Source organism: Dreissena polymorpha, chromosome 5 (assembly GCF_020536995.1).
Source record: "Dreissena polymorpha isolate Duluth1 chromosome 5, UMN_Dpol_1.0, whole genome shotgun sequence".
In the NCBI taxonomy this organism is placed as follows: Eukaryota; Metazoa; Mollusca; class Bivalvia; order Myida; family Dreissenidae; genus Dreissena; species Dreissena polymorpha.
The window spans coordinates 62,939,433-63,070,003 of NC_068359.1; the positions used below are offsets into that span (position 1 = coordinate 62,939,433).

General features: G+C 37.1%; 3 protein-coding genes and 1 long non-coding RNA gene across 8 annotated transcripts; 2 read left to right on the top strand and 2 right to left on the bottom strand.

The window, feature by feature from the left end:
- Positions 1 to 7,677: 7,677 nt before the first annotated feature.
- Positions 7,678 to 27,568, bottom strand: LOC127882288 (proteasome subunit beta type-6-like). The gene is made up of 6 exons (XM_052430850.1): positions 27,402 to 27,568; positions 16,746 to 16,813; positions 16,233 to 16,364; positions 14,317 to 14,446; positions 12,653 to 12,797; positions 7,678 to 10,329 (listed from the first exon to the last, which is right to left on the bottom strand). The coding sequence occupies exons 1-6, from the start codon at positions 27,501 to 27,503 to the stop codon at positions 10,199 to 10,201; spliced, it is 708 nt and encodes a 235-aa protein (XP_052286810.1). The 5' UTR covers positions 27,504 to 27,568; the 3' UTR covers positions 7,678 to 10,198.
- Positions 27,569 to 30,878: 3,310 nt separating this feature from the next.
- On the bottom strand, positions 30,879 to 31,576 carry LOC127831277 (uncharacterized). The gene is made up of 2 exons (XM_052356254.1): positions 31,381 to 31,576; positions 30,879 to 31,180 (listed from the first exon to the last, which is right to left on the bottom strand). Exons 1-2 carry the CDS (start codon positions 31,574 to 31,576, stop codon positions 30,879 to 30,881), a joined length of 498 nt encoding a protein of 165 aa, XP_052212214.1.
- Positions 31,577 to 40,405: 8,829 nt separating this feature from the next.
- Positions 40,406 to 114,452, top strand: LOC127881423 (transient receptor potential cation channel subfamily M member-like 2). 5 transcript variants are annotated; one of them, XM_052429298.1, is made up of 39 exons: positions 40,406 to 40,501; positions 42,179 to 42,263; positions 42,781 to 43,371; positions 44,180 to 44,373; positions 45,033 to 45,215; positions 46,518 to 46,739; positions 51,322 to 51,520; positions 53,389 to 53,605; positions 54,140 to 54,293; positions 55,932 to 56,031; positions 57,933 to 58,054; positions 59,812 to 60,003; positions 60,558 to 60,713; positions 62,908 to 63,086; positions 64,341 to 64,593; positions 64,963 to 65,041; positions 67,906 to 68,015; positions 68,276 to 68,404; positions 69,587 to 69,730; positions 72,261 to 72,383; positions 73,505 to 73,615; positions 75,280 to 75,454; positions 79,949 to 79,999; positions 80,435 to 80,470; positions 81,863 to 81,977; positions 82,435 to 82,624; positions 83,028 to 83,170; positions 83,990 to 84,129; positions 84,223 to 84,353; positions 84,446 to 84,500; positions 84,599 to 84,691; positions 85,741 to 85,859; positions 86,917 to 87,011; positions 96,703 to 96,894; positions 99,883 to 100,093; positions 100,496 to 100,618; positions 100,978 to 101,135; positions 111,483 to 111,606; positions 113,807 to 114,452. In XM_052429298.1, exons 1-39 carry the CDS (start codon positions 40,484 to 40,486, stop codon positions 113,909 to 113,911), a joined length of 5,817 nt encoding a protein of 1,938 aa, XP_052285258.1. In that variant the 5' UTR covers positions 40,406 to 40,483; the 3' UTR covers positions 113,912 to 114,452. The 5 variants fall into 5 exon arrangements, with proteins under 5 accessions (XP_052285258.1, XP_052285259.1, XP_052285260.1 ...); XM_052429299.1 differs by lacking the exon at positions 84,599 to 84,691; XM_052429300.1 differs by lacking the exons at positions 84,446 to 84,500; positions 84,599 to 84,691 and adding an exon at positions 85,102 to 85,156.
- LOC127881424 (uncharacterized) lies at positions 70,294 to 72,137 on the top strand. The gene is made up of 3 exons (XR_008050042.1): positions 70,294 to 70,603; positions 70,756 to 71,031; positions 72,083 to 72,137. It is a non-coding gene; the product is annotated as an uncharacterized LOC127881424 (long non-coding RNA).
- Positions 114,453 to 130,571: the final 16,119 nt, after the last annotated feature.

Consider the following 130,571-nt stretch of genomic DNA (forward strand, 5'->3'; position numbering starts at 1 on the left):
TGTTCACAAGCGAACAACGAAAAACTACTTAATATAACAAAAGATATTCTGCGTAAATTCTGACTTTGAAATAAAGTTTGAAAAATTAAGTTTCTAAATAATTAAATTGAAAACAAAAGTTTAACAATTGTGTTTTTTCCACAATTTTGCATATTCACCGCATGAATTTATTTCTTGACTATCAAAATATGTTGCATGTTAATTTTGATGAATACGCAGTTTTCTTCTTCACCATCAACATATATATCGTATATTAATATTTGATTAACATGCAGTATTCTTTGGACACATTCAAATCACTCTTTCATAGCCGCGTAATGCAAAAATGGGTCCTATGTCATTCCTGCCAGCGTAGCTCAAACCAGCCTGCGCAATTGCTCAGTCTGCTCAGAGACGATGCTGTCCACTAGAAAATCACGCAAGGTTTTAGGGTCTCATTATGTATCTCCTGACTAAGCTGCAAAATGCGCAGGCTGGGTGGGCTATAGCTATGATGGGCGCATATGGCATAAGATCCATTTTAGCACGAGGCGGGTTTCTAAAAATCATATTGCATAGTGTAAAAGGCACATTTTAGCACAATGCTTTTCGATATAAAATTGAATTAAAAATAGCAAAATACCAAACTTGCAAATTAGGGTAGTCTCTTCAGGCGTACAGGAACGATTTTAAAACTTGCTGTCCGAGTACGGCAAACTGGTGGTTAGATGACCAATATCCCTGTTATCCTGACCATGTACTATTTCGGTAGTGTTTGTTTTCTCATCTTGAAAGCATAACTTTGTTTATCGATAGTCAATGATGTCTTTTCCTGACGATTTAAAGATCGATTACAGACCCTGAAATTCTGCGAGATGGTTTCGAAGGCGTAATTGTAACTGGGCCACAATTCGGGCCTGTGTGTCGTTTGAACATGCAGAGAGTTGTTTGGAATTCCTTTCACTGAACAGTGTGACATCCTTTACACTGTGCACAGATACAGTGATGTAGCCAAAGTTCAAAGGATTTCTCTCAAATTAGCTTTTGAAAAATCCAATGTATTCATTTGTGTCTGCTGGCATTATGTAAAGGTTATTTGAGGTATTATTGTACATTTTGCATTTGTTTATGGCACCGAAAAAAGTTTTGGAAATGGAATTTTCATCATGAAATTATATTCTTAGTGTGATAGGTATTTGATATTCCAAAAATGTTCATTTAATATGATGGTGAATGCAAGTTTTGTTTCATAGTAACTGGTTCTCATTATACCATTTTCATCATAATTTCTAAGCTTTCAGAACGTCTAAAAAAGGACATGCTGTTGTTATTTCGTCTAAGTTATCTCTATAACATAAATAGGATGATAAACAGCGCAACCTGTGCACTAAGACACACTCTTTATAAATTTGAATGGGTTGTGTTTATTTCAAACTTGCGATAAAAAAAGCCATAATATAATTTAGAACAAGAGGGCCATGATGGCCCTGTATCGCTCCACTGTTTTTTCTTTGCAAAAAAACGTGCAATGCACATGGGTTGAAATGTACTCAAGCATGTGACTTTCTCTTTCTATCCCTCCTCCCACTGGGGGTTTAAAGTTGGAAGGGTGAGCATTTTTATACATGGAAAAAGTTACTACCGTGTTAACTAAACAGACTTTAAAGCCCGGGAATTGTTGCACAGGTCCTTTGCTTATAACGTAGGTACATTTATCTCTCCAAAAGATATTGGCGTTCTTTCTATGTCACATATTTTTAGATGCTGAAGATAAAATCTACACATTTGATTTGAAACAGATTCACAAGACCCATAGGAATCAAAATGCCTTAACCCTTTACCTAACGACACATTTTGGACTTTCCCAATTTGAAAGAGGTTGCAGACGTCAATTAAATTAAAATGGAATATGAAGCAAATGATCAGGTAGGGTAGAAATCATTGTGATAAAAGGAGAAATTGCTCATCAACCCACACATCACAAAGACCAAAAGGCCTGAGAATATTATGATAATCTAAAGATTATTTCTTTATATTTATAAATGTATTTAATTAAGTAATACATTTGACTTCTAAGATCAATTCATAACTTATATTAAGAAAATTATAAAATGGTCAGAAATATATACGGATTGTTGAGCAATTTACAATCATATCCACAATTCATGAGTCACGATTCACAAATGGAACAATGAATCATTAGTTATTAAAAAGCAGCATATACGATAGTTAAGAACATTGCACTTCATTAATTTCAAAACCTTCTGTTGGATACAAAGTTTGAGCTTACCGTGCAGTATCATATATTGACTTTTCTTGAAATAATTATGTTCATGGAAGTTGTGTTTTTAAAATCAATAATATATTATTAAACTGGTTTAAACACTACAAAAAAGACATGAAATTAACATGTCATACAAAATATTTTCATCCGGATATATGGTCACTTTCGACATATTTAAATAAAACCCGACTTTTTTCAATTTGTAAGAAAAACATTCATAACACATGTTCTTACTTCAACGCCTTTGTAAGCAGTCACCATCTGACCTAAATTGGCACTAAATGACAGGGTTTTATCTCATGTTTTCAAGATGTTGATGTTGTTGTTGGTCACAGCCAAACGGCCGCAGTAATCTCCACTGGTAAACGTCACATGTTCAGTTTTGTGAGCCCCGGGGCCGGGTCAAATTTGAGCCCAGGGGAATAATTTGAACAAATTTGGTAGAGGACTATTAGACATCACTACATACCAAATTTAGTAGCCCTAGGCTCTATAATTAAGAACAAGAAGATTTTTAAAGTTTGCACACAATAAGCCTTATTTAAGCATATGTTCATTTTTGTGACCCCTGGGGCAAGGTCAAATTTGTTCCCAGGGGCATAATTTGAACAAACTAAGTAGAGAACTATTAAATGTCACTACCTACCGAATTTGGTAGAAATAGGCCCAATGGTTATGGACAAGATTTGTATAGTTTGCACAAAATGGGCCCAATATAAGCATATGTTCAATTTTGTGACCCCTGGGGAACGGTCAAATTTGATCCCAGGGGCTTAATTTGAACAAACTTGGGAGAGGACTATAAGATGTCATTACATACCAAATTTGGTAGCCCTATGCCATACGGTTATGGACAAGAAGATTTTTAAAGTTTGCACAAAATAGGCCTTATATAAGCAAATTTTCGATTTTTTGACCCCCCATGGCAGGGTCAAATTTGACCCCAAGGCATAATTTGAACAAACTTTGTAGAGGACTATTAGGTGTCACTACATACCAAATTTGGCAGCCCTAGGACCAATGGTTATGGACATAAAGATTTTTAAAGTTTTCACAAAAAAGGCCTTATATAAGCAAATTTGCAATTTTTTGACACCCCAAGGCAGGGTCAAATTTGACCCAAGGGGCATAATTTGAACAAACTTGGTAGAGGACTATAAGATGTCACTACATACCAAATTTGGTAGCCCTTTGCCCAATGGTTATGGACAGTTAGATTTTTTAAGTTTTCACAAAATAGGCCTTATATAAGCAAATGTTCAATTTTTTGACCCCCCGGGGCAGGGTCAAATTTGACCCCAGGGGCATTATTTGAACAAACTTGGTAGAGGACTATAAGATGTCACTACATACTAAATTTGGTAGCCCTACGCCCAATGGTAATGGACAAGAAGATTTTTTAAAGTTTGCACAAAATAGGCCTTATATAAGAAAATTTTCAATTTTTTGACCCCCGGGGCAGGGTCAAATTTAACCCCAGGGGCATAATTTGAACAAACTTGGTAGAGGACTATAAGATGTCACTACATAGCAAATTTGGTAGCCCTAGGCCCAATGGTTACGGACAAGAAGATTTTTAAAGTTTGCACAAAATAGGCCTTATATAAGCAAATTTTCAATTTTTTGACCCCCCGGGGCAGGGTCAAATTTGACCCCAGGGGCATAATTTGAACAAACTTGGTAGAGGACTATAAGATGTCACTACATACTAAATTTGGTAGCCCTACGCCCAATGGTTATGGACAAGAAGATTTTTAAAGTTTGCACAAAATAGGCCTTATATAAGCAAATTTTCAATTTTTTGACCCCCCGGGGCAGGGTCAAATTTAACCCCAGGGGCATAATTTGAACAAACTTGGTAGAGGACTATAAGATGTCACTACATAGCAAATTTGGTAGCCCTAGGCCCAATGGTTATGGACAAGAAGATTTTTAAAGTTTGCACAAAATAGGCCTTATACATGTATAAGCAAATTTTCAATTTTTTGACCCCCCGGGGCAGGGTCAAATTTGACCCCAGGGGCATAATTTGAACAAACTTGGTAGAGGACTATAAGATGTCACTACATACTAAATTTGGTAGCCCTACGCCCAATGGTTATGGACAAGAAGATTTTTAAAGTTTGCACAAAATAGGCCTTATATAAGCAAATTTTCAATTTTTTGACCCCCCGGGGCAGGGTCAAATTTGACTCCAGGGGCATAATTTGAACAAACTTGGTAGATGACTATAAAATGTCACTACATACTAAATTTGGTAGCCCTAGGCCCAATGGTCATGGACAAGAAGATTTTTAAAGTTTGCACAAAATAGGCCTTATATAAGCAAATTTTCAATTTTTTGACCCCCTGGGGCAGGGTCAAATTTGACCCCAGGGGCATAATTTGAACAAATTTGAAAGAGGTTCACCACATGAACATTCCTGAGAAATTTCATCAGAATTGGACCAGTAGTTTAGGAGAAGAAGATGTTTAAAGAAAAAGTTAACGCACGCACGCACGCACACACGATGGACACAGGACCATGACATAAGCCCCGCTGGCCTTTGGCCAGTGGAGCTAAAAATGAGTTGCGTCTAAGATTATGCAATAGTGATCAACTTCAGTGCATTCAGCGCTTTGATTGTATATAGTAATAAAGGGGCTCAGTTGCTTGCAAAACTCAATTAATATCGAGAAAACTCATGGACATTTATTTATAAATTGCACGACCTAAGATTCAACAGTAAAAACCAAATGGATGTCCAAATTTACTGTTGACAATGACCGTAAAAACCAAAATGATGTCCAAATTTACTGTTGACAATCTAGTGTGACTGAACAACACTTAAACAAGAGGGCCACGATGGCCCTGAATCGCTCACCTGACTCATTAAGATCAGATGAAAACTATGACCTCTATTGTCTACACAATGTTTTTCTATGATTTGACCTATTGACCTAGTTCCTGACTCTAGATGACCCAAATACAATCCCAATCCAGATTTCATCAAGATAAACATTCTGACCACAGTTCATAAATATTGGATGAAAACTGTGACCTCTATTGTCAACACAAGGTTTTTCTATTTATTTGACCTAGATTTTTACCCCAGATGACCCAAATACAATCCCACCCAGATTTCATCAAGAATTCTGACCAAATTTCATAAAGGTTGGATGAAAACTGTGATCTCTAATGTCTACACAAGGTTTTTCTATTATTTGACCTAGTGACCTAGTTTTTGACCCCAGATGACCCAAATAAAATCCCAACCCAGATTTCATCAAGATAAACATTCTGACCAAATTTCATAAAGATTGGATGAAAACTGTGACCTCTATTGTCTACAGAAGGTTGTTCTATTATTTGACCTAGTGACCTTGTTTTTGACCCCAGATGACCTAAATACAATCCCAAATCGGATTTCATCAAGATAAACATTCTGACCAAATTTCATCAAGATTGGATGCAAACTGTGACCTCTACTGTCTACACAAACAAATTGTTGACGGACGGACGCACGGACACACGCAGGCACGCACAATGGACGCCGGACATCACACGATCACATAAGCTCACTGTGTCACTTCATGACAGGTGACCTAAAAATATGTGTCGGAGATAAACATGAACAGTTGTGGTTAAAATCCCATAGAAACAAGGGCTGTTTGTAAAACATGCATGCCCCCCTATATGGGCTATAAGTTGTAGTAGCAGCCATTGTGTGAATACGTTTTTTGTCACTGTGAATGGTGGTGGTGGTGGTGGTGGTGGTGGTGGTGTAGTAGTAGTAGTAGTAGTAGTAGTAGTAGTAGTAGTAGTAGTAGTAGTAGTAGTAGTAGTAGTAGTTGTAGTAGTAGTAGTAGTAGTAGTAGTAGTAGTAGTAGAAGTAGTAGTAGTAGTAGTAGTAGAAGTAGTAGTAGAAGTAGTAGTAGTAGTAGTAGTAGTAGTGGTAGTAGTAGTAGTAGTAGTAGTAGTAGTGGTAAAAGTAGTAGTAGTAGTGGCAGTAGTAGTAGAAGTAGTAATAGTAGACGTGATGGTGGTGGTGGTGGTGGTAGTAGTACTAGTAGTAGTAGTACTAGTAGTCTAGTAGTAGTAGTAGTAGTAGTAGTAGTAGTAGTAGTAGTAGTAGTAGTAGTAGTAGTAGTAGTGGTAGTAGTAGTAGAAGTAGTAGTAGTAGTAGTAGTAGTAGAAGTAGTAGTAGTAGTAGTAGTAGTAGTAGTAGTAGTAGTAGTAGTAGTAGCAGTAGCAGTAGCAGTAGCAGCATTACAAGACCAATACTTAAGAATGATCAAATGGGAAAAGGTAACATAGCACCAGCAGTAAATATGGGGCTCATTTACAGGTCAGATTTGGAATCTCTGCTGTAAAATGAGATTCTGAATGAATTAAAGGGAGGCAAATCTGTAATAAAAAGAACATGCATTAACCGTAGTTGTTTCCCTTGTTTGAACAATGCTAAATCCTTACAAGCTTGGAAAGAATTGGATGAAAAATTTGGACTTTATTGCATAAACACCATTTTCTCAATTCAAGGGGAGGTAATTCTGTACTTCATAAACCAATAATGCTCATTTTTTGTAGGGTTTGTGTCCTCACTGATATAAAGACACTGTGCAAATTTGGAAAGGATTGGACAAAAAATGTGGAAGATTTTTGAAAGTTTTCACAAAATAGGCAAAAACGAATAAACATGCAAAGTTCAACGAGCTCCTGCGGCCATGTTTTTTGACGAATCAAATTTCTTTGAACAACTTTTTCAGGGGAGCCCTCAAAGGTCATCCCTGTGAAATTTTTTGAAAATCTGATGAGCGGTTTCTGACAAGAAGATTTTTTAAGGTTTTTACCATATATGGTCATGGCGGCCATCTTGGTTATGTGATCAAATTTTTTTTAACAATTCTTTTGTCCCATGACCTAGGGATGCTCCACATGAAATTTAGTTGAAATTGGCTCAATGGTTTAGTAGAAGAAGATGTTTACAAATTTGTATACGGACGGACGGACGGACGCCGGACGCTGAGTGATCACAATAGCTCACCTCGAGCTATCGCTCAGGTGAGCTAAAAACCTATCTCTTCACGCCATCTCTACATTGGAACAGATGTGGCACATTATTGTAAAATTCCATGCTGAATAATGAGGTTACATCAATATGTGCTGCTGATATAAAACATTTTTCACAGCAAGCGCATCGTTTCTTGTCTGTTGCCTCTGTTGTCAGGGATTACCGAGACAGCTCAATCGTTAGTCTGAACAGCGGTTATAGAGAGCAAGAAACTGCCGACGTATGGGCAGGGTCAGCACTAGCCTATCCATTGAAATGTCAACAACACTTGGGCACTGATGATGTCTATGTGAACTAACTGCTGACATATGGACAGGGTCAGTACAACACTAACAGATCAATTGTAATGTCAACAACACTTAATATGATGTCAATGTTATTTATTTTGTATTTGTCTGAAGTGCGATATTTGTAGCCAATGACAGCACTGGGCTTTTGTTATTGTCCAATCATAGTTTAGTTAACACATTTTTTAAAGAAAGATTTATGGTTCTTTTTTTGGTTTTTAGTAATTCTTTGTGAAAATCTCTATTTCTTTTCAAAATCACAACTGGTATAAACGTTTCCTATAACATACATTGCAAGGTTTTCAAAACAATATTGTATGAACACACCAAAACTATATCATAATAAGTCATTTATTAACCATATCCAGCACTTCTTTAAACAGCATAAGTGCAACAATGTAGCTTATTGTCTGTCAAAGTCAGATGAAAATAAGTATCAGTTGTACTTATCAAACACAAGCAATCATAGTTTAAACTATTTCCAAGTTAAATTGTTTTCTGCTTAAACGCTATTTAAATCTCAGTACTTAACAAACTTCAAAAATGTATCCTTTTTATTTTAAACAACAGGTCTGGAAAAATGCCTTTGGACACTAATAAATAAAACATTTGTAGGGATTAAGCCAGACTAAAAATGCCAAGAGTGGCCTGAAACTTGGTAGGGTAACCCACAGGTACAATGTACTTGAAAAACTAATTTGTCCTTATATATATAAATATACAAGAGGGCCTGAAAGGCCCAAAGTCGCTCACCTGAGATAACAAGATATTATTGGGACAAATCTTCTGACCAAGTTTCACGAAGATCGGAAAATAAATGTGGCCTCTAGAGTGTTAACAAGGTTTTACTATAGCAATATAAGGAAAAATGCCCCGCCCCCTGGCAGCCATGTTTTTCAACCAACCGGCATCATTTTTGAACTTGTCCAAGATATTATCGGGATGAATCTTCTGACCAAGTTTCATGAAGATCGGACAGTAAATGTGGCCTCTAAGAGTGTTAACAAGATTTTACTATAGCCATATAAGGAAAAATGCCCCGCCCCTTGGAAGCCATTTTTGTTCAAGCAAACATAATTATTTTCGAACTCATCCAAGATACCATTGAGACCTATCTTCTGACCAAATTTCATGAAGATTGGACTATAAATGTGGCCTCTAGAGTGTTAACAAGGTTTTACTATAGCCATATATAGCCATATAAGGAAAAATGCCCCGCCCCTGGTGGCCATGTTTTTAAAGCATCAAAACCATTTTCGAACTCATCCAAGATATCATTGGGACAAATCTTCTGACCAAGTTTCATGATGATCGGAAAATAAATGTGACCTCTAGAGTGTTAACAAGGTTTTACTATAGCCATAAAAGGAAAATAGCCCCGCCCCCGTGGTGGCAATGTTTTTCAACCAACCGGCATCATTTTTGAACTCGTCCAAGATATTATTGAGATGAATCTTCTGACTGAGTTTCATGATTATCGGACTATAAATGTGGCCTCTAGAGTATTAACAAGATATTACTATAGCCTTATATAGCCATATAAGGAAAAATGCCCCGCCCCTTGGCAACCATGTTTTCCAAGCAAAGGTTACCATTTTTGAACTCATCCAAGATATCAGTGGGACAAATCTTCTGAGCAAGTTTCATAAAGATCGGAAAATAAAAGTGGCCTCTAAAGTGTTAACATGATTTTACTATAGCCATATATGAAAAAAAATGCCCCGCCCCCTGGCGGCAATGTTTTTCAACCAACCGGCATCATTTTCAAACTCATCCAAGATATTATTAGGATGAATCTTTTGACCAAGTTTTATGAAGATCAGACAATAAATGTGGCCTCTAGAGTGTTAACAAGATTTTACTATAGCCATATATAGCCATATTAGGAAAAATGCCCCGCCCCTTGGCAGCCATGTTTTTCAAGCAAACCTAACCATTTTCGAACTCATCCAAGATATCATTGAAACCAATGATCTGACCAAATACAATGAAGATTGGACAATAAATGTGGCCTCTAGAGAGTTAACAAGGCAAATGTTGACACCGCACAACGCACAATGGACAACGGACAAAAAGCGATCACAAAAGCTCACCATGAGCACGTTGTGCTCAGGTGAGCTAATAATATATATATATAATAAAAGAAAAGGTATCCAACGATGATTTTACAGATGTATTGAATAACACTATGCAACAGCATGAAAAATCAAACAATGCACAACTATGACGTTGTGGTTGTCAGAAAGAAGCGTCAATCTATGATTAAACACCGTGCTAGTGCATAGTGTTATTCAATACACCTGTGAAAGCATCATTGGATATCTTCTATTTTATTTTGTATATAAGGACCCAAACAATTTTTTTCAAGTACCTGTGGGATGACCTTTTTTGTGAAAAGAAAAATCAGTTGGTAAACTTTGTAAAATGTTTGTGACTGAATTTTGCTGTTAACATCTCAAAGCACCACTCTTTCACCTTAAATTCCACTTAAGCTTAATTCCAATATTCATATTTCACATTTACAACATCTCCACATGACATCCAGTACATCATGGCGCATCCCCGCCACACACACACACATAATCCAGGCATGTCCACTATTTATCCTCGTAGAACTTTGGCAGGTCGTCCCCAGTGAGGGTGTGGCGCTCTACTCCATCCTTTGTAATACAGGCAAGACGTATCACGCCGCCAGAACTGCCATCTCGGTTAATGGCCAGAGATACAGCTGAAACATAACAACGAAGATCGGATTGTATAGAACTAGTACCATTTTAAAGATAAACCAGGCACAGATTAATCAGGGGGGGGGATAAGGGGCACATGCCCCACCCCCAGCCGCTAAAGCCTTCGTTTTTCGTGTTTTTTGTGGAACCAACATGATCAGATGTACCAACCATACTGTCCACTATGGGGGGGGGGAGGTAGTTGTTGTATGTTAATTTTGAAAGCACCTATATTAAGTATCAACACATTAATATTTGACCATTCATAGTATTCATAGTACACTGATTTCATGCCGCCAACCTGCCCGCGTATTTGTTTTGTGAAACAAATTGTGTGTCCCCCAAGTTATGTCCTCTCTGGATCCGGCCCTGTAAACAACTATCACTGAATGAAAATTGTATTCTTTTTATGTTATGATGCATGCCGGATGTTTCATACCACCAGAATCGCCATCCCGGTTGCTGGTCAGTGATAGAGCATTTAGTATACAGCTACTTGAAGAAAACTTTGATTTAGTGAAGGTTGTTCATTAAATAAACTATAATATTAAATGGGGTGCCAAAGAATTGGCTATTTGCCTGTGAACATTAAAGTATTTGTAGGCAACAATAGACAATTTACCGTAATTACTCTATGTTTTCGGACACACTAAGTTTTCGAACACCTCCTTTTTTTTAGCAAAAATTATTATTTTTCATGACTCTTAATTTTCGGAGACACGATTTTTCGTCCATTATTTATGTCTCTAAGTTTTCGGACAGAATATTTTACAGCGCTATTTTACTAAATTTCGGTCCTGTTTTCGATATCTAATGACACTTCGATCATGGGGTTTAACAACCAGATTAACATCATAAAACATGGAAGGTGCATGCCTGAGGGCAACGGACCATTACATTGCGTTATTGGGTAAATAACCTGGTAAACCGGTATTAAACAATGGTTTCGCCCGATAGCATAAGCGTTATGACACTTACCAGGGGCAGTACCAATTAACAGTTCAATTATCTACTGCAATGGTCTTACCCCTTCTAAGTAAAATAACTGTGACAAACACTAAACGTTTCAAAGTGTAATGCACCCTATTGCAAGTTTTACGAACAATGGAAGGTGTTAGAAAACAACTATCTGAAATGAACAAACAAAGAGTTCAAAATTTGCTTTTTTTGCGTTAATTACAGGTTCATACTAGCGAGTATCGGTACGTCTCATTCTCATCTTTGAACTCGTTGGTCAAAGTACAACCTTGTAGTAACTTTCTGTCAAATAAATGCAGCATTTAAAATTATTTAAAATGCAGTGCAAATATATATAACTGTAATTTATACTGTACGGCATGGTATTTTACAAGCGCATGCTATTACCGGTAGTCGTTGATACAATTGACGCTATTTTCGGCCACTTCAATTTTCGACTCTAAGTTTTCGGACACCTGCATTTTGTGAATATTTTTCGAACCTATGTTTTCGGACACAAAAAAAAATAATTATTTTTAAGTATCCGAAAACATAGAGTTATTACGGTAAATTTGATTTAATAACATTTAGTTTGCTAAATGGTTATATATGAACCAATACAACAGAAAAGCAATTTCGTGAGGAAGGATAAAATGTTATTATCAACCGAATGCAAAGATTTGCAACAGTAGCATAAAGAACTAACCTCTAACCCTAGATCATTGTAATGAATCTCAGAAAAAAACGCAAGCAGGGTTTAAATTACAAATTTTATTTTCAATGTATATGCAGCAACTTACATACACACAACATTATATTTGAATTCATCCTAATTAAATGACAAAAAAAAAGTTCCATAATTTTTTTTTGAGATATCACTGCCAACTTGTGCTGATCATGCTTAAAATAGGCTTTTTCTTAGCTTTCATATATGTCTGTGTATGCACTTATGACAACTGAGCTGGGTTTTGGAAAATGCAGAGTTAAGGCATATGTATAAAGTAGTGTCCAAGATTACCCTGAACAGTATGCACAGCTTAATCAATGAGGGCACTTGCCCCTTTATAGAAATTTTCATTTGAAGGAATTCTTTTCTAAACAAGAATCCAATCATTTGAAGGAAATCTTTTCTAAACATGAATCCAATCATTTGAAAGAATTCTTTTCTAAACAAGAATCCAATATAGGCGGAAAATTTAGTCCTATATTAGCCTGTGCAGATTGGGGAAGAATCATAATGCACATGCATAAAGCCTGGTTTCCCAAGACACTATCGTATATCATATTGACCTTTCACTTTGCAAATGGTGTACATGATATAACAAAAGAAGCTGATGCAACAATGTAACACTCTACCGAATTCCCTACCGTTAGCGATAAACTTGATGCAGTCATCCTTCTTCATGCCAGGCTTGTAGTTGGCGTCCACGTAGCCGTACAAATAGGTGCTGCCTGAGCCTCCAATAGCCACCGGCATCCTGTTCCACATGCCTCCCAGGGGGATGGTGTACACCTGCAATAAAATAGATATAGTGTACACCTGCGATAAAATAGATATGGTGTACACCTGCAATAAAATAGATATAGTGTACACCTGCGATAAAATGGATATGGTGTACACCTGCAATAAAATAGATACAGTGTACACCTGCAGTCAAATACAAAGTGTACACCTGCAATAAAATAGATATAGAGTACACCTGAAATAAAATATATTAATGTACACCTGCAATACAATAGATATAGTGCACACCTGCAACACAATAGATATAGTGTACACCTGCAATACAACAGATATAGTGTACACCTGCAATAAAATAGATAAAGTGTACACACGATATAAAATAGATATAGTTAACACATGATATAAAATAGATATAGTGTTACTGTACACCTGCAGTACACATGATGTAATATAGGTCTACAGTACACATAGTATAATGGATACATGCATTTCACATTATAGTGTACACCTGCAGTAAAATATACACGCATTCTGGTCCACATGCCACACAGGGGAATAGTGAACACCTGCAGTAAACATGGTAAACATATGCAGTTCATACATCGCACATGGGCAAATCTACGGACAAGTTTCAGCCCCATTTCCCTGTTCAAAAAGTATAGATATTCCTTCTATAATGTCCTTGAAATTTGCATTTTTATGTAAGCTTAATTAAAAACAGGAGATGTGTTTGTCAGAAACACAATGCCCCCTTCTGTGCCGCTTTGATTTATAATTTTTTATCATTTGGCAGGTACAGATAATTATCTCCCTTTGAAGCTTATTACTTCCCTTGGATTTGTTTTTTTGACCTTTGACCTTGAAGAATAACCTTTACCTTTCACCACTCAAAATGTGCAGCTCCATGAGATACACATGCACGCCGAATATCAAGTTGCTATCTGAAGCGACATAGAAGTTATGAACATTTTTTGAAGCCTACACGCCAAACCTAAATGCAAAGTGTGACAGAAAGACAGACAGACAGACTGACGGTCCGATCACTATATGCCCTCCTTCGGGGGCATAAAAATTAGGATAATAACTGACTAAGCTAGAGGCATTTTTCTGAATCAATATCAGCAATTATCTTCACATCAGGTTTTATCGTGATCTAATTAAGAATTGTGGCAAAGTATTTGATTTATTTGAAAAGAACAAATAGGGATTTAAAAAAGCCTTATAAGAAAGATTGCATTTCACATTATGCCATTATAATAGATTGAAATAAAGAAAAACTGTAGCAAAACATGCGTCATAATGCATATAAAATACCACATCATTGTCTAGCAATATGCCTTCTTTACGCACATATACTATAACTAATCAGAATGCATTGACCATTTAACCCAGAATATAAAAAGATATGAAACAGTGGCAAACTGTTTAATATTTATTTAAAACTATTTAATGGCAAACTTCAAAACATGCCAAAGTCTGTGAAAGGGTCCTTATATGTAAATTTTTTTTTTACTATACTTAAGTTTGTATAACAGAGCATGATGTATATGGGCCCTGGATTTCTCACCTGTCCACCATGGCGTTTGTCCCAGCCAGCAACCAGGATGCCTGCAGAGAGACTGTCCCTGTTGTTGTAGCAAAGATTCCTGAACACAGAGGCTGCAGTCTTCACCAGAGGTTCCTCTCCCATCTCCATCCTGAACACAGAGTGGAGATTCTCAAACATAGAGCACAGATTCTCAAACACAGAGTGATTGTCAATCACAGAGTGGAGATTGTCTAACACAGAGCACATATACTCAAACACAGAGCTGAGATTATCAAATACAGTGTGGAGATTATCAAACACAGAGCACATATTCCCAACACACAGAGTGAAGATTCTTTAACACAGAGCACAGATTCTCAAACACAGAGCACATATTCTTAAACAAAGAGCACAGATTCTCATACAAATCCCACAGATTCCAAACACAGAGCACAGATTCTCTAAAGAAACATATATACATAGAATGAGTTGCAGACTTATATTGACCAACATAGTTTTACAGGAACCAGTCAGCTTATAAATGAGTAACTAACTTTAAAGGTGAGAGAAATACTTTAAGGGAGAAAAAAATGTTGAAAAGGAACATTAAAATACCTGAAAAGTGAGTAACATTCCTATTATATGTAGTTAGAAACATCACACACATGAGAAACATACACATGAGAAACATACACATGAGAAACATACACATGAGAAACATACACATGAGAAACATACACATGAGAAACATACTTAAACAGGGAACTTACATGTATAGAGTGGGGATAATACTTCAGATATACAGGTAGTGACTTAGATATACAGTCAAAACTAAGCAGCGGTCAGTCAAGGGAAAAGGCCAAAGTGGCCATTGTCCACAAGTGACCACTGTTTTCGGATCACCGCTTTTTTGATGGTTGGTCAGTTGGTAGTATTGCTACATCATTTCCCCATTGAACCAGTCATTTGCACACAGTGTAAAACAAAAGCTCATTGCCGATAACTACAAGTAAGTATAACACATAAATAACTTATATTGAATAACACAGAATAATATCTTATAAATTGATTTTAAATTAATTTCATATTTTAAAACAAGACGTATGACTTTATCAACGATAGTATGATTGTTTATCCATGCATCTTGTTCATTCAGTTAAAAAAGGTTGTCACGTGTCATTGATGTCACATCGGAACACGTATAACAATCACTAGTTATTGAGTAAGAGACTTATACTAGGAATGACCTAGATATAGAATAAAATATATAAACTGGGAACGACTTAGATATAGAGTAAGATATATAAACTTTGAGTGATTTAGATATAGAGTAAGATATATAAACTGTGTGTGACATAGAATGTATAAAGTATGACATTTTGACAGAGAGCAACAAACATAGAGAAAGTGTGTAAATATTTTGACAGAGTTGGATCTATATATAGAATGAGCAAAAGATTTCTACATGGTATGACCTAGATACAGAGGGAGTAACATAGTTTACTGGGTACAACCTAGATATATATATTTGGGCCGTGCCCTGTGAAAAAGGGGTTTAATTCATGTGCGTAAAATGTAGTCCCAGATTAGCCTGTGCAGTAAGCACAGGCTTATCAGGGACAACACTTAGCAAAAATCTACTTAAGGTGGAAAAAAAAGTGTCATCCCTGATTAGTCTGTGACAACTGCATCGGCTAATCTGGGACAACACTTTAAGCATATGCATTAAACCACTTTTCACACAGCACGGCAAAAATAATATATATATTAATATGTGTATACAGAGACACAGCTAGGTTTGAGGCGCGTGAAATATTTAAACAGAGAGGATCTAAGTATAGAATGAGAAAAACATTTATACAAGGCTGAACTTAGTTATAGAGTGAGTAACAGATCAATACAAGAAATGACCTTGGTATGGGTTGAAGAACATACTGATACAGGGAGTGACCTACTTATAGAAGTTGAGGTGGTAGTTGACGATGTCGGCCACTGCCTGTGTATCTGCAGCAGAACCTGAGCGACAGCAGTAGATGTAGTCAGTCACCTTGGTGAGCTTGTCTGTCACACGGTTGGCAATGTAAGCCCTGGAATGACATTAGGTTCACAATTGTGCGTGTATACTGACATAAAAAATATGGACAAAAGTACTCCTTTTGCATTTTGCATGTAATTAAAACAAATGGGACCTTCAAATATATTTAAGCTTTATATTCATGTCCAATTTAAATTTAGATTCATTTTCAAAGCATAACACATTTTACAACAATATCCAACTTAACAGTAGATCTTATATCCAATGTTAGACGTACATGTATATCCCTGAGGTAAACACCAGCCCATGAATGCATAATTTATTTTCATATCGTAACAAAGGGAGGTGATCTACGTTTGTGGACGTGTTAATTGTGGAATGGCTTTTTAAGGTTTGTTAAACAGTAGATATTTCCATGAACGTAACAGCTTACCCCGAGGTTGTTCTGGAATCTGCACCAATGACAACACCACCATCAAACTCTATAGCTGCAATAGTTGTCTGAAAATACAACATAGTTTCATTATGCACTAAACAACACGAGAGACTGGTACAGAATGTGCATTATATCTTCAAGAGATAAATTTAAAAAAATGTCCAAACAAAGTTTAACATATTCAAACAAAGTTATATTCACAATATTCCAACAACCAAAATATGCAAATGATAAAAAGAGATATTATAATGATGGTCTCATTTAACACTTTGCATGCTGGGAAATTTGTCGTCTGCTAAAATGTCGTCTGCAGAATTTCTAAAATTAGCATTTTCTTCTATTTTTTTCAAAGAATACTATCAGAATAGCAAACAGTTTGGATCCTGATGAGACGCCACATTTTGTGGCGTCTCATCAGGATCCAAACTGTTTGCAAAGGCCTTTAAAATTCGGTTCCCGCACTGAAAGGGCTAAGAAAAGGGCTAGACATTTACGATTGCCCCATTGCTCCTGATCAATGACGAGAAGGTTATGTCGCGAGTTTTGTATCGTGTTATTCCTTTAAATTTGACCCAGCATATGTACAAATATTACAAGATATGTACATTTCCAGAAAGGAAATCTATTTCTGCAATTGATGAAGTAATGGGTGTTCAAAGCAATAACCCTGTTTTTGAGTCATTATGAATCGACTACCTTGTCATATATATTTTTATTATTTTTATTTTATAGCGACTTTTTTTCAGAAAAGTTTATTTTTCGTTATAATTTGATTATTTTTCATTTAAAATGATGTTTCTACTTATTAATATCATAGCCACACGTCATCCACCTGTGATTCAAACAGTGATAAATATCAGTGAAAATTACATGTAATAACATTTCAGGGCCCCCAAACAGGAATTATAAAGATTGAAGCTAATTTATAACTCAAGTTATGGTCTTGATCCAAACATAATGAAAGTGTCATAAATATTATGGGTGCTTATAAATCAATCATGTTTCTTCAGGTAAAAATGAGATAACCAAAATATAACTATGTAACCTTACCTATACTGATATCTTACCAAAACTATTTACTGTACAAACTATATATAGATACATACATATTTTTTTTAAAGGCTATTATAATAAAATTAATACGATTGTTTGCTAATGCCATTTAGTATGTTAAATAGATATATTCCAGGTTTTTTTACCTTATATAACAGATATATAATATTGGCGTCTTACCCCACCAAACTAGGCTGTTTTTTTCCCCTTTCAGAACCAAAAATTCCCCCTAAAAAAAAAAAAAAAAAATTTTTTTTTTTTTTTTAAATAGAAAGATGTGTCTCATGATTATAATATCTCAATTCTATTTCAATTTAATCTTGCCAAACGTAATAAATTATAAAAAAACCCAATGAATTTAGTGCAAACATGTACATGTATTGTAATAATGAGAGAGTAAGTTAACAAATCCCCCAAAAAGGGGAACGTCGCGAAAATTCCCACGCGCACAATTTTTCCCCAAAGTGGAAAATCCCGCGTAAAATTTCCCCCACAAAAGGGCTAAAGGCCCCTTCCCCCACAACCCAAAAAAAAACCTGTATTCCCAATAAAATATAATATGCTAATGGTTTTGTGCATGGATCATAATTATTATAATTAATTGTATAAACAATTAACAGCTTTTTATTACTGAGTAATGATAATTATCTGTATAAAATTTAAGGTCACAATGAAAATTATTGCTAAGCTTTCTTTTTTTCTTACTTTCGCAAATATCCAGCTATGGCGATTCTCAAATTGACATTAGTTACCAGCACTGTGAATTACTGCTTTTCTGTACAGATTTAGTCATTTTTGTAATTGTTATTTGGGTGTTGCAATGTGTCTTATAAGCGGATATAGCTCTATCTCAAGTTTATTATGGCAGACCCAGTGTGGTATCAGTTAAGATATTAGACCTCCCCTCATTAAATCAACTTTGTGTTATATACATTGATTGTTATCAGACAAGGCTTTTATAACATAGGTTGCAGTACCACGTAGCACCAAGGTCCCACCCTGCCCCCTTTAAATTACACATGCCATTGTTTTGATTTTGTCACGTTTAATAATATAACGGATGTTGTATTTGAAGTTTCAGTAAATCCAGAAAGCTTTCAAGTATCCGTTCTGTGTCAATAATTATGAACCATACAGCGTATATATAGTTTCATTCAAAGCAATCGTATTGTAGAATTACAACAAGATATGTGTTTGAAGCTTTGAAGCTATATATTTGACCTTTGACCTTGAAGGATGACCTTGACATATGAAGTTGCTATCTTCAATATTGCAAAAGTTATAATTGCAAAATGTTAAAGTTGGAGCAAACAAACACACCAACCAACCAACAGACAGGGCAAAAACAATATGTCACCCACTATAGTGGTGGGGGACATAATAAATATGTTATATAATTTAAACCATTATCAAAGTGTAAACAAATTTAAAATATATAGGGACAAATTTCATTTCAATACCTTTCAACACATATAGCTTAAAAAACAACAATAAATATCAGCGCTTCCGTTAGTGGATGTCCGGGCGTAAATTGCGCCCGAAAACGGCAGTCGTACGTCCATTATGCAAATGGTGGAAGTCCCTTGGACGTCCCATAATCCGCATGTACGCTATTTACTAATACACAACACGTACAAATGTCAACTGTAAATCGGGTTATTCAGACCGTTATCTCCGCCCAAGAGCTACTGTTTTCAATGAAATTCTCAGCGAGTGGCCAATATTGATTTTTCCAGCTGTCAATCAAAGTCTTCTTGGTAAGCGCACCAGCCGATCAGCGCTCAGGCAGCCGAATACACGCCGACCCCACTGTATACAATACTATAAGCAACCTCTGCATTACTTTATTTATTCAGCAATCAAATATTTAAGTCCACGTTTTCCCCGAAGAAGAATGACGTGACGTTGTACATGAAGTCTAATTTTCGCATGATTTTTATCTGTACACGAAATACACGAGAAATGTTTTTTTTTAGCCATAGTTTTCATAACTTTCCATGAAAAATAAAATCCTGAATTTTTTGGATAACACGTTTTTTTATATGCATTTGAAAATAAGCAGTATGCAAAATTAACCCATAGCCTGATCACCAATGCGATAAAATCTCGACTCTGGCAATAGCAAAAATCTGAAAACAGTTTGGAAATAAACCGACAAATAATCAATTCACGAAAATTTGTTCGCGTGCGCGATCAAATTAGAACGAATTCGGCATTTCGGAAATGTTCGTTCGGTACCGATTTTTCCCAGTATTTTATTTATTTTGTTAGCAGATGGTACGGACATGGACTGCAATTGACGAAATATCTTCGCTAGTTTCCAAAAATCTTAAGTCAAATGTCCGCCATCTTGAAATACATTATTTTAAGTGTCGATTAGCAAAGCAAAGTAGTGCAAAAGCATATTGTAAAGCAATACATGTATGTTAACCAAATTATATATTGATTATGTATTTAATGAGTAATTGGTTTTCATTTTCTGCAGTCAAACGATATGCACATATTATTTCATGTGCAAAACACGTACATTTTTTTTCGGACAGTTGTTTTCAGATAAAGTATTTTTCGTCGATCATAAAGTACATATTACATTTTAATTTCAGTCGTTGATTTGTCATAATTACTTAATATGAACAGTGCTCTATGCTCTCATATCGCATCACGTGATTAATTGGAATTGCCCCATCCCACAATTCAACTTGCGTAAAATGGCAGATGATAGCGGACGTCAATATTGTCCGTATTTTGGATTTGAAAATAGCAATCATAATAATACTGGATTATCCGGTAATGGATAGAGTTGGAACATGTACGTATATTAAAATTCTATAATAAAAGTGGGACTTCAAAATTTAAGTCTGGGACGTCCAAAATTTTAAAAGCTAACGGAAGCGCTGAAATATTATATTAGTAAATTATAAATAACGCCCATTGTGAAAGCCACAAGGGAAACATCAAGGTGGTCAAGCTTCAAAACACAGTATCAGTACATCTTTTTACCCTTAATTATCAGGATTTTAATGCCTAATTAAGATTTAAAACAAGAGCACCGCCTTGCGGGTGCATACCGCTTATCTATTTTCTTTTTAAAGGTGAAGGGACTCTCATTTTCAATCACAAAGGAGGGAGGGGTGGAGTGAAGAGGGGTGTATAGTGTGGGGGTGTGGACATTTATTACATTATTTTCCAAAAATGCGAAAAAAATAAAAAATAGGGGGGGATTCGGGGGAGGGGGGGGGGGGGGGGGCGGGCACGGGGGATGGTTTGGGTGGAGTCTATTTTGGTATGTCAGGTAAGAGTAGTTTTGTCAAAGTATCAATCAAATCTAATCATAAATAAAGAAGTTATGGCAATTTTAGCAAAATTTAATAATTTGACCTTGAGAGTCAAGGTCATTCAAAGGTCAAGGTAAAATTCAACCTGCCAGGTACAGTAACCTCATGATAGCATGAAAGTATTTGAAGTTTGAAAGCAATAGCCTTGATAGTTAAGAAGTAAAGTGAATCGAAACACAAAATTTAACCATATATTCAAAGTTACAAAGTCAAAAAAGGGCCATAATTCCGTAAAATAACAACCAGAGTTATGCAACTTGTCCTTTTACTGTACCCTTATGATAGTTTGCGAGTGTTCCAAGTATGAAAGCAATATCTATGATACTTTAGGGGTAAAGTGGACCAAAACACAAAACTTAACCAAATTTTCAATTTTCTAAGTATGAAGGGCCCATAATTCCGTCCAAATGCCAGTCAGAGTTACATTACTTTGCGTGCACAGTCCCCTTATGATAGTTAATAAGTGTTGCAAGTATGAAAGCAATAGCTTTGATACTGTAGGAATAAAGTGAACCTAAACACAAAACTTAACCAAATTTTCAATTTTCTAAGTATAAAAAGGGCCCATAATTCTGTCAAAATGCCAGTCAGAGTTACATTACTTTGCCTGCACAGTCCCCTTATGATAGTTAGTAAGTGTTGCAAGTAAGAAAGCAATAGCTTTGATACTTACGGAATAAAATGGACCTAAACACAAAACTTAACCAAAATTTTCAATTTTCTAAGTATAAAAAGGGCACATTATTCTGTAAAAATGCACGCAAGAGTTATATAACTTTGCCTTCCCAGTCCCATCATGATAGTAAGTAAGTGTACCATGTTTGAATGCAATAGCATTGATACTTTCTGAGAAAAGTGGACCTAAACGCAAAACTTAACCAAAATTTTCAATTTTCTAAGTATAAAAAGGGCACATAACTCTGTCAAAATGCACGCCAGAGTTATATAACTTTGCCTACCCAGTCCTCTCATGATAGTAAGTAAGTGTACCAAGTTTGAATGCAATAGCATTGATACTTTCTGAGAAAAGTGGACCTAAACGCAAAACTTAACCGGACGCCGACGCCAAGGTGATGACAATAGCTCATTTTTTTTTTTCAAATAAGGCCACGACTTTTATATTTCTTGGTTTACAAAACCGCCGACCCTAATTTTTGGAAAATGGGAAAAAAAATAAAATCGGAAAATCGTCTTTTTTTTAAATATTTTATTCCCGACCGCACTGCAAAACGAGAAAAAAAACGATCCTGTTTGAGTACGGTTGCGAATAAAATCAAGTAAGTACAATCAACGATTGGTTCACATATATTGCAGAGATCGGGATATTTTTCAATGTGACACATTATGTACCAGTCCTTTTATGGGCACTTCTCAAAATTTATTTCGGGTAAAAATTACAGACAATAAGAAAATCAGCGTCAGTCAAATGTCGACCCCATCAAAATTTATTTCCATGTCTGTGACGCAACTATATTGTTTAACATGTTAATTATATTAAACAAACCCGATAGTATTTGATAATTAGTATAAATAATCCAATAAAACACTGCCATTATTTACGATATATGTGTTTAGGAATTTTGTAAACACGTCCGCCATAGTTTATAGGAACTGTACAGAAAGTTTGGAAATCGGAACAAATCGGTATATCTCGGAAAATCATTGATAAATGTATTTGTCGTTTCAATGCTTAGGGCCGAGTAATTTCGGCAAATCGGAACTCAACTTGTGTAAAACACTAGCTCAATTAACCGTTAAACTCCGCCTCCGTTCTCTGCAAAAGATTTGAAGGCGGAGCTATGCACGTGCTTTTATTAAATTGGAGGATTGCAATTGAAAAACAAACACACGATTGGTTCGGCATGTTGATTGCTAGACAAAGGAAGCCAATTTTTTCGGCGCGAAATTTGTCGCTTAATTGCTTCCGACAGAAAGCGGCTTTCCTTTGATGACGTCAAACTGTCAATTCACACAGACTGCACATTTTCGGAAGACTTTAACTGACTCCTTGTTTACAATTCCAGTAAAAAAAAAACACTTGCTAACATTAAACTTTGGATTAAATTATCAAAATAAAGCAAAAGCGAAGTTGACAAATATGATTAAATTAATTCGCGTCAGTTCAAATAAGACGTTTTGCGTTGTAAATCAACGAGTTTTCATGACAACAACAACTTTGACAAACATTACCGCGACGACGCATGGATCGATCTACCTCGATTTTTTTTTCATGTACGATCTCATAAGTCGAGTAAGAGCAAACACATACCGGGTAATTTGTGTATGAGTAGTTTATCTTAATATATAAGATTTATGCAACGGGCATCGCATTGCGTAATGGTGCGCATCCAATTTTGGAAATGAAGCGCAGTTTTTCGTTTTAATGGGAGAAGAACGCATGTCATGTAATGGAGTGTTTAAAATTGCCTGATGTTACATAAGGTGCTGTTAGGACTCATTTCATTTGAAGATATAGATGTGTTTCATTGCATAATTTGATTTTTTGTCTCTGTGTTAAGGTTATAAAAGATATGATCTCTTTGTTCTGATGTTATTAGTATTAACTTTTTTTTCCGTTTTTTTTTTTTTTTTTTTTTTCGACCGCCCGATGGACCATTTTCAAAATAATTTTTGTAAACCAATAAAAAAAAAAGTCGTGGCCTAATAGATGAGCTAAAAATGTGTTTGTCAGAAACAATATGTCCCCTTCTGCGCCGCTTTGATTTTTTTTTTGACCTTTTACCTTGAAGGATGACCTTGATCTTTCCCCACTCAAAATGTGCGGCTCCATGAGATACACATGCATGCCAAATATCAAGTTGGTATCTTCAATATTGCCAAAGTATTCATAAAATGAGCGATTTGGCCACATATACTTGACCTTTGACCTTGAAGGATGACCTTGACCTTTCACCACTCAAAATGTGCGGCTCCATGAGATACACATGCATGCCAAATATCAAGTTGGTATCTTCAACATTGCCAAAGTATTCATAAAATGAGCCATTTTGGCCACATATATATGACCTCTGACCTTGAAGGATGACCTTGACCTTGACCATTCACCACTCAAAATGTGCAGCTCCATGAGATACACATGCATGCCATATATCAAGTTGCTATCTTCAATATTGCAAAAGTATTCATAAAATAAGCGATCTTGGCCACATATATTTGACCTTGAAGGATGACCATGACCTTTCACCACTCAAAATGTGCGGCTCCATGAGATACACATGCATGCCAAATATCAAATTGCTATCTTGAATATTGAAAAAGTTATTGGAAATGTTAAAGTTGGAGCAATCAGACCAACAGACAGGGCAAAAACAATATGTCCCCCACTATAGTGGGTGGGGGACATAAAAAACATATAAAACAAAACTATTGAATTTTTGCTGCCATTTCAACCAAAATTTTTGATGTAGGAACAAAATGAAATGACGTGCATAATGTCCATATTGCCATTTGTCCATGTTTCAAGTTTCAAGAAAAAATATGAAGAACTTTTGAAGTTATCGCTGGATCCAGAAAAGTGTGACAGTCAGACAAACAGAGCGCAAACCATAAGGCCTAAAAAAAAAAATCGTTTGTTTCCACTGACATGGCCAAAAAAATTAGGGTAGGTAGGTAGGCAAATAATTTTATTTTTAAAAATATTTTTTTTTTAGAAATTGTCGTACATGGTGCATTTTCTTCTCATGTTTTGTGTATAAACTGTATGTACAATAAATTTGATGATGTCTGTAATGCTATATGACTATATTTAAATGCTTTTATGAAATAAAAACTTGCTGTTCATTAATATTGAATGTGTTGCTTTCCTTAATTCCGAGTTTAATGTTGACTTCTGGCAACGGCTTAAATATACCATTTTATGACCAATAAAAGGCATAACTATAACAAGTCACAGAGAGCTTGACCCTCAGTGTCTATAGGGATTCAGTGTTGTTATACTTTCTGGTCCTTTGGGTTCATGCAGTGTATTCTATATTATTTATTATTTATAATATATTAAATACCTCAAAAGCAGTGCTACGGGAACGCCAGTGGTGTTGCATTAAACATTATCACCATGGAAAGACCCAATCAAACCGGATGTGCTTTTATATTTCTTGGATGCAGTTAATGTTCCCAAAGGACCACATTTTCAGATTATATTATGTACTGGTGGCGTGGGGTCTATCTACCCATGAATTTCAGGAACAGAACAGAACATTTATTACGACTTGTATTATATACATACAATTACACACACACAAATCAATAAACAAACACAAAATCAAATCACACCAAGCACAGAAAAGCAGAAATTTAATGCTTCTTGTATCAAACTATACTTATAAATTTAAACAAGAAATGTGTTTGTTAGAAACACCATGTCCCCTACTGCGCCGCTTTGAAGCTAAATCTTTGACCTTCAAGGATGACCTTGACCTTTCACCACTCAAAATGTGCAGGTCCATGAGATACACATGCATGCCAAGTATGAAGTTGCTATCTTCAATCTTGCAAAAGTAATTGCAAATGTTAAAGTTGGGGCAAACAAACAAACAAACAAATGAACCAACATACAGGGCAAAAACAATATGTCCCCCACTTTAGCACTATGACTGTGCTTGCCCTGAAAATGATAACATTTTTACTTATTAAATATAACTAGAATTTTGACATGGACAATTATGCTTGGACAGAGACAAATACACTATATATACAGTAGACAAAATGAAAAATGGCTGAACTGTTTGCAGTCAGAAGTCCTACCATAATGATCATCTTTACATTCAGCTGTGAAAGTTGAAGCAAAATTTGTCAAGCAGAGGAGTTGAACACACACAATTTTGTAATAATAAATTCAAAAGTGAAAAAAAAAAGACAAAGGACCATAATCCTGCCAGAAATAATTCTAGGCAATATTCATTTCTTGGAGATCCAATGTAAAAGTTTAGTAGAGATGCACCCTGTCGTTAAAGAGGACTTTAAAACATGAAATCTTTAAACTTTGTATTCCATTGTGGAAAAAAAATTGCTATCTTGAATTGCCAATTACAAAACCATCCAGCAAGCTATTAAAACAGTCAGTTGCAGACCATTTGAATTACTTAAAATTGTCAAAACTTTGGCAAAGACACAAACTGGTATTACTTTTTCCTTCAACAGTACAGTCAAGTTACCATTACCGGATCAGTAGCGTAATTAAGTTGTGCTGGTGAAAAACAATGAACGGTTTGAGACTTCTTTAACACCAGTTTGATTAAAAATTACCGTTGCTAACTGATTCAGCACATAGTCTTATTTTTACACGCAGACAAAATCTTAAACATCAATCAAAACTGAAATGGACTTTTGCATGCCGAAAGACTACTAAATGGCCTTTAAAATAATGGGTAAACTTCTTACTTTCCAACAGAGTTATAGCAAGTGGCCACAAAAAATGTTCAACCTCGATTTGGAAACGAGACAGAAGTCAACAAAGTCGTATATACATGTCAGCAAAACATACCGAAATGTTTGACAAAGAGACGCTCCAATTACGACTCAATCAATGCGTTTAAATAATAGGCCTTGAAGATGCTTTGTGCAAAATATCATCTAACAATTTCAACTATTTATCGCAAAACGCAGTCTTGAACATCAAAGTGATCCGCTATGCGCAATGATCCGGTAATGGCGCTGGGCGCCGCCATCTTGTTTATGTTGAAAGTTTAATGTACGGCCCCGATAACGTTGAACGCTTATTGAGCGCGCCGAAAATATACGCGGTCCGATTTTTTTCGAATTTTGGGCTAAAAAAAGATTAGGACCGGCGGCAAAAAATTAGGTAGGGTCGGGCCACCGGAAACAAACAACTTTTTTTGTTACGCCTAAGTCCCCTCCGGTGAAACCAATAGGGGACAAAAATGTGTTTTGTTTCCGGCATGTGCATTAAAAAATAATAAGACAATTTTATTACCAGCATGATGGTCATCTTGAGCATCAGCAAAAGATTCATCGCTGTCCAAATAAGATTCAGAAAAAAGCGGACTAACATTCATTAAATTCTGTCTCATACATGTATGTTTCAACAGACTTTGTCATATTCGTTCTCACTAATTACACCGTCATTACATGGTATTCGGAGGATACTCATACAAGCTTAAAGCAAATTCGAAAACTACGGAAAAGAACTAAAAAATGCGTTACAGCGACTTAAGCACGATTGAAAGTTCGTAGAAAGTTGATATAATTGAAAGCGAAATGATTTCTTGGGAAATATGGGTCATACCCCGGTAGTCAATTCTGAAGTTAACCAATCCGGCCTCTCCATATTAAAAGCAAAATCTGAAGAAATTGCCGGCGAATATTTGCTTGTCATGATAGACGCCATGTTGTTTCTGGTCGATTTGATTGAAGAGCTCTATTGGTCAAACCGGTGTCGCGTGATAATTGCAAGACCGTGAGAAAGTTAAGATTTGCAGGAAAACAACAATCTCCGCGCAGAGTTGTCGTTCCTTGCTCTCACATACAACTCTGCGAAATGCTCAGCTTGCCATTTTGCCTATAAAATAGATAAAACCGAACAAACGCATTCAATGTATATTTGATTTGATATTTAAGATCGCATGCATTAAATTAAGAAATATGACTTTTAAATGCACGATAAATCGTGCAAAAACTTGCGTGTTTTAATGGATTTACAGACGTTTCGCGCCCAAGTTTTTTCGCACCCTAGTTATTTCGGCCCCAAGACGTTTCCGCCCTGGTCGTTTCGCACCTGGTCGTTTCGCCCCCATACTAGCGGAACACTAGTGGTTGAGTAGTTTAATTGGTCACCATTATATAATTTTAATAAGAGGATATTTATCACGTCAATGATTAAACTTATAGTCTTAGTAACAAAAAACTAAAAGAAATAACTTTCTGACCTATTTATTAATTTGACATACATTAACGTAGAATAACAGTGTAAAACAACGTGATGAACACTTACGATATTTCAGTAGTTTAGTTACATAAAACGACAATGAAAGCATTCTTTATTTACTAGTATGTATTTTATGAAGTACATAAACACAACAGCGTATAAGCAACACAAAGAAAAGTCCGTAGAGTCTATTTGTTTATTTATTTGGCATAAAATAACGTAGAATAACAGTGGTGTAAAACATCGCGATGAACACATACGATAATTCAGTAGTTTAGTTACATAAAACGACAATGAAAGCATTCTTTATTTATATAGTTTATGAACAACATAAACATAACAGCGTATGACAACACGAAGAAATGTCCGTAGAGTCTATTTGTTTATTCATTTGGCATAAAATAACAAATAACAACGCGATGAACACATTCGATATTTCAGTAGTTGTCCGCAGGCACGCAGGTAGGTGAGATCGACAGCGTACATTACTCCATGTCTGGCGGTCCGTATAGTTTTCCGCAAGCACGCAGGTAGTGAGTGGTCGTCAGTTCACCCGCAGAGTATTTTTCAAATAAATCCTTGACTTTTTGGGAGAGGTGTCTGTACTGACGGCCTCTATTTGTGCCGTCATTGCTGCCGGATGCTATCAGGGTTGCGTGCCGCTGTGCATGCTGGCAATCACTGAGTAGCACAGGTACTAATCTGTAAAATGACAGACCGCGGTGACCAGCTCTCGAGTTCAGACGATGGTGATATCCTGAAATGTATATAATGAACTATTAAAAAGTTAAAAATTAATTACATAAAATATATCGATGGATTATATTATAACTTTTTAATAATAAGTAAATGTATATCGTTTTATTAGTAAATCAAGTACATAGAAGAACAAGTTGATTTATCATTTCATTATTAATAAATAAATAATAATCATAACCCTAAAAAAACGACATTTTATAAAATCATTTTTACTACGACGATCTTTATCTGATAGTTAAAATAACATTACGCAACAACATAGGATTAGCGGCAATGTTCTAACAGATAAGCTGTCCGCATTGAATGGCATGTTTATAACACCTGTTCAGACTGTTAATCAAATATCCATTTAGGGAGCACTTTAAAAGAAAACTGATTTGTTTATTTATTGACAATCGAAGGCGGATGTCAGTAATTGATTGTTGCCCAAGCACCACTTTGTGCGTAAGCTGTCAAGTTAATAAATGGAACTTATCGCAGTTAAGATGTTTAATTATGTCTTACGACTTTAACATTATAATATGTCATCACTTTCTTATTATTATTTCCATTTACAAAGTCATTTTTAATTGAATTTAATAAATAGTTTAATACTAATAGAATATCACGCATACAAGAAACCAAATGCTTTATTTCCATACATTGTATTGTATTAAATATGAAATTGCACTAGATGAATATTTTTTTTGAATATAGTAGAACAGAACACATAGTTTATTCGAGTATACATAGAACACAATAATAAATTACAGCAAAGCACATTTATAAACTGAATGAGTCGTAATTATTAACATTACAATATATAGAAGCACTGTTATTTTTTTTAATACGGATCTCCAAATGTTTTTGCATTTCGTTTTCTACAAATGGTAAGCGCTATAGCTACCATAACTAACACCTGTTTTATCACAATTACATAATGAGGGAATGAAATACATTTTTAATTTAAGACTCATGCTATTTAAATTTACGGTCAATTGCCTCAAATATATGTATCTATATGGGTGCTGGATGTTTCGGTAAATGACCAGTTCGGTAAATTGATTTATAGAGTAAAAGTCGTGGATGTTTCGGTAAATTGATTTTATATAGGAGGTATACCTACAACGAGGTGTTAATGACACCTATTATCGGCTTACAATAACATTGGGGGCATTTATTTGCAAACTGTGGATTACTTTTGAGTTGAGTAATTAATGCCATGCCTAAGGTAAAGAATTTAGTTAATTTTACGATTTAAATAACGCAATACTGTTGTTTGGTTTTTAAATTGGTGCTTTTATTTAATTAACAAAATTATAACATAATAGTAAAAATAAGAAATAATGATTTATGGCGGAATAAATGTAAGCTCTGCAATTACGTTTAATGCTATTTAAAAAAGTTTTTTATGATTAAAGAATAAAGGTTTCATGTTGAATTTTATATTTATTTATATGTTTTATTATTTCTTTCTGGTTGCGAAAAACACACAAAAAAACAATATATAAAATTTAAAACGTGTACGTAATTAATAAAAAGTAATATAATGATACGCGTTATGTTTTATAATTATGTTAAGTGCGCGTGTCATTGAACGTTGAGTTAAGCGAAGAGATACACATACTTGAAAACTGATAAAATTGACATATAACACAACGCCAGCCGAATGAATACACTGTGTAATAGCAAGCTGCCGTGATGATCATTATCTTATCAAATTAATACACTGGCACCTGACTACTGTACTGGAACAATGGGTTTTACGGCCAAAATAACTGATATCATTTTTTGCCCTAACAAATCGGTTCAATAAATAAATAATAACTGATCTACTTTGTAATCCGTTTTATTTACCATATAATATAAATAAGCAACAACTAAACCTTGGATACTATATATATATATTTGAATATTTCATGTCATTTAAAAAAAATGAGGGTGTAAGCACATATTAATTAGATACATTTTTGACGCACTACAATATTTTTACATTTTTATCACACATTTTTATCATTCAGATTTTCTAATACAAATTAGATACATGTACGACACTGTTCAATTTAATGTTACATTTCAACCATATCAGTCGTTCATCTTTCAAGCCTCGTCGTCGTCGAGCATGTGGTGGACCGCTGTGGATGGTTGATGGGCATTGATGTGGCTGATGATCCTCAGAAGTTCAGTTGTTGTCAGCTTCTCTTCTTCGTAGTCATCCCATGCTTGATGCAGTCTGCCGTGTATCGTAACATACTTCTTCCGCCTGATCTTCGTGAGAAGGTGCTGGCTCACCAGCCGTATATGAAGATCAACAGTCTCAGATTCCTCTCTGAGAAGGTTGGCCAACTTGTAAAGCCCGAGGTTGGCTGAACACGCTCGTGCGTTGATGCGTCTATGCCATCCTGTAATTATAATAAAAACATGTTTGTACTTAATAACAAGATTATGTCATTTTTTTATCAGTTTTTAATAACATTATTATGAAACAAATGCTTATTACCGTTATAGTATGATATGAAAGTATAAGATTAATATACGAAAAATATACAATGTGAATTGTTTCATACTTATAAATTAATAATGCTAATTGTATTATAGTTACCTTCCAAGTCGTTGTTCGTTCGCACCTCCTCTCTAAACACGCACCAATTGAGGGGTCGCCATACACTGCCGTGGATCCATGTACGGGAAATGTACTCGCATACCCGCAGTACGGGACCCCCGACTCCTTCAGCTACCTCCATCAGCCTGTTGAATGCCGGTTCAATCTGTTCAACTGGTAGATAAGGAAGGGACATAATTTTATAATAATATGATCAGTTTTAAATCACGACATTACAGGCGACAACACAATTCACAATTTTAATGTATCTATATTATCACTAAGAAATTACTAAGACTTACCGGTGTGTCTACGGTGACTCCATCTTCCACATGAATCACATGCAATAGCGTGCGCACGAGAAGTGACCTCAATATTGCAGTAAATACATGGATGTTCAGCCATGATTGTATGATACAGTAAAAGAAATCATCTGCCTATATACATACTTTAACATTTGAGCAACAACACTTACCATAATTACTCGATAACCCGCGAAAATTTTCTCTTCATCCTCTCATTGATTTCTTATTTGACAATGACCATGATAATTTTATAATTACCTAATTACATAATAATGTTATTTTTACCACAAATAAACATCCTTTGATGTCACCACCAGTATTTTTTGGTAAACATGATTAAAGAAGGAAAACGTTTGTTTATTTCACAGTTTGAAAGTTACTGGTCGTGTATGTAAAAACTCGGCCACCAGTGTTAAAGCATGTTCACGATCTAAACATAAATATCTAGATTATTTTAAGAATAATACCTTATGTGCAGAACTGTTTGTAGGAAAAAAAAGCGAGAAATTTATTTACATACGAAACAAACATATTTGATCTTATTATTTTAAACCACCGAAAATTAACCATTACATAAACATGAGGTAGTTTGCCAACATAATGAATATGTTGCCCAGCTCTTGCCACGTGGAGGCCACCTCTTGTAAGAGCCACATTATTATATTTTTTTAACTGCTTTAATTAAGGTATTTATCAACTAAATGTTTAAAAACATATATAAAATACAAAACGATCATGACCTTAATATATAATTTACCTCCATCGATTAGAAATTTAATAGGTTGCAAGCCTGGATAATTAATAATAACACTTTGCAAACATCGTACATTTAAACAGATAATTTAATTAGTACCAAACAACTCAATTAATGAACATCAAAATTAATCCACAGTTTGCAAATAAATGCCCCTAATGTTATTGTAAGCCGATAATAGGTGTCATTAACACCTCGTTGTAGGTATACCTCCTATATAAAATCAATTTACCGAAACATCCACGACTTTTACTCTATAAATCAATTTACCGAACTGGTCATTTACCGAAACATCCATAACCCATCTATATGACCCGCTTATAAAAGATACTCATATCAAATTGATAAGATTGTGATAATCTAGTCAATTAAAAAAATATCTTTGATTTTGTATGAGTAACTAACTATTATTCAACTGACTCACCTGTTTTGCACGTTCGATGCTGCCAACCCGAACATGAATCACATTGGACCGCGTGTTGCCGAGGACGTACTTCAATGCTGCATCTTATGCATGGAAAATCCATGTTGCACACTACTCCCGTTCACAACTATTAAACTATCACAGTTTCAAACACTATAATCTTACACTTTATAAGACAAAATCCTGTTTTTATAGGTCCGACACCAGATCTATGAACTGGTCTGACTTTTTGACTGCATTCATTTTACATTAATAGATATACTTATGGTGGCTAATTGCTTTTATCACCTACCCTTTGTCGGATTAATGCGTGATATACTTACATTATTGATTCAGGGTACTTTCTTTGATGATTATATAATGGTCACCAATTAAACTACTCAACACCTAGTGTTCCGCTAATATGGGGGCGAAACAACCAGGTGCGAAACGACCAGGGCGGAAACGTCTTGGGGGCGAAACATCCGAGGACCTTTTAGGTTACAATACACTAAATGATCGCTTCATGTAGGGCTGTTCTCTCTAAAAAAATATCATAGTTGACAGGAAGGCATGTTTGACACTTTTTACCATTATTCGTGTGTTATCTTGCGGAGATAATGGTAGGGCATGAATAGGTGTTCACAACTGAATCCCTGAAATATGATACACTTGAAGACTAAAGTAAACCATTGCAGTAGAAAAGGTTACATTTCACTAAGAAACGGCCGAAAAAAAAAGTTGCAAAAACAGTCGATTTTGATTTGTGTCAAGTTCTTTCTTGCTTTGTACATGACATATCTTTTTTATTGCATAAATCGATTCCACTTAGAATGGCCTTTAAGAAAAGGTATGGTTATGGGGGTCTCTATGTGCAAAATGTTGCATTTATTTTCGCTCAAAGTTGTCGCTTTTACATTGAATTATATAGGGAAACTATTTGGTGTATTATGACCTAAACGCAAAACCAGGCCTAGTCACAAAGGAGCTGTATTTACAGAAAATCATCATTTTTTTAGTGGGATATGACGCGTTTTGGCAAATTTCACGGAATAAATGCGTTTGTTTCGCGAATTTAAGGAGCATCGTGAGTTTTTAAGAAAAAAATACGTTTTCAGAGGAAAATAAGAAAAAAAACGTACAAAAACTCGTCTTGAGCATCTCAAATCGCAACAATTTGTGCTGAAAGAGCTCATGAACACGTTTTAATAGTTGTTTACTTCTTTTTCTACATAGCTTGTAACAATATTCCAGTATTTTGACCGATTGTAACTATTTAGGGTAATCGTTTTGCGCCTGAACGCCCGTTATAAATCAAAGCTCCGAACTCGAAAGTCACATGGCTTATCAGGCGTTATAATAAAATGCATTTTCAAGCATTTCTACGTGAAAGATCGGTCTGAAAATTGGCATGCACATAGAAAATAGGTTTATAAGTATCGAGAAGTGCTTATTTTTCGCGATGTTAACAGTCAACGTTGTCTTATAGGTTACAATACACTAAATGATCGCTTCATGTAGGGCTGTACTCTCTAAAAAAATATCATAGTAGACAGGAAGGCATGTTTGACACTTTTTACCATTATTCGGGTGTTATCTTGCGGAGATAATGGTAGGGCATGAATAGGTGTTCACAACTGAATCCCTGAAATATGATACACTTGAAGACTAAAGTAAACCATTGCAGTAGAAAAGGTTACATTTCACTAAGAAACGGCCGAAAAAAAAAGTTGCAAAAACAGTCGATTTTGATTTGTGTCAAGTTCTTTCTTGCTTTGTACATGACATATCTTTTTTATTGCATAAATCGATTCCGCTTAGAATGGCCTTTAAGAAAAGGTATGGTTATGGGGGTCTCTATGTGCAAAATGTTGCATTTATTTTCGCTCAAAGTTGTCGCTTTTACATTGAATTATATAGGGAAACTATTTGGTGTATTATGACCTTTAATGCAACTCTTTGGAACTATTTTCTTGCCCATTTACGCAGATGGAATCATTCCACGCACTTCACAAATGTAAACAATTGAACATAATTTTTATCGAGTGACGTTAGGAATTGCTTCGACGTGTGTATGCATGTTGGTTTCTTAACATAAAATTTATAATAATCAATTAAGACTGATATAAGATATCATGGTATGAGATGGGTTTCTTTAATGCAGTGAATGCAATGTAACCGTCGTGCAAGAGATTGTTTTAGTATACTGTAACCTCAATGATGAACGCTTGGAATAATCATGACATGAATTAAACACTTTCATAACAATAGCCCGTTCTGAGCCCAACACAGAGGTGAATGTAAAGTAACCGTCGTGCAACAGATTGGGAAAACAACAGGTTTTGCGCATGCGCAGTACGATGTAAACGTGCTCGTGAGAAATGCAGGTCCGATAATCTGGGCCAGAGTCCGCTAATCTGGACCGTATATCAGGGCCGTATTGTCCATGGTCCTTATCGTCCGTATACCGAATGCAAGACCGTATCGTTGTATTAGATCAACGATTTTACCCCACTTTAATGATTATTGCAAATGGCAAATGATTTAGATGCTGAAAGTCTACTCAAAAACCCCGAACAATATTGTCATGATACGCTGAAGTTTCTTTAGCTATAATCTGAGTCGTTTATTATTAAAGTGTTGTTTTACTTGGTGTTCCAAGACGTTCACATGCAGGCGTGCTGTTTATTTTGCAAATGTTCAGACAGAATTTGTTCAAAGAATGTGTCAACATTCACTACTAGGGATGCTTAAAAACATACAGTACACATTTTTTTTTAATCAATATGAGACAGACTCCTACTCCTATAAATTTGAGGTCGATATACATCGACGGGTAGCTTACGTCTAATTATTTGGACTAATAAGATCCAGCGTGGTCAGTTTCCAAAAAGTGCGAGCCAGAAAACGGGCGCCCCCAGAAAACTGGGCCTACCCAAAGAAAGTAGTTGCTGGCCTTTTTTCCATTGCGTATTTGTCAGTGAAAAAATTATAACTAATTTATAAATGTATGTAAGAAATTTAAAACAAATTATGCTGCAGTAAAGGACTAGGTATATGCAAATCTTTCATAAAAGATGAAAATGTATTGCACAATCATTCTAAAAAATTAAAACCTTATATTATGTTTTTGTTGCAGTTGTTTTGTGTTTTTTTTTAAATAAATGGTTATCCAAGGAATGGTAGAAAGTATGTCAACATTCTTCCATCAAGGATAAAACTTTCTTAATACTTATCATAATAATTATTATGATAAATGATTATTAGTATGGTTATGATATTATGCATAAGCCATAATCTGTTAATATCAGTATATTTGACATATTAATGTTATTCTCAGGCCCGTACCCAGGCACTGGGCCCAGGGCCCGGGCCCCCCCAGCTGGCTGTCGAGTTATGATTTTTTAATAATGGGCCTACTGCAAATTTTCTCACATGAAACGGCCCATAGTAGTATTTTCTCTTTGAAATCAAACCTCCTCTACAGTCATACGTTATGTTACATTTCATAATAAAGGTTTTTTAGTTTCAAAGGTTGCTTTTACTTCTTTATTAAGTGTAATACATTTCTGAAATCTAAAGCTTTAAACATGTGTGTGAATTTCACACCAAGGGGTCGTTGATAAAGCATGTCACGCTTTTTTTTACCATTTTTACCTTGGCATGTCACAAACTGTTACAAAATCATGGACCCCCCTCCCCTAAAGTACGTCACAAACTCACACTTTCGAACATGTTTTTAAAATTAATACTTAATTTAAATTTAATCTAAAACTCAATTCACTATTAAACCGTATTAAAATTTCACTTACCAGTAAAAAAACTATCACATTACAGGCTTTTATAACTGTAGGGTTGTTACGATGAGCAGTATGAATATTTATCCACGTGTTAACCACTAATAAAAACGAAATTATAATTTAGATTTTCTTTCAACCCTTTACTAACTAAAATGGAACAGTCCAATTATTTTGTCATTGAAATCTGTGTGGAGGTTGTGCCTATTGAATTAGCCGGCCCAGCCAAGTTGCCTATTAAACATTCGAACAACAGAATCAGGAGATATGCAATTCGTCTTATTTTGACATAAAACTAATTCAAATGTTTCACAAATTTTTGAAAATTATTTTTAAATTCTACTAAAGAAATAATAAATAAATTATACATTTTTTTAAAATAAATGTGTGACATCACACATGGCCTGACCCCCCTCCCCCATGTCACAAACTGTCACTTTCTTACTCACCCTCCCCCTACCTGGAGCGTGACATACTTTATGGACGGCCCATAAGGGTTAAAGCTTTAGACTTCAGAAAGGTGCTGATTTACTTGTTATATATCCATAAATTTATGACACAACAGATGTTTCTATATGCATTAAAATTCACCTTGAACAGTGCCTAATAAAAAAAAATCTATTTGGGAGGGGCAACCCCTCCCGCACACTCCCCGTTAGGGCCCCCCAGTCAACATTTCCTGGGTACGGCCCTGTATTCTAGTGTTATATGTTAAGGAGAGTGTATCAATCTCCATGCAGAGTTATTCCTTGCTCTCACATACACCTCGGCAACGGGCTCTGCAGCTATAAGAACAAGAACCTTGTTCAAACCGAACACACAATCATATTCAAAGCATATTTAATTTGAAATAGGATAGAAAAACATTTAACAATGAAACACCACCACCCATGATTGTAGGGAACCTTTGACCTCTTCATTTATGTCCAATCATTATCTGATCTACATGTAACAGGAAATTCCTTTCTTGAATTATTACCCCCACGCTTTTTGAAAAGCGTGGGGATATTGTGGTAATCTCTGGCGTCTGTCCGTCTGTCTGTCTGTCCTTCCTGGCCACTATCTTCTCATACACTATTAGCACTAGAACCTTGAAACTAACACACATGGTAGCTATGAGCATATAAGCGACCATGCACTATTTGGAATTTTGATCTGACAGTTATGGGGGTTGGGGTGTGGCCGGGTCAGAGATTTTTACTCATTTTTTAGGTAATTGTACTATAATTTCTTCATTTCTACACCGATTGTCTTTAAATTGATTCCTCTCTTATGCCAATACAGTTTATCTCAACAATGCATGGCCCCAGTACCAACTCTGGGGTGCCCCGCTCACATAGGCCACGCCCACCCAAAATTGCCTTTTACTATAATTTTTTCATTTCTACACCGATGCACTTCAAATTGATACTGAACCTCTTTTAAGACAATACAGTCAACCTCAACTATGCATGACCCCATTGCTCCAACCCTGGGGCAACCCGCCCACTAGGCCACGGCCATTCAAAATTGCTTTTTACTATAATTTCTTAATTTCGACTGTCGACGTGTTTGAAACTTTGATTAAAATCTTTCTTCTGCGAGCACACATATCATGTATGTTATCTGAATTTGCTCATTATAGATATATTGACGATCTATTTGTGTTAATTCATGCCAGAAAATAGTTAAAGGGGCCTTTTCACAGATTTTGGCATATTTTGAAGTTTGTCATTAAATGCTTTATATTGATAAATGTAAACATTGGATCTTAAAAGCTCTAGTAAAAAATAAACAATAAAATTAAAAAAAGGAAAAAAAGTAGCCGGTACCAGGGCTCGAACCAGTGACCCCCGGAGTCCTGGAGTAAGTCTGAAGTAAAAATGCATTAGCCCTCTCGGCTATTCCGCCGGGTATACATAGTTGAAGTATTTTATACCTTATATAAGCAATCTTCGTAGTTTCGTAAATTTAAACGACAACAACAGAACTCTCCAAATTATTCAATCGTTTCGCGTTTAATTTTTAGGTTTTCAAATCGTCAAAAGATACATATAATGGCTATATTGGACTATGGTAAATGTTCAGTAATACTGTTTCCTCACAAATATCATAACTAAAACGAAAATTTGCGAATCTGAAACAACTTTTTTCAATTTTGTCAATTTACCAAACCGTGAAAAGTTCCCTTTAAAATAAAAGTGCATAGATGTATGTCTCCTAGTGTACATATTGTAAAGCTTTGATAATGTGTGTAAATATTGAAATACATAAAAGTATATAGAACCTGTCCCACGCAGTTGTCTATCCGTATGGTCGTTCGTTAGTGGGAGACAGTGGACTGAGAGAGACGTTTAAGAGTGTTGAGTGCTTGAGGCTGTCTGTATAAAAGACATAAGGAACACTGATTTTTAATTGGTTTAGTTTATTTTACAAACAATTGTATGAAATGTTCTTTGATTTTGAGAAGTAATGTTACTTTAAATGGTCGAGAGCAATCAAATAATAGTAGATTAGTTATTGCGCTGTATACTAATTGACCTTCGTACCAAAGAGTCTTCGTGCCTGAGGACAATGTACCAATATTACGGAGACTTTGTTCCATAAATGTTGACTGTATGTTCATCTCATGTATATTGGCGATGATCTTTATAAATGAACACATGATAATTAAAATAGTTATTACTATTAGTCTTAAAGATATGTGCTCTTGTTTATTGGCGCCGTCCATATTATGTTACGCTATTTTTTACCATTTTTACCCCCCTCACTCCCCCTCGCCACATACTGTCACAAACCTCGGACCCCCCCCCCCCCCCCCAAATTTTTTTTAATTATTTCATACTTCCGCCAAACAAAATTATATTTTTAATTAACACTTCTTTTTTTCTTAAAATAGAAACAAATGTTTCCAATCAATAGCTTGAGTTTTAATGGATTGAGGTATTCTGCTGTAATTTTGTGTTTAGCTTTAGGTAGCATATGATTTTCAGACATTTCTTGTAAAGTAAAGTTTATTAAATTCAACTAGATTAATGGGTAAACAATTTAAAATCTAGTTTTTTGGTATGGTCACCTTTCTTGTTGAAATGTATAATTTTTCATTTTAAAGTTACGTATGAACTACTACAGACATTTAACATCTCAAATGTCTTTGTGGTCATTGTGTGTATCATGTGTCTGACAGAAAAGTATTTTATACAATCAAAAACAAGAGAACTCAAGGGCTCTTGTTTAACTTTAGTTGCACATCACTCAAAAATAATTACTTCTAGGGGGCTTAAACTTTACAAACATATAAACCAGCCTGTCAACTTGTACTCCATTTTTTTGTTAAGTTTTTCGTAGTGGGAGCACAAGTGTCTGCAACACTTTTTCTAGTTTATAATTTTTTCGTGAGCATTTCTTGAAAACTTAAAAAGGTATCAATTTGTATTTCAGATGTAGGTACATCTAATTTAGGATGTGCAGTACACAAGAACCATAACTTTTGCTTGCTCCACTATTTTAAGAGATATAGCCCTTTGTTAATTTTTGTACTTCAAATTTTTGCAGTGCCATCAGTGGGAGACATATTTCTTTTTATCATTTTGTTTACTTAACAAAAACTTATTAATATTTTTTCTCCGGATTGTGTTGGCTGCAGTCACAACATATTGCGGACCACTTGATTTGGAAGCATACAATTGAACCTGCCAGAAGTTAAATCAGTCTAATATTTTTGCTTCAGGCAATATACATTCCTAATATCCATGCATTTTCAAAGTACATAAATGTCTTTGTTGCAGTGTCTTCTTTATAATAAACATATATGGATATCTGCTTTTGGCACCTGGGACAAATTGCCAAACTTTAGCCAGCAGCAATGTCTGAGGAAAAGCAGGTGTGTATACATTTCTTGTTTTCCATTGAGTAAATGATATTTGTAATATTATTTGTATTTTCATGTATATGTATGTGCAGTATAAATGTACCGGTAGGTTTAAATAATACACTATTGTGATCGCCTTTTGTCCGTCGTGCGTCGTCAACATTTACCATGTTAACACTCTAAAGGTCACATTTATTGTCCAATCTTCATGAAACTTGGTTAGAACATGTGTCTCAATAATATCTTGGAAGAGTTCGAAAATGGTTCCGGTTGGTTGAAAAACATGGCTGCCAGGGGGCGTGGCAGTTTTCCTTATATGGCTTTAGTAAAATCTTGTTAACACTCTAGAAGTCACATTTTTAGTCCAATCTTCATGAAACTTTGTCAGAACATGTGTCCCAATAATATCTTGGACGAGTTCGAAAATGGTTCCGTTTGGTTGAAAAACATGGCTGCCAGGGGGCGTGGCAGTTTTCCTTATATGGCTTTAGTAAAACCTTGTTTACACTCTAGAAGTCACATTTTTAGTCCAATCTTCATGAAACTTTGTCAGAACATGTGTCCCAATAATATCTTGGACGAGTTTGAAAATGGTTCCGGTTGGTTGAAAAACATGGCCGCCAGGGGGCATGGCAGTTTTCCTTATAATGCTTTAGTAAAACCTTGTTAACACTCAAGAAGTCACATTTTTAGTCCAATCTTCATGAAACTTGGTCAAAACATGTGTCCCAATAATATCTTGGACGAGTTTGAAAATGGTTCCAGTTGAATGAAAAACATGGCCGCCATGGGGCGGGGCAGTTTTCCTTATATGGCTTTACTGTATGGTAAAACAGTACATGGCCGCCATGGGGCGGGGCAGTTTTCCTTATATGGCTTTACTGTATGGTAAAACCTTGTTAACACTCTAGAAGTCACATTTGTGGTCCAATGCTCATGAAACTTAGTCAGAATATTTGAACTAATAATATCTGGGCTAAGTTAAAAAATGGTTGAGATCCGTTAAAAAACATGGCCGCAAGGGGGCGTGGCATTTTTCCTTAAATGGCTATTTACTACAAAACATTTTTAACACTCTAGAAGTCACATTTATTATCCAATCTTTATGAAACTGGATCAGAACATTTGTTCTAACATTAGCTCGAGTGAGTTTGAAAATGGTTATGGTTCTTTGAAAAACATGGCCGCCAGGGGGGGGGGGGCAGTTGTCCTTATATGGCTTTAGTGAAAACTTGTTGACACTATATTAGCCACATTTATTGGCCAATCTTCATGAAACTTGGTCAGAACATTTGTCCCAATGAAATTTTGCCAGAGATTGAAGCTGGGTCATATGAGCTCAAAAACTAGGTCACAAGGTAAAATATAAAAAAAACATGTTAAAATTCACTTTTTTGGTCCAAAATAATCTTCATGAATCAGCTTGCATTTTTTTCAGAATAGTCTAGTTCCTTTGGCTTTCAGGTGAGCGCCTTAGGGCCTGATGGCCCTCTTGTCATGAAATAGTTTGTTAAACTTTGTTTTGTGATGTGTTATTAATCAATTTTACTATCTGGAAATCTTCGTTGTAGTCACTTTGAAAAAAAGTAACATCACAAATATATTTTATGTCATGAAAATGATATAGTAAGTATTGTCAAACAAGACTTAATTAGTGAGCCCATATAACAATATTGCAAGCCCTTACAGGAGGATATAGCCTTGATTGGGGCCAAATCTGAATCTGTGACGGAGGAGTCAGAGAGAGAAAGTGTACATATGGCCACTATACCAGGTATATAACAACATGTATATCAGTATGAGGTTTGTCATAGGTAATGTTTATTAAATAATTAAATATACAAACATGCATAAACATTGATTAGTTGTCCCTTGTTTCAAAATTGTTATGAAAGGAAAGACAATGACCTTATATGAACACTAGTGGGTTGTGTTACTATAGTTAATAGAGCTTTAGTTGATCCTTGTAAAAGTGAAGCAAAAGTAAAAATAATGAGCAAACTTAAAAGTTTGCCAGCATGGCTTACACAAATCAGGAAACAAAATAAATACAATAATGGAATTCATCTTATTTATTACTGTTAAATTTGCACCCTTTGACAGTTTGTGAATTTATAAAAATAGGTCTCTAAAATAAGTCTTGTTGTAAAGTTCAATTAAGTGTTTATTTGTCAGTCTGATTCAGGAGATTTGTCACCTTGTTATGCACAACACATTTTGCAAAATCAGTGGACAGAATTGTCCATCCCTTGGACGTGTTCTCAAGCACAACCTTGATATCTTTATTTCAGAGAAGGAGTCCCCTGAAAAAGATATAAGTCTAGCAGGTTCTGTTGGTCAAGAATATGCAACCTCTGTGGCAGGTGCCAAAGATTCCCCTTCACTCTCAATGACAGCACAGAGACGTAGGCGATTTGTTCGCCTTGATACCACAATAGATAGGAATTCACCTGAGAATTCACCCACCTCCTCAATGAGTCAGTCTGTATTCGGAGGACTTTTTAATGTTGACCCCAAAGATGATGGCTTTCACCAGATAGGACGCACTGTTATAAATCCCCTTGGGTTCCACTCTTCTCATACTCAGTTCACCCAGCCAATAAATAGCTCCAAATCGATAAAGACTGGAAGATTTTTTGTGAGCCCTGCACAAAGTATTCAAATGCCATTGTCCAAACGCACGCCAACAAATAGTGAGAGTAGTGCCGCCCCGTCGACAGCACTGCCAGAGGGGCGAGATGAACGGGAACCATCCATGCTGTTTGCCATGTCAGATATCTCACTGGTAAGGAACCAGGAGCAGGTGTCAGAAAGACAGGACGAGACCTTAATCAAGGAACTGGAGCAGCAGCCTCTCATTGACAACTTCATGGAAGTCATACGTAAGTAGGAAATACAAAAAAGTATGTGTCCTTAACCCTTTACCACTTAGATACGCTAATTGACGCTTTTTGGTCTCTTTTAAGTCTTAATTTCCAATCCTAAGATACTGAAAAGAAGCAAACAACATATAACCTGAACAGACTGCGAGTTGCCAGCAGTCTGTTCTAGTTTTATGATGGTTGCAAATAGCCATTTTTACTTTGCATCTGAAGGGATATGGTTAATTAAATTAAATTTATAAATCTATGGTAAAGCTTGCAAATATATGTTCATAAGTCACTGCCATCTGTCAAATACACCGTAGCAATCTCATGTTTTCTTAAATAATTAAACTTACATTTATATTGTGATTCTCTGAAAATTTTTAAACCAGCAGGCTGGCTTGTTTGTTAGAGGGCTGGACTACACATCTGAGTATTGCAGGTTTGATAACAAGCCAAACTTAACTTTTAGGAATATTGGTCATGAAATCCTTTCTTATCCATTCTTCTACAAAACTGATTTAAGTAGGGCAGTTATAAGTTAATGGCATACGTTTTGCACTTAGAACTCATAAACCAGTTAAACCAGGACAAAACCTAGTTTGTTAACTGACCGCTATGATATGACTAAAATATAGTAAAAACTGGCGTGCAATGAAACCCCCCAACACACAATAAATGTTAAAGTTTTGTAAATTCATGTTTAGCAGTCACTTTCATCTGTCAAACTTGCAAAACTTCAACATTAATTTGATGTTTGCGTCATTGTTCTACCATATACCATGTTCATTTCATTGTTTTATTGTTTGAGTCCAATATTTGATAGCGCTGAATCCAGCTGATGAGAATGAACAACAGGGCTTTAATTTGGATCAATTTATAAGGGAGGTAGATGAAAACCAGACAACCGTGCATTCTCACTTCTCTGTGAACACGCAGGATAGCGCAATCTATGAGCACGCACCCTTGCAGTGTGGCAATATACGCTTTGTCAAGGAGTCCAATGAGCTGCCTTATGAAGTGAGTACAGAGGCAAAACTTTACCCTTGCCCACTCAGAAGCAAAGTGGAAATGACTGCATGCAACCATCATAAAACCAGAACAGTATGTGAGTAACGCACAGGCCGTTCAGGTTTTATGCTGTTTGCTGCATATCAGTATTTTAGGGTAGGAATTGGAGCCTTTCAAACTTAAATCTGTTAAGAATAGTCTTAAATTTAAGTTGATTTTCCATAGTGGTAAAAATGCATAGCTGATTTGTGTAGAGTTTATATCTGAATATCTTATAAGTATAAGCTTGTCAGTTGCATACTTTTTCATTGTTCTTGTTGTAAAATGAGAGATATTGTTTGGTTGTCTTACATAAGCATGGTGTTGCAAGCAAAACAAAGGAGAGGATGAGTGTCAATAAACTGTAGTTCAGATTTTAATGTTAATACTTCTTTAGGATGGGGTTATAATGTAGTCACTTTGTTGGTTTTTCGGTTTGTGGCTCCACATGAAATTTAATTTTGGAGCAATCTTCTTCCATATTTCAGAAGAGATTAAATTGAAACTTGAAATATGTCACAATTATTTGAAGATGTGCTTGACACTTTTATTCATAGTGATCCAAACATTCTCAAATATTTTGCCCTTAAACGTGTTGAAAGAGCTATAGTTGCCCTGTGTATTTGCAGCCTAAGAAGCACTACATGTGTGTTGGTAGCGACACGAACATGCAGGACGTGACCGACTTCATGTCCAAGTACTGGGGCATGAGAAACCCGAAAATTGTTCTGTCTGTGATCTCAGCTGAGGAGCAGTACAAACCATGGAGGAGTCAGAGGCTCAATGATGACTTCCAGAAAGGCATCATCAAGGTACCACCACTTATTTCAAGTATATTGGGTACATCAGCATCATCAAGGTACCACCACTTATTTCAAGTATATTGGGTACATCAGCATCATTAAGGTATCACAGCTTCTTTCAAGTATATTGGGTACATCGGCATCATCAAGGTACCACCACTTATTTCAAGTATATTGGGTACATCAGCATCATCAAGGTACCACCACTTATTTCAAGTATATTGGGTACATCGGCGTCATCAAGGTAGCACAGCTTCTTTCAAGTATATTGAGTACACTTGCATCATCAAGGAAGCACCGCTTATTTCAAGTATATTGGGTACATTTAAATTAGCTGCAGTTTAATTGTGTAATACTGGGTCAAAAACTAGGTCACAAATTCAAATTAAACAAAAAGCTTGTGAAATATCTAGAGTCCACATTTATTGCCCAATCTCCATGTAACTAAGTCAGATCATTTGTCCCAATGATATTTCTGCCAAGTTCAGAACTAGGTCGTCTGGCGTCAAAAACTAGGTAACTCATTTAAATAAAACTAGTTTGTGAAAAGGCCACATTTATTGCCTAATTGTCATGAAATTTGGTCAGAACATTTTGTCCAAATAATATCTCAACCAAGTTCGAAACTGGGTCACGTGGGGTCGAAAACTAGTTCACCAATTAAAACAAAAATTAAAAGCTTGTGAATACTAGAGGCCACATTTACCGCTGATTAATCATGATAATTGCTGAGAACATTTGTCCCATTGATATATTTAAAGAGTTTGAACTGAGGTCATGTGGGGTAAAAAACTTTGTCAGTGGGTCAAATTATAAAATGCTTATAAAAACAAGAAGTCACTTGATAGGGTTCCTGTCCATAAAAAAAAACATGGCAGCCATGAGGTGCAGCAGTTTTCCTTATGTGAAACCATTTCAACACTCACTCACATTTTTTCCCAACAATCCTGAATCTTGCTCAGAATATCGATTTTTTAAAATATATTTTCTTGGCTTAGCTTAAAAATGATTGTGTTTTGTTAAGTCTGAGATGTTTTCATTTTTATGTATAAGTTTATTGTTTAATCTTGTTGACACTACCTGCTTAGTTCCTTGGTGTTTCATGTGCAAGACTTAGGTCCTTTCGCCGTGTTTTAATGAAACAAATGGTTTTCTGTTGAATATGTACTTCTGCTATATGGAAATTATCCTGTGATTTGATCAATGTCTAGATCTGTATTGTGGCCTTGATTAAAGATATTTTATATGATATTTGTTTTGCTAAAAGTGTTTGTTGCATGTACTTATTACACAAAATTTTGACATTTTCAGGCTGCAAACACAACTGACATTTGGATCATCACAACTGGCATTGATGCGGGGATACCCAAGGTGATAGGAGAGGCAATAAAGGAGTACAACATAAAGCTACAGAACTCTCGTCTAATATACAACCAGCTGTTGACTAGCTCGGAGTTGCGCCAGCGCAGACCAAAGGTCATAGGGATAGTGCCCAAGGATCTCGTGCAGTACGGAGTCTACCTGGATGGAACGGTAGGTGTTGGATGTTGTTATGTCTTATAGATATCCTTTTTGTGTGTAAAATTATTATGAAATGCCAAAGTCTTCTGTAGCACATATGATTACTATTCTTAGCTTTCTCTTGAGCAGTTCATTTATGGTTGAGCCAGGGCAGGACTTGATAATAGCCCCTGCAAGATGAATATTACTCGAGGACCATTTTGGACTTTACAGGGCTATTAAGCAGCCCTAATATTGCTCACAAATCGATTGACATGTTTATTACATACGTTTTTTGTATATGTATATCATTTTTATTTGTTGGAATGTTTTCAATCTCTTTTTGTTCCCTATCAATTTAATTAGCAAAGGGAAGCTATTCTTGTCTGTGTGCCAGTCTATGTTGATTTAATGTCATAACACATAATTTGTTCCAAGATTCTAGGATTAGAAAGTTAGTGACAGATCAACAGCATAGTTAAGTCATTATTCTGACTCAACTTTGAGTTTTTTTCTCAATTATTGTGATGACATTGACCAACCTGCTCAATTTAATGTTGACATACTTTTTAGCTCACCTGATTGCTCAGGTGAGCTTTTGTGACCGGTCTTTGTCCGTCGTCCGTCCATCGTCCGTCTGTCCACATTTGTTCGTAAACACTCTAGAGGCCACATTTAATGTCCGATCTTCATGAAACTTGGTCAGAAGATTTGTCCCAATGAAATCTCAGTCGAGTTCGAAACTTGGTCGTGCCGGTGTAGCGGTCCATTTTTTCCCCCGGCCAGTTTTTCCCCGGGGAAAAATTGGCCTCGGCCATTTTTTCCCCGGGGAAAGATTGGCCTAGGCCGTTTTTTCCCCCAGGGAAAAAATGGCCCAGGCCAATCTTTCCCCCCCTTGGCCAAATTTTCCCCCTACTTAAAGAATTAATTGCAACATGACTCTTGGCACTTTTTTCGCCCCTCGGCCAATCTTTCCCCTCTCCCTTCCTAAGAATTAATACATGTAGCAACATGATTCTTAATTTTTTTTCTTCCCTTCGCCAATTTCCCCCTCCCCCTACTTAAAGAATTAATAGCAACATGACTCTTGGCCATTTTTCTCCCCTCGGCCAATTCCCCCCTCGCCCCCCAAAGTAATTGTCAAAAGATAAAATTAAGTGTAAAAGTGGTCTTTGGAACAAAACCAAATGGTAGGGGTGAAAAACTGGCCAAGGGGGAAAAATGGCCTAAAAGTGAATGAACAAGAGGGTCCTGTATCGCTCACCTGAAACTCCTTCTAGATTGCAAACAAACATTTTGTATGATTTGACTTAGTTGTAACCTAGCTTTTGCCTGCACATGACCAACTTCCAAACTCAGGTAATGATTTGATAGAGATGGACATTGTGATCCATTTTCATGAAGATCAGGAAGAAAATATGACATCTAGAGAGTTAACGAAAGTTTTCTATAATTTGACCTAATTACCTAGTTTTTGACTACCTATCACCTACATTCAAACTCAACCTATATTTCATTGAGATGAAGGTTCTGACCAATTTTCATGAAGATTGGTATGAAAAGTGACCTCTGGAGTGTTAACTAACCGTTTCTGTGATTTGGTCTGGTGACCTAGTTTTGGAACACACATGACCCACTTTCCCTAACTTAACCTAGATTTCATTGAGATGAACATTCTTACCAATTTTCAGGGGGGGGGGGGGGGGGGGAATTTGCAGAAAGGTGAAGAAAAAATGTAAAATAGAAGTAAAATAAAAGATAAGGGGGTTGAGGCAGTTTAAGCAACTCTCAATCAAATTCTGTTGTTAAAACTACTTTTATATGTTAAGGGGGAAAAACTTGCCATGGGGGGAAAAACTGTCTGAAAAGTGAAGAATAAATGTAAAAGATAAGTAAGATAAAAGATAAAGGGGTGGAGGCAGTTTTAGCAACCCTCGATCAAATTCTGTTGTTAAAACTACTTGTACATGGTAGGGGGGAAAACTGGCCAGGGGAGAACAACTGGAAGAAAAGTGAAATATAAATGTAAAAGATAAGTAAAATAAAAGATAAGGGTGTGGAGGCAGTTTTAGCAACTCTCAATCAAACTCTGATATTAAAACTAGTTTTACATGTTAGGGGGGAAAAACTGGCCAGGGGGGAAAAACTGGACGAAAGGTGTAGACGGAAAGATATATTAAATGAAAAATCAGGGGGGGAAGAATTGGACTAGGGGGGGAAGAATTGGCCTAGGCCACTTTTTCCCCGGGGAAAAAATGGACAAGTCCCTTTTTTCCCCGGGGAAAAAGTGGCCAGGGGGGAAAAAATGGCCTGTTACACCGGGTCAAAAACTAGGTCACTAGGTAAAAAAAAGAAAAAACTTGTAAACACTGTAGAAGTCACATGTCGTGCCCAATCTTCATGTAACTTTGTCTAAATGTTTGTCTTAATGATATATGTTGTTTGAGTTCAAAAGTGGTTCCGGTCTGTTGAAAAACATGGCCGCCAGTGGGCGGGGCAGTTTTCCTTATTTGGCTATAGAGAAACCTTGTAAACACTCTGGAAGTCACAATTTTTGCCCAATCATCATGAAAGTTGGTCAAAACATTGGTTTTATTGATTTCTCAGATGCGTTTGAAAATGATCCAGATCGGTGAAAAAACATGGCCACCAGTGATTGGGGAATTTTTCTCTATATGTATATAGTGAAAACATGTGAACACTCTAGAAGTCACATTTTTGGCCCAATTTTCATGAAATTTTGTCAGAACTTTTGTTTCCTAGATATGTGAGTTAAGTTCGAAAATGGTTCTGGTCCGTTGAAAAACATGGTTGCCAGGGGGACGGGGCAGTTTTCCTTATATTTATATAGTTAAAAGGCTTGTAAACAATCATGAATTAAGGTCATGTAACATGCGAGACAACTCTTCTAAATATTGCATTTAAGTTCACAGTAGTTACTCCTCTTTGACTATTAATGTTTTCATAATAATACAGTGTAGTTGTGTGTATAATTTATGTGTTAATTGTTATTAGAGGTTGGAGTTTTTTTTTGTGACCAGTCTTTGTCCGTCGTCCGTCCACATTTGTTCGTAAACACTCTAGAGGCCACATTTATTGTGCGATCTTCATGAAACTTAGTCAGAAGATTTGTCCCAATGATATCTCGATCGAGTTCGAAACTGGTTCATGTTGGGTTAAAAACTAGGTCACTAGGTAAAAAAAAAAAGAAAAAGCTTGTAAATACTGTAGAAGTCACATTTAATGCCCAATCTTCATGTACATTTGTCTAAATGTCTGTCTTAATGATATATGTTGGTTGAGTTCAAAAGTGGTTCCGGTCTGTTGAAAAACATGGCCGCCAGTGGGCGGGGCAGTTTTCCTAATATGGCTATAGAGATACCTTGTAAACTCTCTAGAAGTCATAATTTTGGCCCAATCATCATAAAATGTAATCAAAACATTGGTTTTATTGATATGTCGGACAAGTTCGAAAATGGTCCAGATCGGTGAAAAAACATGGCCACTAGTGGGTGGGGCATTTTTCTCTATATGTATATTGTGAAAACATGTGAACACTCTAGAAGTCACATTTTTTGCCCAATTTTCATGAAATTTGGTCAGAACATTTGTTTCCTTGATACGAGAGTTATGTTGGAAAATGGTTCTGGTCAGTTGAATAACATGGCTGCCGGGGGGGGGGGGGGGGCAGTTTTCTTATATTCATATAGTAAAAAAAAGCTTGTGAACACTCTAGAAGTCACATTTTTTTCCCAATCATCATGAAACTTGGTGAAAAGATTGGTTTTATATATATCTCAGATGAGTTTGCAAATGGTCCCGATGGGTCAATAAACATGGCTGCCCGGGGGTGGGGCAGTTTTCCTTATGTGACTATAGAGAGAAACCTTGTGATCGAACACTATAGAAGTTACATATTTTGCCTAATCATCGTGAAACTTAGTCAATACATTGGTTTTATTAATTTCTTGGACCAGTTGGAAAATGGCTCAGATCGATGAAACACACTTTTTAGCTCACCTGCTTGCTCAGGTGAGGTTTTAGGATTGGTCTTTGTCCGCTGTCCGTCCATCAACATTTGGTTAGTAAACACTCTAGCATTCACATTTCTCAAGCATTCTTTATCAAAGTTGCTGAAAGATCTCAGTCAAGTTTGATGATGAGCAAAATCACATAATTAATGCTGTAATTATTGCCCTTAGATTGTCCAAATTTTCATTATATTATACAAAATCCTTGTAAGCAAAGTTTTATGTTTGGTAAGGGGGGTCAACTCAAAATATAGGTCACCATTTCAAATCTTACAAAAACAAAAACACTCCATATGCCAGAGTTTTGGTTCACTAATGATGGAACTTGACCAGGATGTTTGTCTGGTCAATATCTAGGTCAAGTTTGACATTAGGTAAAGATTGAATGAACCGATTCCTATCAGGTGAGCGAAATAGGGCCATCTTGGTCCTCTTGTTTTGAAGTATTGAGTGCTCAGGTGAGTGGAAACTCAAATCTCAACTTCTATGTTGATCTGAAAAATTGAGAATGTTCATGATGTTGGTCCCAGTTTGTTGTTGAGGCTTACATGACACAGATTGCAAGCTTCGTTGTGTCTGCACAGGAAGGTGTTCAGATTCGCAATATCGGTCAGAAGCCCAGCGCCAATATATATGAGCTAAATCCTGACCACACGTACTTCATCATCGCAGACGAGGAGAATCAGGATGCCAGACTCACTAGCCTGCGCTGTGCCATTGAGAATCAGTTCAGAAACAAGTCTGCGTGCAGGAGACACACCGTTCAGAGGCTCATGAGCTTAGGTTTGGGCATGTGTAATGATGCATGGATGCAAGCTTTGTCGTATGAGCCAAGTTCTGGGAAAACAGGGCTAAATGCATGTGTGTAGAGTGTCATCCCAGATTAGCTTGTGCAGTCATTTTAGGCTTATCAAGGACGACATGTTCCATTTTCATGGAATTTTTTGTTTGAAAAAAGTCTCTTCAAACTGAAATTCCAGGTAAAGAGAAAGTGTCGTCCTTGATTAGCCTGTGTTGACTGCACATGCTAAACTGGAACACTTTACGCACATTAACCCGTTCATGCCTAGCGTCCTGAAAAAAAGACATTGCAAACAGCGTAAACCCAGATGAGACGCAGCATGATGCGGCGTCTCATCTGGGTCTACGCTGTTTGCTTAAATGAATTTCTGTAAGAATTGTTCTAAATATAGAAATAAATATACTATACATCCCTAATTATCCCCACGCTTTTTGAAAAAAAGGTGGGGATATTGTGGTTATCTCCGCCGTCCGTCCGTCCGTCTGTCTGTCTGTCCGTCCGTCCTGGCCACTATCTCCTCCTACACTAAAAGCACTAGAACCTTGAAACTTACACACATGGTAGCTATGAGCATATGTGCGACCCTGCACTATTTGGAATTTTGATCTGACCCCTGGGTCAAAAGTAATAGCGGTTGGGGTGGGGCCGCGTCAGAAATTATCACTCATTTTTTTAGGTTATTTTACATTTACTTCTTTATTTCTACACCGATTAACTTCAAATTGATACTGGACCTCTCTTATGACAATACGGTCAATCTCAACCATGCATGGCCCCATTCCCAACCCTGGGGCGCCCCGCCCACATAGGCCACACCCACCAAAAATTTCCATTTACTATAATTTTTTCATTTCTACACGGATTCACTTCAAATTGATACTGAACTTTTGTTATGACATTAGGGTCAATCTCAACTATGCATGGCTCCAATCCCAACCCTGGGGCGCCCGCCCACATAGGCCACACCCACCAAAAAATTCCATTTACTATATTTTTTTCATTTCTACACGGATTCACTTCAAATTGATACTGAACTTCTCTTATGACATTAGGGTCAATCTCAACTATGCATGGCCCCATAACCAACCCTGGGGCCCCGCCCACATAGACCACACCCGCCCAAAATTGCCTTTACTATAATTTCTTCATTTCTACACCGATTCACTTCAAATTGATACTGAACTTCTCTTATGACAATACGGTCAATCTCAACTATGCATGGCACAATTACCAACCCTGGGGCGCCCTGCCCACATATGTCACACCCACCCAAAATTGCCTTTTACTATAACTTCTTCATTTCTACACCAATTCACTTCTAATTGATGATGAACTTCTCTTATGACAATACGGTCAATCTCAGCTATGCATGGCCCCATTACCAACCCTGGGGCACACCTAGGTCAAACATTCGGCGTGGGGATACGCGTCGGCCTCTGCCGCGCCATTTCTAGTTTTGGAAATAAATTGATCCAACTTAGAAGGGTGGGAGAGTCCACTAGGCATAAATGGGTTAATTCCCTTTTTTTTCCAGAGGAAGGCTCATATAAACTCTTTAAACAAAGATAGTCACTGTTTCTAAAATGTATGTGATAGTAATAAAATGTGTGTATGTAATATAATAATGATCTTTAATATACCTGTCGTTTTAAAACATGGTTATACTGTTTGTCTGTCTGAATGGATCTGAAACATTGGATAACTTTGTTTGGTCATAGATACCAAACAAGAGAATAGATGAAAAAAAAGAATGCATATTTTTTTGTTCCGGATGTTCCATAAAAAATATGGTTGTTATCACACATGGTTGTTATCACACAAGTGTGAGCACATTTGCCATGGTGTTCAGGTTCAGATTCCGAGCAGGCATGCTCCCAGGAGGAGACTGGGCTGCCAGAAAACCAGGAGAACTTCATTCCCGTGGTGGGTCTACTGGTGCAGGGGGCGCCTAGCAACGTGGATCATATCCTGTACTACCTGCAGAACAAGATGCCCATCGTTGTGCTTAAGGGCAGTGGTGGGATAGCCGACATCATTGGGTATGCATACGAGGAACTGCAGGAGAAGTGAGTATTCATGGAACTGAATCATGCTATAAAATAATTTGAGCCACAATCTCAACAAATGAGGGTTAATGCATGTGCTAAAGTGTTGGCCTAGATTAGCCTGGGCTGTCTGCACAGGATAGTCAGGGTCATCATTTTTCACTTTTATTTAATTTTTCATCTACAGGAAGTCTCTTTATGGCGAAAATCCATTTTAGGAGTAAAGTGTTTTCCCTGAAAAGCCTGTGTAGCCTCGACAGTCTAATCTAGGACGACACATTTAGCACATGCATTAAGACCCATTTTCCCAGGGTTGGCTCAACGTATCTTCAAAGGTTTAGAGAGTTTATTTTGATAATATAGTGACAATTGCAGTGAAAGGGATGGATGGTTATTTACAGAAGACTAGCTTTTTTTTACTGGACCTTAAACATGCTGACAAAAGTACATAATCAGAAGTTACCATCAGTTCTTGTTTGTAACCAATCAGTGTTTGTTACCAGTCCTTGTTTGTCTACAACTCCCTACAAATAACACGTCTGTGTTCATCATCAGGGCAGAGTCAGATCCTGACTATGAAGAAAACTTCCTGAAGCCAGAACTTATCAAGATGATCATCCGGGCGTTTGGATCCAACTTTTATAACAATGATCTTGCCAAGTTTACGCTCCGAGACAAAATTATCCAGTGTGTGAAATCAGCAAATGAGGTACAAATGGTTCTGTTGTCATTTGGCAGCCTGGTGTATCTTCATTCTTTTCTAAGATCTGTTGACATTGTCTTGTAGCATACAACATTTTTGGAGATTATCACACAAACAAAGTTAAGGGGAATACCTAGGAATTAGCTTTTATGTCCATGGTTTTTATACTGTCCTGAGAGTAACTCAAGTGCACTCTAGAATTTTGCAAATGTCCTTTTTTCAGGACACTAGGCATGAACGGGTTAATGTGCGTAAAGTGTTCCAGATTAGCATGTGCAGTCCACACAGGCTAATCAAGGACGACACTTTCTCTTTACCTGGAATTACAGTTTGAAGAGACTTTTTTCAAACAAAAAAATTCCATTAAAATGGAACATGTCGTCCTTGATAAGCCTAAAATGACTGCACAAGCTAATCTGGGATGACACTCTACACACATGCATTTAGCCCTGTTACATGTGTGTATCCTGCTCATAACTTTGTTGCTCACGATTTTAAAATAAATGGGCACCATCCATCATAAAGTTGCTTTGAACAACTATATCGCTGGCTTCAAGGTCAAGATTACAGTGGACAATGGAAGTTTATGAATATTCCTTATAAGTATATAGTAATATTTGTGTGTCTGGTCCATAGTTTTGATGTGCGTGATGGGATTTCAAAATAAATTTACACAAATAATAATATAATATCTAAGTGATGTGTCAAGGAAACGATTAGTTACTTGATTCAAGGTCAAGGCTACAGACGACCCTTGAAATTTGTTCATAGTTCTTCTATGGTAAAAATTTATTGTTGATGTTCATGTGCCTGTCGCTCATATTTCTTTTGTGAGCATCCAATATGGTAAATATTGGATAGTCATTTGGTACTTATTAGTTTAAACCTATTTATTTTAGCTCGATTGCATCGAAAGCCTATGGCTTATATAAACGCTCTCGAGTTCATTTCCTGGGCCTAGAACCAGTACTTGGTGTCTTTGGGGGAGATTTAAAGAATGCTCCCATGTTGGGGATCGAACCGGTGACCTCCCGGTCGCTAGGCGGACACCATATCCATTACACCACGGCGACCTTTGATAGTTATTGAATTTGAATTAATGATTTGTTACTCACTTGTATCAGGTAAATATCAGCAGAGTAATATGATATAAACCAAGTTTAACCCATTTATGCCTAGTGGACTCTCCTATCCTTCTTAATTGGATCAATTTATTTCCAAAATTAGGGGTGTCAAGTATATTTATGTCTATATTTAGAATATTTAATAAAGAAATTCATTTAAGCAAACAGTGCAGACCCAGATGAGACGCCGCATTATGCGGCGTCTCATCTGGGTCTATGCTGTTTGCAATGTCCTTTTTTCATGACGCTAGGCATAAATGGGTTAATAGTCTGCCACTACCTTAATTAACTTTGATGCTTTTGTCCAGCATTTGTCGTCTGCACCAAGTTCAAACATGTCTGGCCTACCTGTAACATTCCTAAATGTAATTATGGTGCCTGAAACTGAGCAGAGTGATTCATGGCCATGGTATCCCTCTTGTGTGTGAAAATGTAACCCCTGTGCAGAGTGCCAGTTGTTGGCCTGTGCAGAGTGCCAGTTGTTGGCAGTTTGACTACATGCTGTTGGTTTTTATTTCAGGGAGAAGGGGACAGCACATACATCACCGTGGTGAACATTAAAGGCTGGGGCTCCAGCATGAAGGATCTTGACAAGTACATACTCATGGCCCTCTTCAGATGTATGTGCACAGGCATTTCATGCATTATGCGCTAAAATCAATATTATATAATACATACATATAATTTTCCATTTGTGTAGAAAATAGCTTTCAGCCATTACATCAATATTTTAAGTAATGGTACCAAGTTATATGTCACATCATTACGATCATACTTAGATATAATAGCAATTCAGTTAGTAATTTTAGCGTTCAAGTGGATGTTTAATTCTCTAAAAATGTAATATTAAAATGTTTTGTTGTTTTAAAATGTATTTTTTTATGGCCATTTAAATGTGACATTTTATAGGAACACCTGCTGTAGGTGGCATGCAGGTATTCAGGAGAAAAATGATTGCTTAATATTTCACAAAAGTTAAATCAGATCATCATGAAACTTGGTGATAATCTTTGTTGGCATTATATGTAAGTCTAGTTTTATAAGCAGCCAGATTGCATGTCAGAATAATGGCCCTAAAAATGTAAACAATGGTGTCTACTGTCAATAAAAAGTAATCTTTAGATGTACATTTAGTAAGTTTGAAAAGAGACCAAGCTCGAGATTGAATTAGGGTCTCATATGGTCAAGATTTAGGTAACTTACTTAAAATACAAGAATGATTTCCTCTCAATAGAGATAGTGTGGATTGAGGTATTGGATTCAAATTTTGTGAGAAGTGAACTTACCTTGTGACCTTGCTTGGGATTGTATTTTGGGGCTGGTTGGGTCAAGGTCACTGTTACTAAAATAGAAAAATGGTTTCCTCTCAATAATTTTTATTGGAACAAGATTTTACGTAGAGATTGTGTGTGCAGGTAGTTTTCCTGTAGACCTAGCCTGTGATTGCAATTCTAACCAGTCGGGCTAAGGTCAAGGTCACTTTTACTAAAAATAGAAAAACGTTTCTGCTCAATAAGTTGAGTTTGATGGAGGTATTGTGCTTACACATGTAGGTAGGTTTTTATTAAATTAGATAAATATGTTTAACACTGAAGATCTGCTTTCATGGGCATTTTCATTTTTTTCTTGTTGTCTCCATTATTTTCTGTGCCATCATTTGTTTTACAACAAATGAATACATCCTTCACAGTTCAATGTTACCCAGACCTTTAAATGAATGTATTTTGTGACATATTGGCCCATTTGTTTGCAAATTAGTATCCTTTGGTTATTTACCACATATTTTGTCAAGTGTATGTAGCTTTCCAACGGAGGAAGTGACCAGATCTCATTAAGCTTATTTATATGAAATGAAGTACCGGTATTTCTTGCGAATTTCATTAAAAAATATATCATTTGTGTGAGATTTGCTTGTACTTTCAATTAGGCCCTTTAGTTTATTCTGCATTTCAGCGGATTCCCATCATTAAGATCACACCTTGAAATCCACACAAGCCTATTAGCATATATGCAATGAAGGCTGATGGGCTTATTAATGTTCTAGTGAAAAATGTTTTTTATGTCCCCCACCACTATAGTGGGTGACATATTGTTTTGCCCTGTCTGTTGGTTTGTGTGTTTGTTTGTTTTCCCCAACTTAACATTTTTTAAATAACTTTTGCAATATTGAAGATAGCAACTTGATATTTGGCATGCATGTGTATCTCATGGAGCTGCACATTTTGAGTGGTGAAAGGTCAAGGTCATCCTACAAGGTCAAAGGTCAAATATATAGCTTCAAAGCGGCGCAAAAGGGGACATAGTGTTTCTGACAAACACATTTCTTGTTATTACATGTATATAAGCTGGATTTTTGCGAAGAAGAGACCATTTTAAACAAAAAATATCATTACATACAACACAGGCTTATCAGGAACAACATTAAACCCACATACATTAAGCAAAGTTTTCCCTAAAAAAGACACATATACATTAAATTAACCTCTTTGGAAGATGCTATGAAATATGTATTTGTCTTCAGCTGAAAAGAAGGTAGGGGTGGCTTCCCTTGACCAGCTCCAGAACAATCTGCAGCTCATCATTGACTGGAACCGGCCTGACCTGGCCTTGGAGATCTTCCAGCAAGACTTCGTCAAAGTCAGGGTACTTACAGGCTTTACTAATGTTTGATTCAAGTCATTTTTCACTCAGGTTTAATTATGTCTTATCAAAGTCAAGGTACTTTCAGGCTTAACTAATGTCTATCAAGGTTAGGGTTTTAACAGGCTCAATAATCTTCTATTAGGGTTCTCAGAGGCTTAACTAATTTCTATCAAAGTCATGGTACTTTCAGGCTTAGCTAATGTCTTATCAAGGTTAGGGTTTTATCCAGCTAAATAATCTCCTATCAAGGTCAGGGTTCTCTGAGGCTTTACTAATTTCTATCAAAGTCAGAGTTCTACCAGGTTTAATTAATGTCTTATCAAGGTTCATGTTTTATCAGGCTTAACTAATGTGTTATCAAAGGCAGAGCACAAAGGCACAATGTAATGGAAACGAAGGCTTATTTGCGATAAATTAGTATAATATAATTTATTTCTAGTGAATAATACAAATTGATATCTTATAAATTGATTTAAATTAATACCTTTTCTTAAACTCAACGATAATATTGGGTTTTCCCATGCATCTAGTTCACTTCGTAAATCCCACTGTTTGTTTTATGCTCACTACAATATAACGGTTGTCACGTCATTGACTTCATATCCAAAATAGTATTAATAGCGCATCAGTTATAAAACAAAAATGCGTCAAAACAGTATTGTTCTCATTCTCATGTATTCAGTGTCAAACTTCAGACGCTTCAAACTCACATTTCCATCCGACTCATGCTCCTCGATTATTTCTTGCTAATGCTTAAGCAAACTATGCACTTGCGTATGTCCAACACAGAGCTCTCTTGCTATCACATGCAAACTTTTTCCAGATTCACACAGTTTCAAACACTTAAATCGCCTCTGTTTACAACTCATTGTTGATTTATTATTTGATTACATTTAAAATCACTGAGAATGCTAGAAAGCTTTTTTACAAAAGTAATCAGAAAATATTGTTTTCAAATCCATATTTAGCTATTTTATTACTACCTCAAGTTTGTAATTTAATTACGTTTTAGGTAATTAGAGTTTGTTAATTAAAAGACCGCTTATTAGTACATGGTAATTATTACCATGTACAAATTAGCGGTCTTTAATTACATGTACTAATTAGCGGTCTTTTAATGAACAAACTCTAATTACCTAAAACGTGTTGCATGCTCTGACACATTTTATTTTGAAAAATCAGCACAGAATTATCCTAGGAAAACAAACCCTTTCCACGCACTATTAAATGTTTTCTCACTGTGGGCCGCATTTAACACATTGAAGGCAGTTACCACAATCACATTGTTTAGCTGCAAAATAGACTCCCAATAGACGCTTTGACTTCAGTTGTAAGAAACAACAACAACGCAGTTTTAAATGTTTACTTTTTCACAAGGAAACGACTGACACTTGACCGCTATTCTCAAGTTAAAAATGGCTTTGGGAGTGAAATATAGTGGCTGTTGGCCGTTGTAGACTGGTGATTGTTATTCTCAGGTGTAATATATGAGGAATATTGTCAGGGGTTATCCAGTCTGATCGTTTTTGACAGGTGACCATTGTTTTCAGATGACCATTAAGTCAGGTTGGACTGTAAAGTTATGCAAGGTCTAGTGGTCTCATTAACAGACAGAGTGGCTCCTAATCAGACTGTGCCAACTCATAGGCTGGTCTGGAGCTACGCTGGCCACATATGGCATAAGACACATTTTCGCATGTCTCAGGCCGCAAGGCTATCCAAAATCCTGGTAAATAACAAGCCTGTTGTGTGTGTAGATTGACAAGAAGATGTTTGAGAAGGCATTGGTACAGAAGGACCGGGAGGAGTTTATAGACTTGTTCCTTACCCAGGGGGTGAGGGTTCACAAGTTCCTCAACCACAAGAAGTACAAGCTGCTCTTTGAGAAGGCCGAGGACAGGGAGTTCTTCCTCAATGTCTGCATCGGCGCAGTGCTGGGCATCAACATGGTATGTACATGGGAGCAGTAATAGCTTGTCCACATTTAGCAATAAACAGTCAAAGGTAGTTTATTAAATATATTTTTATATGTTTTAGATTTTCAACATGAAATTTTACTTTTTTATGCCCCCAAAGGAGGGCATATAGTGATCGGACCGTCCGTCTTTCCTTCACACTTTGCGTTTAGGTTTCGAAAAATGCTCATAACTTCTATGTCCCTTTACATAGCAACTTGATATTTGTCATCCATGTGTATCTCATGGAGCTGCACATTTTCAGTGGTGAAAGGTCAAGGTCATCCTTTAAGATCAAAGGTAAAAAAACATATATCAAAGCGGCGCAGTAGGGGGCATTGTGTGTCTGACAAAAACATCTCTTGTTTACCTTGAACATGCAGAACCAAGTTCCGTTGCAAAGATTTTTCCAAAATTTCTTTATAAACATACACATATAAGTGTTAAAGATGCACTCTTGTGGTATGATTGGTATATTTATAAAAATAACAGTACACAATTTATGTATTATACACCAATTCACTAGTAAGCTTTTTTTTATATTTCAGATGCCAGATCGGCCTATAGGGGACTTGTTTTTGAAAGACAATTTGAACCGGCTGATATACAAGCTGTCCTGGGTCCGTAACTTTGTTGACCCATATGAGTTGTCTATGAATGCAAAAGGGATGAGCAGCTCAGACGGTGCAGTCGCTGAAAGAAAGGTGCACATTCTATGCTATAATTTAAAGATTTTCGGATTAGTCTGACAAATAGAAGTTGTTACCCCCCACACACTTCAAAGAAGTCAGCATGCATGTCTGTGCAGGTGTCCCTTACCAGACTCAAAATTACCTTTTTTCAGCTGTAACATTGCATAGAATGAACTTGACACACATGTGACCCAACAAAAGACCCCATGTCATCTGGAACACTTGTCTCCTAAACCCAAAGGTCAAGGTCACACTTTAAAAATGTTGAAAATGACCATAAAATAGCTTGTCCAGAATGTTGCTTGCACGTTCATAATGTTTTTTTTATGCCCCCGGTAGGGTGGCATATAGCATTTGAACTGTCCGTCGGTCAGTCTGTCCATCCGTCCAAAACTTTAACATTGCCCATAACTTTTGCAATATTGAAGATAGCAACTTGATATTTGACATGCATGTGTATCTCTTGGAGCTGCACATTTTGAGTGGTGAAAGTTCAAGGTCAAGGTCATCCTTCAAGGTCAAAGATCAACTTTTGCAATATTGAAGACAGCAACTTGATATTTGGCATGCATGTGTATCTCATGGAGCTGCACATTTAGAGTGGGGAAAGGTCAAGGTCATCCTTCAAGGTCAAAGGTCAACTTTTGCAATATTGAAGATAGCAACTTGATATTTGGCCTGCATGTGTATCTCATGGAGCTGCACATTTTTAGTGGTGGAAGGTCAAGGTCATCCTTCAAGGTCAAATATATTACTTCAAAGCGGCGCAGTAGGGGGCATTGTGTTTCTGACGAACACATCTCTTGTTCAAAATAACTTAACCTGTAATGCATACCATGAGGCATATCTTGTGTAACTCCTACCTCAAAAGATTAAAGTCACACTTTTAGAGGTAGAAGATCTTTTTACAATAAAACAGCTTTTACTGACTGTAACTTTGTAGTTCATCATGCAATTTCAAAATAATTTGCCACAAATTACCACCATAGAAAGCCTCGGGATATTAACTGCTTGACCTTTCTATCCTCAGGCTATCAACTTCTTGACTATTTTGTCCTCAGGCCATCAACTGCTTGACCTCTCTGTCCTCAGGCCATCAACTGCTTGACCTCTCTGTCCTCTGGCCATCAACTGCTTGATCTCTCTGTCCTCATGTTATCATCTGTTTGACTTTTCTGTCCTAAGGCTATCAACTGCTTGACCTCTCTGTCCACAGACCATCAACTGTTTGACTTTTCTGTCCTAAGGCTATCAATTGTTTGGCCTTTATTTCCTCAGGCTATCAACTGTTTTACCTTTCTGTCCTCAGGCTATCAACTGCTTGACCTTTCTGTCCTCAGGCTATCAACTTCTTGACCATTTTGTCTTCAGGCTATCAACTTCTTGACCTTTCTGTCCTCAGGCTATCAACAACTTGACCATTTTGTCCTCAGGCCATCAACTGCTTGACCTCTCTGTCCTCAGGCCATCAACTGCTTGACCTCTATGTCCTCAGGCAATCAAGTGTTTGACCTCTCTGTCCTCATGTTATCATCTGTTTGACTTTTCTGTCCTAAGGTTATCAACTACTTGACCTCTATGTCCACAGACCATCAGCTGTTTGACTTTTCTGTCCTAAGGCTATCAATTGTTTGGCCTTTCTGTCCTCAGGCTATCAATTGTTTTACCTTTCTGTCCTCATGCTATCAACTCTTGACCTTTCTGTTCTCATGCCATCAACTGTTTGACCTTTCTGTCCTCAAGCAATCAAATGTTTGACCTCTCTATCCTCAGGCTATCAACTGCTTTACCTTACTGTCCCCAGGCCATCAACTGCTTGACTTTTCTGTCCTCAAGCTATCAACTGCTTGACCTTTCTGTCCTCAGGCTATCGACTGCCTGACCTTTCTGTCCTCAGGCCCTCAGCTACTGGACCTTTCTGTCCTCAGGCTATCAACTGCCTGACCATTCTGTCCTCAGGCTATCAACTACTTGACCTTTCTGTTCTCAGGCTATAAACTGCCTGACCGTTCTGTCCTCAGGCTATCAACTGCCTGACCGTTCTGTCCTCAGGCTATCAACTGCCTAACCTTTCGTCCTCAGGCCCTCAACTACTGGACCTTTCTGTCCTCAGGCTATCAACTGCCTGACCGTTCTGTCCTCAGGCTATCAACTTCTTGACCTTTCTGTCCTCAGGCTACCAACTGCCTGACCTTTCTCTCCTCAGGCTATCAACTGCCTGGTGCTGTGGGCAGTGCTGATGGGTCGGCACAAGTTGGCACAAACCCTGTGCAACCACTGTGATGAGCCCATAGGCGTGGCGCTCATCTGCAGCCGTATCTACAAGGAGCTCTCCAAGTACAACATGGAACAGTACCAGAAGACAGAGCTCGAGGATAAGGCCAAGTAAGCAGCAGTATAAGGAATCTCTTAATTAATGCTTGCGTGTTATGCCCATTTCAAAAATGGCAAGTTAGAACTTGGGTATACAGGAATATGGGAAGATCAGATTGTGTCGTGTAACTTTGCCCTGAGTGCTACAGCATTGATGCATTTTCAAAAAGCTGAGCAGATGTGATGGACATTGTAAGTTCACTTAAACAGAACAAGCTCTTTGTGATTTTTTGATCACCTTTTGTCCATAGTTAATTGTGTACAGTGAACACTCTAGAGACCACATGTGTTTCTAAATCTTCATTAAACTTTGTAGAAGCATTTGTCTTCCAAATAAGATTACTTGGTGTCAAAAACACGGTTAATAATCAGGGATGTGATTTCACTGCACATTTATGTGGATCCTAATGGCCCATGCAAGGTTCATTTCTGAGATTGAAGTAAATTCTCGAAAAAAGAGAGAGGGTAAGACCTATTCTGATCCCATATGCCATAAAAGGCTCCAAAACATACATTTGGTCTCCTTACCTTGGTTAGAGGTTGTCAATTGAACACTGTTAAAGTGATGACTATGTCGCAAAAGTGAATACAGTGAACAAAAATGAAAGACTGCCACCATTTTTCATAAGGATCAAGAATCTTAATAACAACATAACAGACTTCACTCAATTGTAAACTTAGTTCATGAAGTTTAAAAAGTGTTTTAAAATAAAATCTTGTTGTATAGTTAAACTAGGTGTTCATTTGTTTGTCTGTTTGAAGAGGTTTTTCAACTCATGACAATGTATGCATATCTCAATGTCCAAATTATGTCAACATTATTTCCTCCCTTCAGACTATTTGTCTACCAGACCTCTTTCTATAGGTCAAATAAAAGAAAAAGATTGTGATCACTCTAGAAGTCACTTTTTTTTTCAACTTGAAACATTTTTTGTATGAGTCTATGCACTAAGTAATTCTTAACCATTTAGATATATACTTTTCCAAAAAGAGTTAGTGCTAATTTAATGACTTATAATTATATAGCTAAATAAAGTGAACAGATTAAAAATTGTCAGAGAGAGAGGCATTTTCAACAAAGTATTTTGTATATACCCAGTCATTACCATCTGTTCACATATATTTTACTGCTATTTTAGTTGAATCTTTGTAAAAGTCTATGAACACAATACCGAATAGTGTAGTTTAAAGTGTTATATAATACTATTTACAAAACACCAAACTCTTCCATAATCAGAACTCAATCCAGTATCATTCATATACCAGGGAGTTTGGGGAGATGGCTCTGGGTGCACTGGCCATCTGTTGGCGTGACAACAGCTCCCAGGCATACCACATGCTGGGCAGGCGTCTACCAGACTTCAACAACAAGACGGTTATAGAGATAGCCCACGACGCAGGCTACATCCACTTCCTGGCACACCCCTGCTGTCAGAAGTGGCTCACCAAGAAGTTCCTGGGAAATCTGCAGATTAAGGAACTGGATTGGGGCTTTGGAAGACTGCCATACTGGTTCAAGGTACGCAAACCAGGGCTGAGATTCCGAAAACACCTCAGGCATGGAAAATATTTCTTGTTTTAGCTGTCTTAACTAATACACTTTTCACTGAATCTTCACCAAATTGTCCAGGCTTGTTTTTTCCTATAAAAACAAAGTCAAGTTCAATATTAAGCCAAAAAAATTATTCACATTGGGTCAATATTTTATAGTATGTGTATATAACTGGCCTTCACTCTGTTAAAACTGTTATTGCATCAGCGAGAGAAAGACATTTCATCTGTGACACACTTATATATTTATTTACAAATATGTTTCTACATGTAACTATAATGTTAAAATTATTACAGTGGTTAAAATAATTAAATAATTCCTCAAATTTCTTTGTAGATTCTCACAAGTGTCTTCTTGATATTCCCGATGTTCATATGGATAACTTTTATTCCACCAAGTCGGAAAAAAGTTCCTGGTAAGTAACCTTTTAAGTTGATGAGCTCATACTGCTCATGTGGAGCATCAAGAATACCCTTTTATCCCATTTTTATACCGACATTGACGGTATAACAACTTATGGAATAAACTAGCCTGTATCCCACCTTGTTGAATATACCCTCATGTGCACGGACTACTTTTTATTCTACCACTGAATGATTCTTCATAACAAATCCCTAGAGTCAAGAAAACCTTAGCTTTAAAATTGTGTGACCTTCAATCTTTAGATCTAGTCAAGGGACATAATTTTTCGCCTTCCGTAAAATGAATCAGCTGATTGATGGCGTCATAAAATGACATACTTATTGCGTCATTTTCCAACAGTATGTGATGTCATCTTAAAGTGTACACGAAACTAGTATATTGTCTGGAAATAAAACATTGAAGACTTGCATTTTTTTCGTGTAAGTTTATCATGGATGTAATTATGAAAAAGTGCATATTCTACTTACCTCGGATGGAGCCGGTGAGACGATTTAGATCTACATGTAGATATAGCTTATTTGTGTTATTGATGTTCAGAATGTGCGTGCCTATTTGAATGTTAAATTGTGTGTGTAGAACATATTGATGGGTGTGTATTTTGGTTCAGTAGTCTATTCGAATTGTCTTGCTTTTGGATTTAAGATAACGTTAGGGTATTTTCTTTGATGAATAAACTTTGTCTTTGTTATTTTATCAAAGAAAGTTTATTCAGTAAGAATAACTCGTTTGCAACAAGTGTTTCAAAGTTTAATAGAATTACTCGTTTCCAACAAGTGTTTCAAAGTTAAATAGAATTATGACGGAGTATCTTGTGTTGGGTCACAAACTACAGGATGTGAAGGCTAAATTAAGACGCCATCAAAATCTGTAGCGTCCATGAAAAAATAAGGCGATAATTGATTTTTAATAATTTATGTTTAGAATCACTCTGTGTGTAAATCTACATGTAAATGTATGTTGACATCAACATCATTTTGCCAGGAGCAATCGCCGCCATATTGGATTTTGATCATTTTCTTGAAAATAAAATTAATTATATTAAAGTAACATTTTCTTTTGGCGGTCGTAATGTGTTACAATTTGCATGCTGCGTAAAATTGAATCGAGGCATATGGTGATATTTTTTCTCGTTTTACAGTTTTTGTGTGAATTTTTTAAAGACTATTTTGCGTATCAGAACAAATACATTCTATATCACTATGCATTGTTACATTTGTTAGATTTTAAGCGCTTTTAAGAATGAATTAAAATTATTGTTAAGGTTATTAGATCTATTTATGTTAAATGTCACATTGAAAAACATCAAATGGGATAAATAGAATAGTAGAATTAGCGTTGAATACAGAGAAGTTTATGTTGCTCGGCTCGAACACCGAAAGCGCTCGCCAAGGCTTGCGCTCCTGGCGTTCTTAGCCTCACAACATAAACTTCTCTGTATTCAATGCTAACCTAGTATTCTCTATTAAGTCTGGCAGTGTGTGCATAGGTGTACGTGTGTGGTTATGCTTGTGTTAACTTTTGCCTCCCTAGCCTGAACTGTTGGGTAGATTTTAACAAAATTTCTCTTATTCTTTAAAACCGAAAAAGGTGATGGGTTTAATATTGTGTAACATTGTAGGGTAGACCTCTAAAAGTTATTTTTAATCATTTCTTTGCACTGTCCTAGATTTTACTTTTTTTCTTATAATTATATTGTGAAACATCTCTGAAACTGCAAGGTCCATAGGTTTGGTATTTTGCATGTGACTTTATAGTGGGCACTGCATGGGCAGGGTCGCTCCTAATTAGACTGCGCTGCTGGCCGTATATGGCATAAGACCCATTTATTTTATGACTGGGTTCGTCTATGCGGAGGTGTGTATTATTTGTTGTGTTACACCATAATGTGGTCATCTAGCAAGTTGACCCTTTTGGGAGTTAAAGGGACCGTCAACCAAATGACGAAAAAATAAAAGTTCTGAAATACCGTTTTTTTTTTACAATTATTAGTTTATATTGATTAAAATATCATGACTGGAATATTACATTACTTGAAAAAAGTTCATATTTTCAGTATATTTGGTAATAAAATTTTGCGATGTGAAATCGAAAGTACATCGCGAAAATAGGTGACATAATGATATACTCACTGTAAATAACGCAAGTAGATTGATCATTTTATAAATAAAATATATACAATTCACTACGCATGCACAATTTGCATTCCTGGGTTTACCACGTGACGATGATGATCAATCTACTTGCGTTATTTATAGTTAACTTGTAGTTACCTTGTACACATACCCAGTAAAATTTTATTACCGAATATATGAAAATATGAAAACTTAACTTTTTTTTTCAAATAATGTATTATACCAGTCGTGATATTTTAATCAATATAAACAAATAATTGTAAACAAATACGGTATTTTAGAACTTTTCTTTTTTCGTCATTCGTGGTTGACGGTCCCTTTAATTGTTTCCATCATTTGTATAAAGTAAAATCATATATAATAAAAAAATGTGAAACAATCATGGTGAGGGAATTGATACTTAGTATTCAGCATTATGTGGAAGACTTGTACCAAGTTTATCAAAATCATGGTGGGGTGAAATGTGGCTTTGACCCAATTTGTTTAAAACATTAGAAGAAACATTTATTATACAACCATCAAAAAGCATCTCATATCAGTGAAGTTTTTAGGTGAGAGCATCAGGGCTGTTTGACCCCCTTGTATTTTGTTCATACTGTAAAAGCTTCAAGGGGCTAATTGAATAAGTAATTTCTTTAAAGATTTGTATAACCTAATAAACTAACATTTTATCCATAATAACAATCAATCAATATTTTGAATATGGATATTGATTTGTTTGTAGGTCCTGAGGCAGATGAAACCAATAGTTTGCAGGAAGATGAAGAAGATGATGATGAAGATGAGGAAATAGTAATCCTTACAAAATCTACATTTGACAAACTAAATAAAAAGGTATGAAACATTTAGAAGCTTGAAGCTGTTGAAATTTTTTCAGAATATGTCAGCCCAATTTACAAATTAAAAATGAATCCTATCCAATCTACCTTTGAACTTGCATAATACCTTTTTTGTTTTGCGTCATGTCTATAACTGAAGCTTTAAAAAAGATTTTTTTTGATGGAACAATAATAATCATCTGTTAAAAGACAGGTTTATTGCCATGTTATTAAAATTGTCAACAAGAAGTCTTGAGATGAATGTGACTATTTCAGGATAAAGCTCCGTTTGGAAACAAGTTGCGCTCTGTCCTTTCACGGAGCAAAAAGAGCAGTCATCTCCCTTTTTATGTGAAGTATTACCTGCTGTGGACCGCACCCATCACCAAGTTCTGGACCACACAGGTACACAGGAATCAGGGCTTGATACTCTGCACTGGCTTGGCTTTTACCTTTAGACTGAGTCCCAAAACGATTGAAATGGAACTATTCTTTGTGATACCAACTGTTGGTTTTGAGACTGATCGATGAAAATCAACTTATATGTTAGCAACACAAACTTTTGTATGCCCCCGGATCGAATGATTGGGGTATATTGTTTTTGGCCTGTTTGTATGTCTGTCTGTCTGTCATTGTATGTGTGTGTCAGTGTGTCTGTCACTAAACTTTAAACTTGGTCATAACTTTTGCAATATTGAAGATAGAAACTTGATATTTGGCACGCATGTGTATCTCATGGAGCTGCACATTTTGAGTGGTGAAAGTTCAAGGTCAAGGTCATCCTTCAAGGTCAAAGGTCAAATGTATCTTTTCAAAGCGGTGCAATAGGGGGCATTGTGTTTCTGACAAACACATCTCTTGTTTAATGAAATTTTACTGTTTAACTCAAATATAATTCAAAAGACGGTTTCTAAGCGAGGAACCTGCATCATAAATGGACCGTGTTGTATGTTTGGTGCTCACATATTGCCATGTTTAGGTAGTTTTCCAATATATTCATTTAAACCATGCATTATAGTTACTGGATACAGACCACTTTCCTATATTCAACAAAGTCATATAATACCAACTTTCATTAAAAAGAAACTGGATGTCAAATAATGCCATACAATCAGGACGTTAGCTCTTTTTTTTTAATGAATTATTAATGTCTTCATTTTTGTTTAATATGAATTATTCAATGCAAGACTCATAGCTAAAAGTAAACTATTCTATGTAAGATACATACTTCAGAGTGAATATTTTATTTAAGACAAATAATTGAAACTGTACAATTATATGTAAAGCACAAAATTGAAACTGAACTATTCTTTGTGAGCCATCTGATTGAAAATGAACTGCTATATGCCAGACAAATATTTAAAATGATCTTTTTTGTCTATTTTTTATTTATTTAAATAAACATCTTGTGACTACAGCCTTTAGGTCCATAGAGACTTTCATTCCAATTGATTTTTTTTCAATAACCACAACTTGCTGTTTCCTTTGTTCAGTATTAATCGTACACAATAAAATTAAAATTGTTGCCACTCAAAATTGAAAATAAGTCATAATTCCCTTCCATATTATTTGAGTGTCATATTTCAGGTGTTTTACTTTGCATTCCTGGGCGTGTTCTCCCTGGCGACCATCTGGCCAACATGTGGCAACCAGTACCTGGACATGGTTGTCTGGCTTTGGGCAATGACTATAGAGCTGGAGCTGGTCTGGAGGGTCTACAGGAAGTACCATGTGAGTAGCCAACCTGCCTACACATGAGCTGCACTCAAAGACAACTGGGTTAAGTGAATGTGTGTAAAGTGTCAAGAAGACTCTTTAAACGAGGAAAGTGTTGTCCCTAATTAGGGGAAGACACTTTATGCATATCGATTAAACACACGTTTTACAGTGCTACTAAAATAATGTTACTGACGCAGTGGGCTCTTTATATGCATTGTTCATGACAATACATGTATATGTGACTACAATGAAGGCATTGTTAATGATGATACCTGTATACGTGACTACAATGAGGGCATTGTTAATGACGATACCTGTATACGTGACTACAGTTAGGGAAATGAAAAAAAAAAGAAAATAAGTTAGAAAATTTCTCTGATATGGATTACTTTGAACTTAATTCATATTGCTTGTGTACAGATGAATTAAACAGTCTCTTGTGAGACGCCGTTTTTCACAACCAAATGCCTGGTACACAGTCTATTACATAATAATAGTTTAATATATTCCTTTCCTTACAAAATTATTTTTATGTCCCCCACTATAGTAGTGGGGGACATATTGTTTTTGCCCTGTCTGTTGGTTGGTCTGTTGGTTGGTTGGTTGGTCTGTTTGCGCAACTTTAACATTTTGCAATAACTTTTGCTATATTGAATATAGCAACTTGATATTTGGCATGCATGTGTATCTTATGGAGCTGCACATTTTGAGTGGTGAAAGGTCAAGGTCATCCTTCAAGGTCAGAGGTCAAATATATGTGGCCAAAATCGCTTATTTTATGAATACTTTTGCAATATTGAAGATAGCAACTTGATATTTGGCATGCATGTGTATCTCATGGAGCTGCACATTTTGAGTGGTGAAAGGTCAAGGTCATCCTTCAAGGTCAGAGGTCAAATATATGTGGCCCAAATCGCTTATTTTATGAATACTTTTGCAATCTTGAAGATAGCAACTTGATATTGTGCATGCATGTGTATCTCATGGAGCTGCACATTTTGAGTGGTGAAAGGTCAAGATCAAGGTCACCCTTCAAGGTCAGAGGTCAAATATATGTGGCCCAAATCGCTTATTTTATGAATACTTTTGCAATATTGAAGATAGCAACTTGATATTTGGCAAGCATGTGTATCTCATGGAGCTGCACATTTTGAGTGGTGAAAGGTCAAGGTCGAGGTCATCCTTCAAGGTCAAATATATGGGTCAAAATTGCTCATGTAATGTCACTTCTGCAATATTGAAGCTAGCAATTTTATATTTGAAATGCATGTGTATCTCATGGAGCTGCACATTTTGAGTGGTGAAGGGTCAAGGTCAGAGGCGTATTTAGGTGGAGGGCTAGGGGGCTAAAGCCCCCCCCCCCCCAGCTGGCTGGCTAGATATGATTTAAAAAAAATGAGCCCCTTACAGTTCCAATCCACTTGTGTATTTCCTGGCATATGCCCCTAATTAGGCCATTAACAGCTGTCAATTTGTATGATTAGCCCCAGGCATGTGTACAGACGATCTAACCTTCGCCAGCTAAACTGCACGCTTCATTGACTGTAAGTGATAAACTGCGCTATTTGATTGGCTGAAGGAGATACATTCAACTTATGAAATTCATCGATACAATAAGCTATAGGTAAATGTTTACAAATGGCTGCCGCATGGGACTTGTGAAAAACAATATCCTCCAATTACCTTCATTCGAGCGGTTAAGGAAACAACTAAAATAATTTCTGAATGAATTCAAACATTGCCGCAATAAACGATGTACCTAAAAAGGTTTATTTCATTCCTGTTAAATCCATGTCAAAATTGTTTATTTAGAGCTCTTTAACCACACAAAGCCGGTAGTTCCATACACATCGGCAAATGACATACACTTCGCGCGTTGTTTACCTTGAGTCGAGAGGTAACATCCGAAAAGCGAGAGTACTGGATTGCAATAGACATGAGGTCAACAAAACTTCGAAACTTCGATTCACTGAACAAATTTAGAGAAACCGAAAGATTAAGTTTACTTTTTTTATAACTTATTTACTATTTTACCATTTAACAAGTTTCTGTTTTAACGGTCGATCTTCTTTTGAGCAACATTGACATGAAAAAGTGCTCAAGAACTGAAAAAAAACTACATCGTTCGCAATTTGTTCCAATACAATTTCGGCATATATATTACTATTAAAAGATTTGATAAAATTATCATCAAATCGGGACAGGGTATACCCACTGAACATGTGGATATCGGCATGTCTCATATTTTCGCGATGTGCGCGCACAAATTGTTCCATGCAGCAATTTCTGGGAATCCTGAAAAAGTAAACGAACTTTCTTTAAAATATATAAAAAACTTGAAATTATGTTATTACACGACCTTAGGTCATCCTTCAAGGTCAAACGTCATATAGGGGGACATTGTGTTTCACAAACGCATCTTGTTTCAATTATTTCTACAATTCCAAGCAAAAATTACACTTCTTTATATTAAGTGAAGTAAACAATGTCTATTCCCAAAATGACAATAATTACTTACCTTGGCGAGCATCTCCCATTGTAGCGGTACAAGACGTTGTCGCTGGTGGGTAACTATGTAGACATCCTGCTGATCATGGCATTCCTTATCATCCTCCTTCTAACCAGGATCATGCACGTCTGGGTCGGACTATCTGACTACATGCAGGTACGCACTGTTCCCACATCATGACATGTACTGATAGTATGATAACTTGCACCATCCAATACTGACAACTTAATGGTATTTATCGGATATTAATTAATTATTGTTTTTAATTATATTTTAATAAAACTTTTTTTTAAGTATTTATACTCCTGAACTCTGTACTGATGTTAGATCCACATACACTACAATAACTTGTACTTTTTTAAGTACTTTATGCCAGTATATGCTGGGAAATACTACATGTAGATACACTCTGAAATCCTGAGGGTAGGGCCTAGAAAAAGTGAACATACTTAACCCTTTCCCACTTAGAAGGAAAGTGAAAATGGTCGCAGTCTGTTCAGGTTTTATGCTGTTTGCTGATCATCAGTAAACTTGAATCTAGTAAGAAATTTCTTAAATTAAATATAACTTTCTAAGTGACTACAAATGCATGAAAATACGTATTTAAGTGGTAAAGGCTTAAGTTGATATTCTGTTTCAACTTTGAGTTTATGGCAATTTGTGAGATGAGTTCGACCATCATGCTCAATATAATGTTCACTGAAGTGTTTTTTTTTTAGTTTTGTGTTTGACTCAAACCTGAGTTTGAGGAAGAATGTGTGGTGATTATTATAGCTGAGGTTAAACATTTTTTGTTAGCTTACCTGCATTTGCAATTCTTAGCTGAGTGGAAACTCAATCTCATATTCTGAGTTAAGCTTAAAAAAGAGAACGTTCATGATACTGGGTTGGTCCTCATACTTAAGGATTAGGTTTCCAGAAATGGTACGCATTGGATATTGCAGTTACTCAGTACTGCAGCAAAACACTTCGAAGGCATATTTACTGATATTGAAGTATGTTTTCTTCCAAGTAATAATAAGAACAATTACTGTTAAAAAGTATTGTGGTCTTTTAAGTGTTCATAGAATTCTCCAGACTGATGAACGACATTTTCCAATTGTATTGATTTTTTTGTTCAAAGGAAGTATTATCCAAACGAAAACCCAGTTCAGTCGGAAAGTGTTGTTCCTGAATAGCCTGTGCAAACTGCACTGGCTAATATGAGATGACACTGAATGCACATGCATTAAGCCCAATGTTCACAGAGAGAGACTCATCTGTGTTTGTTTTGCCAGGCAAGGACGTTCATGTGCTATGGGCTGATCTACTTCTTCTATCGTCTGCTGGGTGTGTACCTGCCCATCAGTCCAACACTGGGCCCTATGCTTCTGAGAATGAGTCGAATGGTGAGACACTTATGAAGGCATGTGTGTAAATTGTTGTTCCAGATTAGCCTATGAAGACTGGACAGGCTAATCTGAGACGCTTCTTTATGCACATGCATTCATATGTACTTTGAGTTGCATTTCTTTTCATGTTTAAGAAGATTTTCAACAAAGTTGGAATTACAATTTAATAAGGTCAGATCTTTTTTATAAGAGAGACAAACACTCTTGTGTCCAAAACATAGAATAAATACATGTTTCTTGATATTGATTTGAATTCCTCCATATGGAGGCATATAGTTAAAGCATTGTCTGTCTATCTGTCTCTGTATACATAGGTCTATGACTCAGTGAAGCATTGTCTGTCTATCTGTCTCTGTATACATAGGTCTATGACTCAGTGAAGCATTGTCTGTCTATCTGTCTCTGTATACATAGGTCTATGACTCAGTGAAGCATTGTCTGTCTATCTGTCTCTGTATACATAGGTCTATGACTCAGTGAAGCATTGTCTGTCTATCTGTCTCTGTATACATAGGTCTATGACTCAGTGAAGCATTGTCTGTCTATCTGTCTCTGTATACATAGGTCTATGACTCAGTGATGCTTCTTGTGAAGTACATAACTCAGGTAGCTTTGAAACGATTCACATGGAACTTCATATAATAATAGAATACTTTGACAGCAGTAAGAGCTGCAAGAAACATAACTATTTCTTTGATACTTTTACAAATGTATTTATTTAGTTATTGTTCTTTGTTATTCCCCTGTACAAAGAAGTGGCTGTGAATTGCTTTTCCTTTGTCCATCTGTCGGTTGGTCTATCAATGTGTAGACCCTTTGTATCTTCTTAATATTTAGTGAGGCTTTTAACCAAGATGCAATGTAATTTAGAGGTCAAGGTCACAGGGTAAATTTGTTTTTGCAACATATGAAGTATGCTTTGATCTAAGATCATGAACATTTTTATAGAGGTTACATCTGTGATAGGAAAGCTTATTGATTGTGTGGTCATCTGGTCAAAGGTCAAGGTAATAGGGTCTTGTAAAAAGAATTTGCTGCAGGTCAAGGCGAATACATGTCTTACAAACATCTCATATTAAGTTTTATTGTGTAGAGCATTATTTAAGTATAAAACTGATTGTCATTGAAATTTATTTATCAAAAGAGGGAATTAAGTTGTCTGTTTTTCAATAAATACAAACAAATTGTCTGTCATTGATAACTTAGAATGTCAAGATCACACTTTGTGTCACATGACACTATCAGTGACATGACTTGTTGTTTACAAATAAATTAATTAACAAAAAATTCACTATGAATATATCAAGATAGATCATTCAGAATCAAAATTCTGTTACCGGTATACAGAAAGATAATATATTTTAATTTAGAAGAAATTGGAGAAAATATATATTTGTTAATCCACTGAAACCAACACAGTTATTTTTTTTTTACACTTTTCCAAGCTTTTATTTCAATAATGTTAAGCCCCTTGTTATCAGTTTATTTACTTGTATTAGTTAGCAATATGAATACTGAAAAAAGAATAACAGTGAAACAGTCACCATTAACCATAATGTAAACTGTTTTTTGCAGTTCAAAAAATTGCATTTCTCATTTAAATCACTGATTCTTCCATATAAGCGTCAGAAAATCATATTTAAAAAAATGTGTATTTACAGGTGAATCATGACTTTGTAGCGTTTGTACGTATGTTCCTGATCTTCTTGATCGTGGGAGGTGTGACGATCCAGGCTGTGCTGTACCCCCACTGGCCACTGGGAGTGGAGCTGGTGAAAAGGATCATCACAAGACCCATGTATGCCATGTTCATTACACAGGTCGATGATCTAGATGGTAAATATAAGTTCTGTCGCAAAATATTATGACCCATCTATGTCTTGTTGGTAACAAATGTCACTTATATGGAGTACAGTCCTCTGGCCAACAATAAAGACATATCTATGTCATGTTCTTTACACATGTTTTGTATCTTAATGGTGACCAATCTATATGATGTTCTTTACACAAATCACCAATATTGATACAGTCCTGTGGCCAATAATTATGACACAAGTATGCCATGTTCTTTACACAAATAAACAATATTGATGGAGCATACAGTCCTGTGGCCAATTATGACCCATCTCTGCCATGTTCCTTACACAAATCATCAATATTGATGGTTCATACAGTCTCTAGCCAATAATCATGACCCATCTATGCCATGTTCCTTACACAAATCACCAATATTGATTGTTCATACAGTCTCTAGCCAATAACCATGACCCATCTATGCCATATTCCTTACACAAATCACCAATATTGATGGTTCATAAAGTCTCTAGCCAATAGTCATGACACATCTAAGCCATGTTCCATACACAAATCACCAATATTGATGGTTCATACAGTCTCTAGCCAATAATAATGACCCATCTATGCCATGTTCCTTACACAAATCACCAATATTGATGGTACATACAGTCTCTAGCCAATAATCATGACACATCTATGCCATGTTCCATACACAATTCACCAATATTGATGGTACATACAGTCTCTAGCCAATAATCATGACACATCTATGCCATGTTCCATACACAAATCACCAATATTGATGGTTCATACAGTCTCTAGCCAATAATCATGACCCATCTATGCCATGTTCCATACACAATTCACCAATATTGATGGTACATACAGTCTCTAGCCAATAATCATGACCCATCTATGCCATGTTCCATACACAAATCATCAATATTGATGGTTCATACAGTCTCTAGCCAATAATCATGACACATCTATGCCATGTTCCATACACATATCACCAATATTGATGGTTCATACAGTCTCTAGCCAATAATCATGACACATCTATGCCATGTTCCTTACTAGGGCTGTAACGATACATTCGAATATTCGAATTACTCGAATACGGCTGTGGACGAATCGTATTCGTTATTCGCCAGCTCCCGAACCGAATATTTGACGAATACAAACAACGTGGTTTCGACTTTAAAAGTTAATCATCTTAAACCCCTATATTTAAATGTTCTTCTCCTTATTCCAGCGTTTTTCATCATGTTTACCCCACCCACTATGTTACACAGTGAGATTATCAACAAAAATGGCAGGGCGAGGTACAGGTTGAATATTTACAACATTGAATTTAAAAATCTTTGGATGGTTGTTTAATGTTTATTTAGGTAAATACGAGTGATTTGATGCTCAAACATACACAAAAAGGATTAGCAGATGGAATTTCTTTTTTATTTATCTTTACAATGATTGAGCAACTTATCAACAAACATGGAGCCTCAAGTTGCATAATTGTTCTACTCAATGATTTTATTGGTACTAGTCATGTTTTCAAAACTGTGTTCAAAGTTTAAGCAGTTCTTGTCAGTGTTTTGTTATTTCAAAGTGTTATATTTCATATTTTCAGTATGCAATGATACTCAATTAATCAAATTGACAAACACTCATTGTTTCATACTATATAATGTCGTGTCAAGTTGTCAGTATTACTTTTGTTCATTGAAATTCATATTTGCAAATTAAAATTCGTATTCGCCACCCTGTATTCGTGATATGTATCGTATTCGTCACCCAGTGTATTCGTTACAGCCCTATTCCTTACACAAATCACCAATATTGATGGTACATACAGTCTCTAGCCAATAATCATGACAAATCTATGCCATGTTTCATACACATATCACCAATATTGATGGTACATACAGTCTCTAGCCAATAATCATGACCCATCTATGCCATGTTCCATACACAAATCACCAATATTGATGGTTCATACAGTCTCTAGCCAATAATCATGACCCATCTATTCCATGTTCCTTACACAAATCACCAATATTGATAGTTCATACAGACTCTAGCCAATAATCATGACCCATCTATTCCATGTTCCTTACACAAATCACCAATATTGATAGTTCATACAGTCTCTAGCCAATAATCATGACACATCTATTCCATGTTCCTTACACAAATCACCAATATTGATAGTTCATACAGACTCTAGCCAATAATCATGACACATCTATTCGATGTTCCTTACACAAATCACCAATATTGATAGTTCATACAGTCTCTAGCCAATAATCATGACACATCTATTCGATGTTCCTTACACAAATCACCAATGTTGATGGAACATACAGTCTCTAGCCAATAATCATGACCGCTCTATGCCATGGTCCTTACACAAATCACCAATATTGATAGTTCATACAGACTCTAGCCAATAATCATGACACATCTATTCGATGTTCCTTACACAAATCACCAATGTTGATGGAACATACAGTCTCTAGCCAATAATCATGACCGCTCTATGCCATGGTCCTTACACAAATCACCAATATTGATGGTTCATACAGTCTCTAGCCAATAATCATGACACATCTATTCGATGTTCCTTACACAAATCACCAATATTGATGGTTCATACAGACTCTAGCCAATAATCATGACACATCTATTCGATGTTCCTTACACAAATCACCAATGTTGATGGAACATACAGTCTCTAGCCAATAATCATGACCGCTCTATGCCATGGTCCTTACACAAATCACCAATATTGATAGAACATACAGACTCTAGCCAATAATCATGACACATCTATTCGATGTTCCTTACACAAATCACCAATATTGATGGTTCATACAGTCTCTAGCCAATAATCATGACCGCTCTATGCCATGTTCCTTACACAAATCACCAATATTGATGGTTCATACAGTCTCTAGCCAATAATCATGACCCATGTATGTCATGGTCCTTACACAAATCATCAATATTGATGGTTCATACAGTCTCTAGCCAATAATCATGACCCATGTATGCCATGGTCCTTACACAAATCATCAATATTGATGGTTCATACAGTCTCTAGCCAATAATCATGACCCATCTATGCCATGTTCCATACACAAATCACCAATATTGATGGTTCATACAGTCTCTAGCCAATAATCATGACCCATCTATGCCACGGTCCTTACACAAATCATCAATATTTATTGAACATACATTCTCTAGCCAATAATCATGTCACATCTATGCCTGGTCACTGATCTGGATGGTATATACAGCTGTCAGCCCTAAAATAATCTGCAAATGAAAATATGCACTCAATAAAGGTTTTATGTGCTCTAAGCAATGTTAGCCATTACCGTAATTACTCTTTAGTGTTCGGACACACCCGTTTTTTGCCAAAAGAATTGTTTTAATGACTAATTTATTTGGACAAAGGAGTTTTCATTAATGACTCTTAATTTTCTGACAGTTTATTTGACAATGCTATTTACCAGAATTCTACTCGTTTGCGCTTATCTAGTGACTGTGTGTTTTCAGGTCATAAAACCTGGCAGGCAAATGCCTAAAGGCTATAGACTATTTCATTGAGCAATAATGAGTAAATAAACATGTACACCAGTGGAAGACAGTGGTTTCACCCAAAAGCTTTAAGTGAAACATACATGTATATTTAAGTAATTTATACTATATGGCATGGTATTTTACCAGTACGTGCTAATACCCTATTGGTTGTCGATGCAATATTTTAAGAGTTTTGAACAAGTGCATTTTTTGGACACCTGTAGTTTTATAATATTGCTTGTATATACACTTGTTTGCAGTTTCATTTGATCGTTCGTCAAAAAGTTGTAACTCTGTTGCTCTGGTATCTTCAATACCATTGAGTAATTAAATTGTTATTAAATTGAATGCGTTTTAATTCCCTTTTATTATTGTTTAATTTGAGTTACAATGCTTTGACGTTAAATTTTATTTACACTTAAATGTAATATGAATATTGCTTGGCCAAGTGTGAGGTTGAGCGCTCTATAACCGGTTTAAACCTCCAATGCTTTGCATTGACCGTTCCAAGGCGGTGACCCCAGCTTTATTCATATTTTGTGTTTATGTTGGTTTGTATTGTGCTGTTTTGTAAATAAAGGACCAACTAATTGTTTATAATGAGAATTCAATACTGCTCCAGCAGCTGGATTTTCACTTCTTTATATTGTATCTGAATTTTTTAACACACATTTTAAAAAGTATTTTTAAGTGTCCGAAACTTAGAGTAATTATTGTATATCTATGTAAACGAATTGTATAATTGTGCTGTATCGAATTCATTTCAAGTGATGTTGTTTCATCAGGGTTTTTTTATGGTGCAATCATAATGTGTTAAGATTCATAGTGTTCAAGATTTAAGATTCTGATAAAATTGATAATTGGTAGTTAGAAAAATGTATTTACATGTATAGACTTCAAGCAATTGTCTGTCAGATTGCATCTGTTATTTTTATATTTCTGTAGGTGCTGAGTGCTCTAAAGGGTACTCCAACTCTACTGACATGTGCTACACAGGTGAGTTATCTCAAGTAATTGGATCATTTGTCTGCCCAGGATATGGGTATTATTATATTGTTCATATTCGCAACTTGAATGCAGAACAAATATTGGAATAATCATAATAAGGAAATATCAATGAAGAATAGTATTAACAATATGCATCTTATGTCCGACTCCATATTCAATTTTACAAAGTGTTGATAATAACTATGCATTGTTTAAATAGACTTTCAGAAATTCATGTTTTATTGAGCCACATCTCAGATAAGTCTGTTCAGTCCGCACACGAAAATCCAGTCTATCTGTAAAGTGTCGACCCTGATTATCCTGTCCAGATTGCACATTCTTATCTATTACAGCCATCAACACACATGCATTAAGCCCAGTTTTTCCAGAGAAAGTCAACTACATGTAGCTTTGTCTGATTTGCTGTATTTTGCTGTTCTGTAGGAGCTGGCATGTATTCTGCAGATGCCAACACAAATTGTAAGTATTTTCAGGAAGAAGGATGTTTTTATATTTGGATCGTGCTCTGTGAAAAAGAGTCTAATGCATATGCGTAAAGTGTCACCCCAGATTAGCATGTGCAGTCCGCACAGGCTAATTAGGGACAACACTTTCCGCTTTTATGATATTTTCCATATAAAGAAAGTCTCTCCGTAGCAAAAATCAAGTTAAGGCGGAAAGTGTCGTCCCTGATTAGCCTTTGCAAACTGGACAGGCTAATCTGTGACGAAACTTTACTCATGTGCATCAAACCCTCTCTTCACAGAGCACAGCTCTTTTATTTGTGTAATTCCCAATAATCCACACTATTTTGGTCCTGTAATGTTGGTAAGTAGGAGCACATATGCTTCCTGGGATGGCTGGTTGACCCATATGATGTAAACATAATGGAATTATTATGCCACTAACTGCCCACTTGAATCAGGTAGGGGGGAAAATGCTGTAAAAATAAATTCATGATCGATTCCTACAAACAGATTTGTGGCAGATATGGTAATTTAATCCATGATGGTCTGATTTCTAGTTTTAGTGCTCAACCAAATGAGCTAATGGGCCTAAAATGCACACTGGCAAATCAATGACCTTTTATACTGTGTTCTGCAGTTTTCAATTCATTACTTTTATATGTGCGTTCTTCAGTTTTTATTTCATTAATTTTATACGTGCGTTCTTCAGTTTTTATTTCATTACTTTTATACATGGGTTCTGTAGTATTCAATTCATTACTTTTATACGTGTGTTCTGCAGTTTTCAATTCATTATCATTGACACTGTATGACATCTTTTATTTTGTATTTAACTTTTAAATTTGATAATTTTAATATTTTATATTATTTTTTTAATATGATAATATACAATGCACTCAATATACACCAGTATCAAACACTGCACCATTATCACATCACATAATTCCAGCACTATGACATTTTATTTTATGCTTTCCGGTGGTTTATAGAGAAATATCAGTGAATTAAAACTGATAATATACTGTTTCAATGAAAATTAACAGTGAAAGTTATCAATAATTTTCACTGTTTTACTGTGAAATGACATTGTGTTTTAATGTAATGATGTCATTTTTTTAGTGTAATTCTCCAGTTAAAATACAAAAATAATAATTTGTAAGCATTTAGTAAAAAGAAAAATGTGTTGGATTTGTTTGAATATCAATTTTAATTCTCTTGTGATCATAGCAAAACAAACATTATCTTTGATAATTTGTGAATTAAAATAAATATTCCACCAAATCCAACAAATATCCTCTATATATTGTCACTGACCCAAGTGTGTTTGCTGTCTATATATTGTCACTGACCCAAGTGTGTTTACTGTCTATATATTGTCACTGACCCAAGTGTGTTTACTGTCTAGTGGTTCAGGACCTGGAGAAGTGCCCCAGGACCAGTCTCTCTGGTTACGTGATCACCCTGCAGTACCTGATGATCTGCAAACTGGTCCTTGTCACACTGCTCTTTGCCATGTTCTCGTAAGTCTAGTCTACTGCAGAGCATCGTAGGGAAAAAGATATATGGTGTATTGATTATGCACTTCATGAGGTTGGACAAATGTCGTACAGCTCATGAAAATGTGGGCACGTTTTCTATATTTTTTGAGACACAATTTAATAAAAACTAATTCTTTTCAAGTAAAAATGTTACTTTTTTGTGCATGTTACAAATCAGACAAAGAATTAAGCTCTTGTATGATCATACGCAAGCCAACTTTTTAGCTTCGATTAAATGAAGTGTTTCTTGTTTTACAGTTGATGTCTACTTAGGATTTATTGATAGATTGTAATTAATTGTTGTATTATATTTTAATTCCTTTTCAAAAAATGATAATAATAATGGAAATAATGTTGTATTTTATGTATTTTAATGTCTTTATTTTGAATGTTTATATTGCAAGCAGAGTTCAGAAGAGTTTCAACTGTGACTTTTCAGACTGACAATAGCCAAGGTGGACATAGTGGCCAGTGACATCTGGAAGTTCCAGCGGTACGCTCTCATTGCAGACTTCATAGAACGCTTTAGTCTGCCTCCACCTTTCACTTTCCTCAGCATGCTGGTCCTGATTGCCAAGAAACTTGTCAAATACTGCAGGAAAAAATGTCGCCACTGTTGCGTGAGAAAGGTAGAACATGGCCTTTGTAGAGTTGTTTTGATTTTCTTGATTTAGAACATTTTTCTCTCATCAAAACTGATATATGAGCTTTCTTCTGAGAAAACTGGGATAAATGCATGTGCGTTCTGTGTCTTCCCAGATTAGCCTGTGCGGACAGGTTAATCTGGGACGACACTTTCGCTTTTATTGTACTTTCCATTTAAAGAAAGTCTCTTCATAGCAAAAATCCAGTTTAGGCGGAAAGTGTTGTCCCTGATTAGCCTGTGCAGTCTCCCTGATTAGCCTGTGCAGTCCCCCTGATTAGCCTGTGCAGTCTCCCTGATTAGCCTGTGCTGACTGCTCAGGCTAATCTGGGACACTTTACACATGCATTAAGCCCAGTTTTCACAAAATAAGGCTCATATATTTTTAGCCCAAGTTGTTGTCAATGAAAAGTCGCAGTGGTGACATGCAAGTAGATGATAAGTTGTTCTGGAAGAAGGTTGCCAGGGAGTATAAGGCTACAGAGGAAGCAAAACTGGAAAAAGATTCCATCAGGACAAAACAGGGAGATATGTGAGTACAGGGACTAGAAAACATTCCTCTTTACAAAACAGCCAGTGTGGTCACATTTCATTCGCACCTTGTAACTTGGAAGAAAAGTAAATTATCATTAGACAATGCTGCATGTAAACATGTCTCCCAGCCTTAAGTTCAATGTCACACTTAGGGTCAAAGGTTGAATTGGCCATAAGACAGCTTGGACATTTAGTCATAGCTATTACTTTGCCATTTTTGAAGTGATTTTAAAATAATGTTGCACAAATGAAAACCATGATAAGCCAATGTATGATTTATAAAAACCAGTCTCCCTACCTCAAAAACCAGTCTCCCTACCTCAAAAACCAGTCTCCCTACCTCAAAGGTCAAGGTCCAACTTAGACGTTAAAGGTTAAATTTGAAATCGATTGTAGAATGTAGGGGCATATTTGTCCTATGGACATGTGTCAACAAAATATGAAATCACAGTTGAATTATCTTGTTTAAAAAAAAACAAATAATATGAGGTCCTTTATTTGATGGCATTTGAGTTACAATTTAACACAACCCAAAAGTACTGAACTAACAGAATTAGTGTTATCACATTGGAAAGGTCTTGGTAAGGCATTGGGGTTTAAAGTTATTTTTTGGATGAAATGAACAAAGATATTTTTAAGGATAAGAATTTGTTTTCTTAAAATCATGACCTATTTTTAGGTTCCCTCTTCATAATGAAATCAAAATCTGATAACCCACTAATTTACATAAAATCTATTGACACATTTCTAGTTCAGTAAGATATCATTTGTTAACAACTCTCAAGTCATGAATACGCATGTTGTTTGCATATTTCAGCCTGATTGGCCTGCAAGAGGATCTGATGTCCTACAGGAAGAGCATGAAGCGGCTCAATGACCGCATCATGGAGCTGGAGAGGATGGTCTCCACCAGCCATGTCTGCCTGGAGGACATAGCTCACAAGCTGGAGAAGTCAGGTACTGAGTATACCGGGGGTATAGGGGGTATGAGAGAGGTCTCCACCAGCCCTGTATGCCTGGAGGACATAGCTCACAAGCTGGAGAAGTCAGGTACTGAATATACCTGGGGTATAGGGGGTATGAGAGAGGTCTCCACCAGCCATGTCTGCCTGGAGGACATAGCTCACAAGCTGGAGAAGTCAGGTACTGAATATACCTGGGGTATAGGGGGTATGAGAGAGGTCTCCACCAGCCATGTCTGCTTGGAGGACATAGCTCACAAGCTGGAGAAGTCAGGTACTGAGTATACCTGGGGAAAGGGAGTATGAGAGAGGTCTCCACCAGCCATGTCTGCCTGGAGGACATAGCTCACAAGCTGGAGAAGTCAGGTACTGAGTATACCTGGGGTATAGGGGGTATGAGAGAGGTCTCCACCAGCCGTGTCTGCCTGGAGGACATAGCTCACAAGCTGGCGAAGTCAGGACAGGTACTGAATATACCTGGGGTATAGGGGGTATGAGAGAGGTCTCCACCAGCCATGTCTGCCTGGAAGACATAGCTCACAAGCTGGAGAAGTCAGGTACTGAATATACCTGGGTTATAGGGGGTATGAGAGAGGTCTCCACCAGCCATGTCTGCCTGGAAGACATAGCTCACAAGCTGGAGAAGTCAGGTACTGAATATACCTGGGGTATAGGGGGTATGAGAGAGGTCTTCACCAGCCGTGTCTGCCTGGAGGACATAGCTCACAAGCTGGAGAAGTCAGGTTCTGAGTATACCTGGGGTAAAGGGGGTATGAGAGAGGTCTCCACCAGCTGTGTCTGCCTGGAGGACATAGCTCACAAGCTGGAGAAGTCAGGTTCTGAGTATACCTGGGGTATAGGGGGTATGAGAGAGGTCTCCACCAGCTGTGTCTGCCTGGAGGACATAGCTCACAAGCTGGAGAAGTCAGGTACTGAGTATACCTGGGATATAGGGGTTATGAGAGAGGTCTCCACCAGCCGTGTCTTCCTGGAGGACATAGCTCACAAGCTGGAGAAGTCAGGTACTGAGTATACCTGGGTTATAGGGGGTATGAGAGAGGTCTCCACCAGCCCTGTATGCCTGGACGACATAGCACACAAGCTAGAGAAGTCAGGTACTGAATATACCTGGAGTATAGAGGACATGAGAGGTGTGTAGAAGTGACGTAAGGACAAAATCTAAGGGAGATTTATTCAAATTGCTATTGGGAAACAATTTACTTGTGGATAGTTGTCGAGTAGGCATTGATCAAACATGGATTCATATTATATTTAAGAAATATTCGACGGGTAACCGTTGGTTATTGCGGTAATAACCAACGGTATGTCGTTCTGATGCTTATTATCAAACCACTCGGGCTACGCCCTTGTGTCTTAAATTAAATGTAACTTTCTAAGGGACTACACATTTGTGAAGGTATGTATCTTAGTGGTAAAGAGTTAGACACGTTGAAAAAATAATATTAGACATACAGAGATTGATCTATGTTTTCTGCTTCTTTTAGTCAGTATCAGTATCTTATGGAGGGCAGTAATCAATTAAATTCATTGCACTTTTTTACTTCAATTTTTTTTTAATCTTCAAATTCTAGCCTGTGTATTACAGAAGTGCAGGGCATCACACACGTGAAGGACAGGTTCATCCATGTGGTGGCGCGTCAGTCACCTTACCCTTCCACTTGTATTGCTCGCTTCCCAGTCTTCGATAAATATTTACACTGGGAGGTAAGTGAACACGAGTACCAGTACATTTTTTCTGTTTGTCAACCATCATATGACAATGTTCTTCGTGAATCACCAGTCTCCGTATTGCAAAGGTCAATGTGTTTGCTGATCAGTTTACAACATAAATTATTTTGATAAAATGCTTTTCAAGTATGGCGGGGTTCTGGGAGCCGTTTCATGAACGATTTTCAACTAGTTGTAAATTACAATAGTATATAAATTGAAAATATTGATGAAGCGGCCCTAGTACAGCACCACTTTTACAACCCATGTCAGTAGTTAAAATTTATAGTGTAAGATCAGATCTTTTCTTTTTTTTTCATAACATTTTATTTCTGAAAACATACATTTTACAGTCATACAAACTATCATAGATGTTTGAGAATGTAATCTCTAACAATTGTAACTGAACAAAGTGGTTTCAGAATATTATGGTGTGGAGAAAAGAAAGGAGGAGGCGGTCTAGATTCAGTTGAGTCTATTAAAAGTTTTATATTAAGAAGAGATTGGCGTGTTCATACGGCTGTATTTTCTTAGAATAAGCTCCATCGTTGACTAAACAATTCATATATGTGTGTTTTTGTGTGATATTGTTTCCTATATTTTTAGTCTATGGGTTAAGTAGCTCATATATTGTGGGCATTTAGGGGCGGTGCTTTCGCATTTACATTTAAAGATAAAGTATTTGGCTAAAAGAATGATACAATTCATTGCATTATTTTTTTGTACCTGTGTGCACTTAAGATTACAAAGGGAAATAATTTCAAAGGTAAGGTGCGTGTTATGTTCCAAACCAAATGTGTTTTGTATCATGAGTGTTATTTCCGACCAGAAATGTTGAATTTCATTGCACTCCCAAAACATGTGTTTTAGAGAATCGGAACTTGCCGAACAGAAATCGCACATGTAAGATCAGATCTTATATGGTTTAATATTGATAATCTACATTTTCTAAGACAATTCAGAGTAACAAATCAGCTGGAAAATAAACTGCAATTCTACCAAGGTAGTCATGCAGAATCATCTTATACTTTTTATTTTATTTGCTTTATTGCAGACTGCATACAGTGTCTACGACCCAAAGACCTACACTTTGGAAAAATCCAAGTTTCCAGATCATGAAAGAGATTTTGTGGATGAAGATATGATAGAGTATGTACTTGAATTCATTGTGATGTGAGGTTAAACATATATTTATGTCAATTTTGTTAATTGCTTTGCATGTAAGTAATTATTTTTAAACTCTCATGAGCACTTAGTATTCTTGAAAGGCTAATTGGATACGGTCCATCGTCCTTCAGTCAGTCTGTGCACATATTTGTGTGTCCGTGGGTAAACAATTTATTTTACGACCTCATGTAAACCTCTGTAGAATTTAAGGAATCTTTACTGTACAAATGTAATGTTCCTTGGGTTGTTGTCTACATAATGGAGTCATGGGGCCCAAAAAGGGGTTTAACAAATAAAATCAGGGCTTAAACCTTAGGGCTAAGGGGTTCAATATTTGGTATGTAGCATCGTATTGAAGTCCTCTACAAAAGAAAATTCATATAGTGCCCCTGGGGTCAAAACTGGTCTCATCATTGGAATCACCATTTTTTAATTCACTTTTATATGGAATACCTAAAAAAATATTTTTTGTTGGAAGCCACACAGCCCAATGCTTTTATATCTGGTATGTTCCATCATTTAGAGGTCCTCTACAAAATGTGTTAAATTATTCACCAGCGTATCAAAATTGGCCCGGACTGGGGGTCACCAGTTTTACATAGACTTTTATTGAGAAAGCCATTTGAAATTTTCTTATTTGAAACAAATCAAGGCTTTCATGTTTGTTGTGTAGCATCATGTATAGGTTATCTACAAATTTTGTTAAAATTTTGCCCATGGGGTGAAAACTTGCCTTGCCCCCAGCATCACCTGTGAGAAAACCATAAAAAACTTAAAGAATTGTCTGGTTTTTAGCAGGAAAACAATGGGCTTTCATCATAGGAATGTAGCATCATCTAGAGGTCCTCTACAAAGTGTGTTCAAATCCTGTTTGAATTCAGACCACAGCCAGGAGGTCACATTTATACTTTGAACATATAGCAAAATAAATTTTGAATTCTCTGAAACAAAAAAAAGTCCTGCTGCTTTGATATTTAGTTTGTAACCGCATATAGTGGTAAAAATAGGCCATGCCCAAGAATAACATAATTTATATAGACTTATATAAACCCATTCGAAAGACGTCAGACCTCAGACATTTCTGATTAAACCATCTTAGCACTCTAGTCTCTAGAAGTCACAATTTTAACCCCACCTTCGTGGGTCGGTCTGTCTGTCAGTCTGTCTGGCGAAATTAGGGTCACAAGGTCAAAGGTCAAGTTCACTGTCACAATAAGTGTGAAAATCGTTTCCGCTCAATCACTTTTCAACTTACCATTTGTCTCACATGTGCATTGGCATTGAACAGTAGATGACCTTTAGTTAATATAATATATAATATTCTCAATGTATTTACGACAGCGATGATTTAATAGAAGTGCATAATTCTGTGTCAACTAAAAACTTATTTAAGTGGCTTATTTAAGTCACACTAATATGATAAGATTAACTCTAATGGTCAGTTTTGTTGCAAAAACTCCTTTTTCTAGGACCTGTTGGGCCGAGGCACATTTGTGTCCGAACGCGGAGCTCTTGTTAATCCAATCTTCATGAAACTTGGTCAAAACATTTGTTTTAATGATATCTAGGCCGAGTTCAAAAATATTCCTGCCTATTGAAAAACATTGCCACTCAGAGGGCCAGGCATTTTTCATTTTATGACTATAGTAAACCCTTGTTAATTCTTTAGAAGTCATATTTATGATCCAATCTTTATAAAACTTGGTCAGAACATTTGTTCTAATGCTAGCTTGGCTGATTGTTAAAATACTTCAAAGTGCAGAGAGTCGTTCAGTTCTCTGAAGTCTCAAGTGAGCGACCGTTGCCTTCTGGCCCTCTTGTTTTTGTTTATACACTTGGATAAAGAGAGATTCCATAATGAAGAAATTGCATATTGTGGTTTTCATATTTACAATGAGTATGGATTATCAGCAAAAGTATTGTGATAAAAAACAACAACAAATAAGATATGTTTGAGTTTTGACATTAATTATTTTGATAAAATATCAAATATCATATATGAGCTTTATTTTGCAAAAAATGGCCTTAACACGTGTGCATAAAGTGTCATCCCTGATAAGTTTGTGCACACTTTGCACAGGCTAACCAGGGACGACACTTTTTACTTTTATTGAATTCTTCCTCTGAAGGAGGTCTCTTCTAAACAAATATCCAGCTTAGGCGGAAAGTGCTGTCCTTGATTAGACTGTGTAGAGTGCTGTCCTTGATTAGACTGTGTAGAGTGCTGTCCTTGATTAGACTGTGTAGAGTGCTGTCCTTGATTAGACTGTGTAGAGTGCTGTCCTTGATTAGACTGTGTAGAGTGCTGTCCTTGATTAGACTGTGTAGAGTGCTGTCCTTGATTAGACTGTGTAGAGTGCTGTCCTTGATTAGACTGTGTAGAGTGCTGTCCTTGATTAGACTGTGTAGAGTGCTGTCCTTGATTAGACTGTGTAGAGTGCTGTCCTTGATTAGACTGTGGTAGAGTGCTGTCCTTGATTAGACTGTGTATGAAGTGCTGTCCTTGATTAGACTGTGTAGAAGTGCTGTCCTTGATTAGACTGTGTAGAGTGCTGTCCTTGATTAGACTGTGTAGAGTGAAGTGCTGTCCTTGATTAGACTGTGTAGAGTGCTGTCCTTGATTAGACTGTGTAGAGTGAAGTGCAGTCCTTGATTAGACTGTGTAGAGTGAAGTGCTGTCCTTGATTAGACTGTGTAGAGTGTAGTGCTGTCCTTGATTAGACTGTGTAGAGTGCTGTCCTTGATTAGACTGTGCAGAGTGAACTGCTGTCCTTGATTAGACTGTGGAGAGTGAAGTGCTGTCCTTGATTAGACTGTGTAGAGTGCTGTCCTTGATTAGACTGTGTAGAGTGCTGTCCTTGATTAGTCTGTGTAGAGTGAAGTGCTGTCCTTGATTAGACTGTGTAGAGTGAAGTGCTGTCCTTGATTAGACTGTGCAGAGTGAAGTGCTGTCCTTGATTAGTCTGTGTAGAGTGCAGTGCTGTCCTTGATTAGACTGTGCAGAGTGAAGTGCTGTCCTTGATTAGTCTGTGTAGAGTGAAGTGCTGTCCTTGATTAGACTGTGCAGAGTGAAGTGCTGTCCTTGATTAGACTGTGTAGAGTGAAGTGCTGTCCTTGATTAGACTGTGTAGAGTGAAGTGCTGTCCTTGATTAGACTGTGTAGAGTGCTGTCCTTGATTAGTCTGTGTAGAGTGAACTGCTGTCCTTGATTAGACTGTGCAGAGTGAAGTGCTGTCCTTGATTAGACTGTGTAGAGTGAAGTGCTGTCCTTGATTAGACTGTGTAGAGTGAAGTGCTGTCCTTGATTAGACTGTGTAGAGTGTAGTGCTGTCCTTGATTAGACTGTGTAGAGTGCTGTCCTTGATTAGACTGTGCAGAGTGAACTGCTGTCCTTGATTAGACTGTGGAGAGTGAAGTGCTGTCCTTGATTAGACTGTGTAGAGTGCTGTCCTTGATTAGACTGTGTAGAGTGCTGTCCTTGATTAGTCTGTGTAGAGTGAAGTGCTGTCCTTGATTAGACTGTGTAGAGTGAAGTGCTGTCCTTGATTAGACTGTGCAGAGTGAAGTGCTGTCCTTGATTAGTCTGTGTAGAGTGCAGTGCTGTCCTTGATTAGACTGTGCAGAGTGAAGTGCTGTCCTTGATTAGTCTGTGTAGAGTGAAGTGCTGTCCTTGATTAGACTGTGCAGAGTGAAGTGCTGTCCTTGATTAGACTGTGTAGAGTGAAGTGCTGTCCTTGATTAGACTGTGTAGAGTGAAGTGCTGTCCTTGATTAGACTGTGTAGAGTGCTGTCCTTGATTAGTCTGTGTAGAGTGAACTGCTGTCCTTGATTAGACTGTGCAGAGTGAAGTGCTGTCCTTGATTAGACTGTGTAGAGTGAAGTGCTGTCCTTGATTAGACTGTGTAGAGTGAAGTGCTGTCCTTGATTAGACTGTGTAGAGTGCTGTCCTTGATTAGACTGTGTAGAGTGCTGTCCTTGATTAGTCTGTGTAGAGTGAAGTGCTGTCCTTGATTAGACTGTGCAGAGTGAAGTGCTGTCCTTGATTAGACTGTGTAGAGTGAAGTGCTGTCCTTGATTAGACTGTGTAGAGTGAAGTGCTGTCCTTAATAAGACTGTGTAGAGTGAAGTGCTGTCCTTGATTAGACTGTGCAGAGTGCTGTCCTTGATTAGACTGTGTAGAGTGCTGTCCTTGATTAGACTGTGTAGAGTGCTGTCCTTGATTAGACTGTGCAGAGTGAAGTGCTGTCCTTGATTAGACTGTGTAGAGTGAAGTGCTGTCCTTGATTAGACTGCAGAGTGAAGTGCTGTCCTTGATTAGACTGTGCAGAGTGAAGTGCTGTCCTTGATTAAACTGTGTAGAGTGAAGTGCTGTCCTTGATTAGACTGTGTAGAGTGAAGTGCTGTCCTTGATTAGACTGTGTAGAGTGCTGTCCTTGATTAGACTGTGTAGAGTGCTGTCCTTGATTAGACTGTGTAGAGTGAAGTGCTGTCCTTGATTAGACTGTGTAGAGTGCTGTCCTTGATTAGACTGTGTAGAGTGCTGTCCTTGATTAGACTGTGTAGAGTGAAGTGCTGTCCTTGATTAGACTGTGTAGAGTGCTGTCCTTGATTAGACTGTGTAGAGTGAAGTGCAGTCCTTGATTAGACTGTGTAGAGTGAAGTGCTGTCCTTGATTAGACTGTGTAGAGTGTAGTGCTGTCCTTGATTAGACTGTGTAGAGTGCTGTCCTTGATTAGACTGTGCAGAGTGAACTGCTGTCCTTGATTAGACTGTGGAGAGTGAAGTGCTGTCCTTGATTAGACTGTGTAGAGTGCTGTCCTTGATTAGTCTGTGTAGAGTGAAGTGCTGTCCTTGATTAGACTGTGTAGAGTGAAGTGCTGTCCTTGATTAGACTGTGCAGAGTGAAGTGCTGTCCTTGATTAGTCTGTGTAGAGTGCAGTGCTGTCCTTGATTAGACTGTGCAGAGTGAAGTGCTGTCCTTGATTAGTCTGTGTAGAGTGAAGTGCTGTCCTTGATTAGACTGTGCAGAGTGAAGTGCTGTCCTTGATTAGACTGTGTAGAGTGAAGTGCTGTCCTTGATTAGACTGTGTAGAGTGAAGTGCTGTCCTTGATTAGACTGTGTAGAGTGCTGTCCTTGATTAGTCTGTGTAGAGTGAACTGCTGTCCTTGATTAGACTGTGCAGAGTGAAGTGCTGTCCTTGATTAGACTGTGTAGAGTGAAGTGCTGTCCTTGATTAGACTGTGTAGAGTGAAGTGCTGTCCTTGATTAGACTGTGTAGAGTGTAGTGCTGTCCTTGATTAGACTGTGTAGAGTGCTGTCCTTGATTAGACTGTGCAGAGTGAACTGCTGTCCTTGATTAGACTGTGGAGAGTGAAGTGCTGTCCTTGATTAGACTGTGTAGAGTGCTGTCCTTGATTAGACTGTGTAGAGTGCTGTCCTTGATTAGTCTGTGTAGAGTGAAGTGCTGTCCTTGATTAGACTGTGTAGAGTGAAGTGCTGTCCTTGATTAGACTGTGCAGAGTGAAGTGCTGTCCTTGATTAGTCTGTGTAGAGTGCAGTGCTGTCCTTGATTAGACTGTGCAGAGTGAAGTGCTGTCCTTGATTAGTCTGTGTAGAGTGAAGTGCTGTCCTTGATTAGACTGTGCAGAGTGAAGTGCTGTCCTTGATTAGACTGTGTAGAGTGAAGTGCTGTCCTTGATTAGACTGTGTAGAGTGAAGTGCTGTCCTTGATTAGACTGTGTAGAGTGCTGTCCTTGATTAGTCTGTGTAGAGTGAACTGCTGTCCTTGATTAGACTGTGCAGAGTGAAGTGCTGTCCTTGATTAGACTGTGTAGAGTGAAGTGCTGTCCTTGATTAGACTGTGCAGAGTGAAGTGCTGTCCTTGATTAGACTGTGTAGAGTGCTGTCCTTGATTAGACTGTGTAGAGTGCTGTCCTTGATTAGTCTGTGTAGAGTGAAGTGCTGTCCTTGATTAGACTGTGCAGAGTGAAGTGCTGTCCTTGATTAGACTGTGTAGAGTGAAGTGCTGTCCTTGATTAGACTGTGTAGAGTGAAGTGCTGTCCTTAATAAGACTGTGTAGAGTGAAGTGCTGTCCTTGATTAGACTGTGCAGAGTGCTGTCCTTGATTAGACTGTGTAGAGTGCTGTCCTTGATTAGACTGTGTAGAGTGCTGTCCTTGATTAGACTGTGCAGAGTGAAGTGCTGTCCTTGATTAGACTGTGTAGAGTGAAGTGCTGTCCTTGATTAGACTGCAGAGTGAAGTGCTGTCCTTGATTAGACTGTGCAGAGTGAAGTGCTGTCCTTGATTAAACTGTGTAGAGTGAAGTGCTGTCCTTGATTAGACTGTGTAGAGTGAAGTGCTGTCCTTGATTAGACTGTGTAGAGTGCTGTCCTTGATAAGTCTGTGTAGAGTGAAGTGCTGTCCTTGATTAGACTGTGTAGAGTGAAGTGCTGTCCTTGATTAGACTGTGTAGAGTGCTGTCCTTGATTAGACTGTGCAGAGTAAAGTGCTGTCCTTGATTAGACTGTGTAGAGTGAAGTGCTGTCCTTGATTAGACTGTGCAGAGTGAAGTGCTGTCCTTGATTAGACTGTGCAGAGTGAAGTGCTGTCCTTGATTAGACTGTGTAGCGTGAAGTGCTGTCCTTGATTAGACTGTGTAGAGTGCTGTCCTTGATAAGACTGTGTAGAGTGCTGTCCTTGATTAGACTGTGTAGAGTGAAGTGCTGTCTTTGATTAGACTGTGTAGAGTGCTGTCCTTGATTAGACTGTGAAGAGTGCAGTGCTGTCCTTGATAAGACTGTGTAGACTGAAGTGCTGTCCTTGATTAGACTGTAGAGTGAAGTGCTGTCCTTGATGAGACTGTGCAGAGTGAAGTGCTGTCCTTGATTAGACTGTGTAGAGTGAAATGCTGTCCTTGAATAGACTGTGTAGAGTGATATCCTTGATAAAACTGTGTAGAGTGCAGTGCTGTTCTTGATTAGACTGTGTAGAGTGAAGTGCTGTCCTTTATTAGACTTTGTATAGTGAAGTGCTGTCCTTGATTAGACTGTGTAGAGTGAAGTGCTGTCCTTAATTAGACTGTGTAGAGTGAAATGCTGTCCTTGATTAGACTGTGTAGAGTGATGTCCTTGATAAGACTGTGTAGAGTGAAGTGCTGTCCTTGATTAGACTGTGTAGAGTGATGTCCCTGATAAGACTGTGCAGAGTGAAGTGCTGTCCTTGATTAGACTGTGTAGAGTGATGTCCCTGATAAGACTGTGTAGAGTGCAGTGCTGTCCTTGATTAGACTGTGTAGAGTGAAGTGCTGTCCTTGATTAGACTGTGCAGAGTGAAGTGCTGTCCTTGATAAGACTGTGTAGAGTGAAGTGCTGTCCTTGATTAGACTGTGTAGACTGAAGTGCTGTCCTTGATTAGACTGTGTAGAGTGCAGTGCTGTCCTTGATAAAACTGTGTAGACTGAAGTGCTGTCCTTGATTAGACTGTGCAGAGTGAAGTTCTGTCCTTGATTAGACTGTGTAGAGTGAAGTGCTGTCCTTGATTAGACTGTGTAGAGTGCTGTCCTTGATTAGACTGTGTAGAGTGAAGTGCTGTCCTTGATTAGACTGTGTAGAGTGAAGTGCTGTCCTTGATTAGACTGTGTAGAGTGAAGTGCTGTCCTTGATTAGACTGTGTAGAGTGAAGTGCTGTCCTTGATTAGACTGTGTAGAGTGAAGTGCTGTCCTTGATTAGACTGTGTAGAGTGAAGTGCTGTCCTTGATTAGACTGTGTAGAGTGCTGTCCTTGATAAGACTGTGTAGAGTGCAGTGCTGTCCTTGATTAGACTGTGTAGAGTGCTGTCCTTGATTAGACTGTGTAGAGTGAAGTGCTGTCTTTGATTAGACTGTGCAGAGTGAAGTGCTGTCCTTGATTAGACTGTGTAGAGTGAAGTGCTGTCCTTGACTGTGCAGAGTGAAGTGGTGTCCTTGATTAGTCTGTGTAGAGTAGAGTGCTGTCCTTGATTAGACTGTGTAGAGTGATGTCCTTGATAAGACTGTGCAGAGTGAAGTGCTGTCCTTGATTAGACTGTGTAGAGTGAAGTGCTGTCCTTGATTAGACTGTGAAGAGTGCAGTGCTGTCCTTGATTAGACTGTAGAGTGAAGTGCTGTCCTTGATTAGACTGTGTAGAGTGAAGTGCTGTCCTTGATTAGACTATATAGAGTGAAGTGCTGTCCTTGATTAGACTGTGTAGAGTGCTGTCCCTGATTAGACTGTGCAGAGTGAAGTGCTGTCCTTGATTAGACTGTGTAGAGTGCTGTCCTTGATTAGACTGTGTAGAGTGAAGTGCTGTCCTTGATTAGACTGTGTAGACTGAAGTCCTGTCCTTGATTAGACTGTGCAGAGTGATGTCCTTGATTAGACTCTGTAGAGTGAAGTTCTGTCCTTGATTAGACTGTGTAGAGTGAAGTGCTGTCCTTGATTAGACTGTGTAGAGTGAAGTGCTGTCCTTGATTAGACTGTGTAGAGTGAAGTGCTGTCCTTGATTAGTCTGTGTAGAGTAGAGTGCTGTCCTTGATTAGACTGTGTAGAGTGCTGTCCTTGATTAGACTGTGCAGAGTGAAGTGCTGTCCTTGATTAGACTGTGCAGAGTGAAGTGCTGTCCTTGATTAGACTTTGCAAAGTGAAGTGCTGTCCTTGATTAGACTGTGTAGAGTGAAGTGCTGTCCTTGATTAGACTGTGTAGAGTGAAGTGCTGTCCTTGATTAGTCTGTGTAGAGTGCTGTCCTTGATTAAACTGTGTAGAGTGAAGTGCTGTCCTTGATTAGACTGTGTAGAGTGAAGTGCTGTCCTTGATTAGACTGTGTAGAGTGAAGTGCTGTCCTTGATTAGACTGTGTAGAGTGAAGTGCTGTCCTTGATTAGACTGTGTAGAGTTCTGTCCTTGATTAGACTGTGTAGAGTGAAGTGCTGTCCTTGATTAGACTGTGTAGAGTGATGTCCCTGATAAGACTGTGTAGAGTGAAGTGCTGTCCTTGATTAGACTGTGTAGAGTGAAGTGTTGTCCTTGATTAGACTGTGTAGAGTGAAGTGCTGTCCTTGATTAGACTGTGTAGAGTGCTGTCCTTGATTAGACTGTGTAGAGTGCTGTCCTTGATTAGACTGTGTAGAGTGCTGTCCTTGATTAGACTGTGTAGAGTGCTGTCCTTGATTAGACTGTGTAGAGTGAAGTGCTGTCCTTGATTAGACTGTGTAGAGTGAAGTGCTGTCCTTGATTAGACTGTGTAGAGTGAAGTGCTGTCCTTGATTAGACTGTGCAGAGTGAAGTGCTGTCTTTGATTAGACTGTGCAGAGTGAAGTGCTGTCCTTGATTAGACTGTGTAGAGTGAAGTGCTGTCCTTGATTAGACTGTGTAGAGTGAAGTGCTGTCCTTGATTAGACTGTAGAGTGCTGTCCTTGATTAGACTGTGCAGAGTGAAGTGCTGTCCTTGATTAGACTGTGCAGAGTGAAGTGCTGTCCTTGATTAGACTGTGCAGAGTGCTGTCCTTGATTAGACTGTGTAGAGTGCTGTCCTTGATTAGACTGTGTAGAGTGCTGTCCTTGATTAGACTGTGTAGAGTGCTGTCCTTGATTAGACTGTGTAGAGTGCTCATGCTTGAAGCCCAGAATGAGCCTAATATTTCTTTAACTTGTTTAGGATCAAAAAGAAGGTAGAAGGCGGGTTAGAGGATGGAGCGCAGATGACCCCTGTTGCTGACTTTGGTCCCAAATGGAACACAGTGGTGACGTATATGGAGAGGGATCAACGGAGGGAGATAGACCGCAGGTCCTGGATCACCATGGACAACAAGCCCTTGAGATATGTACTTGACAGTCTCAGTCTGCCTCAGTATGTGAAACACCCACTCTGCATTGGACTTTGTTATGGGAAAACTTAGCTTAATGAATGTGTGTAAAGTGTTGTCCCAGATTAGCCTGTGAAATCTTGTGCAGTCTAATCAGGGAGGACACGTCTGCATGTATGGTATTTTTTTGTTCAAAAGAAGATTCTTCGTAGATAAAATCCTATTAAGGTGGCAAGTTTCATCCCAGATTAGCCTTCATAATGCACAGGCTTATCTGGGATGGCACTTCAGACATATGCATTAAGCCCCATTTTCCCTGAACAAGGCTCATTACATATAATGTAAGATACTCAAACAACGTTTGTTTGGATTGTTTTTTGTGCATGCAAATTAGGCATCAGAAGTTTAGTGTTATGTTATATCTCTGTTATAAATATTGAAAAAGTGTAGAATTACAGATTTCAAGTATATATTTTTAAACACAGCACAATTTAAATCTCACAATTAATAAAGTAGAATTTCATTGTTATTGTAAAATCAGTCTTTTAGTTGCTGTTAATATACTTAAGTACCATCTAGTAGTTTTTATTAGCTCATCTATTTTTTGAAAAAAAATTATGAGCTATTGTCATCACCTTGGCGTCGGCGTCGGCGTTGGCGTTGGCGTTGGCGTTGGCGTCGGCGTCCGGTTAAGTTTTGCGTTTAGGTCCACTTTTCTCAGAAAGTATCAATGATATTGCATTCAAACTTGGTACACTTACTTACTATCATGAGGGGACTAGGCAGGCAAAGTTAGATAACTCTGGCGTGCATTTTGACAGAATTATGTGCCCTTTTTATACTTAAAAAATTGCAAATTTTGGTTAAGTTTTGCGTTTAGTTCCACTTTTCTCAGTAAGTATCAATGCTATTGCATTCAAACTTGGTACACTTACTTACTATCATGAGGGGACTGGGCAGGCAAAGTTAGATAACTCTGGCATGCATTTTGACAGAATTATGTGCCCTTTTTATACTTAGAAAATTGACAATTTTGGTTAAGTTTTGTGTTTAGGTCCATTTTATTCCTTAAAGGGATCTTTTCACGCTTTGGTAAATTGAAAAAATTGAAAAAAGTTGTTTCAGATTCGCAAATTTTCGTTTTAGTTATGATATTTGTGAGGAAACAGTAATACTGAACATTTACCATGGTCTAATAAAGCCAGTATATGCATCTTTTGACGATTTTAAAACCTAAAAATTATAAAGCGTTGCAACGCGAAACGATTGAATAATTTGGAGAGTTCTGTTTTTGTCGTTAAATTTTGTGAAACTACGAAGATTGCTTATATAAGGTATAAAATACGACAGGTATGTGTACTTGGCGGAATAGCTCAGTAGGCTAAAGCGTTTTTACTTCAGGACTCTGGCAGGACTCCAGGGGTCACTGGTTCGAAACCTGCTCCGGGCAATGTTCTTTTCCTTTTTTTAATTTTATTCTTGATTTTTTACTGGAGCTTTTACGATCCAATGTTTACATTTATCAATATAAAGCATTTAATGAATAAGTTAAAAAATGCCAAAATCTGTGAAAAGGCCCCTTTAAGCATCAAAGCTATTGCTTTCATACTTGCAACACTTACTAACTATCATAAGGGGACTGTGCAGGCAAAGTAATGTAACTCTGACTGGCATTTTGACAGAATTATGTGCCCTTTTTATACTTAGAAAATTGAAAATTTGATTAAGTTTTGTGTTTAGGTCCACTTTATTCCTACAGTATCAAAGCTATTGCTTTCATACTTGCAAGATTTATGAACTATCATAAGGGGACGGTGCAGGCAAAGTTATGTAACTCTGACTGGCATTTGGACGGAATTATGGGCCCTTTATACTTAGAAAATTGAAAATTTGGTTAAGATTTATGTTTTGGTCACTTTACCCCTAAAGTATCATAGATATTGCTTTCATACTTGGAACACTCACAAACTATCATAAGGGTACAGTAAAAGGACAAGTTGCATAACTCTGGTTGTCATTGTTACGGAATTATGGCCCTTTTTTGACTTAGTAACTTTTAATATATGGTTAAATTTTGTGTTTCGATCCACTCGAAGTATCAAGGCTATTGCTTTCAAACTTCAAATACTTACATGCTATCATGAGGTTACTGTACCTGGCAACTTGAATTTTACTTTGACCTTTGAATGACCTTGACTCTCAAGGTCAAATTATTAAATTTTGCTAAAATTGCCATAACTTCTTTATTTATGATTAGATTTGATTGATACTTTGATGAAACTACTCTTACCTGACATACCACAATAGACTTCACCCAAACCATCCCCCGTGCCCTCCCCCCCCCTCCCCCCCCTCCCCCCCCCCCTAATTTTTTTTTTTTTTTTTTTTTTTTTTATAAGATCATCTCACAAATGACCACCACACCCTCACACTATACCCCCACCCCACCCCCCCCCACCCCCCCCCCCAAATTTTTTTTTTGATTTTTTTTTTTTTTTTTTTTTTTTTTTTAAGATCATCTCACAAATTATCACCACACCCTCACACTATACCCCCCCCCCCCCCCGATTTTTTTATTTTTTTTTTTTTTTTTCGCTTTTTTGGAAGATAATGTAATAAATGTCCACAACCCCACACTATACACCCCTCTTCACTCCACTCCTCCCTCCTTTGTGATTGAAAATGAGAGTCCCTTCACCTTTAAAAAGAAAATAGATGAGCGGTCTGCACCCGCAAGGCGGTGCTCTTGTTTCAATATGTATTTACTATATGATTTCTTAGCAAATCCCAACGCTGCCTCTCCTAAAATGATTAAGATAATTTAAATCATATAATGTACCAATTTCAATTCTACTATGTTATTTAAAACATTAGTAATATTAAAAATATTTACAATTGCTGTACTGCACGTAGAACAAGGTATCTATTTGTAAAGTGTCTTCCCAGATTAGTCAGTGTTGTCTGCACAGACCTAATCATGACAGACACTTTCCGCTTTAATATCTACCTATGACGACTGTATGTTTGCATAGGAACCCGATGGGTCGTACAGGGCTGCGAGGCAAGGGGATCCTGTGGCGCTGGGGTCCAAACCACATGATCAAGGCAGTGGTGACACGCTGGCGCAGGAAGTGTGGCCCGAACCCTGGCACAGAGTACCTGTGTGTGGAGGGCAAGCGTGTACTGGAGTTCATCACTGTGCACAAAGACAGCTTCACTGACACCAGCTTCACACTGCCAGGGGTACAGGCCTAATGCATGTGCATGAAGTTTCTCTCTTAACTGGATTTTCTCTAAGAAGACATCCTTGAAACAAACAATACCGTGAAAGTGGAAAGTGTCGTCCCTGATAAGCTTGTGCAAACTGCTCATACTCAAATGCATAAAGGCCAGTTTTCCCAGATAGAGGCTCATAGTTTTGATTTCCATTTGCACAATACATAATACAGGTCTTTAAATACCAACATGAAAGATAATTTAAACTGGATGATTTGGGGTAACAGGAACGAGTCTTTCATGTGTATTTTAACATTCCTTATGTGTCACTGTCTATGATTGAAATGTTCCCCATTTATTGTAGAGCAGTTGTTAGTGTTATTCTAATTCATTTGGGTTATTTAATTATTACTGTCTATTTGTTTTCAGGAAATCTTACACGGACTGAGTAATCTGTACAGCATCCTGTGCCACGCTTTCATGACCCAGGTGTTCAATGTGGAGGAGAGTGTATCACGATATGACAAATTTGATCAGAGAGATATGATCCAGGTAGGGGTTTAATGTTGATGATTGTGTGTCACAAAATGACATGTTTGATCAGAGAGATATGATCTAGGCATTGGCTGGGCTGGTACAGTCTTAATGCACAGGACAATTATAACCACAGATTGAGTTTCATTTTTAACCGACAATTATCATCAAATCTGCTGCCCTTACTATGATTACTGCATACTACAATTTTCTGATTGATATATAATTTGTTTAAAAAAAATCCAATTTTAATTTGATATTTTACGAAAGTTAAATGAACTAATCTTTTCCAATGTAAATGACATATACAATTGAGCCTTGATTGAGCATTTTTTCAATTAATTCTTTAGTTCATTGTCTCATGATTGCGTCTCCAGTTCTTCTCCCAGTTTGCGTGTGCCCTGGCTGATGGCTCTACTGGCCCTGTATCTCCCCAGGACATGCCGGTGCTTGCCCAGGTGCCATCGCCTTCCCACAGGGCCGACCACAACTCACATACCAACCTGCGGAGCGAGGTTGATTCTAAGGGATTCTGGTACTGGACTTTGTTTTCTTACGCTCCTACTAATTCTTCATTGAGGAAAAAACTAAATTTGCCCTTGCCTTTCTGTCTTTTGCATTTGTGTGTAGCAAGCAACTACAAAATCATTGCTCATTTAGTGGTAAAACAATCACGTTATTAATGTGGTACAATCACATTAATAGAATGTGAACTATTGCATCTTTTGTACCTTTTTATGCTCCCCGAAAATTTTCGGGGAGCATATTGTTGCCAGTTTGAAGTTCCTTCCTTACTTCCTTCCTTCTGTCACACTTTTGTTACAGTTTCTCATAGCGCCTTCAATATTTTACCGATCTCTTACATATTTGGCATGTAGGTACCTTGCATGAACCTCTACCTTTTCATGAGGTTTGAGGTCACTGGGGTCAAGGTCAAGATCACCAAGGTTAATAATAGATTTTTTCGTCACACTTTTGTTACAGTTTCTCATAGCACCTTCAATATTTGTCTGATCTCTTACATATTTGGCATGTAGGTACCTTGCATGAACCTCTACCTTTTGATGAGGTTTGAGGTCACTGGGGTCAAGGTCACCGAGGCTAATAATAGATTTTTCTGTCACAATTTTCTTACAGTTTCTCATAGCACCTTCAATATTTTTTCCGATCTCTTACATATTTGGCTCGTTGGTACCTTGCATGGACCTCTACCTTTTCATGAGGTTTGAGGTCACTGTGGTCAAGGTCACCGAGGCTAATAATGTATATTTCAGTCACAATTTTGTTTCAGTTTCTCATAGCACCTTCAATATTTTTCCGTTCTCTTACATATTTGGCATGTAGGTACCTTGCATGGACCTCTACATTTCGATGAGGTTTGAGGTCACTGGGGTCAATGTCACTGAGGCTTAAAATAGATTTTTCCGTCACAATTTTGTTACAGTTTCTCGTATAGCGCCTTCAATATTTTAACAATCTCTTACATATTTGGCATGTAGGTACCTTGCATGGATCTCTACCTTTTGATGAGGTTTGAGGTCACTGGGGTCAAGGTCACCAAGGCTAATAATAGTTTTTTAAGGTGGTTATTAACACATAGATTGACAAAGCGCATCATCGTGGTGCATCCATCAGTATCACTAATATTCTTGTTTAGCTTGAATTGCATATTGCTGCAAAAGTATTTATTTTACAGTGGTAAAACCGTCCAATCATATTGTAACAACCCAGTGCATAGTTCATTATTTTAATGTCATAAATACTGACCTGTTATCGTATGCTTATACTTTCCAAGGGGAAATAACTCATCCGGAATTTTAACTGGGAATCCGCCACCTCAATACCGTAATACAGGCCAGGTTAAACATAGTGCAATGCAACCTAGCCAAAAATCGGTAACCAACCCTCAATATTCTTTCCGGATCAACCAGGTGTATACGTGTCTTTTACGGCTCTGAATTAAAATATTGTTTTTCACTTGGTTGATTGGGGTTTTGAATAGATAAATTGTGTTATTTATCTTTTTATTTCTCATTCGGATTAATTTGTGTGGATTTAATGGATTTTGTTTCATTTGTAAAAGGTAAGCCATGCTTGTTTTTATCGAACAATGGTTTATTTCTACCATGCTGGGTGTTTTCAGGCGCGAACGACCACGTGCAAAACGTGCTCTTCTAATACATTGCTAGAACGTGCAAAGCATGTTCTTCTAATGTGTTACGAGATCGTGCAAAGCGTGTTCTTCTATTGACAGATTGTTTATCATTTGCCATTGTGTGCAATAATGATTTTAACGTTCCGTATGACAATCTAATTGATCGTCATTTTATTTTTCATCTGTTTTGAATTAAACTTTTGTTTAATTTATGATCTACGGCAGTATTATTATAATTTTCATTATGGTCAAATAATGATTTTATGTGCCGTATGATAATCTGGTCTGTGACCAGTTTATGGTTGAATATGCTTTGCTCTTGTTTTTCATATATTCGACTACATGATGGTCGCAGAAACAAGAGTGGATAAATACCCGGTGACTTCGCAGATCATGGATGATAGTTGCAGTATCAGTCACCGGGTATCGGGCACGATCGCGACCGTACTATGCTAAGTCTCTTAGACAGTCGGTCAACATCAGACCATATGGCGACACCCGTCAGCCGGTCTTTGCCCGATGGCATTGGTCAAGGACATCGACCAATGCCGGACCATTTGGCATCCGCCATACGGTCATTATCCGGTGAAAACACTGGTCATGATATGACCGGTACGTCACCGGGGACGTTGATCACGGACCATTGATCGTTGTCTGACCGGCCGGTCCGGTCACCGGTCATGTCACCGGTCCGGTCCGGTCATTGATCACCGGTCCGGTCACCGGTCATGTCACCGGTCCGGTCCGGTCACCGGTCATGTCACCGGTCCGGTCCGGTCATTGATCACCGGTCCGCCCCGGTCACCGGTCATGTCACCGGTCCGGTCCGGTCACCGGTCCGGTCATTGATCACCGGTCAGGTCCGGTCACCGGTCCGGTCCGGTCACCGGTCATGTCACCGGTCCGGTCACCGGTCATGTCACCGGTCCGGTCACCGGTCATGTCACCGGTCCGGTCACCGGTCCGGTCATTGATCACCGGTCCGGTCCGGTCACCGGTCATGTCACCGGTCATGTCACCGGTCCGGTCACCGGTCATGTCACCGGTCCGGTCACCGGTCCGGTCATTGATCACCGGTCCGGTCCGGTCACCGGTCCGGTCCGGTCACCGGTCCGGTCCGGTCACCGGTCATGTCACCGGTCCGGTCACCGGTCATGTCACCGGTCCGGTCACCGGTCATGTCACCGGTCCGGTCATTGATCACCGGTCCGGTCCGGTCACCGGTCATGTCACCGGTCATGTCACCGGTCCGGTCCGGTCACCGGTCATATCACCGGTCCGGTCATGTCACCGGTCCGGTCATGTCAACGGTCCGGTCCGGTCACCGGTCCGGTCATTGATCACCGCTCTGGTCACCGGTCAACAGTCATCAGTTAGGCCTGCCACCGATAACACCAGCACCGGTCAAGAAGAAGAACTCGGTCTTCTTCATTGAATTATTCTCCTATTCTTCGTTGAATACATCGTCTTCATCAAGGATAAGACATCGGACACGCTCTTCTTCGTCGAGCAGTTCTCATCGTCGCGGCTCTCGTAAGCGATCACGTCGTCACTCACGGAGACGTTATTCTAGAAGATCTCGGTCTCATCGCAGCCGATCCACAACTCGGCCGATCCAGATCTCGACATCACAGGAAACGAGGACGTCGTCAACCTTCACGTAGACATCAGCGGACTGCATTGAGCACCACTGGATAGTTATCGAACATACCTCTCCTTCATTGAGCAGTTCTCGGCGTTGATACGCTCGTAAGCGATCATGTCAATGCTCACGGAGACAATATTGTAGAAGACAATATTTCCAGCGTAGCCGAACAATATTTCGGCATCGAAGTTATATGGATGTCGCCACTTCTCACGTAGGCGTTAATGAACCTACTGGTCACATCGACGTTCTCCATTTTATTCCTTTAGGAATATCATGTCTCCATTCCACGTGTGATGGTTCTTCTTATGGCATCCACACATGTTGCAGTCACCGAGCCGTAGTTGTATACGAACACTAGTTCGTTTAACATTCAGGCTTCGGGATAAGCTGTTCTTTTCTCCACTACGACTACAAGGACACTTATGCCTATTAATACTGATAATCTACCGTTGTTTTTCCGGTTAACATTATCAGATGACTTCTTGGATGGTCATTCTTCTGCACCAGATATTTCCATTCTGACGCAGTTATATTATACCGGTCCCGATCACCGGACATCGGTCACCATTCATCGGTCATATCACCGATCACTGATCACCGGTCAGAATAAGTGATGTCTCATCGCCATCGGATTGGATTTTTTGGCATGATCTTCTTTTCCGAGCAGTGCTTGACATTGATAACAGACCATATGGATTCCACCATTTTTCGGTCTTTAACTGGTAACGTCACCGGTCATATTATGACTGGTCCGTTCACCGGGCTACAGTTACCGGTCATTGACCGGTCCGGTTCGGTCACCACTTACCAATTACCGGTATTCCACTGTGTTTTCATCGGTCAATTTTTAGTATCACGGGTATCGTCTACATTACATAGTTGTATACCCCTGGCTATGATTGTATTGAATACTATATTTTATGGATTCAACAATCTACATGACTTTTTGTGTTTTTCAATACTGATGTTCTACTGGCGACGGTTACCAAATCATGCTATATCTGTTATTTGTACTTCTATCTCAACCGGCTACATGCAGACTACTGGTCTTGCAGATAGATCGGCTGAAGTGGGCTCGGAGACTAGCATTGAGGTCGAACATTACTATTTGACCTCTATTAATTTATGTTCGAGACCCGAAGGATGAATTGTTTTAAACGCCTTTACCTGTCGGCTACAGACTTTGCAGTCAGTGTCACGGAACAGTTGGGACACATTAATGACGCTAGCAGGATTAGCAAGACGACATTTGTATCGACTTCTGCTTTTCTATTGCTCCTACGGCAGTGCATATTTTCAAGCTACTGGAATCAACAAGAGTTCTGATACATAGGATTGCCTATCAGATTGACGGCATAGCGGCTACAGTCTTGTAGATGGCTTAGGACCTATTGAACTCAGATCTTAGATCCTAGGATCTGGAGGGACCTCATCTTAAAGTTATTCTTCTATTACACTTCTGGCCATAACAGGCCGTCTTCCTATAACTGGTCGTATTCCTTTCGGAAATCGTCCCGGTTAGAAGTCTTGAAGTAAATGGATTAATCAAGTCAGAATTTAAGACTTCCATGCATTCTACCGGCAAGCGTGGACCCGCTTAAGGTTACCCCTAGGGTTTTCACCTTTTTCTGCCATCACACCTCCGATTCCGGAGGTACCACTATCAATCATATTTCCGTACTTCGCAAATCGATGACTTCGCGACCTGTATTATCCATGATTTTAAAGGCGCCTGTTATTGGTTCAAGAAGAGGCTATATTCTGTAGATAGGTCATAAACTTATAAGTGTTAAACACTGTCCTATTCTACCAATTTTCAAGTGTGTTTGGAGTGGGAAAGTTCGGCTTGCCGTGGTTTCTTTGCCCACCCATCCTTGACAAATGGTTCCGGTCACCGGTCGGTATTTACCGGTCCGGTCACCGGTCCTTCTGCTGAGACGTCTTTTCTTACGTCCGTTTCAGCTTTATTTTTAAGATAATTGTATTAATCTCGGGATTATTTAATGACACAGATTTCCATCTTTTTGTCATTATTTACCACTATTCAGTGGTGTCTAGTCTAGAAGATTATCTTGGCAAGAATATAGTTTATTCTACCACAACCTTCCTTACATCTTATACAGATGTGAGCAGATAAGGTTATGGACGATCACATAGAACAACGTATCTTGATTGTCTCAATTATGTGGTATCCTAACGAATATCACCTGCACATCTACATCTTGAAAAGCGAAAATTCTTTTTTGCTGTTTTTCATTTACAACGCATTTTCACGATTCTTTTGTGATGGTTTCAACTATCACACATCGGTCGTGGTTTACTTACAGACACGGAGGTGATCATATTATCACTCCTTGTAACTGGAAATCAGGAACTTATTCGTTCTTTGCAAGAACAACAAATTTTCTCTATCGTCTTTCTCATACCAGTTCGTCTCAACGCCCTGTTGGACGTTTTGTCCTGCAGTTCTTTCTTTCGAATTATTTTTCCGTTGGGTTCAATAATGTAATTGCGCATGCGCGGCAGTGAAGTTGCAGACGAGTTGCATGGTGTACATAGTATATCAAAGAATGTTGTTTATCATCAAACGCTAGTTATTAGCGTTATGCGATCGTATATCGCAGTGTATACCGGTATGCTGAACAACGTCAACAATGCAGTTCACAGAAATCGATCCAGCAGGGTGTGCGATTGTTATACATTCGTCCATTGACATAAACTGGAATATCTTGCCTTCTTCAAGTTCTTGGTGAGTTTTTGCAATAACTGAGTTTTTGCCATAATTTCATGAAATATACTTAATGAACCATGGGATTATGGTTCTACGACCTTTTAAGTCTCCTGTACAATTATTTTCAGGAAACTTCTTCACAGGTCAAATATCATATCTCACTGAGACATATTTTTACTGATCCAAACATGTGCCACTTCATGTCTGGCCATTAATAACTTTTAGTTATCTCTACAGAAGAACGTTTTTCTGTTAGAGTTTCAATCCTTGTTACTTGTGCAAGGATAATTCTATCAGAACTGTATAAAGGTTCTATGGAAATTCATTTTTTACTGGGTAATTGAGAGCATAGTTATTACCTTAATCACTCTGCTAGATACATAGAGGTTTTTCTCATCTTTTTCTTGATGATAAGAAATTTGTTCTTTTCTTCATCAAAGGATAGAGATTATGCTTTCGTATACCTTGTTTTGTGTAAGTCATCGCAACTCTGTGCTGTCTTACCTATTTTGGAACTGATCCAAACTATGGAACGTCAACACTATGTTTTTCGTTCCTTTACCTTTTTAAGCGGTTTTGACTTGTGTAACATGTTGGGATGCTTAATGAGCTCCCTATGAACCTTTTTCATCAGGCTTATTAACAGTTCCAATATAATTTTAAGACGGTTTTCCTTCTTATTATGGCTTTTACCATACGGAGAATTGAAATTCATGCTTTTTCTGTTGAATACGACCAATTCCAGTTGGATCTATTGTCGTTTTCACTTTGTTGTGTCAGCCAGGATTCCTTGCTTAATATCAAGTCCTCTATATGGCTTCTACCTTCAAGTTTCCAAGTTTTCTTAAACTGGTAGTCATGAAGATGAGGATAAACTTCTTTGGGCAATCAGGGCTTTGAAGTTCTATCTCAGCAGTGTTAGTCAGAAGTCCATTCGAGGTTCTCAAAGACACTCTTCATTTCCCCAAAAAAAGGGGGGGGGGAGATGTGTCTGCGGCTTCTATTTCTCGGGGTTAGACCTCGACTAAGGAAAGTTTATCTTATCCTATCTAAGGATTCATTCCTTTTTAGGATCTGACCGCATGAATTAAGAGCTCTGTCTGTTTTGTGGGCATATATTAATCACACCCCACTTTTTGACGTGCTCTAAGCTGTTTACTGGAGGAATCCGACCACCTTGTAATCTTTTTATCTTCGTTTTCTGAAGTGCCAACAATACAATTTGTATACGTTTGGGCTTGTTGTGGTTTCACTAACGGTAGTGTCTTCTTTACGACATAGACATATTACTCTGTCCGAGAAGTCATAATTAATACCGTTTTAACGAAGATTACTTGATATCATTAGCTGATAACCCTGTTTATGGGTTCTACTGTGTTGGGAAAATATATACGAACCTTCCCACCGCAGCTGCAAAATCAGCATACGATAACAGGTCAGTATTTATGACATTAAAACAATTTTTTTTAAATAAAATTCATTTTAATTATTAAATACTTACCTGTTATCGGTAAGTCCCACCTCCCACCCCGCTATTCGATTAATATTTTTGTATATATATTGAAAGAATATTGAGGGTTGGTTACCGATTTTTGGCTAGGTTGCATTGCACTATGTTTAACCTGGCCTGTATTACGGTATTGAGGTGGCGGATTCCCAGTTAAAATTCCGGATGAGTTATTTCCCCTTGGAAAGTATAAGCATACGATAACAGGTAAGTATTTAATAATTAAAATGAATTTTATTTAAAAAAATTTGTTTAAGTGTTAATCAAAATTTACATTGAAACTAGTTACCTGAATTTCCTTGTCAACAGCATAATTGTTTTCATTGTTCATTCATTCATGTTGCTTTTCCTAGCCTGGTCATATAATTAATAGTGCTGACCAATTTTATATGTTACAGACCAGCCACTAATATCACATGCTTAGGCTAGAATTAGTTTTCCTTCATACTCACGATTTTTACTCCATTGTTATTGTCAAAATGTTCCTACTTCCGGTTTGAAGATGGACATTTGTCTCTTAAAGTTAATGTCATTATTTAAGAATTCATATAAATAAGTAGCAGCTATCAAATTTTAGTCCTGTTGTGCACATTTCTGCCAATTTTTGACAGTTAGAATTGTTTAAAACCATTGCTTTTTTATTTTAAACTCTCACACTTGTTTCTTAGAAATATACGGCAGCTATCTTGATTTTTACCGTGCCCGTTGCTAAGCAACTTCTGTCAAGCCGACTTTTAAAGTCCTTAAACATCATTTTGTGTTTAATAATTTGTTAAAGTGCTGAAATGAATCCAATTCATGGCAGAAAACGTTCCTTTGAGGTATTATTATGTTGTTATATGTTTTTGCATATTTTAAAGTTGTTTTTACATTACAAATAGTCCATATTTATGAACATTCTATTTGAGCACCTGTTAAGAAGGCACAAAGAATACTGTGTCAGGCACAATTTTTGTTGTTGCAGACACACTGTGTCATGTGTATGGCACACTTCGTCATGTGCATGACACAGGGCACAGTGTGTTACTGGAAAAGTATAAATACCTAAGATTTTCTGTGCCAAAAATTCCATTCCATTGATAGTACAACTCCATCCTGAATTTTTGTTAATAACTCTGGTGCCAAGTTTAATATTTTAACACATTGTAATTAAATATGCTCAGTACTACTTTACAGTAAATAATAAAAAATATATGTCATCATATGTGTAACTCTTTTAAGTTCCTTGCTGGACAATATATTAAATTGAATAACTTAAGTCTGGGTTGACTTATTTTTATGGACAAAAATAACCATTATATTGAAAGCGAGCTACTAATTATACCTGATACAAGACATGCGTATACCTGATATAAGACTTGCGCCTGAACCAGGGCTGAACAATATCAATGTATATTGATAGAGTTTTGAATAACTTGGAACAATGTTTAAACCATGAATAGACAACAGATCTCGTGTAACACCTTCTCCTTAGTTCAAAGGTCAAGGTCACACTTACAGGTCAAAGCTGACATATGGCCATCAAACAGCTTGCCCAGACTGTAACGTTGTCATTCAACATACAATTGTATACTTACCACAAATGACCACCATTAGTAATCAGCGTGTCTTGTGTAACCTGGGTCGCCTTACCTCAAAGGTCAAGGTCATAGTTAGAGGTCATAAGTCAACTTTGGCCATAAAACAGCTTTAATTTTATTGTTTTACCTATAACTTTGCCATATATTAATTAATTTTAAAATAATATGGCACAAATGTAAACCATTAAAACAGGATGAGTAATGTGTTAAATCCCTCTTTTAACTTCAATTGTCAGGGTCACATTTGGAGGAAAAAAAGTCAAAGTTGATCATATTTTGTTTGTGTTTTGAGACAAAAGTGGAATGTTTGGGTATCCACGCAATATGCAAAAGTTATGTTTTGGGAATGGGGCCTGGTCCCTTTAAAGGGGGGATAATTGCATCATTTTGACTTAAATTGGGAATGGGTTCCACTATAGGCCACAAAATTGAACAAAAAAACACTCACGGTTTTGTTCTGGATTGCATACATGGTGGGTCCAGATCCAGGATGTTGATACTTTTATATTCACGTATTATCTATGTACAATAAGTTGACAACAATTTATACTTTATAATAAACAAGACTATTGCCAAGCAATATATGTCCCATACCGGCTCCACCATTGTCAGATTTTTTAAATAAATTTGTTGCCATAGCAACCAGAATTTTTGATGTAGGAAGAAAATGAATTGTTTTGCATAATGTCCATATTGCCATCTATTCATGTTTCAAGTTTCATGAAAAAATATGAAGAACTCTTAAAGTTGTCGCAGGATCCAGAAAAGTGTGCAGGATCCACCATTTTCAGTAGTATTTCTAGTCTATTTGTTGCCATAGCAACCAGAATTCTTGACTTAGGAACACAATAAAAATGACGTGCATAATCTCCATTTTGCCATCTGTCCATCTTTCAAGTTTCATGAAAAAATATGAAGAACTTTCAAAGTTATCGCAGGATCCAGAAAAGTGTGACAGACTGACGGACCAACAGGCAGACGGTAACACAGAGCCCAAACCATAAGTCCCCTCTGGTGAAACCGGTAGGGGACAATAAACAGGGTTGGTGTTCTTGTGTGATCAAGAGTTCTAGTGTTGGTAACTGTGCAGCAATTGTGAGTTTTCATCACAGTGTTTTCTGAAAAGTGAAGTGCACTGATCTCACACAATTTATTGGTATCATTTTTAGCAAAGTCATGATGTTTTGTGTGAATACATAAATAACATGATACCAAAGTGGGAAAGCATATGTAATGTTGCAGCTTATATGCATGACTTCAGTGCCTCCATGCTGTACACGGGCTACTTAGACGACCCCAGGAACACAGACAATGCTTGGGTAGAAGCGGAGGTGTGGAACTTTCACTTTGATGTGGGGGACACATTTGATCTAACATTTTCACAGGTCAGATCTTTTGATGTACATTTATACAATTATGAATAACCTGCCATTTTATAAATGCATACTTAATATATGAAAAATGTATGAATAGAAATTTGGTTAAGTCCTTTCTTACCATTTTTGTGTCTCAAGTTCAAGGGTGGGGGGCGCATAGAGATTTGCCCATGTCAATACATTCATCCAATTATACTTGGCTTGAGTGTCATGCAAACATCTCTTAAAACATATTACCCAGCATGTGGACATGCACATCTTTGTATTTTTATTAGGTTATAATGTGATCAGAGTTTGTTTTCTAGACAGCAGGCCATCCTGTTGACATGTGTGTCTTAGACAGCAGGCTATCCTGTTGACATGTGTGTCCTAGACAGCAGGCTATTCTGTTGACATGTGTGTCCTAGACAGCAGGCTATCCTGTTGACATGTGTGTCCTAGACAGCAGGCTATCCTGTTGACATGTGTGTCCTAGACAGCAGGCTATCCTGTTGACATGTGTGTCCAAGACAGCAGGCTATCCTGTTGACATGTGTGTCCTAGACAGCAGGCTATTCTGTTGACATGTGTGTCCTAGACAGCAGGCTATCCTGTTGACATGTGTGTCCTAGACAGCAGGCTATCCTGTTAACATGTGTGTCCTAGACAGCAGGCTTTCCTATTGACATGTGTGTCCTAGACAGCAGGCTATCCTGATGACATATGTGTCCTAGACAGCAGGCTATCCTGTTAATATGTGTGTCCTAGACAGCAGGCTATCCTGATGACATGTGTGCACTAGACAGCAGGCTATCCTGGTGACATGTGTGCCCTAGATAGCAGGCTATCCTGTTGACATGTGTGTCCTAGACAGCAGGTTATCCTGTTGACACGTGTGTCCTAGACAGCAGGCTATCCTGTTGACATATGTGTCCCGGACAGCAAGCTATCTTGTTAACATGTGTGTCCTAGACAGCAGGCTATCCTGTTGACATGTGTATCCTAGACAGCAGGCTATCCTGATGACATATGTGTGATAGACAGAAGGCTCTCCTGTTACATGTGTATCCTAGACAGCAGGCTATCCTGTTACATGTGTGTCCTAGACAACAGGCTATCCTGTTACATGTGTGTCCTAGACAACAGGCTATCCTGTTACATGTGTGTCCTAGACAGCAGGCTATCCTTTTAACATGTGTTTCCGAGACAGTAGTTTATCCTGTTAACATGTGTGTCAGAGACAGCAGGCTATCCTGTTACATGTGTGTCCTAGACAGCAGGCTATCATGTTGACATATGTGTGTAATACAGCAGACTTTCTTGTTGACATATGTGTCCTAGACAGCAGGCTATCCTGTTAATATGTGTGTCCTAGACAGCAGGCTATCCTGATGACATGTGTGCACTAGACAGCAGGCTATCCTGGTGACATGTGTGCCCTAGATAGCAGGCTATCCTGTTGACATGTGTGTCCTAGACAGCAGGTTATCCTGTTGACACGTGTGTCCTAGACAGCAGGCTATCCTGTTGACATATGTGTCCCGGACAGCAAGCTATCTTGTTAACATGTGTGTCCTAGACAGCAGGCTATCCTGTTGACATGTGTATCCTAGACAGCAGGCTATCCTGATGACATATGTGTGATAGACAGAAGGCTCTCCTGTTACATGTGTATCCTAGACAGCAGGCTATCCTGTTAACATGGGTGTCCTAGACAGCAGGCTATCCTGTTACATGTGTGTCCTAGACAACAGGCTATCCTGTTACATGTGTGTCCTAGACAGCAGGCTATCCTTTTAACATGTGTTTCCGAGACAGTAGTTTATCCTGTTAACATGTGTGTCAGAGACAGCAGGCTATCCTGTTACATGTGTGTCCTAGACAGCATGCTATCATGTTGACATGTGTGTCCGAGACAGCAGACTATCCTGTTACATGTGTGTCCTAGGCAGCAGGCTATCCTGTTGACATATGTGTGTAATACAGCAGACTTTCTTGTTGACATGTATGTCCTAGACAGCAGGCTATCCTGTTGATAAGTGTGTCCTAGATAGCAGGCTATCCTAATGACATGTTTGTTCTAGACATCAGGCTATCCTGTTGACATGTGTGTCCTAGACAGCAGGCTATCCTGTTGATATGTATGTCCTAGACAGCAGGCTATCCTGTTGACATGTGTGTCCTAGACAGCAGGCTATCCTGATGACATGTGTGTCCTATGTGTTTCTAGGATCTCAGTGTGAACTGGAAGGAGGTGTCTCCCTATGTGAAGATGTATGGAAACGAGGATGTCATTATCCAGGAGGCAGCACGTATACACGACGCCTACCACTGATGGGGTGTGTCATCTTAAAGAAGTCTGTATGTATACAAGACGCATATGGGTAACATTGATTGATATTTTATGAATACACTTTGCCTACCAATGCTGTAGTGTGGGTTGGTAAAGCAAGCTGTATAGATTCATGACGCCTTAAGAAAAATACCTTTGGGCTGCTGGTCAGACCTTGTGAATGATGTTGGAGTGATTGTCTTTAGTTTTTATATTTTTCAAACAAATACTGATTTTTGCAATACTTGCCTTGGTTTGTGGTACATGAAGGACACTAAAGAAGTGACATTCTTTAGAAGGATTATGGCCTTGTCACTCTAACACACCTACGTGAAGTTGTAATTTATGTCTACAAAAAAGTGAAAGGCTGACACAGAGTGCAGAATCAACAGGGTTTTAAGGGATTTACACACGGGCTGGACAGAATATGAACACTCAGTTAAGAACTTAATTTTGGCGAATATTTCAAGCTATTGAAATACATCTGCAAAAATCTACAGCGCATATAAGACAGTTTTTCTTGCAGAGTAAATCCTTTAATACATCTGAAATCGGTGACAAGATTTCACGTTGCTAAATGATAAACATGTACAATTAATGCAGTAAAAATGAAATTTCTGAACAAGAACACATGCTTATTAAATAAAAAAATTCTAATGTATTTCATATTGCCATAAGCAGCAGTATGGTGTTTCTGCGTTGCCATTACTTATTTAAATTGAATTTTCAAGAAAGCACATAAAGTAAGCATTGAAGGTACACATTCTGTTGAATATTTAAGTATCCTTTGATTTCTGTGAATAAAACCAAATCTACAAATAAGGAGGAAATAAATAAACTAGGTTATGTTAGGCATATTTAGTCCAGTAAAATAATGAATTTGCGAGTGATTGTTTAAAAAGTGCCTGTTAAGTCTTATCTTTTTGTTGTTGATTTTTCTATACATTCCCCATTGCTATGTTGTTCGATATATTCAGGGGTAATTTGCCTCTGCATATTGTTGTATGTTGTTGAAATTAAAATTTGTTACATGAACTATACTTTTCATACTCTTAACAAAGTTGTCATGTTAAAAAAAATTGACTCTTTTTATACTAAGGAATATTTTTGAAGTTATTGTGTTTAATTTTTATTTGTTTTAAAAACATCAACTTCTTTTTTAAGAAAGTTTTGCTTGTATATTTGCTAGATCTCAAAATGCTATTTTGTACTAACATGAAATTTGTTATTGAAATTTTATTCTGCTGGGTCTTTGTTCATAAATTGTTTATTTGTTTATATTTAACGCATGCATAAATAATCATGGTCTTAATATTGTGAGATCCCTTTGCTTAATTCAGATCATAATCATTGTAATAAGTTGTCATGTATATGTCGAAATTACTGTTACCTTAATTGTGTCTTTAACAACTTTTGTAATAACCTCAGATATATTTTCTTATATTTTGACTAAAACCTCACGTGATTTTTAAACCCAATCAATTGTAACTTGTTCAATAACAGTTGTTCAGGTAGTTTGTTCATGATGTGCAGTTTTGTGTAATACGTCATTTTTTGTTGTATGTAAAGATGATTAAAATGTGATACAAACACACCAACGATTTTAGTAATTAGGCTATGGCAAAATACAAAGCTGTATAAGTAAATTTATGTTTTTATTTGATGTTTTATGTTAAGTTTAGTTTTTACTTTTCATCACATATCTTTTATTATTTTTCTTCGTTTTTAAATAAATCTTGTAATGTTTATCCATTAATTGAGTGAACCATTGAACTGTTTAGAATAAGAGAGTAGTTTTGTTTACAGTAGATTTTTAATGAAAACATTTTAAGCAATTTTTAATAGTTATTATACATGTTTTATACCTCTGAACACCTTATGCTGGTTGTAGAAGAGACACTATGTGGGGTTCATGTAGATCTGACTGGAACAAATCTCAATCTTTGCAGCATTAATTTATGGGAATTGTTTTTGTTTATTTTATTGATTAAGGGTTTCAATTGCTGCTTACTTGACTTGCTAATTGTCAAGAATCAATTTGTCAATTGCATAATGTATTTGTTGTCACACCAATGCCATATAGGCCATTTGGGTTATACACAAAGTATTTAGTGATTCAGACCTTACTATTTCATTATATAATTATTGTACAATGTTTGAGTTTCTATTTACTTGTAGATTGTATTGTTTATTTAAATAATACCATTAAATTAAGATTTGGATTATGAAACTTTCAGAAAAAATCATTGCATGTATATTTCCTTATATTATACCAAAGTACATGTATTACTGTAGAACCCTTGAATTGTACCTAAAGATAGAAATTCCATTACAAATGCTATAAAAAACTGTGCATTGTTCTTGAAAAGGACTTCAATCATTATATAGCTGATGAGGGGGGTTAAAGAATAAACATCCATTCAGCAATATATTTGTAACAGGATATCAATATCTTTGTAAAGCAATAACAATATCTTTGTAACACAATAGCGATATCTTTGTAACTCAATACCAATATCTTTGTAACACAATATCAATAATTTTGCAAACAATAGCAATATTTGTGTTTGCAATATCTGTGTAACAATGAATCCATGTTATTGTAATTCTAGTCCTTAAAGCACGATGCCATTTATGTTAGGTATGGTAATCAGTTCATGTCCACTGGCTATTTTCTTTTCCAAAAAAGATGTTTATGAATAAACTATTGTATCAAGCGTATGTTGCGTATTTTATTGAGTACCGACTTTCAACTTTGGTTAACACTCTAGTTATTATTATCAAATCAAAATATTGAAAATAATGTGAACGAATATGACAATGTTTATATTTTAATAAATAAAAGCAGTTTTGAAGTACGTGGATTTATTGACAACATCGTTATCTCGCCAGTGTATGGAGTGCTCGTTGAGCTTTTTGTCCAGGGGACTTTTCAAATGTCCTGTGTATGGCCTCACCGATTGGTTACAAATATGCAATCGAATACAAACTTTACTTTTTTTTTCATTTTGACCAAGTATAACAGTGTGTTCATATTTTGTTGCGATATCGGGTGGTTTGTGAAGTCATTTTTGGATAAAACGTGAAGTAAGTTGAGCTCCGATAAAACGTTTTAAAGTTGTGATAGGATTTTATTTTCGTCTCTATTTTGGAAGAATAAAGCTCTAGCTACGGCGAAAAGTTACAACCATCCCGTGTTAAGCTATATTTGTAACAGGTTGTATAGATTCGCTCGAATTGACAGCAGAATTATGCGAGAAGACGACAATAGTATTTTATTTTATCAAAAATAATCATCCACTTAGCAGTTTTTGTCTATGTACCGACGTATTCATCCAAAGATATATGAATATCACCTTTAAAAGAATCGTTAATGTGATGTACCGGTACTTCGAAGGTGCAAAAATCATGGGGACGAAACATGAGACATCAGTCAAAAAATGGTATAGTTTGGTTAACAAATGCGAGTGTTATTGCCATTGTTTGCTAGAAAAAAGACACAAATAAACACATGAAAAACTGGACTATGTGGAAGAATATCGATACATCTACGACCATCTGCAGGGCACGTCATAACCACACGACATATATAGGTTATTAAAATATGACATACATGCTAAGATAATTTTGTTGATAACTTTGCGACACAGTACCTTGTACCATACTCTACTTAGATGTACAAAATAATGTGTTTGGAAGCAACATGGATGTAGTTTTAAAACGCATGGTTGCCAGCGCACCCTCATACACGCAGACACTTAAACTCACGACTTGCCGCACACACATGTACATTTAAGTTAAACGAACCCACGGCGAAGAAGTTTTGTGTCTGTTAATTTTTTAAGATAGGTGATCATTTATTTTTCACGCCTAGTTAAGGCTTCTTAAACTTAAACTTTCAATTACCGGTGTAGCGTGAGAATTGCAAGACCGTGAATTTCTTAAGATAAACTGGAAGTCTTGCATTTCTCACGTTACCCCCGTGAGAATTACAAACCCGCTGACCGTGAAAACATTAAGACCGATGTCCGATACATGTAGCACTTATTAAATTTGAATGTGTAGTAGTTTTGTTAATATTAAAAGTGCAAAATGACTTTTTTACATCAAGAATGCAAAAACTACTGTTCGGATTGTTGTTATTTCCGGACATTAATGGTGAAAATTATTACTGATAAAAATGAAAATGGTCCCGAGGTAAAACAGCCTCACAGGTTAAAACGGTCACTGTTTAAAATCAATGTGCTTACAACCGGACCCAAATTTTTATGAATATGTTTATACTAAAGTGTTACCACAAGTATAATTAAAAGGTTTAGATATCACACATTCTGTGAACGGTTATATGTGGAAATATGGTTAATTTTTAAGGTATTTAGTATCTGTAAGTGTTTAGATTGAATTATAATGATTTGTTATCTTGGAAAATTAATTTAAAAAAAAATCCTGCCAAAATTACTTAAGATATGGGTACAAAAAAGTGAATATTGTTTTATTGTGTAATACATTTACAGTTATTTCATCATTCGTCAAGTTATTAACCAAAATATTTGTGCTGGTGTTGGAAATATTTTATGTTTCTAATGGCTATTTCTAGCTTTTTCCCATTTTTTATATTCCCAAAATATTGTTTCAAATTATAATTGTGGTGATATCCTGTACGTATTGTCTATAGCTAGTAATACATTTATTATAATATATAATTACATTTGATTAATGTAAGACTCACTTTAATATTGACTGAAATAATGATATTGGTAACTTGGTAGCGGTGTATTATATTTTTCATGGCTTGCAAAAATATTTGCCTTTTAGATTTGCAAAACCAACTTACAGACTGGCATTACCAGCTGATAATAATTGCCCTCGAGAAGTGCAAAACCAAGTAATTGTCTGAAATAATGATATTGGTGATGGTTGTGTCTTCTATTTGGCTTAAAAAGCTAATACTTATTGCACGTGAGAAGTGCAAGAACAATCATTTGTCTAAAAAAATAAAATTGGTGGTGGTTGTGTCTTAACTTGCCATTACCATCTTATACTTATTGCCAGTGAGAAGTGCAATACCAAGTAATTGTCTGAAAAAATGATGTTGGCATTTGTAATGTGTCTTATCTTTGGCTTGACCAGCTGATAGGAATTGCCAGTGAGAAATGCAAGGCCAATTATTTGTCTGACATATTGATGTTGGTGGTTCTGTCTTATATTTGGCTTGACTAGCTGATACAAATTGTCCCCCGAGAAGTTCAAGACCAAGTAATTGTCTGAAATAAAGTTATGTTGGTTGTGGTTGTGACTTATATTTGGCTTGACCTGCAGATACTTATTGTGGATCAGAAGTGCAAGACCAAGTTATTGCCTGAATTAAGGATGATGGTGGTTTTGTATTAAATTGTGCTTGACCAACTGATACTTACTTTCATTAGAAATGTGCCAGACCAAGTAATTGTCTGATATTGATGTTGGTGGTAGCCGTGTCTTATATTTGGCTTGAACAGCAGATATGTATTACCCATGAGAAGTACAAGACCAAGTAATTAATAAAATCATGATGTTGATTGAGGTTGTGTCTTATCACTCTTATGTGAGGCTTGACCAGCTGATACGTATTGCCCATGAGAAGTGCAAGACCAGGTAATTGTCTAAATTCATGAAATTAGTTCTGGTTGTTTCCTATATTTGGCTTGACCAGCTGATAGGTATGGCCAATGAGAAGTGCAAGACCAAGTATTTGTTTGAAAAAATGATGTTGGTGGTATTGGTGTCTCATTTTTGGCTTGACCAGCTTATATGTATTGCCCGCGAGAAGTGCAAGATCAAGTATTTGTTAGAAATAATGATGTTGGTGGTGGTTGTGTCTTATATAATTGGCTTGAACAGCTGTTATGTTTTGCCCATGAGAAGTGCAAGACCAAGTAATTGTCTAAAATCATGAAATTGGTTGTGGTTGTGTCTTATATTTGGCTTCACCAGCTTATATGTATGGCCTGTGAGAAGTGCAAGACAAAGTATTTGTTTGAAATAATGATGTTGGTGGTGATGGTGTCTTATCTTAGGCTTGACCAGCTGATATGTATGGCCGTGTGAAGTGCAAGACCAAGTATTTGTTTGAAATAAAGATAATGGTGGTGATTGTGTCTTATTTTTGGCTTGACCAGCTGATATGTATTTCCCGTGAGAAGTGCAAGACCAAGTATGTGTTTGAAATAATGATGTTAATGGTGTTGGTGTCTTATTTTTGGCTTGACTAGCTGATATGTATTGCCCGTGAGAAGTGCAAGACCAAGTATTTGTTAGAAATAATGATGTTGGTGGTGGTTGTGTCTTATATAATTGCTTGAACAGCTGTTATGTTTTGCCCGTGAGAAGTGCAAGACCAAGTAATTGTCTAAAATCATGAAATTGGTTGTGTCTTATATTTGGCTTGACCAGCTGATATGTATTACCCGTGAGAAGTGCAAAACCAATTAATTTATAAAATCATGATGTTGATTGAGGTTGTGTCTTATGTGAGGCTTGACCAGCTGATATGTATGGCATGTGAACAGTGCAAGACCAATTATATGCTTTGCAAGACCAAGTATTTGTTTGAAATAATGATGTTGGCGGTGTTGGTGTCTTATTTTTGGCTGACCAGCTGATATGTATTGCCTGTGAAAAGTGCAAGACCAAGTATGTGTTTAAAATAATAGTGTTGGTGGTGTTGGTGTCTTATTTTGGCTTGACTAGCTGATATGTATTGCCCGTGAGAAGTGCAAGACCAAGTATTTGTTACAAATAATGATGTTGGTGGTGGTTGTGTCTTATATAATTGCTTGAACAGCTGTTATGTTTTGCCCGTGAGAAATGCAAGACCAAGTAATTGTCTAAAATCATGAAATTGGTTGTGGTTGTGTCTTATATTTGGCTTGACCAGCTGATATGTATTACCCGTGAGAAGTGCAAAACCAAGTAATTTATAAAATCATGATGTTGATTGAGGTTGTGTCTTATGTGAGGCTTGACCAGCTGATATGTATGGCATGTGAAAATTGCAAGACCAAGTATATGCTTTGCAAGACCGAGTATTTGTTTGAAATAATGATGTTGGTGGTGTTGGTGTCTTATTTTTGGCTGATCAGCTGATATGTATTGCCCGTGAAAAGTGCAAGACCAAGAATTTGTTTGAAGTAATATGTTTGTGGTGGTGGTGTCTTATTTTTGGCTTGACCAGCTTATACCTATTGCCCATGAGAAGTACAACACCAAGTAATTGTCTAAGATCATGAAATAGGTTTTGGTTGAGTCTTATATTTGGTTTGACCATTTAATATGTATGGCCCGTGAGAAGTGCAAGACCAAGTATTAGTTTGAAATAATGATGTTCGTGGTGGTTGTGTCTTATATAATTGGCTTAAACGGGTGATATGTTTTGTCCGTGAGAAGTGCAAGACCAAGTATTAGTTTGAAATAATGATGTTGGTGGTGGTTGTGTCTTATATAATTGGCTTGAACAGCTGATACCTATTGCCCATGAGAAGTGCAAGATCAAGTTTTAGTTTGAAATTATGATGTTGGTGGCGGTGGTGTCTTATATTTGGCTTGAACAGCGGATATGTACTGCCAGTGAGAAGTGCAAGACCAAGTATAATTTTGAAATAATGATGGTGGTGGTGGTGTCTTATCTTTGTCTTGACCAGCTGATATGTATTGCCCTTGAAGAGTGCAAGACCAAGTATTTGTTTGAAATAATGATGTTGGTGGAGGTTGTGTCTTATATAATTGGCTTGAACAGCTGATATGTTTTGCCCGTGAGAAGTGCAAGACCAAGTATAATTTTGAAATAATGATGTTGGTGGTGGTGGTGTCTTATCTTTGGCTTGACCAGCTGATATTTATTGCCCGTTAGAAGTGCAAAACCAAGTATAAGTGTGAAATAATGATGTTGGTGGTGGTGGTGTCTTATCTTTGGCTTGACCAGCTGATATGTATTGCCCGTGAGAAGTGCAAAACCAAGTATTTGTTAGAAATAACGATGTTGGTGGTGGTTGTGTCTTATAAACATGTAATTGGCTTTAACAGCTAATACCTATTGCCCGTGAGAAGTGCAAGACCAAGTATTAGTTTGAAATAATGATGTTGGTGGCGGTGGTGTCTTATATTTGGCTTGAACAGTTGATATGTATAAATCATTTTTTTGGAAAACATATTCAAATGTACATGAACAATAACAAGGCTTGAACAAGCATCCTTATAATTGAAAAGCTATCACCTAATTGTTTAATTTATACATATGCCATACAAGTACTGAAATACTATTGAAAAAACAAAAATACATTTAAAAATCAGGGTTTTTTGTTTCTAACGCTTATAATTTTACTGATGACAAAGGATGATTACTCATTAACGAATCTATTCTTATGGTTTAGTCATTAGGGTTACTCTTTTTCTTTTTAGTCTGAGCCAACCTTTTGGAAAAACGACATTGCCACAATCTGTGAGCTCTTGTTTATATGAAGGCATTTTGTATTTGAACTTGGAGAAGTCTGGAGAAAATTCTTAAGGAGTGTGTATCCCCTTTTTATAAGCCATGAATAGTGATAGCTATAATTAAAAAATACAATAATTGTCTCATTTACAAACTCAAATGAGAAAACATAAAGTAGTAACATGTGGACAATTATACTTAAATGACTATTTTAGTTTAATTTGTTAAGATTGATTTTCTATATGCTGCCTTAATTTTTACACAGCACAACCAACTTTGTATTTGTGTACAGCAATTATATAATTAAAACATGTTGGAAAACCAATTAATAACAACACTTCATTTAATGTTTCATTCTACCTGCCCAGGATAGCAGGATGCAAATTCTGTTGTGTTCTTATTTAACATCTATATGGGAATCGATGTGCACAAATTACCATTTTGAAATATAACTGATATTTATAACCTTTAATTTATCAAATAATAAATATAAATGAGAGTTTTAAACAGTTATAATCCTGTAATGACCAACTAACTACCACTTGCAGTAATAACATGACATTTTTCATTGGAAATTCCATTCATTTTAGTTATGAATTGGGCATATGTATAATTATATCTTATTAAGTTAATAAAAATCATTTCGCAGTTGTATCCCAAAGATTAGTTAACAGATATAAATTATGGCAAGGTACACATTTCTGCAATGTATTCTACAAGTACCAAAAATCACCTGTCATGGGGCATCATAAATTCTTATCTGTTATGATCAACACTCCCTAGTGATATATTGTTTCTGAACCCCATTCTGTTCTGCCCTAAAACACATTCAAGGGTGAGATATGGTTGTTATCAGATAAAATTTTGATCAGACACTGGTCATGTATGGGTTAATTTGAGCATCATTTTCTCCAAAAAAGGCCTTTTTTAACATCTACAGATTTTTCAACAGGATTTAATGATATAATGCAATCTGAGATGAACAATAGGTGCATAAGCTACATATATAAATTATTTAAATAAGGAAAGTAAATGTAAAGTATAACTTCAGTTGCTTGTAATTCTGAGTTTAAAAAACAATTATGCAAAAAATATGACAGTTTAAAAAAAATAAAAAGAAGACATTTCTAGTATGTAAACACAATAAAAGTATGTATTAATTGCACTAACAGATGAAAAAGGCATATAAATACATTTTTATTTTAGTAGAGTATAAATAGTATTTGTAACAAGTTGTGAAGACTACAACTATTAGAGATGAAAAGGATAAATAATATTCAAACCATATAAAGTTATCTATACAATACAATTCAATGGCAATGTAAGAGGGTGCAAAATAACAACAATCATCAAATTTAAATATTAAGTTATATTAAGTTGCGAGACAATAGCACTGAACAATTCTCATTTGCTTTACGGATTCTTAGGTGGTTTTTGTTATGCCCCTGGTAGGTTGGTTGTGCTGTGTTGAAAAATCTGTAAATGTTCAATAAAACCTTTTTTGGAGAAAATGATGCTCAAATTAACCCATACATGACCAGTGTCTGATCAAAATTTTATCTGATAACAACCATATCTCACCCTTGAATGTGCTTTATGGCAGAACAGAATAGGGTTTAGAAACCATTTATCACTAGGGGGTTTTGATAATAACAGATACGAATTTATGATGCCCCATGACAGGTGATTTTTGGTACTAGTAGAATACATTGCAGAAATATGTACCTTGTCATAATTTATATCTGTTAATTAATCTTAGGGATACAACTGCGAAATGATTTTTATTAACGTAATAATATATAATTATACATATGCCCAATTCATAACTAAAAATGAATGGAATTTCCAATGAAAAATGTCATGTTATTACTGCAAGTGGTAGTAAGTTAGTCATTACAGGATTATAACTGTTTAAAACTCTCATTTATATTTATTATTTCATAAATTAAAGGTTATATATATCAGTTATATTTCAGAATGGTAATTTGTGCACATCAATTCCCATATAGATGTTAAAAAAAAACAACAGAATTTGCATAAAGCTTTTGTAACAGGTATTCAAAAAAATATGGTCAAATGAACTCATGTAGTTCATATGTATCAAAATTAATAATATTGCTTTGGTGAATCCCACCAGTAGAATGATTGTAAACTAGTAAGCATACATGAAATCACACATGTTAATTTGAATGCTATCCTGGGCAGGTAAAATGAAACATTAAATGAAGTGTTGTTATTTATTGGTTTTCCAACATGTTTTAATTATATACTTGCTGTACACAAATACAAAGTTGGTTGTGCTGTGTAAAAATTTAGGCAGCATATAGAAAATCAATCTTAACAAATTAAACTAAAATCATCTTAGTCATTTAAGTATAATTGTCCACATGTTACTACTTTATGTTTTCTCATTTGAGTTTGTGAATGAGACAATTATGGTATTTTTTTATTGTAGCTATTAATATTCATGGCTTATAAAAAGGGGATACACACCCCTTAAGAATTTTCTCCAGACTTCTCCAAGTTCAAATACAAAATGCCTGCATAAAAAAAGAGCTCACATATTGTGGCAATGTCGTTTTTCCAAAAAGTTGGCTCAGACTAAAAAAGAAAAAGAAGTATACCGGTATACGCTAATGACTCAAACCAAAAGAATAGATTCGTTAATGAGTAATCATCCTTTGTCATTAGTACAATTGTAAATGTTAGAAACACAAAAACCCTGATTTTTAAATGTATTTTTGTTTTTTTCAATAGTATTTTAGCACTTGTAACGCATAGGTATAAAATGTGACATGTATGATGCAATTAAACAATTAGGTGTTAGCTTTTTAATCCTAAGGATGCTTGTTCAAGCCTTGTTATTGTTCATGTACATTTGAATATGTTTTCCAAAAAAATGATTTATACATATCAAGTCAAATATAAGACACCACCGCTACCAACATCATTATTTCAAACTAATACTTGGTATTGCACTTCTCACGGGCAATAGGTATCAGCTGTAAAAGCCAAATACGTGTATATAAGACGCAACCACCACCAACATCGTTATTTCTAACAAATACTTGGTTTTGCACTTCTCACGGGCAATACATATCAGCTGGTCAAACCAAAGATAAGATACCACAACCACCAACATCATTATTTCAAACTTATACTTGGTTTTGCACTTCTCACAGGATATAAATATCCGCTGTTCGAGCCAAATATAAGACACCACCGACACCAACATCATTATTTAAAACTTATACTTGGTCTTGCACTTCTCACAGGCCATACATATCAGCTGTTCAAGCCAATTATATAAAACACAACCACCACCAACATCATTATTTCAAACTAATACTTGGTCTTGCACTTCTCATGGGCAAAACATATCAGCTGTTCAAGCCAATTATATAAGACACAACCACCACCGACATCATTATTTCTAACAAATACTTGGTCTTGCACTTCTCATGGGCCATACATATTAACTAATCAAACCAAATATAATTAGACAATAACTTGGTCTTGTACTTCTCATGGGCAATACGTATAAGCTGGTCAAGCCAAAAATAAGACACCGCCACCACAAACATATTATTTCAAACAAATCTTGGTCTTGTACTTTTCACGGGCAATACATATCAGCTGGTCAGCCAAAAATATGACACCAACACCGCCAACATCATTATTTCAAACAAATACTTGGTGTTGCAAAACATATACTTGGTCTTGCACTGTTCACAGGCCATACATATCAGCTGGTCAATCCTCACATAAGACACAACCTCAATCAACATCATGATTTTATTAATTACTTGGTCTTGCACTTCTCACGGGTAATACATATCAGCTGGTCAAGCCAAATATAAGACACAACCACAACCAATTTCATGATTTTAGACAATTACTTGGTCTTGCACTTCTCATGGGCAAAACATAACAGCTGTTCAAGCCAATTATATAAGACACAACCACCACCAACATCATTATTTCTAGCAAATACTTGGTCTTGCACTTCTCACGGGCAATACATATCAGCTGGTCAGGCCAAAAATGAGACACAACCACCACCACCACCATCTTTATTTCAAACAAATACTTGGTCTTGCACTTTACACGGCCAAACATAGCAGCTGGTCAAGCCTAAGATAAGTACCATCACCACCAACATCATTATTTCAAATAAATACTTGGTCTTGCACTTCTCACAGGCCATACATATCAGCTGGTCAAGCCAAATATAAGACACAACCACAACCAATTTCATTATTTTAGACAATAACTTGGTCTTGCACTTCTCATGGGCAAAACTTAACAGTTGTTCAAGCCAATAATATAAGACACAACCACCACCAACATCATTATTTCTAACAAATAGTTGATCTTGCACTTCTCACGGGTAATACATATCAGCTGGTCAAGCCAAAAATAAGACGCCAACACCACCAACATCATTATTTCAAACAATTACTTGGTCTTGCACTTCTCACGAGCCATACCTACCAGATGGTCAAGCCAAATATAAGAAACAACCACAACCAATTTCATGATTTTAAACAATTACCTGGTCTTGCGCTTCTCATGGGCAATACGTATCAGCTGGTCAAGCCTCTCATAAGACACAACCTCAATCAACATCATGATTTTATTAATAACTTGGTCCTGCACTTCATATGGGTAATACATATCAGCTGGTCAAGCCAAACATAAGACACAACCACAACCAACATCATTATTTCTAGCAAATACTTGGTCTTGCACTTCTCACGGGCAATACATATCAGCTGGTCAGGCCAAAAATAAGACACAACCACCACCACCATCTTTATTTCAAACAAATACTTGGTCTTGCACTTCACACGGCCATACATAGCAGCTGGTCAAGCCTAAGATAAGACACCATCACCACCAACATTATTATTTCAAACAAATACTTGGTCTTGCATTTCTCACAGGCAATACATATCAGTTGTTCAAGCTAAATATAAGACACGGCTACCACCAACATCTTTATCAGACAATTTCTTGGTCTGGCACATTTCTAATGATAGTAAGTATCAGCTGGTCAAGCACAATCTAATACAAAACCACCATTATCCTTAATTCAGGCAATAACTTGGTATTGCACTTCTGATCCGCAATAAGTATCAGCAGGTCAAGCCAAATATAAGTCACAACCACAACCAACATAACTTTATTTCAGACAATTACTTGGTCTTGAACTTCTCGGGGGGCAATTTGTATCAGCTAGTCAAGCAAAAATAAGACAGAACCACCAACATCAATATGTCAGACAAATAATTGGTCTTGCATTTCTCACTGGCAATTCCTATCAACTGGTCAAGCCAAAGATAAGACACATAGCCAATGCCAACATCATTTTTTTCAGCCAATTACTTGGTATTGCACTTCTCACTGGCAATAAGTATAAGATGGTTACGGCAAATTTAAGACACAACCACCACCAATATCATTATTTCAGACAATTACTTGGTTTTGCTCTTCTCTGGGACAATTATTATCAGCTGGTAATGCCAGTCTGTAAGTTGGTTTTGCAAATCTAAAAGACAAATATTTTCGCAAGCCATGAAAAATATAATACACCGCTACTAAGTTACCAACATCATTATTTCAGTCAATATTAAAGTGAGTCTTACATGAATCAAATGTAATTATATATTATAATAAATGTATTACTAGCTATAGACAATACGTACAGGACATCACCACAATTATAATTTGCAAACAATATTTTGGGAATATAAAAAATGGGAAAAAGCAAGAAATAGCCATTAGAAATATAAAATATTTCCAACACCAGCACAAATATTTTGGTTAATAACTTGACGAATGATGAAATAACTGTAAATGTATTACACAATAAAACAATATTCACTTTTTTGTTCCCATATCTTAAGTAATTTTGGCAGGATTTTTAAAAAATTAATTTACCAAGATAACAAATCATTATAATTCAATCTTTACACTTACAGATACTTAATACCTTAAGAATTAACCATATTTTCTACATATAAGCGTTCAGAGAATTTGATATCTAAACGTTTTAAGTATACTTGTGGTAATACTTCAGTATAAACATATTCATACAAATTTGGGTCCGATTGTTAGCACATTGATTATAAACAGTGACCGTTTTAACCTGTGAGGCCGTTTTACCTCGGGACCGTTTTCATTTTTACCAGTAATAATTTTCACCATTAATGTCCGGAAAAAACAACAATCCGAACAGTAGTTTTTTGCATTCTTGATGTAAAAAGTCATTTTGTACTTTTAATATTAACAAAACTACTACAAATTCAAATTAAATAAATGCTACTTGTATCGGACGTCGGTCTTAATGTTTTCACGGTCAGCGGGTTTGTAATTCTCTCGGGGGTAACGTGAGAAATGCAAGACTTCCGGTTAATCTTAAGAAATTCACGGTCTTGCAATTCTCACGCTCCACGGGAATCAGTAAAACCGACTAAGCCACATCGTGAATCAATCGTTCCATTCTCTCGCATACCATTTGATCCAGCTATGCTGGTTCAAGTTAAATCTCGGCAGGGATCTTGACCGTGAACAAGACGGAATCAGAAACAAGAAGAAATATAAAAGGATATACATTCATAGGTTTATTTCCGAAGGTTGGTTGCTTAAACGCAATAATTTTAATTATGTGTAAATTAGGTAGGTAGAGAGCGCTGGTTTATTGTGCAGCCTTCTATGGCTGTAAAGACCCACTCGGGTGTGGCAGCCTCTGTTGCACTTGACGAATGTTAAGGCCGAGTCGGCTGCCAACGGCAGCTGTTTTACCTTTCTTCTGTTGCGCCTATCGTTGGCAAGCTCATGGATTCTTTACTCTCCAACATGCAGTCCAGCACCTCGCAAGTTGCAATGTGCCTGAGCAAGCACTTTCCAGGTGATGGGGTTTACGTCAATAGCTTTCAGGTTGCGCTTGCATATGCACATGTAGCGGAGATGCGCTTGAGGCAAGGTCACCGTACATGACGTCTTTGGGGATTCGTCCATTGTCAATTCGATCGATGCACATGGCCCAGCCATCTGAGAATAATGGTCATTCTAGGGCTGGCTGTCCTCTCGTTATCTCCTATCGTTATTTGACATGCCGTCGCTCCATTTATTTCAAGGAACGCGTTAGAGGCCGTGCATATAGAAGAGCTTAGTCTTTTCTCCTTGGGCGTGTACACGGTCCAGGGTTCACTGGCAAATAGAAGAGTGCTTAGCACTTAGGCCTCCTCACAGTTATCTTGGTGTTTGTAATCAGCATGCTATTGTTCCAAACTCTCTGTGAAGGCCTGATCTGAGTTGTTTATACCCTTGCCAGTCCTTTGGTTTGTCGCTGCATCAAGTGAGAGATCATCAGTGATGGTAGATCCAAAATATTTGAACTGGTTGAAGACCTCTATTTCATAGTTGTTTATATTGATGTGAGTTGGTTCGGCATGCTGGGTAACCCGTGTTGTTGTTTTCAGGCTGAGTGTCAGCCTAAACTCGTCACATGCCTTTGAATAACGGTCTAAAGATCTCTGTATTCCTATTTCGGTGTAGGTGACCAGAGCTGCAGCGTCTGCAAACAGCATGTCCCTGATGGTCACCTCCCGTACTTTGCTCTTTGCCTTTAGTCGATCCATTTAAACAGACAGCAGTCTGACCGTGTGGAGACACTCGGTAGATGTTCCAAATGCATGCTGCAACAGGACAGCGAAGAAGATGCCTGAGGGAATTCGAGCGAGGACGCAGCCATGTTTGACGCAGCTGCGGATGTCGAAGGCATCTGACGAAGAGCCGTTTTACTTCACGGTGCCTTACGTATCGTCGTGAAAAGACTAGAGTACGCTCAGGAGGTATGGTGGGCAGCAAATTTTCGCAAGGACGATGAAGAGCCCATCCCTGTTGATAAGGCCGAATGCTTTGGTAAGGTATATGAAGACCAGGAAGAGAGGCTTGTGGTTCTCTCTGCACTTTTCTTACAGTTGTCAGATAGAGAAGATCATGTGGTTTATCTCTCTGAGCGAAATCCGCATTGTGACTCTGGGTACACTCAATTAGCATCCTTATGCAGTCTGTTTACGACGACGCATGTTAAAACTTTACCCACAACATTCGGAAGGGATATTCCTCTGTTATTGTTGCATACGCTTCTGTCGCCCTGGCTTTGTATATGTTGATAATGTTTGCATT

Excerpts from the sequence above, each read along its gene's own strand:
- LOC127882288 (XM_052430850.1), bottom strand. The coding sequence starts at position 27,503 with ATGGCGTCTATCATGACAAGCAAATATTCGCCGGCAATTTCTTCAGAT. Across the intron at positions 16,814-27,401 it reads CTTCAGAATTGACTACCGGG|ACAACTATTGCAGCTATAGA; the intron begins GTATGACCCATA and ends TTGTATTTTCAG. Across the intron at positions 12,798-14,316 it reads ACAAACGCCATGGTGGACAG|GTGTACACCATCCCCCTGGG; the intron begins GTGAGAAATCCA and ends ATTTTATTGCAG.
- LOC127881423 (XM_052429298.1), top strand. Across the intron at positions 45,216-46,517 it reads TCCAGAAAGGCATCATCAAG|GCTGCAAACACAACTGACAT; the intron begins GTACCACCACTT and ends TGACATTTTCAG. Across the intron at positions 101,136-111,482 it reads GTTGATTCTAAGGGATTCTG|TGCCTCCATGCTGTACACGG; the intron begins GTACTGGACTTT and ends GCATGACTTCAG.
- LOC127831277 (XM_052356254.1), bottom strand. The coding sequence starts at position 31,576 with ATGTCCCTTCCTTATCTACCAGTTGAACAGATTGAACCGGCATTCAAC. Across the intron at positions 31,181-31,380 it reads AACGAACAACGACTTGGAAG|GATGGCATAGACGCATCAAC; the intron begins GTAACTATAATA and ends TTATAATTACAG.